Source organism: Loxodonta africana, chromosome 4, assembly GCF_030014295.1.
Source record: "Loxodonta africana isolate mLoxAfr1 chromosome 4, mLoxAfr1.hap2, whole genome shotgun sequence".
Taxonomy (NCBI): domain Eukaryota; kingdom Metazoa; phylum Chordata; class Mammalia; order Proboscidea; family Elephantidae; genus Loxodonta; species Loxodonta africana.
Window position 1 is genome coordinate 44,753,946 of NC_087345.1, and position 144,179 is coordinate 44,898,124.

At 39.0% G+C, this 144,179-nt stretch overlaps 1 protein-coding gene across 1 annotated transcript; it reads left to right on the forward strand.

Annotated features, from left to right (window-relative positions):
• Positions 1–16,449: 16,449 nt before the first annotated feature.
• On the forward strand, positions 16,450–117,392 carry KITLG (KIT ligand). The gene is made up of 10 exons (XM_010599198.3): positions 16,450–16,652; positions 57,244–57,357; positions 69,153–69,215; positions 92,165–92,335; positions 94,116–94,272; positions 95,117–95,200; positions 104,070–104,179; positions 104,759–104,826; positions 105,831–105,907; positions 113,007–117,392. The coding sequence occupies exons 1-9, from the start codon at positions 16,638–16,640 to the stop codon at positions 105,868–105,870; spliced, it is 822 nt and encodes a 273-aa protein (XP_010597500.1). The 5' UTR covers positions 16,450–16,637; the 3' UTR covers positions 105,871–105,907; positions 113,007–117,392.
• Positions 117,393–144,179: the final 26,787 nt, after the last annotated feature.

Genomic DNA, 144,179 nt, shown 5'->3' on the forward strand with positions numbered 1-144,179 from the left:
CTCACAGGACAGTGAGAACATGGTGTAATGGAGAGAGACCTGGAACGGAATTTAGGATAAGAGATTCCAGCCCTGACTACCCTACTTAAAATCCTGCCTTTGCTAGTAAATATCACTAAATCTCTCTGGATCTCAGTCTCCTTTTCTGGAAAATGGGAATTATTGTGTATGCCCATTCTTTCCCATGAGGATAGGGGTATGCTTTGCAAAAAGGAGAGCATAATTTAAATATGAGATATTATTGCTGCTAGCTGCTGTGTCAAATATTATTCTCTGTAAGAGAATACTGCTGACTTGCCATCAATAGACCTTGTGCAAATTTAATAATGTAGTTCTGATATTTACTGCACGTTTAAGTCAGTTCCACGGAGTTGACTCTGACTCACAGAGACCCCACGTGGGTCAGAGTAAACTGTGTTCCATAACGTTTTCAAATGATAATTTTTTGAAAGTAGATTGCTAGGCCTTTCTTTGGAGCTGCCTCTGGCTGGACTCAAACCTCCAATCTTTCGTTGAGCAGCCAACCATTTCTTGCATGGCTACTATGATCTACCCGTTGCTGTCAAATCTATTTCAACTCATAACAACTCTATAGGACAGAATAGAACTGTCCATAGGGCTTCTAAGGCTATAAGATTTTATGAAAGCAGACTGTCACATCATTCTCCCTGGAGCAACTGATGGGTTCGAACCGCCAATATTTTGGTTAACAATCAAGCATTTAACCACTGTGCCACTAGGCCTAGAAACCTTAAAGTTGTTACTCCTTAATCATTAAAATGTCACTACTAGGTAGTCACTAGGTCTTAGGTAGTGGATGATTTCATTCTACTCAAATCAACAACCAACATCTACGAAAGCAGTAGTCAAAAATCAAACAACATATTTCATTGGGCAAATCTGCTGCAAAAGACCTCCTAAAAGTTCCAAAAAGCAAAGATATCACATTGATGACTAGAGTGTACCTGACCCTAGCCATGGTCTTTTCAATTGCCTCATATGCATGTGAAAGCTGGACAGTGAAAAAGGAAGTCAGGAGAAGAACTGACACATTCAAACTGTATAGTATTGGCAAAGAATGTTGATATACTGTGGAATGCCAAAAGAATGAACACAAGATCACTATGAGTTGCAGCTGACTCGACCACAACTAACAACAACAGGTAGTCATTATTGTCTTCATTTGACAGGTCAAAAACCTCCAAGAGCATCAGTCCTATAGACACAGCCCATATGTGCAGGAAACAGCTTCAGACCGGAGTCAAAGGTTGTTAGCATTCCCATTTTACAGACAGAGCTTCTTAGGTTCAGAGAAGTTGAGTTGTCCGAAGTCAAACAAAAAGTTAATAACAGATACAGGTCTCTATGTTGCTGTAAGATAGGTACTGTAAGATCCATTTAACCTCAACAGAGACTGAGGCTCAGAGAGGTGAAAGAAGCTGCCCTAAATTTCTCAGGCCGGAAGTGGTGAAACAAGGACTTGACGGCAAAGCTGATGCTCTTTCTATTAAACACGGTTTAAAAAAAAAAAAAAAATTATTATTATTTTTTAAAAAGCACCTGCATTAGATAGGGTGAACTACATCTCCTCCTGTCATTTAATAAACAGTTGTAAAATAAGTCATTTTGTGTTTTACAACTTCCTTGTTCACGCTCTCCTCCCTTCTTGTCTGGGATGCCTTCCATCTGCTCTTCCACCTGATTTAGCTGATCTCCAAAAGTCAAATCTGTCCTATTTTCTTTCTAAAGAGGAAGGTTTATGTAGCGTTATATTTTCTTTCTTTTTTTTCTTTTCTGGCCAACTCCACATATATTGCTAAGAGTTCAAGGGTCACCTTTCTCAACAATGCCAGGTCTTTGATGCATTAGACTTAGGAGAACTGCTTCAGCATAAAGATGAGTTTTAAAAAACCCTTTATCAAAGTTCAAATAGAAGAACTTTGTGCTATGGCCGATCATCAAGTTTTCAGCCCACTTTCTGTACTCAGTGTTCTATGGTGTAGGATTTTCTTTAGTGAGACTTTTCCCTAGGAAGTCTTCCTTTTTCAAATACTTTCTTTGGGTTCATCGTCAGTGCTTTAATATCTCGACTACCTTATATCTGCTCAATGCAAACATTTTAGTTTCCGTTTCTAGTTAACACCATTGGAAACCAGATGAAAATCAACTTTTCACTTTGCACTGATAGTTGATAAAGATAAACCACCAAACACAAAAGTTACAGAGATGATATTGTACAAGCTGTACTAAGGTCGGGTAACTGGAAACCCAATCATGGGGATTAGGGAAAAATCAGCACAGATAATCTTCAGCTTCCAGTGTTTGCCCTGAAAAGGCTCAGTGCTAGCCTATTTCCTTTACTCTACATAAAAGAACCTTGTTCTGCTTTAGGAGCCCTTCATTGTCATGAAGTCATTTGAAAAGTCCTTAAGGACGTTTTCCATGCTGAGAATACAGCTTTGAAAAGTAATTATCCTGTAGTCCTTGTGGCTACCCAGCTGGCCTTAGGACTTGGCAAGTTATTTTCTACCTTTCGACCACATAAGGAAACCCTGCAATGTAAATATTGTATGTATCAAGAATATTTAACTTACTTCTTCCCTAACAAATGCTTTTGTTTAACAACAAAGTATCTTAAGGGATGCAGTAAAACATCATGGTAGAAGTCACTTAACTACCCAGTACCTTAATTTCTTCGTCTATAAAACAGGATAATTGTACCCACCTCATATACGGATTTGATCATCTCATTTCTCTTTCTCTAAATAATTATGACAATTAGCACCATACTATGCACAGATGGTTTCCCAAAACAAACAGGAATTTTGTGAGGATATTATACAGATTACTATAAAGGTGAAATAATTATGCAAAGTTTTAGCACATGGCAAGTGTTCATACATAATTGTGAACTGACCTCAAACCAATTTAGCACACACAATTCTTAGTTTTTTGTGTGTGTGGTATATAATGTGGCCACTGAAGAAATTTGAGATAGATAAAGGTTAGCTACTCTTTCACAATATCATTACCAGATCATATTGAAAGCAAATCACAGATCAAATTCTGCCACATATTACCAACTAATACATTAGCAAGCAGATACAAATTAGGTTATGCAAAATGTTCTTTAAAGCTTGATGAAATCCTTACATGCCAATTGCTGTAACCAGTCTGTTGAGGGCTCATGTCTCCAGCATTGTTTCTGTGGCTAAGGCTCCAGGTCTCCTCAGATTTGATGGTGCAGTGGTTAAAGCGATCAACTGCTAACTGAAAGGTAGATGGTTCAAACCCGCCAGCTGCTCACAGGAAAGATGTGGCAATCTGCTTCCATAAAGATTTACAGTCTTGGAAACCCTATGGGGCAGTTCTACTCTGAGCTAGAGGGTCACTGTGAGTTGGAATCAACTTGATGGTAAGGGTTTGATTTTTTTTTTTCTAATTCATGTTTATGTTTCTAAAATGATTTTAGACAATCCTCATACCTTCAGGAACTTAAATTTTAGCAGTGGCAGCTCTCCTCTTACGATAATGATGCTGGTCAGTAAGCCACTATGCTCACCTCTAAAAAATAATTCTTGCCATATAGGTATGATATTTATGAATAATATCTAACATTCATTATTTCTAAAACATTTCCAATACCCATGGTTAAGCTAGATACAGCTAGCAGGATCCAGATAAAGAAAATCAAAGTGTTTTTGTAGTACCCTCCAGAACATGGAACTTCTACTTAGAAAACCAGCTGGCCTCCCCTGGGCTGAGATCCTTAAATTACAGTACCTGGGATGTAGCCACACTCAAATAGCACACACATAATATCACACTGTATATTTTAAGTTAAATGAAAAATATAGCAACAATCAGTCTAATTTAAGCATCCTTAAAAATGAAAAAAAATACAGTAGCTCTAGAAATGATCACTTAATTTTCACTACTGTCTTACCTTGTGTGTATTCATCAGAATACGAAAGCTGGTACCTGGGATTGGTCACTGGATCTTCCATGACATGGAGTAGCAAGTTTGGCTGGAACCAAGGTAAAGAAAAGGAAGGCAGATGAGAATGGAGGGTGTATGCGGCTAAAGTTGGTACCGGCTGGGGCTTACTACTTTCTTTCAGCTTGGATCCCTACATAATTCCAAAAGCCATCTCTTCCCTCAAGGCCTCTGGAGGATAGGTTGAAAACTGGTCAAGATCCTTGTAACCTCTAAAGATGGGGTCACTGCAAACAGCCAGTTTCTAGCTGAGAGAAAACACAGACAATGCGGTGCATTGTTAACAAATGTCTTTTATCCAAACTTGATAAGTGGTCTGATGACGCTGAAGGAGACATGAAAAATCTGCTACTTGTCTAAGCAAGTTGCACATTCACACACAAAAAAAAAATCCACAATGCTTCCTTCAGACTCTGGAACTCACAAGAGTAAAACTTATTTATTCCCTAGCCACTTTATGTTCAAATTCATTCCTTAACCCCTCCATCCCCGCCCCTCCGGAGAAGAAAGAGGAAGGTCTCAAATACTTGATAGCTTTGCTGTCGTTCCCTGTTTGTAATTTTTATAGGAAGAGATAACCTGAGGAGTTCCTTTACATCTTCTGATAGAGCTTCATTCTAGAGTTGGGCTTTTCAAAATAGTACATTTGTTAATATTCCAACATTCTTATTAATTTTGCCATTGAAGCGTGTCTCAGAACAAACTTGTTAATTAGGAAATAAGCCAAGTTCTAGAAACTTCTCATTTAAATGACTCATTAGAAAACATGCATTTCAAAAAAAAAAAGAACACTGTCACAGTTGGAGCCACAAATCTCTTTTTAAAACAAATAACTGAAAAGGATAACATCGCTGCTGAGTACACCAAACTAAATTAATTTATTTCATACACATAAAAGTTATGAGACACACATAAAATCATAGCAGAAAAATTATTCAAAAGTGTACAATATATTTAATATATTTTTAAGTGGTCATGGAGAAGAAAGAATCATGATAAAACTTATAAAAGTTATATCATTACACGGTATTTGAGCATCTAAAATGTATGTTTCAACAGTTTTCTATACTCTGAGGATATAGAATATAGAAATGTATACTCCCAGAATATATACATCATTTGGAAACCAGTTTCACCTTTTCTTATTTTCTAGAAATTATTATCTGAAGAACCTAAAAATCATTGTCTCGTTAATAATAAATGACTACTTACTGTAAACAAAGGCAGGATACTTACTCTTTGATCTTGATTTCTTGGAAGCAGTGCTTCCAGACTAGCTGGAAAGTATTTCATAAGTCAAGTCTGGAGACATGGGTTCTAGCCCTCATTCTGCCACAAATTACCCTCCCCGGGACACAAGTTACTTCATCTGTATGTTAATTAAGTGTGCAAATTACATTATATCGAAATTCTCTTTCAGTTTTAAAACCTGTGTTTATAAAGTAACTCAGTGTTTCTGAAACTTCTAAGGAAATTAGAAAAAGACATAACCAAAAGCCTTTATAGAGGGCAAATGAAATAATTATAATTTTTGTATTAAAAAAAAGCTTTGAGTCCAAAGTAATTATGTTAAATATACTTTTAATAGCAAAATAGAACATGAAAATACATTTAACCATTATCTAGCTGTGTATCACATTCTCAGTCTAGATTATTCTCATCAAGTGTCCATGGTTTATTTCATTCCTTTACTGGGTACATTTTTTAACAACATCCTTCTCTCCATTTAGTGAGGGCTCATGCATTACAAATTAATTTTCCCATTAACTTTAAACTTAAGGAAAGTTGTAAGGAATGAGCAACCATCTTGCTTCAAAGAGGAAGTGATATTGGAACCAGGCTTTGAATGATGAAAAGGAGATTTCAGGCAGAAAAATGGAGAAAAAGCTACCCCATGCTGAAGGAACAATGTGAGAACAGGAACAAAGATGTCAAAGAGAAAATGTTGAGAACTCTAACATGGTTATTTGGAAGGAAGGGAATAGTGCAATAGATGAGCCCAAGCAGCTACAAATATTGGAGAAAAATTGTGAGGAGCCTTGGATTTTATTCTCTAGGCACCAAAGAGTCAAAATACATTTATAAGTAGTGAAGTGGCATGGCCAGATTTTTACAGATGTGACTGTAACTTTGGCAGCAATGGCGAAATGGACTGGAGCATAAGTCAGAATTGACCCAATGGCAACTAAAAATGATAACAACAAGAGACCAGAGAGAGCAAGACCAGTGAGAAATCTGCTGAAATAGTTTAAATGAGGTTTATGATAATCTGAAGTAAGGCAGTGATAATAAAAAAAAAAATTTTTTTGAGGAGTAGGTAATATGTTCTGGAGAAAAGTATCTATATCATCTGAAGATATTCAAAAATATTTCTTACATAAATGGGCAAATAGATAAATGAAGAAGTTATTTCTGAAAAGTTGAATTAATAGTTTTGAAATGTACCAGGAAATTCCATCTTTAAGATTTATTTGATGTTTTCCCTGAAGTCCCTACTAGAATTTTTAAGAAAGTTCATTCTTTTAGAGTTTCTTGATAACTTTTCTTATTGGGTCATGATGGCCAGTACATTCTTGATTATTTGATAGCCATTGAGTGTAATGATCTATCTACCTATCTATCTATCTATCTATCTATCTATCTATCTATCTATCTATCTATCTATCTATCTATCTATCTACCTACCTACCTACCTACCTACCTACCTACCTACCTACCTATCTATCTATCTATCTATCTATCTATCTATCTATCTATCTATCTATCTATCTATCATCTATCTATCATCTAACTATCTATCTATCATCTCTCTATCATCTCTCCATCTCTCTATCTATCTATCTCTCTATCTACCTATCATCTATCTATCTATCATCTATCATCTTTCTATCATCTCTCCATCTCTCTCTCTATCATCTATCTATCTATCTATATCTACCTCTTTATCTACCCATCTATCTCTCTATCCATCTACCTATCTATCTATCTATCTGTAATTATCTTATAATTATCTCTATGGAACACTAATTTTTTGGTCAATCAAATTCCATTTGATATATGATCAATATTTATTGATAATACTAAATACAATATTCTGAGTTAATATGAAAATTCCTAGAACTTCACAAGTAAAAAATAGAAGTGTCTATAAATTATTATACAGCATCAACTTTCTTCAGGAATGTAACTATAGTTGATTTTTAAATTAGACTTCTGATTAATTTTTAGGCACACAATAAAGATGGACAAAGGCTGACTACCAAGAAAACCCTATGGAGCAGTTCTACTCTGTCACATGGGGTCAGTATGAGTTGAAAATGATTCAACAGCACCCGACAACAACAATCAACAATGTAAGTATTTACTATGATTGGCAATGTTTTTTAATCTTTATTCCATAATCAGGCAAAAATTGAACTAAACAAATAAATTTTATGGTATTCCCTGAATACTGGTAACCTCGAACTGATGTGTTCTGTCATTCCCAAGGCTGGTAACATAACATACCCATGGAGTAAAGGAAGGAAGCCTCACATTCTTGTAGCTTGGGAACTCCATAGGAAAGAGGTGGTCCTTTCCATTATCTCTGGCAGAAAATTTCCACAGCACTGAAAGCAGACAGGCTTCAGTCCCTTAAGCACAAAGAATATCTAAGCTAGGCAGTCCCTTACTGAGACGATTTTCTTCTAAGACAGGAGGTTCTCCAGCATCTTGGGCACGGTGACTGAAGAGAAGCAGAGATCAATGATAGAGAGGTGACTCAGGAAGAAGTACATGGGCTTACTCAGGAAGAAGAACATGAGTGTGTGGAGGTGAGAATCAGTCCTGGTGACCAGCAGTATCATCAGGTTTCCCATCATAGTCAGAAGGTAGATCACCTGGAAGAGCACGAAGAGCAGAGCCTCGATGTTGAAGTCAGCAGATAGCCCAAGGAAGATAAACTAGGGGATGATGCTGTGGTTCCCCAAGGCCGTTTACAAAGTTTGATCCCTAAAAATGACATAGGAAAACATGGCAGTTAAATTTCTATTGCCCCTCAATCAATTTTCACATTACATTGATTCTTATTTAATATCACAGTCTTTCAGAAAATGTAGGGCAGGTTTTGTGGCAGTCACTCTGAACATAACAATGGATAAGATACGATGCCTGTATTTAAAAAATCATAGTTCAAAGAAAAAAAGAACACAAAAATCAACACAAGCAATTAAATCAAAGTGTGATTAACTACAATTAGAGCTCTAAGTGTGATTTGGAATAAGTCAGTAATGTCAGTACATTGATGGTAGTTGACCAAAAATTTTAAGGGGGAGTATGACATCACAAAGGAGTTAAGGAATGACTCCTCAATTTATACTGAGGTAGCAGTCTAGTCAAAGGATCAGGATTGAGAAAATAGCAAGGTGTGTTTGATAAAACATAGACATTTCAAAATAGCTGGAGCCCAAAACTTGGATAGACAATGTAGTGCAATGATGAAGAAAGTAAGCTCTTTGGTCTTTGTTTCCATTCTGAAAATTGGAATAATATACCACCCTGTTAGGGTTTTTTGAGAATTAAATATGATAACATACATAAAGTACATTTAAAAAACCTATACAATATTGCTCAGTATAAATTATCATTATTATTATTATTTGAGACCATAATTGTAGCCTAAGAAAAATAATAAATCCCCATGCAGGATAATCCCTTATCAGAATTAAAACTGTTCTTGCCATTATTGCCCCTGCTTTTTATGGAAAGAGGTTTAATAAAGTCATTTTAAAATCACTAAAAAAAAAAGAAAGAAAGAAAAGTCCCATAATACATTATGACTGGTGCACCTTAGGTAATATACCCATCCCGCAACCAATCAGGAAACTGGCCAGACATGGGTCCTAAGCGCATCCCTTAATGGAGGCGGGGGGAGAATAGAGCATGTCACATGACAATCTCTCCTGACAGACAAGGAATAGAGTGTGAATTCTCTAAAGGAATGTGGAGTGCTGGTGACAGAAGAGAAACAGGAAAGGGCTGAGCAAAAAAAATTCCTAGTCATAGTCTACATGCCTGGGCTGCTGTTGTTGTCGTTAAGTGCCGTCGAGTCAGTTTCTACTCATAGTGATCCTATGTACAACAGCAGGAAACACTGCCCATCCCTGCTCCATCCTTACAATCATTGTTATGCTGAGTCCATTGTTGCAGCCACTGAGTCAATCCATCTTGTTGAGGGTTAGATCATACTTTTTCTGCTTTTTCCACTTGAGATTTTGGGCAAATTCAGTCTGAGGTGGTATTTTTAAGAAGGATACTGAAATGCACATGAGTCTAAAAGAAGATAGCCACAAAGTGCTGAATGAACAAGAGCTATTTCACATGCTCAAGACAAGACTTATTTACTAAATTAAATCTGCTTCTTAACAAAAAAACATTAAAGGTCAATTTTTTAAGAAAAGTTTTCCAACAATTGCTGTTGTCAGCTGCCATCGAGTCAGTCCTCGACTCACGGCGACCCCATGCACAACAAGATCACACCTTAGTGATCCATAAGGTTTTCATTGGCTGATTTTCAGAAGTAGATTGCCGTACCTTTCTTCTAAGGTGCCTCTAGATGGACTTGAACTGTGAACCTTTTGGTTAGTAGGTGAGTGCTTAATGATTTGCACCACTCAGGGGCTCCTTCCAACAATTAGGCCAACGAAAAACTGTATAGACAACTAGCATTAAAAGTATGCAAGTAAAGGCTAGATAATTATGGAAGGACTTACTTCTCATGAATTGAATGTTGAACTCACTGAACCCTATCAGGAAAATTTTTCCATACCTCCTGTCCAACTGGGACATAGTCCTGCCTTTTGTCCAATTTCAAGTAGCTTCTTGATTTTCTTCTGCTAAGGGACTGCTGGCCTTATGTCTCCTCTCAAACACTGACCTTAAAGAAAGATTTCTGTCTCTTAGACATTACTCATTCCACTCTGAGCTCCTGATGAGCTTGCCTACAACCTTTAATTTGCATACTAGCAATTTCTTTCCCCCCCACATGCCTGTCATTTGCAAAGACCTGGAGATAGAAAACCAAAAGGGAAGAACACGCTCTGCATTTGTCAAGCTGAAAGAACTGAAGAAAAAGTTCAAGCCTCAAGTTGTAATAGTGAAGGAGTCTATGGGGAAAATATTAAACGATGCAGGAAGTATCAAAAGAAGACAGAAAGAATATACGCAGTCACTATACCAAAAAGAACTGGTTAACGTTCAACCATTTCAGGAGGTAACCAATGGTACTGAAGGAAGAAGTCCAAGTTGCACTGAAGACATTAGTGAAAATCAAGGCTCTGGGAATTGATGGAATACAATTGAGATGTTTCAACAAGCAGATGCAGCTTTGGAAGTGCTCATTCATCTATGCCAAGAAATTTAGAAGACAGCTACCTGGCCAACCAACTGGAAGAGATCTATATTTATGCCTATTTCCAAGAAAGGTGATCAAACCGAATGCGGAAATTATAGAACAATATCATTAATATCATATACCAGCAAAATTTTGCTTAAGATCATTTAAAAGCAGCTGCAGCAGTATATCCACAGGGAACTGCCAGAAATTCGAGCTGGATTTAGAAGAGGACCTGGAACCAGGGATATCATTGCTGATGTCAGATAGGTCCTGGCTGAAAGCAGAGAATACCAGAAAGATGTTTCCCTGTGTTTTATTGACTATGCAAAGGCATTTGACTATGTGGATCATAACAAATTATGGAAAACATTGGGAAGAATGGGAAGTCCGGAACACTTAATTGTGCTCATGAAGAATCTGTACATCGATCCAGAGGTAGTAGTTCAAACAGAAAAAGGGAATACTGCATGGTTCAAAGTCAGGAAAGGTGTGTGTCAGGGTTGTATCCTTTCACCATACGTATTCAATCTGTATGCTGAGCAAATAATCTGAGAAGCTGGACTATATGAAGAAGAACAGGGAATCAGGATTGGAGAAAGACTCATTAACAACCTGCGTTATGCACATGACACAACCTTTCTCCCTGAAAGTGAAAAGGACTTGAAGCACTTACTCATGAAGACCAAAGATCACAGCCTTCTGTAGAGATTACACCTCAGCATAAAGAAAACAAAAATAGTCACAACAGGAACAATAAGCAACATCATGATAAACGGAGAAAAGATTCAGGTTGTCAAGGATTTCATTTTACTTGGATCCACAATAAACACTCCTGGAAGCAGCAGTCAGGAAATCAAAAGACCCACTGCATTGGGCAAATCTGCTGCAAAAGACCTCTTTAAAGTGCTGAAAATCAAAGATGTCACCTTGAGAACTAAGGTGCACCTGACCCAAGACATGGTGTTTTCAGTCACCTCATATGCGTGTGAAAGCTGGTCAATGAATAAGGAAAACTGAAGAAGAATTGATGCCTTTGAATTGTGGTGCTGGTGGAGAATATTGAATATACCATGCACTGCCAAAAGAATGAACAAATCTATCTTGGAAGAAGTACAACCAGAATGCTCCTTAGAAGCAAGGATGGTGAGACCATGTCACACATACTTTGGACATGTTGTCAGGAGGGATCAGTCCCTGGAGAAGGACATCATGCATGGTAAAGAAGAAAGTCAGTGAAAAGGAGGAAGACCCTAGGTGAGATGGATTGACACAGTGGCTGCAACAATGGGCTCAAGCATAGCAACAACTGTGAGGTTGGTGTGGGACCGGGCAGTGTTTCATTCTGTTGTGCATAGGGTCGCTATGAGTCGGAACTGACTCTATGGCACCTAAGAACAACAACAACAATCCCTTTCTGCTTTTATATTTGTTTCACTTAATTTCAACTAACATGACTACACACACACACACAACTCAGTGCAGCATTATTAGAGAAACAAATCATACAGAATTATGGGTGAGAAAATCAGTGATGATGATATTAATGTAGTTAGAGCCATAGTGTTGTGGAGATGGAAGGAGGAGACAGGCTGAGAGAGAAAAGAATGGAAGGAAGGAGAAGGCAGCAAGAGAAAGTGAGAGTGCGTGGTAGGAGGTGAATATAGCATGTACTGAGTTAAATGAAAAGAAATTGAACTGAGTTTCTGATATGTCCACTACGTGGTTTCTTTAAACCTGGTGCAACTTATTTGGCCATTCCTTTGTACTGATCTCATACAAATTAGTATGATTAGATTGATATTTTGCAAACTTCCGTGGTTCTGACATCAACTTCATGATTTTGTCATATCTACCTCCCTTTAGTAATATTTATTATTTACTTAATTTTATATATTACACTGACTTAAACTGAATATAAAATTTTCCTTTAATCAACAGTCAACTTGAAATCATCTGTTTGGTGAGCTTTATGTATATATATATGTGTGTGTGTGTGTGTGTGTGTGTGTGTGTTGGTGCATGTATGTACACATGTATATACACACACAGACACATGCACATTTTTAAAATATACATGTTATGAATTTAACTGTATCCCCACAAAAGGTATGTTGAAGTCCTAATTCCTGGTACTTATAAACATAACTTGTTTGAAAACAGGATCTTTATAGATGTTATCAGTTAACATGAGGTCATACTGGAGTAGAGTGGGTCCCAAATGGTGTACTTATAAAAGAGGAGAAGGTATACGGAGAGACACACAGAGAGATGATAGCCATGTGAAGATGCGTCTACAAGGGAAGGAACACCAGTGAGCCCCTGGGGCTACCAGAAGCTAGGAGAGACAAAGAAGGATCTTCTCCTAGAGCTGGCAGAAAGAGCATGGGCTTGCCTATGTCCTGAATTCAGATTCCTAGACTCTAGAACTACAAGTCAATAAATTTTTGTTCTTATAAGCCACCCAGTTTTTGACACTTTGTTACAGAGTTAGGTAAGAAACTAATACAATAAAATTTAATATATACTCAGCCTATAAAATAAACAAAAGTGTTCATCTGCGTGCCACCTAAAGTCATCTTGGGTCTCTTTATTAGTATGCACACCACACTGCTAAACCCTTGGTTTGAGGCAATGTCATTGGGTGACTCACAGTAGAATCTGGAATAAAACCGAGCTTCCCCAAATCCATTTCCCTTCCCATGAGACAGACCATAATGACACATTTCAGGAATGTAGCTCCTTTTTGCATAATGCATCCGCAGTTATTTGGAAGATTCTGGCAAAGCGATATTACACCTAACAGCTAGTTGCATTAAGGCTGAGGTTACCAGGGAGGAGTCATCAGGGATGAATGATTTTCCCACACTGTCACATCTGCTGCTGCTTCAGCCTTCTTTCCACTTCAGGCTAAAATGCTTTGCAAAAACCTTTTCGTTGAAAGTAAATGCAATTATTTAACACTCTGAACTTTTCTTGTGGTCCTTCTCTCAAAAAATTGTTTTTATGACTATGGAGTGGGAGGTATTCTTCTAGGTGGGAGCTCGTAAGCCACTTGGAGTGCAGCACTTGATGAAGGGTACACAATGACATGTGGAGGCTACACTTCCACTCTGTGTTCTCCAGAAGTTTGTGTGTGTGTATCTAGTGCTGCTATAACAGAAATACCGCAAGTGGATAGCTTTAAGAAAGAGAAGTTTATTTTCTCACGGTAAAGTAGACTAAAAGTCCAAATCCAGGGCATCAGCTCCAGGGGAAGGCTTTTTCTGTCAGCTCTGGAGGAAGGTCTTTCTTGTCAATCTTCCCCTAGACTAGGAGCTCCTCTGTGCATGAATCCCGGGTCTAAAGGATGCGCTCTGCTCCTGGTGCTTCTTTTTTAGTGGTATGAAGGTCCCCAACTCTCTGTCTGCTTCCCTTTCCTCTTATCTCCCCAGGGAAACTCCCTTTACCTTGGATTACTGAGGTGACTTGAGTAAGGGTGGTGTTACAATCACACCTTAACCGTCTCAACATAAAATTACAATCACAAAATGTAGGACAACCACATAATACTGGGAATCATGACCTAACCAAGTTGATACACACATTTTTGAGGACATAATTCAATCCATGACAGTGTGGTAAGCAGAATAATGGCCCTAACAAAGATGTCCTTGTCCTAATCCTCGGAATGTGTGGCTATGTCACACTGGATGGCAGTTACATGGCAAAGGGGAAATAAGGTTGCAGATGGAATTAAGACTGCTAATCAGTGACATTAAATAATGAGATCATCCTGGATTATCCAGATGGGCCTGACGTAATCACAAAGGCCCATAAGAGTGGAAGAGGAGGCAAAAATGGAAGGTTGGAGTGAATCAGTGTGAGAATTCAATCCATGAGCACTGGCTTTGAAGATGGAAGGGGGCCACCGGCTAAGGAATGCAGAGAGCTAGAAGCTGGAGAAGGCAAGGAAACAGATTCACCCCTAGACACTCTAGAAAGGAATGCAGCCCAGCCCACAGGATAGCTTGATTTTAGCCCAATGAGATCCATTTCAGACTTCTGACCGCCAAACTGTAATATAAATTTCGGTTGTTTTGAGCCAGTAAAATTGTGGTAATTTCTTACAGCAGCAATAGAAAGCTAGAACAGTGAGCTTCTAGATTTATCTAGTTTCTTCTTCCCTCCGGGTTATTGGATTGGCATATTTATTTTTAACAAAGGCACTGAACAGAAAAAAAGCAAAATTGGACTCCTACTCTCTTATTAAAATACCTAATTCCTAAATTTTGGAGTCCCTGAGTGATGCAAATGGTAGCTAACCAGCTAAAAGGCTGGAGGTTTGAGTCTACCCAGAGGCACTTTGGAAGAAGGGCCTGGTGATCTAAAAAACCCATTGCCCTTGAGTTGATTCCTACTCACAGCGACCCTATAAGACAGAGTAGAACTACCCCATAGGGTTTCCAAGGAGCACCTGGTGGATTGGAACTGCTAACCTTTTGGTTAGCAGCAGTATCACTTAACCACTAGGCCACCAGGGCTTCCAAAATACCGCAGCCCCTCCCCGCTCCCCCCTCCCCACATGACAGACAGGGATACTAACCACTATACCAACCAGGAGGACCTGGTGATTTACTTCCAAAAAATCAGCCAATGAAACCACCACAGAACTCGATTTTACTCAAACACACACGGGGTCTCTGTGAGTCAAATACACAACTGGTTTTAATTCCTAAATTTACACATTATTCTTGCTCCAAAAGAGTATTGATGTTAATGTCTAGTTAACATTTTCTTTTTAAAAAATTAACTTAAAATGGTTTTTCAAGGTTTTCCAGTTATGTGAGAACAAATACAGAAGTTTTGGAGAGTCAATACAATAGTTGTGTGAAGCATTTTGTAAGGCTGTAGAGCAGGTTTCTGAATTCAGATGAGAGCTCTGCCATTTCTTCCTGCGATTGTCTGGGAAAACTGACCTCTCTGAGCATCTGCAAGGAGCCCTGGTGGCAGTGGTTAAGAGTCGGGTTGCTTGCTAACCAAAAGGTCAGCGATTTGAACCCACCAGCTGCTCTGCTGGAGAAAGGTGTGGCAATCTACTTGCCCAAAGAGTACAGCCTGGAAAATGAGGCAGTTCTACTCTGTCCCGTAGGTCGCTATGAGTTACAATCAACTAGATGGCAATGGGTTTTAAGCATATGTAAAATGGTAATCAAAATTATAGAACCTTTATCCAGTACCTTTGTGGAACAATTTTAATGATATAATTCACGTTAAGTTCTTATTATGGGGCCTGGAACATAATTAAATGCACCATATAATGGTACTAGCTATTACTATTACTGCTGTTACATTACCTTTTCGGTTTCAAAAACTTTTCTAGAAGAGTTTTCCATCCCCTTTGTTGTGTTCGTGACCTGCACGTTTAATAATCTAGCTCCTCTTTCATTCTTAATTTCTAAAGACACTGCAGAGAATCATTCTTAAAGTAGCATTTCGTTTAGCATTACTTAACCCAGAGTCAACAATTCTTTTTAATTATTAAATATCCATTCACTACTGTGACTGTTGAAAAAAAAAATACAAGGGGTAAAACAATGGCCTAACTATAGATTTTAATTTAACTTTTTTTCCCCCCTAAAGCGGGGCGGGGTGAATTCTTTGCTCCACACCAAGAGAATTCCTCTCCCGCACCGCCTCCGCATAAAAGAGGGTGCTCGGGGCCCTCGCCAGCGCAGGAGGTATTTCGCCCGTCCCCGGGCGGTGCCAGGTGAGCCCCGGCGGAGCCCGGAGGTCCCTCTGGGACTCGCAGCGCTAGGCGCGCGACAGCAGCGGCTGCAGGTTGCTAAGCTTCTTCTGGGGCGTCCTTGAGCCCTCGTGCTTCCAAACCGTGCGCTCTCGGGGTCCCCTGGCTAGGGGATGCGCTTGGCTTAATCCGTCCAGTTTCTCGGGCATTCACCGTGCCCTTGCTGCCCTCTCGGGTCTCCCCCCGCGCCCCCGCTGTGGTCTGGCCTCCCTAGGGCTCCGGAAGGGAAGGAGGCGTGTCCGGAGCAGGCGGGAGGGATCTATATAAAAGCGCTGGCGGCGGGCTGGCCCCGGCTTCACTCGCCACCTCGCTCTGGGACCACGAACGCTGTGGGAGGCACGGGCCGTGGACAGGACGCTGCGCTCGGGTTACCCAATGCGTGGACTATCTGCCGCCGCTGCCCGTGCAATATGCTGGAGCTCCAGAACAGCTAAACGGAGTCGCCACACCGCTGCCTGGGCTGGATCGCAGCGCTGCCTTTCCTTATGAAGAAGACACAAGTGAGTAGGGTGCGACCGGGAGCTCGCCGGCTCTGCAAGAAAACCGCGCCCGGAGCCCTGCGGAGGTCGGCGCGCCCCGGAACCAGCAGCTGGGGGTGCGGGGATGTGCTCACTCGACTAGCCAAAGGGGCCCGGGGAGGCAGGCTTGGCCTGCGAGCTCCAGGCGCCTGGCCCGGGTGAGCCACGGAGAGGAAGAGTGGGAATGATGAAGGGGAGTTGGTGTCAAGTTTGCAGCCGCAGCCGTTAAGTTTGGAGCTGTCAGTCGGGACCTGTAGTTCCTGTAAAATGAAAGGATAGACTCTTTGGCCGGGGAGTTCAAGTTATCACGGGAAGGCATGTCTTTGCATGGGAGACATTTTTTTCCCCCTGTGAATTCCAGGATATTATGAAACAGATCCCGACACCCCACGCTCTCGCACCCACATTAGTGCAGTCCCCAGGTGGGCGCAGGGCGCGGCGCGGAGGCGGGTGCAAACGCTGGAGTAGCGCCGAAATGTCGCCCACCCGAGCTCTTTAGCGGCAGCGCTCTGCTTGCAGGAGACCTGCCCGGCCCGCCCGGGAAACTTGACTCCTCGTGGCGTTTGCTGGGTTTGTGGCTCTGGGTGAGCTCCGTAGAGATCTGTAACCCAAAAAACCCAGTGCCGTCGAGTCGATTGATCTCTAGGAGTGAAATCTCCACTTCGTATCGATCTTCTTTCCTGACAAAATAGAAAAAGTTTTTAAAAAATGGGCATCTCTAATGATAATTATTGAGATAATTCCCAGTGCTGCTAAATTGTGCGTTGCACATGAAACAGTGTGGTTAAAGCCTAGCCCAGGGGTGCGATTAGATATTTTTCTTGATGCAAATATCTAGCTCTTCATTTAGTAGGGCCCGCCACAGCACCCTATCCACAGCTCATTTCATCACTGGGCGTTCTTCTCTGTCTCACTTCGCCCCTTAGGCTATGTTCGGTGTATCTGCCGCGGGTTGTGTAAAGCTGCCCTTTCACCTCCAAGAGGTTCTATGGGAGATTTCAATTCCCTAAATGTATGGAAGGGAGGGAAATAGGAGGAAAAAAGGATATTGGGGATATGTGCAAATCGTCAGGTTAGAATAAAGGCATCCCTGTACAGAAAATGCTGTGTTACAGAACCTGCTTAGTATAATATTTTATGTAGATGTTCGGAAGGAAGTAGGAAGCATCGAGCCTTTTCCACCGGCATTGGTAAAAGAAGGAAAGGGCACTGCCTGGCAGAAAGGAGGTTTGTGCAGAAAGGAAAAGCCTGAGAGGAAGAGAAGCAGAGTGCCTATCTGCACTTGCAGGCACGTTAGGTTTTAAGGAAAGCACCTAACACTAAACCTGGCAATCACCACAGTGTACTGTTGAAACAGGAATGTTAGAGATTCTTGCAAACAAAAGAAAAATTTAAATGTAATTATTTGTACAAACTTTCTGTTTTGAATAATAAGCCAGACCAGGGGACCTATTCCTTGTTATAGTAGCATGTGCTCACATGAATGTTAGTGTTATCTTGGTGGAAAAGCCTTTTAGTTCAGGAAGAGAGCTCAAACCTTCCTATTTAAACAACACTGTTGACAGTTCAGGTTAATGTCCAACACTCCAAAGGGGGGCGATGTGTTATCAAGTCGCTTCCAGAGTCAGTAGGATTGGTGATCCTTGCACCCTTGCTTTGCAAAACAAATGTGAGCTCTGTAATCTCCTTTCTCGCTTTGATTAAATGGCTGGGTAAATCGGATTACATGGAATAATTCCATTGAAAACTAGAAAGAGGTCAATCTAGCCTGAAATGCTGTGGCATTAGTGACTCAGTGCTGCTGACCAGGGACATTTGAGACAGCTAAGTATTTTAGAAATGTGACCTGCTCAGACCAAGTTAAAGTGCAAGCCCTTTGGGGGAACTTGCTGGTGTTAAAGGGCTTGAGGGTGAAGGCGGGCAGTGCCCTTATTGAATGAAGGCATTCTTTGCCTGGGATCTAATGACCCTCAAGGTTTCCTTTAGGGATACTGCTAGCAATTCTACATGCCTGCGGCTGAAAAAGAAGGTACTGGAAATATCACAAAATCAAGGAAATAATCCAGTAGCAGTGGGAGAGGGGAATTACCTCTTTCATGTTGTCAGATTCACTAATCCAAAAGTCACAAAGAAATTGTCTGTACAACACTGCAGTGAGGGAGAGTAGTGTAAGGAGATCGGACCCCAGGAAGAAGGAACAGTTGTTCTTCTGAACCTAATGTTATCTTTGCCAGGAAAGGACACCTACTAATAGTCCAGACATTTAAGTAGAATTTAAAGATAGCATCAATTCTAGAGTTGTATTAAAAGGCAACTGGTTCTGTACTCTCTCATTACCCGAGATATAGAAAGAGAATTGAATTTAAAAAGACTAAGTTGAACCACACAGCTCTCCAGCAATCATGGAGACTCCAAGCATTCTGGCCTTTCCGTCAAGCTAAATAAGTGTGAAAATCCCATCCACAACCACTTGGGGGTTGATGAATGATTCTTTCATTTATTTAGCACGTGTGATGAACTTCAGTGTTTGTAAAACAATTACACGGGCAGTCATCTTGAAGAGCAGTTGAAACAATAAATTCAATCACAAGTCTACAGAAATGAATGTGTTCTACGGTTTTTCAGATTTAGGATTATATTTTACCGATGCTGTGTGGTTTTAGAGATCCTGAAGGAATCGTGGCTCTGGCATAGAAAGGCCATCTCTTTCAATCCATAACCATTTTTAAAACATCATACTCTGATATGCTGGCCTATTAAATAACAATTTAGACAGCGTCGTTTGCAGCGCCAGTTAAGACTTGGTTAAGTGTGCTATCAGTTTAAGGGGCTTGGCACCATGTTTCTTGATATTGTTCTTACGTTTTAGTTGTGAGATGGTTTATAAGAGTTTTTTGACTGCTGTCATTTCAGAAATACTGAAATAGGAAAGATTCATCTTGCAAACAGTGTAGAAAAGTCCATTTTAAGCATATATTATCTCTCCAAACAAATAGAGGGCTTGTTAGTTTTTCTTATTGCAAACAAAATTTGCCTTTTTTTGTCTGTATGGAGTTTGTCATGTGAGGATGCAAGCTTACTTTATAGAGAAAAATTAACATATTTATGAAAAGAGCATTTTAAAAGTCTTGTCCTTAAAATGACTGTGCTTCAAATAATTTTCATTTATGTAGCTTTTAATTGGTACATTCTGCCAAGATTTTAAAACCCAAGTCCTAAACTGATTACATTTAACATAAAACAAGGAAAATAACCATATGGAAATCTCAAGGCTTGGGCCAAGCCAATTAAAATTGCTAAATTTTTATTTGTGTCTAAGTGCTGATTTGAAGATAGCAAATTGTGACTCACATTTGTTCCTGAATGATAGGTGATTGTAATCTTTCCATCACCATAAAAAAAAAAAAAAAATCCCTGCCCAAGTAGGCAGTTTGAACATTGGAGGTTGCTTGCAAGGTCCTATGAACCCTACTTTCTATGTCTGGGAAGTTTGTAAGACCTGGTGGAAGGATAACGAGAAGAAAATAGTAGCGTCAAAAATCAACTAGATGGCACCTAGCAACAACAGCCTCTGAAGCCTAGACTCTGAAGACCTAGATTCCAATTCATGGTGTACCACCTGTGAGATAAATGACCTTGGGTATATCATTAAACTACTTGGAATTTCCCTTTTGTAAACTATACGGTGAGTATAAAATAGTTATAAGGATTTTTCTTACATGGTGGTTCTGAGGATTAAATGAGATTTTATGTTATTATCCCCATATAGTGTCTTACTGTACTTACAGTCTGAATTTATTGTTCCTGAGAAGAGAATTCTCTGCCAGCCAACTTTTACAAGCCAGAGAAAACTGGCAATTATTGTTGTTGTTAGGTGCCATCCAATTGTTCCTGACTCACAGGGACCCATGTACAACAGAACTAAACACTGCCTGGTCCTGCCCCAACCTCACAATTTTTGCTATGTTTGAGCCCATTGTTGCAGTCAGAGTCAGTCCATCTCACTGAGGGCCTTCCTCTTTTTTGATGACCCTCTACCTTACCAAGCATGATGTCCTCCTCCAAGTACTGTCCCTCCTGATAAAATGCCCAAAGAACACGAGACCAAGTCTCAACATTCTCGTTTCTAAGGAGCATTCTGGCTGTACTTATTCCAAGACAGATTCGTTCTTCTTGCACTCCATGGTATATTCAGTATTCCTTGCCAACACCGAAATCCAAAGACATCAGTTCTTCTTTGATCATCCTTATTCATTGTCCAGCTTTTGCATGCATATGAGATGATTGAAAGTATCATGACTTGAGTCAGGTGAACCTTAGTCCTCAAAGTGACATCTTTGCTTTTTAACACTTTAAACAGGTCTTTTGCAGCAGATTTGCCCAGTGCAATACATCATTTGATTTCTTGAGTGTTGCTTCCATGGGTGTTGATTGTGGATCCAAGTAAAATGAAGTCCTAGACAGCTTCAATGTTTTCTCCATTTTTCATGATACTGCTTATTGATACAATTGTGAGGATTTTTATTTTCTTTATGTTGAAGTGTAAGGAGCCAATGCTTAATGGTTGGCTGCTGACCGAAAGGTAGGCAGTTCAAACCCACCAGCTGCTCTGCAGGACAAAGATGTGGCAGTCTGCTACCATAAAGATTTACAGCCTTGTAAACCCTATGGGGCAGTTCTGCTCTGTTCTGTAGGGTCGCTATGAATCAGAATTGACTTGATGGCAATGGGTTTGTTTTGTTTTTGATGTTGAGTTGTAATCCATATTGAAGGCTGTAGTCTTTGATCTTCATCAGTGTTTCAAGTCGTCTCCGGTTTCAACATGAGATTGTTAATGAGATTTCCACCAATCCTGATGCTGCATTCTTCTTCGTATAGTCCAGCTTCTCAGATTATTTGCTCGTCATACAGATTGAATAAGTATGGTGAAAGGATACAACCCTGACACACACCTTTCCTGATTTTAAACCATGCAGTATTGCCTTGTTCTGTTTGAATGACTGCCTCTTGTTCTATGTACAGGTTCCTCATGAGTACAATTGAGTGTTCTGGAATTCCCATTCTTCACAATGTTATTTATAATTTATTATGATCTACACAGTTGAGTGCCTTTGCATAGCCAATAAAACACAGGTAAACACCTTTCTGGTATTCTCTGCTTTCAGCCATGATCCGTCTGACATCAGCAATAAGATCCCTTATTTCACATCCTCTTCTGAATCTGGCTTAAATTTCTGGCAGTTCCCTGTCGGTGTACTGCTACAACCATTTTTTAATTATCTTCAGCAAAATTTTGCTTGTATGTGATACCAACATTATTTCTTCATTCTGTTGAATCACCGTTCTTTGGAATGGGCAAAAAGATGGATCTCTTCCACTCAGTTGGTCAGGTAGCTGCATCCGTTTGTTGAAACATCTCAGTTGGTATTCTGTCAGTTCCTGGAACCCTGCTTTTTGCCAGTGCCTTCAGTGCACCTTGGACTTCTTCCTTCAGTACCACCAGTTCTTGTTCATATACTACCTCCTGAAATGGTTGAACATCAGTCAATTCTTTTTGGTACAATGACTCTGGGTATTCCTTCCATCTTGTTTTAACGCTTCCTGCATCATTCAATAATTTGCCCATAGAACCCCTCAACATTGCAACTTGAGGCTTTAATTTTTTCTTCAGTTATTTCAGTTTGAGAAATGCTGAGCATATTCCCTTTTGGTTTTCTAACTCCAGGTCATTGCACATTTTGTTGTAATACTTTACTTTGTCTGCTTGAGCCACCGTTTGAAATCTGTTCACCTCTTTTACGTCATCATTTCCTCCATTCACTTTAGCTGCTGTATGTTCAAGAACAAGTTTGAGTCTCTTCTGACATACATCCATTTTGGTCTTTCTTTCTTTCCTGTGTTTTTAATGACCTTTTGCTTCATTTATGATGTCCTGGATGTCATCCCATAACTTGTCTGGTCTTTGGACGTCAGTGTTCAATGTGGTAAGTGTTCAATGCATTAAATCTGTTCTTGAGATGTTCTCTAAATTCAGGTGGGATATACTCAAGATCATACTTTGGCTCTTGTGGACTTATTTTAATTTTCTTCAGCTTCAGCTTGAACTTGCGTATGTGCAGTTGATGGTCTGTTCTGCAGTTGGCCCCTGGCCTTGTCCTTACTGATGATTTTGAGCTTTCTCATTGTATCTTTCCACTAATGTAGTCAATTAGATTCCTATGTATATCATCCAGCAAGGTCCACGTGTATAGTCACCATTTATGTTGTTGAAAAAAGTTATTTGCAATGAATAAATTGTTGGTCTTGCAAAATTCTATCAATATACGGCATCGTTTCTGTCACCAAGACCATGTTTTCCAACTACCAATCCTTCTTTATTTCCAACTTTCACATTCCAATCACCAAAAATTATCAATGCATCTTGATTGCATGTTTGTTCAATTTGAAACTGCAGAAGTGGATACAAATCTTTAATTTCCTCATCTTTGGTTTTTTTTTTTTTTTTTGGTATTAGTGGTTGGTGTGGGAATTTGAATAATAGTCCTTGTAGGCCTATGAATATTATCCTATCCTGTTATTACAAGCCAGAGAAAACTGGCTATTGCAGGTAAATGATGCTTAACAAGCAAAGCACGAAGACCAAGCTTTTCTAAATCTGAATCTGTCAATGGATTCAGTGCCTCCTGTTAGAGGCTGGTATCTATTTATTGACTGTAACTTATACACACCAGACAGGGTCTGTGCAAAAATGAAGAGATTATGTGGGCACAAGTGATGTTAAATTCTTTAAGGTTTTTCTTTAGAAGTAAAAATGAATGACAGAACTAGGGAGACAAAATTGAAAATAGGAATATTGTCACTGTCTGTGATTCAGTTCCACATTTCCACCCCTTTGCTTTGCTTTCTAAGTTCCCCTTGTGCGATTGTGTATGTGTGTGTGTTTTTTTTTTTTAGTACAGAGACTTGGTGGTCTTCCTATCCCTAGTGTTCTTTGCGCTTGCTTTTCTGAGCGAGGCCATACATTCATTTCTGCAGGGTTTCTTTGTTGTCTTTACCAGGCAACATGCAGTGGCTTTTTTTTTTTTCTTCATTATGCAAGTTTGAGGTTATGCAAGTTTTTTCATTATGCAAGTTTCTCGATTACCTTAATGCTCCCTTTTATAAATGAGGGTAAGGCATTTGGATTTAAATCTCTCAGGAGTGATCCTTTATCTTTCTTTTCTAGTCCATGAATCACGAGCAGCTGCAGGAGACTCTGCTTTTGGCCTTAGTCACCTGTGTAGTCAGAACCATTTATAAAACAAATTGAGGGAACACCAGGATGCTTTTACAGTATATGCCATTTTCAGGGTTGTTTTGTATAGACTTTGTCTCATAGAAACCATTGGCTGTAGCCTGGCTGATTTATAAGTGGAGCAGGATATCTTGCCTTGTCACTTAATTATGGGCATACTAAAAACTGTTTGCAGGGGATGGGATCTTGAGAGTGTTGTCATTATCCCATTTCTACCTATTTCCTTCTGTCCAGATAAAAGGAGGTGTGCTGTTGGGGGCGGGGGGGAGCGGGAAGGGGAGATTTTCTAATAATTAGGCCTCACGGTTCTTTTTTTAAAATCACAATGTGTGTCATCTAAATGAAGACTGTTCTTTATTTCTCTTTCTTTGTCCTTTGGCTACACTTTACTATTTTTCTGGGCTGCCACATTGGCTTGGGTATTAGGAGACGGAATTCTTTTATTAACCCAGATACTAAGTTGTATAACTTTGGGAAGGTACTTGAACCTCTCTGAACCTCAGTTTCCACAACTGTATAAGGAGAAAGTAGGAATAGGTGATTTGTAAGTGCTTCCCAGTTCTAAAATTCTCTATTTCTAAGATACTAGAAAAATACAAAGTCTAAACTAGATGGAATTTAAGCTTCCTTTGCTTCTGAGATTGCTGTAGCCATGGCCTCTGTGTAAATGCCAATTTTAACCACCAGTTCATTATTATGAACCAGCTAATGGGGAGAAATGAAGGAGATTTAAATTTCGATTGTTCTGCTTTTAGCCACTTCACCTACTTTTTGATGTTTCTGTATAACAAAGTGGTATTTACAACTTTCTTCTTTTAGTTATATCTACAGCTGAAGAGGATCTTTACTTTCTCTCTTTTAATCTTTGAGTTCCTCTAGGTGGGGAAGAATTATAAGGCAAAGTCAGACAACCAGAGAAGATAAGCTTCCAAAGGCGTAATGCTTTTCTGAATTTATCTGTCTTTCCTATCTCTGCAGCTCCAATATCTGTGGATATTGCTTGGAGAGAGCAAACCAAGGAGGAATCTGATAATGTAGTAGAAGGATTATTAGTGGGTTGAAGCAGAGGACCTGGTTCTACACTGGCCTCTGCCTCCAGTTGTGTGACCTTGGCCAAGTCATTGAGTTGTAGTACCTCTGAATCTCGAGTAGGAGTTAATCCTGATCCAGACTTTCTGTAGCCATGGAAGCTGAACGAACCCCCCAAACTATTGCCCTTAGATAATCTTTAAACCTTAAACCAAAAATATCCCCTGAATAGTTTAGGTAAATTAGTAAAGAATGTCTGCCTTGAGCGTTACGCTCTTTTAAGAGCTGTCTATATGGGATCAAGTTGACAATAGCAATTAGAAAGATTAGATAGGAACCTTAGGGGGCAGTAAGTTTATGTTAACAGAGGAAGAACAATTTAGAAAGGAGAGTGAAAATGGTTGTACAGCTTGAAGAATGTAAGCACTGTCACTGAATTGTACTTGTAGAAACTGTTGAATGGGTGTACGGTTTGCTGTGTACTCTTGTTGGGGAAAAAACATCACAAAGTCTAGTAAAGAAAAAGAAAGTTTTATTCGGCATATATTCAAAGAGACAAAAGTGGGAAGCGGACAAGCATGCTGCCAGAGCTAACGTCTGCCTGAATCCAAGGAAGTATTACAGAGTAAGCAAGAATGGGAAAAAGGATGAGCCTGCTGCCACAGCCACGTCTGCCCGAGTCCAAGGAATATTACAGAATAAACACGAATGGGAAAATGGACAAGCTTGCTGCCACAGCCATGTCTACCCGAGTCCAAGGAACATTACAGAATAAACAAGATGGGAAGACGAACAAGCATGTTGCTACAGACATGTCTGTCCAAGTCCAGAGAACATTACAGAATAAACAAGAATGGGAAGAGGGACAGGTGTTCTGCCACAGCCATTTCTGCCCGTGTCCAGAGAACATTACAGAGTCATCAGTATATATTAACACTACAAAATGGGCAAAACCGTTGAAAGCTTCACCTTTTCACAGATTGGCTAGAAACTGATCTTACATTTTGAATTGTCCCTCTCAACAATCATTGGTACAGGTTTCAGTAAGGACAGTCAGGAGGGTCTTCATTGGTCCAACAAATTTCTATTCACTAAATGCTAGTAGAAAAAGATTAGAGTGGAATCTAGTCTTCAGCGTTCTGGCTTACGTGAAAGGTTCCCTAAAAGATATTTTCTAAGATTATTCTATCTATTGTCTTTATCTCAGGGCCCAGTTGATGTGTTCCTGTGAGTCCTTGTGAGCTCTTGTGAGCCTGACTCCAGCTAGGTCACATTGTCTATGCTCAAGGACAGGGAATAATGACTCCAATATTATTTCCTAAATCAGTACATTCTCAACAACAGCAACAAAATATATTTTTAAAAAACAAAGAGTAAAAGAAAGAGTTAATCCTGAGAAGATAGTGAAGAGGAGAGACCTACAGCCAGATCCTCCGAGGCAGAAAAAGGAGGAAGCAGCACTTTTGCCTGAGGGAAAGACAGCTGCTGTGGCTGATGCTTTGCTTAGTCTCTCCTGGCCCTGGCTTTTCCAAGTCAGGTAACATCTCTGGAATGGCTCTTGCCTACCTCCTTTCCTTCACTCCTTTCTAGGACTGAAATCAGCTGAGAGCTTGGGCAAGCTCAGGAGCCACCAGTAAGGTTTCCTTAGAAATCAGAAGCCCAGGCAATCCTTTTCTTCTTGTTGACACAAGAGTATTCAGACCTCAGCTGGGGTCCCTCCTGCAGCTCAGGGACAGCAGACCCCTCAGAAAATAGGATCATGACAGTGACGATAATGCTCTTCCTCTCTAAGTGCTGACAGAGTCTAATGAGCTACCACTGCAAGAAAGTTCAGGATTGAGGCACTGTTCCGGACAATTAAAAAAAGACAAAATCGCTGTCATTCAAATGGCTGGATGGATCCCAGCCTCAATTCCACACTCAACTTTACAGTGGGTGTAGCTGTTGCCTCGGGGCTGTTGAGCCCTACTAATGAGAAAGTGGTCTTAATGGGGGGCCAATTAGGTCGCCTTTTCTGTGTTCCTGGTGCACAGACAGCAGCTCCACAAACCCCTAGATGCCTTGCAAAGAATGCCTTGGCTCTCTAAGGTGACCATGCAAAAGGGCGTGAAAAGACAGAGGGCAAACCCATTGCCAGTGCTCACTTATAAAAGCCAGCCTCTTTTATCTTCCCACAAAGGGCATCCCGACTGCATAATTGGGCCCCAGCTGCAGACCTGGGAGGACAGAGCACAGCCAAAGGACGTTGTGTTTGTCCTCTGAGCACAGCCCTTAGAACTTTTGCCTCTTTTTACCTTGACATAAAACCCCTGAAGCAAACAACTTTTCTGTCTAGGTGAGTTTACTAAATCCCAGGGCTGAATCGGATCTCATAATTGAGTGTTCCCTCTAAATGTGTTTTGAGTGGTAGTAAACCAAGTTGCCTCTAAAAATTGTGGTTTATTAGTGGTTGTCTATTGCGAGGGGACCTGAAGAGGCGTAGGTACAGAAAATAGCAACTATGGCAATTAGTTTTAAATTGCTGGCAGTGCAAACTGAGATGGTGAACAGAGATTGTGTGCCACCTCACGTGCCCGCGCTGCCCCCACGTGCCTGCGCCGCCCCCCCCGCCCCCAGTGGTGCCCAGGGCATATGCCGTGCCTACCATATCCTAGGTATGCCTCAGCGAGTCTTGGGGCCCTACTGTGCTGAGTTTCCCGTTGTTTACTTGGGGTCCCATTCCCAATATCCTCCCGTCAACTGCTTGTGAAAACACACAGATTCCTGGGCTTCCAAGAAGAGTATTACAGAGAAGGTATGTTGTGTTGTAAAAGGCCTTGCCACCCTCCTGGGATGTGTTGTCCATATGAACATACTGGTTTTTAAGACTCACATTCACTGCAGAACTTCAGAAGAGAGAGAGAGGAAAAGGGTAGAAATGTTTTCCTGTGAAATAGTTTTTAATCCAAAGATTGCAAAACAAACCTCAGCAGTCGCACAGCATTATTTATGATTCTGTGTGAACCTTCCATTTAACGCTTCTGGAACAGTGAACACATTAGGGATTTCCATTTTGGATGACCAACCAAAACCTCTGTGATTGTTTGAGTTTGGATTTCTGGCGGTTTTAGAAAACTGGTCTGTTTGGCTGACCCCACCCGTAGATCTTTGATGTGTTCTTTTAGCAGAGGGCTAATCCTCACACATATGTCATTCTGCTGTTAGATAAATTATCAGTAGTACGGGGGATGGCTAGTGCTTTCTGTCTCCAGGTGGCCTCAAAGTGGCGGCTGCAACTCAGGGATCATAAAAGGATTAGAAAAGACTAATGAAAAATCAAAAAAAGTATAGCATAATATTTTATTACCTGGATGAAATTAATTCTATGTTGGAAAACAGAGAACTACAAAATAGGGTTTATATCATTCTTCTATGGTCTTTGAAACTTTTTTTTTTTTAGTTTTTCTGTTGGTTGGTTTGTTCAATTCTTAACCCCTGCCTAGGAAAGTGTTTTTAAAACTTTTTGGAGTTTGTACATGTTTGTTCAGGATGTATTGTGGTGGTGGTACTCTCTCTGTTTTAACAGTAGCGCTCTTTTTTTTTTTTTTTCATTTGAAACTTGAGTCTTTAATTCTCAAACAATTAGATAGACTTTTAAATTCAGAACTGATTAGACCATTTATTGTTTGCACTTCTATGTAAATGTCACAAGTAAGTGATTCAGCCTGAAGGAATGAAATTTACTCTTATGTTTGGTAAATGTTTGACACTTAAATGTGTAGCCATTTTAAAATAGCTCCCATTCTTGCTTTGTAAAACCAGGCCACCCTGACAATAGATCATGCCAAAATGGCACTTAGTATAAACAGTTCCAAGATTAATTAATTCATAGACCTTTTCTCCTGGGAGGTAAGTACTATTTTTTTAAACCCCATTTCACAGATGAGGAAACTAAGAGACGGTCTTTCCCCTGCCAACTCCAAGTATCTGTTGCCAAGATTAACACTCCAAGAGATTCAGCCAGTACAACCACAGTGAATCTGTGTGGTTTATTGAGTATCTCAAAGATACACGTTCTGTTTACAGGAATATTGAATTAAAAACAAATGCACTTCAGATATTAAAAACAGTTGCTTGCAATAGAATTTGAGCAACCGAAATTTCATGATTCCATATGCTTAGCAGAGTGACTCAAACTAGGTACTCAGTACATGTCTATTGAATATTAAGGAATGATTGAATGCTTGATTCAGGTTGTTAGGCATGGATCCAATTTTTTTAAAGCTTTTCTTTTTTCCCCCAAAAGACAAAATTTTAACTACTTGGTCTGTTATTCATACAAATATGTTTAGTTGATGACTGGAAAGATTACTTTTTTCCCTTTACAGCATTATTTCTCAGTGAATATGCAACCTCATTTACTAAGTGAAAACAAAAGCCAACTGAGAGAATAAAAGCTTTAGACTCAGTTACATAGTTCAAATGTAGTATTTGTTTACCAGCTGTATGACCTGCAGTAAGTTATTCTTGCTAAACTTGACTTTCCCCATCTTTAAAATGGGCTTTGGAATAACTACCTAGTAGTAGTATTGAAGAGGTGCCCTCGTGGTGCAATGGTTAAAACACTTGGCTGCTAAACAGAAGGTCGGCAATTTGAACTCATCAGCTGCTTTATGAGAGAAAGATGTGACAATCTGCTGGCAGTCTGCTTCCATAAAGATTTACAGTGTTGGAAACGCTATGGGGCGGTTCTACTCTGCAACTGTAAAATGGCAACGGGTTTTAGTAGTAGTGATGTGAGGATTAGAGGAGATAGCCTGTGTAGACTCTCTAACACAGAGCAACTGGCACTCAGTAGATAATAATTTCCTTTTCTGCTACAGTAGCCAATCATGGAACATTGCAGCAAATTTGCATGCTTTAAGAAGTAAATTCGGAGTTAGTGATAACTTTGGATACCTGGCTTTGGTGAATAAATGAATTAAAATAATCCATAGAGACTAATAGTTTAACTCTCTCATTTATACATAAACTTCCTCAGCTAGTACCCATAAGCACTCTTGGTAAATTAAAAAAAAAAATTGTTTTTCATTTGTACCCCTTTACCTTTTTACTTTTTCAGTGAAAGGAAACACTTATACAAAATTGCCCAAGAGACAAGCTGCTTAAGAAGAGAAAGAGCAGTTTATTGAATGAGGAAATAATACCAGTTAATTTCTGTTGGTTACTCACCATGGATGAGGCATCGTACCACATACTACATAGTGTATCTCATTTGATTCTAGCAAAATGTTATAAGGTAGATATTATTAACACCTTAAAAAAAAATAAGGAAACCAAAGTTCAGAAATACTAAAAAAATGAAAGGAAGGGAGAAAAGTAAATGGAAGAGCTTGGATTTGAAGCCAAGTCTATTCAATTTTAATGACCAGATTCTTCCTACCGCTAGTATAAGCATTTGCCATCTAGTCAATTCCGACTCATGGCGACCTCATGTGTGTCAGAACTGTGCTGCATAGGGTTTTCAGTAGCTGATTTTTCAGTAGTAGATCATCAGGCCTTTCTTCTGATGGTGGACTCCAACCTCTGACCTTCTGGTTAGCAGCCAAGTGTTTTCACCATTTGCACCACCCAGGCACTTCAACCACTACAATATAATGCACCATATTTAGACAGATATACATGTAATCTGGATAGTCTTGCACTTCATTTTTGTTTCTTTTTTTGGGAATTCATATGTGGAGATGATGGGTTTTATTTAATCTTATACCAGGAAGATTGAGAGTAAGCAAAGCTGAGTCTTCTGGGTGAGTGACAGGTTGCTTCTGACCCCAACTCTTCAGTATTCTCCAGAAGTGTAAATGGTTGTGGATGAGTGGTACCCCCACAAGTCAAGGAACCTGGGCTTCATCACTCACCTCTTTTACCGCAGTCTCCTTAGCTATCAAATAGAAACTCCGTATCTGTCTCATCTGACTCCTATGAAGGCGACACATTATAAACTTGGAAAATGCCATTTTACTTTATGGATTTAGGAATTACTGCTGAAATTTTGGTGCCTTTCAGATAAAATGGTACTTTTGTTGACATAAGGCGATTTTAAATTATTTTTAAAATTGTGTTTCCTAATAACTTCTTGGAAACCCTGGTGGTGTAGTATTAAGTGCTATGGCTGCTAACCAAAAGGTTGGCAGTTCGAATCCACCAGGCACTCCTTGGAAGCCCTGTGGGGCCGTTCTACTCTGTCCTATAGGGTCACTATGAGTCAGAATTGATGGCAAAGGGTTAGGTTAGGATATTGTTATTAGCAGGAGTTCCAGGGTGGTAAAAATGGGTAAGCACTAGACTACTAATTGAAAGGCTGGTGGTTTGAATTCATCCAGAGGTGCCTCGGAAGTAAAGTCTGGTGATCTGCTCCAAAAGGTCCCAGCCTTGAAAACCCTATGGAGCAGTTTTTCTCTGCACACATGGGGTCTCCATGAGTCAGAATTAACCTGATGGCAGCTAACAACAACAACATTGTTAAATGTTTATCAATACTGATAACTCCTTCCTTAATTAAAGAAAAAAAAAATCAAACCCATTGCCGTTAAGTCAATTCCGACTCATAGCGACCCTATAGGACGGAGTAGAACTGTCCCATAGGATTTCCAAGGAGTGACTGGTGGATTCAAGCTACTGACCTTTGGTTAGCAGCCGAACTCAACAACTCAGCCACCAGGGCTCCTAAAGAAAGTGACTTAAATTGCAGCCTCTATTGCCAGAGTGAAAGGAAAAGTTGAAGCAGTTCATCCAAAAAATTCTTTCCTCAAATTCACTTTAAAATCTGGCACTGGCAAGTCAATTCCAACTCATAGTGACCTTATAGGACAGAGTGGAACTGCCCTGTAGATTTTCCAAAGCTGTAATCTTTAGAAAGCAGACTGCCCCATCTTCTTCCCACAGAGTAGCTGGTGGGCTTGAACCACTGACTTTTTGGTTAGCAGCCGAGTACCTTAACCACTGCTCCACCAAGGCCCCTTCAAATTGGCTTTAGTCCTTAGTAATTTGATTGTTTTCATTCCCTACTTTGGCAAAAATTTAAAAATCTGAATGTATGTAATTATAATCTCAGATTACCTAGAGCAAAGGTATTTGTTTCTATTGTGTGCCTAATACATGGTGGAACTGGCTGGGTCCAGCCTACTCTGGAACCTGTCCCCCCAGTTCTAGATCCAGGTCTGGAATTGGGGAGACAGACATGAGTCTTCCCCTTTTGACTCGGTGAGTCATTCTCTATGTTTCACTATCCGTAAGAAGTCATTTTCGGCATTGACAGAAATACAGCCAGTAGTCAGGGGGGAATGAAAAGAGCAGGGCTTTTGTGTAAAAAGTACCTAGATTTTACCTCTGGCTTTTGTCTCTCATTGCCTTTGGGACCTTAGGAAGATTATTTAACTTTTCCTAAGCTGAATTTTGTAACATGAAATAATAATACCCTGTAGCTTTTTTCTCTCCCTTTTTTCCTTTTCTGACATAAAAATAATATGTTGTATAGCTGGTCCACAGTTGTCACTCATGGAATTGTAACTACTATAAAAAATGTTTTTCAAACTTAAAACATATTTTCCTTCTGTACTATTAAGCACTAAATTACATTTGGACAAAGTGTTTCCTTTATTGGCCTCGTAGACGTGGAAGGAGCATGAGCTTTGGAGTTAGACAAATGGCAACTCAAATTCTAGCTCTATTATTTCCCAAGACCGTGTGTATATAATTCACTTTCTTTCTCTCAGCCCCGATGTCGCCATCTGTTTAGTGGGGTAATAGTACATAGTTTGAAGAATATGAGGATTAAGTGAAATAATACATGGAAATTGCCTGACACAGAACTGATGATCAGTAAATGCTCTGTCGGTTAATAAATGCTATCTCTGATACTTAAAAAACAAGCCAAACTCATTGCCGTCGTGTTGATTTAGACTCATGGTGACCCCATGTATTACAGATTAGAACTGCCCTGTAGAATTTTCTTGGCTATAAACTCTATGGAAGCAGATTGCCAGACCTTTCTCCTATGGTGTTGCCAGGTGGGTTCAAACCACCAACCTTTAGGTTAGTAGCCAAGCAAAAACTGTTTGTACCACTCAGGGACCCTTGTTTAATCTTCAGGGACTGGAATACACCAGTGAACAACAGATCAGCATAAATTAGACCATCTACTCTGTGTTGTTGCTATAATGCCAAACAGGTTTCAGCAGAGCTTCCAATCTAGGACAGACTAGGAAGAAAGACCTGGCAATCTACATCTGAAAACTAGCCACTGAAAACCCTATGAATCACAAAGATCCAATCTGCACCTGGTCATGGGGATAGCAGAGGACCAGGCAATGTTTCTTTCATTGCATTGTGCATGGGGTTGCCATGAGTTGGGGCCACTCAGTGGCAGCTAACAACTCTGTGTTAGTTTCCTCTGTTTGTGTCCTGACTGTATTTAAAATCCACTGTCGTCGAAAAGGAGGAGGCCTGGTGAGACAGTGATTAAGCGCTTGGCTTCTAACTGAAAGACTGGTGGTTTGAACCCACTAGCTGCTGTGTAGGAGAGAGCTGTGGCAATCTGGTTTTGTAAAGATTGTAGCTCTGGAAACCCTATGGGGCAGTTCTACTCTGTCCTACAGGGTCACTATGAGTCAGAATCGACTGGACAACAACAGGCTTTTTTTTGTCATTGAAAAGCAAAGTGAGATAATGGGGGATTATGGGAAATGGGGTTGTGTAACCATGAACTGAGTGAGTAAAGTGTCTGGACCTGGGACGTTGTCCCTCTTTGTGACTAAGCATGCTGACACACGTCTTGTCTACCTCACAAGTTGTTCGGAGAGCCAAGGGAGGTGATCAGTAGAGCAGTGCTCTACAGATGGGACCATGCCATTCTTAGGCTTAAGTAGTAAAGAATTCAAACTTTCCAAACCCATGAAAGCTGTGGTTTATTAATGTCTTCCAAAATGAGCCTCAGACTCTTTTTTTTTTTTTTGGTCTAACATGATCTTTGCTTTGGAGACTCATAGACCTGAAGTTACTTCTTCAAATTGTTTGACTTTGAGGAACTTAATTGTTCTACCATTCTTGTTTTCTTATTTGTAAAATGAAGTTTATCGTAGTATGTAGCTTCTAAGGCGGTTGTGAAGATTAAATGAGTAAATACATGTGAAGGGTTTAGTACCATGTCAGATACCCTGAAAACCTCCCTAAATGTTAGCTGCTTCCAAAAAAATACATTTTTTAGCATTCAGAGCTTTTTTTTTTTTTTTTTTTTGGCACGTATTAAATGCAATAAGTGTGTAGGATCAACAGTTTGGAAATGTTTCCATAATGAATTCAGGTTTTATATTCTAGTCTGTGATTGTGTTTAGAGTTTAAGGGCTTGATTGTCCAGGTTAATCTTCGGGGAAATTTTGTATCAAAAAAGACAGACGCAAGTTACTTTTATCAGTCCATTACCTCAGGTAAACAAGCATTCCATTCTTTGACAGAACATTAAACTGTTACGTTCCTTTTGATGGAGGGCTGACTTAGTCAAAGCACTTGTGAAAGAGAGAAGACAGCTTCTGTTTGCCAACATTCTATAATCTAAAGGTTGTTTCTAGAGATTTCTTAACCGAATCTTTACCATTTGTACCTCAATGATTAATAGATTAATATTCAAGAAATGTGTGAAGTAATTTTGGGTTCAGTTCAGAGTAAAATCTAACACAGAAACTTGAACCAAGACTAAGCAGAAGTAAAATCTCTTAAATATTGAAAAAGGGGAAAAAAATGTTTAAATCCATTCTTTAAGGCCCAAAGGAGAAGGGAACAGAAACATTGAAATTGGTTGTTTTGTATATTGCTTAGGAGGAGAGTTACATTAAGAAGTGACTAAGTTTTGCAGCAGTCCCGGAAAATTCATGTCCTAGCATTTGAGAGGGAGTGCAAGAAAGTGAAAACGAGAGCTTGTGATCCGCGTCATAACTTCAGCTGTGTGGTGTTGGTCTGTTCACCCCCTCTGAAGGCGTCGCATTTCGTTATCCAACAAAAATAATGGGAGATTCTGTGATATTTTTTTCTTTTCTCTATTGCTGTAAAATATAGGTAACACATTTGCCATTTCACTGTTTTCCATGTGTACAATTCAGTGAGACCAATCATGGTTTTAAAGGTTCGCTGTCATTCAGACTATTAGTTATTAATGTAAATCTGACCATTTTTCACTTGCCCGGTTAAAATACTTGGCTGACTTTGCACTACCTGCAGGATAAAGTCCAGACCCTCAGCATGCTATACGAGGTCCCCTGTGATTTGGCTGCTGCTTATCTCCACCACTCCCTGAGTGGTAAATTTCATTTCAGTGTCACAAATTACATGCACACCACCATACACACCATGCCACACTTGGTTTCAGATACTCTGATGGCCCCTCCCACCCTTCACTTGTTTAGCTGAGATGCTTGCCCTTCTTTCCCACTCCCTCTTCCTACTGAATTTAATGATCTTACTGTGTGCTTCTGTAACATTTAAAACAAAAAACAAATCATATCCAACAACAAAATAAGCAAAATTAAAAAAAAAATAAGTCGTATCACTTATCACGTTATATTGAGATTATACTTACCCTGGCTAAATTGCCTCACGTTGTTATCCCCAGTGAGTGGCACAGCGCCAACATCTTGGTTAAGTTTCTGAACCAAACTATGAGTTAATGAATCATGTCAGATGTGTCTTTGAGGGGAAACACTTACCTGTCAGCATTCTAAGCATAGATCTGTGCATTTAACAATCTACACCTGCTGTCTTCACTTGACACATGGGTTGGCACCAAGGAGGGCCATTTGGAAGGTAGGAGGAACTTTAGACAATTATTATCCTGCATTGTTGTCAGTAGGAAACACACACACACACCATACACACAAACAGGCCTACATAAAGCCCCTTGTGAAAAAACCCAAAAACTTCTTTTTGGAGAGAGAGATGATAAATGGACCACTTAAGGTTGTAGAAGAGAGTGGAGACAATGGATAAAAAGTGTGGAAGGAGGGGAGTGTTAGTGACACACTGTGTTTAAGATACAATAGGTGTGCCAGGTGGAGTTTCCTAATCCAAGATGTTTAGAGGGTGTAAGAGCCAGAAAGGATTTTAGGAGAGTACTGTTGAGGATGATGCTGCTGATGCTGACGAGAAGACGCTGATTCTGATGCTCATCATTTGTGCCAAGTCCTGAGCTCGATATGTTTCATATTTTGTCTCCCCTAATACGCCTGACCCAAGCCATGGTATTTTCAGTTGCATCATATGCATGTGAAAGCTAGACAATGAATAAGGAAGACGGAAGAAGAATTGACGCGTTTGAATTGTGGTGTTGGCGAAGAATATTGAATATACCATGGACTACCAAAAGAACGAACAAATCTGTCTTAGAAGAAGTACAACCAGAATGCTTCTTAGAAGCAAGGATGGCGAGACCACGTCTTACATACTTTGGACATGTTGTCAGGAGGGATCAGTCCCTGGAGAGGGACATCATGCTTGGCAGAGTACAGGGTCAGTGGAAAAGAGGGAGACCCTCAACGAGGTGGATTGACACAGTGGCTGTGACAATGAGCTCAAGCATAACAACGATTGTAAGAATGGCGCAGGACCGGGCAGTGTTTTGTTCTGTTGTGCATAGGGTCGCTATGAGTTGGAACCGACCTGACAGCACCTAACAACAACAACGATCCTCTCTATGAAAGTGGTTGTGCAGTTATCCTATTTTACAGAAGTGTAGTGTGCGGTTAGAGAGGTTGAACAGATTGCTCAGCATTGTACTAATCAGTCATCACACCCAGTCAGTTTGCCATGCTGGTGCTGGTACTGCTGTCATCTTCTTTTCACCCAGGTTCGATTTTCTGCTGAAACATAATAATAAGACTGTTACAAATACAGTAAATGGATTCTTTCTCCCCATCTCACCCACATTCAAAATGCTTCCTTTAATATTTTCTTTTCAGTTTGTACTAGTTAACTGTAGCCAGTACAATAGACAGGGACAGACATTGTGTAGATTTGGATATTGATGTATATAATCTCTATCTAGAAGGTAATGAAAGACAGAAATACGACAATATGATTGGCAATAAATAGTAGAAGTTATTTCATTTGGTTCATTTTAATATGATAGTTAAGGAAGACGGATATGATTAAGGCATTTAGCAAAAATAATGTTTCAGTATTTAAAATTGGAGATTATTTAAATGTGAAGAGAGAAAACAACAGTCTTCAAATTTCATCTGTGTTTAGAAGCTGTCATCTTAGTGACCCAAGGCAATAATGCTACTTACTGCTTTACAGTACAGTGCTCTAAAGTATCATTAGAGGTTGTTGTGTACTTAAAAAAATTCATTTTGCTCACAAGCATTAACCATTAGAGAAATGCAAATTAAAACTACAATGAGATACCATCTCACTCCAACAAGGCTGGCATTAATCCAAAAAACACAAAATAATAAATGTTGGAGAGACTGGAACACATACACTACTGGTGGGAATGTAAAATGGTACAACCGCTTTGGAAATCGATTTAGTGCTTCTTTAAAAAGCTGGAAATAGAAGTACCATACGATCCAGCAATCCCACTCATTGGAATATATCCTAGAGAAATAAGAGCCATCACACAAATATATATACACCCATGTTCATTGCAACACTGTTTACAATAGCAAAAAGATAGAAACAACCAAGGTGCCCATCAACGGATGAATGAATAAACAAATTATGGTATATTCACACAATGGAATTCTATGCAATGATAAAGAACTACGATGAATCCGTGAAACATCTCATAACATGGAGGAATCTGGAAGGCATTATGCTGAATGAAATTAATCAGTCGAAAAAGGACAAATACTGTATGAGAACACTGTTAGAAGAACTCAAGAAAAGGTTTAAACACAGAAGAAAACATTCTTTGATGGTTAGGAGGGTGGGGAGAGAGGGAGAAAGGGAGGGGTTATTCACTAATTAGATAGTAGACAAGAATTTTTTTTTAGGTAAAGGGAAGGATAACACACAATACAGGGGAAGTCAGCACAACTGGACTAATCCAAAAACTAAGAAGTTTCCTGAATGCAACCAAACACGTCGAGGGATAGAGTAGCAGGGGCAGGTGTCTGGGGACCATGTTTTCAGGGGACATCTAGGTCAGCTGGCATAACAAAGTTTAAGAAAGCGTTGCATCCCAGTTTGGTGTGTGGTGTGTGCAGTCTTAAAAGCTAGCAAGTGGCCGTCTAAGATACATCAGTTGGTCCCAACCCACCTGGAGCAAAAGAGAATGGAGAACACCAAAGACACAAGGAAATATGAGCCCAAGAGAAAGAAAGGGCTACATAAACAAGAGACTCCATCAGCCTGAGACCAGAAGAACTAGATGGTGCCCAACTACCACCAACGACTGCCCTGACAGGGAACACAACAGAGACTCAGGAGAAAAGTGGGATGCAGACCTCAAATTCTAGTATAAAAAGACCAGGCTAAATGGTCTAACTGAGACTGGAGGGACCCCAGAGGTCATGGCCCTTGTTCTCTGTTAGTCTAAAATTGAAACCATTCCTGAAGCCAACTCTTCAAAGATTAGACTGGACTATAAGACATAAAATACTGGTGAGGAGTGTGCTTCTTAGCTCAAGTAGACCCATGAGACTAAGTGGGCAGCTGCTGTCTGTAGGTGAGATGAGAAGGCAGAAGGGGAAAGGAGCTGGCTGAATGGACACAGGAAATACAGGGTAGAGAGGAGTGTGCTGTCACATTGTAGGGAGAGCAGCTAGGGGGGTCATATAACAGTGTGTGCATGAGTTTTTGTATGAGAAACTGACTTGAATTGTAAACTTTCACTTAAAGCACAAAATTAAAAAAAATCATTTCGGCAATACTCTTCTGATGTCAAGTTTTAAAAGTTTTGAAGATTTTCAAATTATGCAACTTTGTAGCATGTAGTTTCTTTTTTTTTAAATGAGGTTAAGCTAATGGTTTTGAGTGTAGATTTGAAAGGTTAACATTTTTTGAAACAGTAAAACTTTTCAGGTTTAAATAATTCTATCACAAAGGGCAAAATCTACCTTCTGCCTCCATTCTCAAACAAAAGCCCCAGATGAAGTACCATGAATATGCAGAAGAGATAGCTTATGAAAATTGAGCAATGATGTCCCGAGTGGTTTGTACAGAGCTGGCACTTCAAACTTACAGCAGCTGAAGCATCTCTTTTTAATTTCATTTGTCTGGATACACTGCTCACACGGCCCGCTCTTTTATTTCCGGTAGAAGTAGATCCCGTTCTCCCTCATATGGTGAGAGAATCTCTTTGCTCTTCAAGGAATCTCCCTGTTTACATATATTCCCCCTCCTTGTTTGATTCCTCAGCAAAGCAGCTGCTTTGAAAGAAGCCCAAAGAATTATCTCGATATGGTTACCCATTCACTCTCTTTCTTGCTCTGAGAAGAAAATTCCTTTCTTCTTAGCCTTGAAATACATTGTCCATATTATTTTTTAAACTAGGAAGCTTAATGCACAGTATCTCCCCAAACCTTCTATGAAGAAGGATTTCAGAAAACAAAATAGTTTCTGAGGAGCCACGTTTACCTAGGAAATCATTAACTTGGAACCTTTTCTCTTTTTCTTTTTTTTAGTAACAGAAAGTGTGATGCCTGTATGTATGTCCTGATACATTGTAAAAAGCCTCTCCCTTTTGACTTCTGTTGTACCTAGTCCCTTGTCTATTGAGTCTGGAGTTTCTTCTTACATAGTAAGCAGCCCTGGTGATGCAGTGCTTAAAGCACTTAGCTGCTAACCAAAAAGTCACTGGCCAGAACTACCAGCCGCTCCGCAGGAGAAAGATGTGGCAGTCTGCTTCCTTAAAGATTAAAAAAAAAAAAAAAAAGATTACAGCCTGGGAAACCCCATGGGACAGCTCTACTGTGTCCTGCAGGGCTGCTGTGAGTCAGAATCGACTTGTTGGCAACAGGAGTTCCCTACATAGTGGTATTATAGAGAATGCTCAGCGGAACTCCTTGGATGTCACGGTGAAAAATCAAAGGGTGGGGAGGGGGGAAGACTTCACCATTTATTCCTGCATATTAACATGGAAATGCAATGTCACAGCCTGTTTTTTGGGAGGAGGAGGATGTCATTTGAATAGTCCCACATGTAACTTTTCTGTTTTTTCGCAAACAAGTCAGTTGAGAGGGGAGCATCAGTGAATGAGTAGGTTGTTCAATATTAGCTGGCTTTATTGTTTAATCAAACAAGGAATGAGTTGCCGCTGCCAAAGGCTAATCTGTTCTACATAAAACAGAATGGACTCAAATCTAGAAGCATTTTTCTACCTACTTAAGTAGGCATCACAGATAGATAAGAGTCAACCAATGTTTTGGAAGAGATAAGTTTTAAGGTTTAAAAGCTTATTTTCTGTCTTCACTTCTGGATGTATCTGCTCCCAAGTGAAATCATATTGCCTAAGTGTGTTTGAAATGCAGAATCACCATGCAAAATTTGTTTAAGGAATAGTTGCTTTAGAAATTTTGATGGATTGCCACTCAATGGGGAGACAAGCAGAGAGTTACAGTTGCATATTATACTGAATTTTAAATAAAGTAGGAAATTGTAGACTTCTCAGATATTTCCATTGAACTTATTGCACTTTTTTTTTTTTTATTGCAGGAGAGTTCTTATATTCCAAGTCTGTGATTTTGTTTGTTTTTTCTCTCTCTCTCTTTTTATCTGTCTGTCTATCTGTCCATCCATCTAGATTACCTATCTGTCTGTCTGTCTATCATCTATCATCTATCAATCATCTATCATCTATCTATCTATCTATCGTCTATCTAATCTACCTACCTACCTACCTATCATCTATCTATCATCTATCTAGATACTAGATACCTAGGTATCTATATATATATATATATATATATATGCTTTTGTTGGGTCAATAAATAAAAGTAATTTTACCGTATACTTATGTAGTTCTTTCAGGCAGGGAAGTAGCCCTGGAGATTTTACAGCCAGATCAGCACTTTGGTTTATTATCACACTTCGGCCACACCTACTATAGGGTCACTGTTAGTTGGAATCTACTCAGTGGCAAAGAGTTTTTTTTTTTTTTACCGGGGGAGGCATTTTCCACTGGTTGTTAATTCATTAAAATTTCTTTAGCATTTACTACAAGCAAGGCACTGTGCTGGGGACCAGAGGTGTAGTGGTGCGCAAAATGGTTCCATGGTCCCTGTTCTTCATGGGGCTTATAGTCTATCACTGGTTTTATATCCTAATTTTCCATTTACCAAGAACTAGAGAAATGTCTAAAGGTACAAATAAAGTGGTTAAAAATTCAGAGTGAGATGCTTTTAGCTAACATCAAATTTTGAATAAATTAAGAGAATATTACAACTTTGCTTACACTTGATTGTCATCATTAGGGGCAGTTATTGGTCCCAAGATGAAAAATATAACACCAGTTTATACCCAACTGATGAACAAAACATTTATGTTTATCTTTCATTCATTCATTCTTAAAAATAATTATGAGGGCCTTCTCCATGCCTGGTACTGCACTAAGCACTCAGGATGAAACAGTGAGGGACTGAAAGGCCCTGTCTTAGGGTTTTTTCTCTTGTATGCAGGAGACAGATATTAAGCAAAACTGGTTGGTTATGTTGCAGTTCTACTGTGTGAATATGGATACCATCTGCTGAGGATTGTACCATATGTTATCCAGCCTTCATCTGTACCCTGTTTCGTATACCAGGATTCATTCTCTAGTCAAATGATTTAGCTATTCCTACGACTGTGATCTGTACTACATAAAAGAGAATTTGGTTGTAGGAGCATCTTCGTGGGTATTTTATTAGCAGTTAGCAATGAATACAGTCCACAAATATGAGGGAGTGCATACTAGGCATGAAGACCAGTTCAAAGTGCTAGAGATAAGAACGGTGAGCAAGAATGATAAAATCCTTGCCTGCACACTGTTTTCATTCTTGTTGGGAGGAATAGATGGTGAAAGAGTCAACTAGTTGATTATCAAGATAATTTCCAAGAATGAAAAGTAGTTCGATGGAAACAAAACTGTGAGGTGGGAGTGTTGGGGGGAGGGTCGGGGTGGGAAGATGGGCTACTTAAGGCAGGTTACCTGGGAAGGTTTCTCTGAGAAAGTGACATTTGAACTGAGGGCCGAATGTTGAGGACTTACCTTTGGCAGAGCCCAAGAGAAAGGAAACTTGCAGCTGCAAGTGCAAAGGGCTTGAGGCAGGAATACATTTTTAGTGTTTCAGAACTGAAGGGTGGCCACTGTGGCTAGAGTATGGTGGGGAGAGAGGACAATAGTAGGATATAAGCAGGGAGATGGGTAAGTCTACTCTACATGGGGCCTTGTAGGCCGGGGTCAGTTCAAATATTTTTTGTAAATGCAATGAAAAGACATTCACAGGTTCTAAGCAGGCAGGGATGTTATACTGCAAGAAAACCACACTGTTGTGATCATCCAGGCAAGAGTGATGAAGCTTGGTGCATGCTGTAGTGGTACAAGATCAGATGGAGATAAGTGCGTGTTTCAAGACTTATTTTGCTGGTAGAACTGATAGGACTTGATAGACTGGATGTAGAAATAGGACAACAGGAAGAATCAAGGATGGCACCTAGATTTTTGGCTTCAACCAACTCCTTGAAGTGTGGAAGTGACGTATTATGTGGGATGCTTATGCTAGGTGAGGTTGAAAAGACAGCAATAATGATAAACATCACAAACACTTGTAAGAGTATACAGGAGTCCCTGGGAGGTGCAAACAGTTAAGCCCTCCACTGCGAGCGAAAGGTTGGCAGCTCGAACCCACCCAGAGGTGCCTCAGAAGTTAGGCTTGCTGATTTGCTTCCAAAAAGTCACAGCCTTGAAAACCCTATGGATCAGTCCTGCTCTGCATACATGGGGTCACCCTGAGTGGGAATCGACTCAAAGGCAACTAGCAAGAACATACTAAGAGCCTTATTGCATAACTTCTTTTAATCCTCACAACAGGCCTTGAAGTAGGTTGCATTATTATGCCCACGTTACAGAAGAAGAAACTGATGCACAGAGAGATTAAATACTTTTCAAAAACCACGGGCTAATGTGTTACAGTTTTCTGTGGCTGCCAGAACAAATTACACAAACTTGGTGGCTTGAAACAACAGAAATTTATTCTTTCACACTTTGGAGAGACAAAAAATCCAAAATCAAGGTGTCAGCAGAGCCATACTCCCTCTGAAGGCTCTAGGGAAGAAGTCTTTCCTGTCTTTTCCGGGCAGGTATTCCTTGGTTTGTGACAGCTTCACTTCAGTCTCTCCTTCCATCTTCACATGGTCCTCTCCCCTGTATCTCGGTGTGTTCTCCTTGTCTGTCTTCTCCTTTTCTCTCAGGAGGACACTTTTCATTGATTTAGGGCCCACCATAATCCAGGATAATCTCATTTTAAGATCCTGAATTTAATTATATCTGCAGAGAGATCTTTTTCCCAAAAGGGCCACATTCACAGGTTCTGGGCATATATATCTTTTGTGGGGGTACCATTCAACCCACTACAGCTAGTAAGTGGCAGAGTGGAGAATGAAACTCGGGCAGTCTTATTCTAGAATCGATGCCTCCCAGCCCCCTTACTCCATACTGCCTCTCTGCATGAGTAAACACACTATTTTCCAAAGCTGTCTTGGACTTCTTACTAAAGCTGAAGTTGGCTTTTGAAACTCTGCTATTTAGGTTAACATTCACCCATTGCCCAAACAATTCAGCCTCACTTTTACACCAGTAGAGATGTGAGCTGATGCAAATCTAAGCCCGGGGAGCAGTTTCACAACCTCTCTTTATCACCTTCCTGTGTTGATCTTTAGTCTATGGGGGAGGCAGAGCATAAACCCTATTGTGACATTCACTGTTAGTACATCTTTTAGTTTTGTGAGTTCAATACCAAAAAGGGATTAGTAATGATAAAATAGCAGCTGTAGCATTAACAGTCATGTAATGATCTATTATGTGCTAGTCATCTTGTGGAGTACTTTACATAACATCCTATATGATCTTTACAAAAAATCTAAAACATGGCTATCACCACAAGGAAACTAAGGCTTAGAAAGGTTACATGATTTGTTCAAGGTTAAGATAGGTTAAGGGACAGGGCCAGGATTTAAATCCTTGTCTTACTTTGTTTTATTTTTTTTATTTTTAAACTTCATCCCCTTGATTGACAATGAACTTGAAATTGAAGCGTCTGGTTACCAGAGAGGAACATGTCCTGGGCATGTAAAAGGTAGATGCGTGGCTGTGCTTCAGGCAATAGAATTGTACTAAATTCTCACAGATTGCCAGTCAAAGATTGCTCATGGAATATGTCCCGGGCAGGTAAAAGGTAAATGTGGGTCTGTGCTTCAGGTAATACCGTTGTATTAAATTCTCATGGATTGGCAATAAAAAAAAATGACACTTATTTTTACAGTTTGAATTTAAATATTAATTAAATATCCCTAAAGAAATTTAAATCAACCTTATGAGAAGTAAATACTTAATAACTTGGTTCTTTTCTCCCAGTATCACTTAGGTTTTAGTTGCAGACAATATAATCCACTCTAGCTGGTTCAAACAAAAATGGATATGTTGAAGTGGTTTTGATGGCTTATAAAATCGTTGGAAGGCTGGAAGAGCAGGCTGTTATCTCTTCTTCTAGAACACTCCCAGCACCCAGAACCCAGTTAGTTGTTGCAGTCTGTAAAACTGCTATAGCCAGGGCAGGAAGCCGTTGCTGCTGCTGACTACAGGGCCTCACTACCTCCACCACCACCCAGCCCAGCCAAGTGCACGTCCAGAATTCAGTCTCTCTTCTCAAGTATTTCTTTCCATATCATATCTTACAGAGTTGTGTCTGGCGATGGCCAAACCTAAGTCATAACGGAAAGCCTAACTAACTGCAAGGGAGTTCAAGAAATGTAATTTTTAGCTTTCCAGCCACTTCAGTACAGAAAGATATGCCGGGAGAGAGTTGAAAGAGGCAGTCCACAGTACCCTCCACACTCACTGTGTTTAATTTTATCAAGTTATTCTAAATCAGAAGGAGCCCTGGTAACACAAGATCAAGTGCTCAGTTGCTAACTGAAAGGTCGGTGGTTCAAACCCACCCAGTGGCCCTACAGGAGAAAAGACCTGGCAGCCTGCTCCCGTAAAGATTATAGCCTAGGAAACCCTGTGGAGCAGTTCTACTCTGTCTTATATAGGGTCGTTATGAGTCAGAATTGACTGAACAGCACACAACAGCATTCTAAATCACGAGCATCAAAGAATAAACCGTTGAGGCAAACGCAACCTTGTATACCTTTTTACACATTTTTTGGTTTGTTTTCTCTAATTATATAGTACCCATGAGCTAGTACAATCTAAGAGAGCATGTCTGAGACTTTAGAAGGTACATAAGAATCACATGGAAGGCTCGTTAGAAGTGTACATGTCTGAGCTGCAACCTCAGAAATTTGAATTCCCCAGGAATCTGCATTCTAAGTAAACACTCCGGTTGATTCCGCTTTCATCTAAGCATGAAATAGCTGACTCCCCTTGTTTCCGTTGAGGCACCCTCAGTGGAAGTGGGGAAATATTTCAACAGTTTATTCAATTCAATAAAAGGCAGTTGGTGTGTCCAGCATACATTGCATAATCAGGAATGCTGGTGCCGTGACCTTTGCAAATTAGGCTTGTCATCTGATGTGATGGAGAAAATGATCAAGACTGTGAATGTTCTTTGAGCTCATGCCTTTAACCTCACCGGTTTTGTTGCTATTTGGAAGCAGTTGGAGCAGAGTATCAAGATTTAGTTTATTATGATGTAGTCAGAAACCCAGGGAGCAACAGCTTTATTGGAGATTTCCAGAGCTGCTTCTGCAGGTTAAGATTCTTTTTAAATTCAAAAGTCCCTGTGAGACCAAACTTGGCAGACCCCCCTCCACCAGTAGCTGACCTGAAAAGATATCTGAGGACATGTAACTATAACCATAGAGGAAAAAAACCCCAGAAGTGTTAGGAAGTTCAGGTATTAAATAAGTCTCAGATTTGACACACGGGAGCAGATGGCAAATGGATCTTATACACATTTTTGCGTTGTTGAATTGTTTGGAGTTCAAAAGATTATACAGGCTTTTAAGAATTGCAGAGCTTTTGATTTGCATGAGATCACACTTGCAGATCAAGTCACATATTTGGAAGTGTATAAATTAAACTTTAGGTTCTCTAAGTTGTCTCTGAAGAGCTACAACCCTCAAGATTCCTGCACATCCTGGTGGTTCTAGTTTAAGAGCAACTAATTGGCATAATACCTAACAATGCCAACCCAAACAAACCAGCGTCCATGAGTTCTGAAGGTTGCCATATCAATTTCAAACTATCATGAATTTTTTTTTTTTCCACTGTGTTTCTATACTTTGGCCAAAGTCAGGGACACTCCCTCTTACTTCTTTGAAGGTACATGCTGTTAGCAAACAGAATCAGCAACAGGATATAAATATAAACTCAAAATTGAACTAATCCATCAGTTCTCTTGACTGATTGGTTATACGTCGTCACCCTCATAAAATGATCAGAACTGGTCATTGACTAGCACCTCTCTAAAATAGATTACACTGCTTGGAAATATTTTTTTTCCCTTTGCTTTTGTTTTACTGTTAAAGACCTGTATTTATGGATTTTTACCATCATCTATACTGTTGGCACAAATGCTTATTCGGTCTTGTGCATCTGTATTAAAAGTAATAACATTGAAACTTGAACCATCCAGGCCCTAGAATCTAGCCTGTAGCACAATTGTTCTCTAGTGATTTGCATTCAAGGTCAAAGCCTCTAAGGTCACCTGGCTCTCATTAGCTACAGGGCAGTTGTTCCCCCCACACAGGCTCTTTAACACAGAGAAGGATTTAGTTTATCACTTTAGCCTCACTCTTTCAGAACTGCCTTTTCTCTTTTACCAAGACCAAAGTTAACTTTCTAGCCCTTCAAGATGTTACTCTCTCCTTTGTTTTCTAGACAAAGTGATGTAGTCTACACTTGAAGTTCCACTATGATCTGATTTCTGGTTCTACCACTGCATGGAAACTGTCCTTGTCAAGGTCAGATCCATTAGGTGCTCTTCTGTAATCCTCATGTTGACATATTTCAGTTCTTATTTTATTGCTCATACTCTCACTTTTAGTACTTTCTTTTTTGTTGGCTTGCAGAATCCCACGATCAGCTGGTTCGCCTCTCATGTATTTGGCTTCTTATTCTCTCATCTCATTCCCACGTCATTATTTCCCTTCTTTCTCCTCAAGTGGTGGTGTTCTCCAGAGTTGTTGGTGATGACTCCCAAACTCCCCCCTTTGCCATGCTTTCCTTCCCCAGGTTTACTGGCTCAGTGAATAGCACCACCATTTACCCAGTTGCCCAACCTGGGATGTAGATGTCCTTTGTGACTCATCCTCCTCTTACCCCACCTACTTTTTGTAAGTTACCAAGCTCTTACATTATATTACATATCATATGTGTGGTATATATATGTATATAATTTTTTATTATGGTAAAAAATATATACATAACATAAAATTTGCAGTTTTTAACCATTTTTAAGTATACAGTTCAGTGTTCATATCCTCTGGAACTTGTCAGCTTCTCTCTATTCCTTCTACCACTTGAAGCCATCCTCATGTCAACTCTGGGATACCGTAGAAGCTCCTACTGGCGTTCTGCCTCTAGGCTTGCTGCTCTACAGCCCATCCTTCATTCTGATGCTTGATAAACCTTTCAGAAATAAATCAGATCTTGACACTCCCTGGCTTAAAATCCTTCAGGGGCTCCCCAGTGCCTTTAAGATAAAATCTGAATTAACTAGCACAATTAGGAGGGTCATTGCATACCTTTTTAGCCTCCTCTGTTTTTGCTTATTCCATGAACTCATTTTCCAGTCATGTCATAAAGTTGAAGTTCTATGCAAGTGCTTGTTCCCTCACTCTGAGGGCACCTGCAGCTTCCTTGGTCAGGGGTCTTTACCTCAGCTCCCTTTGACCTGGCTACCTTTTACTCACATTTGAAGAAGGTATCATCTCATCCCAGAAGTTGTCTTTAAGCCCTTCTCTCTACCACCTCCCCCAAAGTCAGGTTTAGCTGCGCCTCCTATTCCCTTCACCTTCCAGAGTCTATTAATCTCCTTTGTCCCCCAGGAGTTTGAACTTTCTAAGGCCAAGAGCCATATCTTTTGAGTCTTTATTTTAGATACTTATCAGATACTGATAAATGTTGCATGAATAGTGGCTCTTGGTAGAATATTATTAGAAGTCTGAAAGCACCCAGTTTTGTTTTTATCAGAACGGACAACCTACCACTTTATTTTTTGGATTTCTCCCCACCCTCTAGCTATGTTGTTGTTTTTTTTTTTAAGCTATTGCTAAGTATAGCTTGATTTACTTGAACTATTTGTTTACCTCAGCCTTGACTCGTCGTTTCAATTAGCAACTGATTCAGTTAAAGAGACCTATATGTCTTCCACAGCATAAACAAACAAAAAAACCCAACCCATTGCCACTGAGTTGATTCTGACTTACAGCTGCCCTATAGGACAGTGTAGAACTGCCCCATAAGTGTTCCAAGGAGCGGCTGGTAGATTTGAACTGCCGACCTTTTGGTTAGCAGCCATAGCTCTTAACCACTGCACCATCAGGGCTTCCATAGCATAGGCATTGTAAATAAAATTTAAGAGTTTATTAAATATAAATAAAATCAGTTTTATTATCTGACTGGCACTGTATTTCTCTTTCTGGCATAGTGTAGGTCGTGGTTTAAAACAGCCTACCGATTTATTAGCAGGGTAGCCATTAGTAATCTCTCTGAATTGTTTTTTACTCACCTGCCAAATGGGGTAACAGTATCTACCTGGTTGATGAGAGAGTTATATAAAATAATATCTGTAAACTGTGCATCTGTTATTGGCCCTTAGTGGGAGCTCAATATATGTTGAATCATTTCCTGTTTAAATAGCATTTACACATAGCACAAGGACGGACAGTCATGGGGTGATATTTTTTCTCCATTTTTATCATAATCAGAATACCTTGAAATCCTTAAATTCCCCTTTTACGTGAAAGCCATTGTTTGCCTTTATATATTAAGTAATTCCTTCCTTAAGATGTTTGGTTTTGTCACTGAGAGCATATACGTTTTTTCAATATATATTTTAGTGATCACCTATATTTGAGAATAATTGTATTTCATGTCTTCACAAAAAAATCTACCTAGAAAGCGGTGGAAGGTTCTTATCCCAAGACTTCTGTAAACTAATTGGCACTCTAAGCGCCTTTGATTTTCACTTAGCCATCCTATCGCATCTGCTTTACTCATAGCAGTAAAGCTTAAAAAGCAAGCAAATCTGGTGTTTCCTTTGTTCCTTTGAGATTACTGGACTGTAATTAGAGAAGAATTTGTGTGCGAGTGAGATGATTTAGTATTTTCTTTATAATATTTAGTGGTAAAATTGTAAGCAATAAAAAATCTGAAGGAAGAAGTCATGTAGAAGTAAATATTTGGTTATTTACTGAATGAGAATCTTGTTGGTTTAGTTTAAGATTATTTTTGAAAAGATATGTTTATATGACTTCAGATGACCTGAGCTCAGACTGATTACTATACCTGTATCTTGGTAACTTGCTTTCCTGGCTCTGAGTAGCTGAGCCGGTTGGCTCTCTTCCAAAGCACATTTGGGCTACAAGAGAACTGCCTGCTTCGCTTGCTGGCATGCAAGATTAAAGAGAAGATGAATGTTGTTTTTGGCAGCAGCTGCTGTTTTGTTCACGGCAGTCCTAATACGACTTTGTAGGTCTATGCCTAAAGAAAATGAGCGACGCAGACACTTCAGCTACCTTTTCAACTTTGCGAAGCCTATAATGTGGACCCTGGCAATGGGTACTTTATAATCATTTCTCTCGTTCACAGAGAGAAAAGAGTTTATGCTTTTTAGCTTCGAAGCTGGTTCCTTGAGCAGCGTATGTTCCCCAGATGTTCTCGGACTGTAGGCGTGTTCACGTCTCCTCAAAGAAGAGACTCTGCAACATGACTTCTGTGTAATAACACATGTTCAGATTAAGTAAATAGTTTGCTTTAGAGGGACTTTGCAGCTCCTTTCCCTGGTGTGTGCTTTTTTATTGTAAGGAAGGCTCTTGTTTTTAGGAGAAATTGATGATTGGGTGAATATTCCACTGGGGTCCGCTGAGGTTCGCTCCTAACAAAAACGTGGATTACATAAGACCTTTCCCTTCAGAGGCTCTGGCGTCATCTTTCTATAGCTTCCCCTTCCCTCCTTTAAAGTGCCTTCCCGGCATTATCTCTCAAAAGCCATTGAGTCTCAGCAGCCATTCCGACTCATGGCGACCCTATCTGTCACAGTAGACCTGTGCTCCATAGGGTTTTCAGTGGCTGATTTTTCAGAAGGAGATTGCTAGGCCTTTCTTCGGAGGCATCTCTGGGTGAACTCAAACCTCCAAATTTTTTGTTAGCAGCCAAGCGTTTTAACCATTTGTACTGCCCATGGATCCTGCTATATCTGTTATTTACTTATGGATTTTTGTCACTATTACTTCCCTCTGCTAGGAGTGTTTGATATTATGCCTTCGCTCTAGCAGTGGATGTAGTTTTCTCATTAATTTTTTCATCCTGTAAGCACTTAACCACTATGCCACCAGGGTGTCCAAGTAATTTGAAGGAAACTTTTGGAAATGAAGGGGTTGTTGGAATTTTGTGTGCTGTAGGGAGTATTTAGGGACACTTTTTTGATGCAGGCTGGCAAATAATTTTTTAAAAACTCTGGAACTGCCAACAATAAGATTAATGTGTCTGTGCAATGAGAGGTTATCATGAAATGAAAGGTTATCACACAATGAGCATGACCTAGAGAGAAAAGTCGTACGATGCGAAAACAAAGTAGCCAAAGAAAAATGTCATATGCAGAAGCAGAGAATGTTACAGGAAAAAAAAAAAAAACAGTGAAGTGATGACCCAAACCAAAAAGATACATTTTAGAGCAGTCACAAATACAGGGGGGTTCTGCTCCAACATCATATCTCCATCAGGGTGTGTGCCTGCGTGTGTGTGCACACACCCACACATTTAGGCACTCATATAGCCTTCTTGGAGCTTCCAGATTTTGGAGAAAAAAGGAAGAGAGAGAAAACAAAGATAAATATTTTGTTGATATATTGGAACACCTCACTAAATAGATGTCAATCGTCTATTAACTAAAAGTACTTTAAATGCAGTTAAGAACTAAGGAATAAATTGAAAAAGGCTTCTGAGCCCAAAATCGGTGTCAAAATATCCGTGTACAAAAGGGCATACTCTTTGTTCACGGGAGATTTAGTCTATAAAGTCCTTTCTTAGACTGGGTTATTCAAACATTTCCGAAGCACCAGTTTCCCTGGTTTCCTAGACGATCCAAAGACCGTAACAGTGCAGTGAATGATTGCACAGCACCTATAGTGTGAGATGTTTTTCATTTGATTGTCACCACCAGTCCATGAAATGGGTGAGACAAAAATCATCCTTATTCTCATTTATAGGCCAATAAACTGATACTTAGGGGAATTAAGTAACTTGTTTTAGGTCACATTGTAAAGGGCTCAGAGATTTTCTGAATCCATGTTCTATACTCTGCCCATCACACCACTGGTTTTCAAAAGCGTGGTTTTTTTTTTCCCCCTCTTGGCCTTGGAAACCTTTGTTCAAACAAAATCTTACCCAGAAGCATGAACAAATAAAACAAAAAAAAAGCCGAGCTGCTTTATTTAAAGCAGGGGCTGGGGGACAGAATCCTGGCAGGGGCAGCTCACTCTGCTCACCAAGACCAGCTTGAACATCACTACATTATACCATTCATTCATTCATTCATTCTGGAAAGTGTGCTTACTGATTTCTGTTCTAGTTTTCTATTGTTGCCATAATAATGACCACAAATGCAATGACTTAACACAATACAAATTTATTATTTCATAGCTCTGGAGATCAGAAGTCCAAAACAGGCCTCAGTGAACTAAAGTCAAAGTGTCACGGGCTGTGTTCCTTTCTGGAAGCTCTAGGGAAGAATGCCTTTCCTTCTTTTTCTAGCTTCTAGAGGCCTCCCACATTCCTTGTCGCATGACCCCCTTCCTCATTCTTCAAAGCCAGGGATGTTGAGTTAAGTCCTTCTCATATTACATCTCCCTGACCTTTCTTCCATTGTTGTGTTTTTCTCTGACTGGAGGTAGGGGAATTCTCTCCATTTTTAAGGACCCATGGGATTAGATTGGGCCTAGATGATTCAGGATAATCTCCTTATGTAATATACATTGATTTAATCATATCTGCAAAGCCTCTTCCACCACATAAGGTAACATATTCACAGGTCTCAGGTATTAGAACATGGATATCTTTGGAAGGTCTTCTCTGCCTACCATAAGCTCCCAGTACGGGCCATGTATTGTGTTTGCCATCCGGACTACACAAAGCTAGAAACAGGCACATTAGCAGTAAAAATAAACTGTAAGTAATGATCTGGCAGTCTGGGAGAGACAGGAAAATTAAGAAAGAAACAAATAAAAACTAAAATAAAAATTTAAAAACAGTCATTCAAGTAAGTAATTCGGAGCTGCTTGGAGGAGAGCAGTTACAACTACATAACTGAGGTGTTTGGCAAGTCTTCTTTTTATTTAATAAGCCTAAATCATCAAAGAAAAGCAGAGTTTAATTTATATGCCTACTGTTTAAGAAATCAGGGAAGTGTTTATACTGTATTTTAGAAAGATTTCTGCATAGAATAATTAATACTGAAAAATTTATTTTCCATGTAAAGAAGTAAGCTCTCCGTTTCAGTCTTCTCCTGAGAACGCTTATGGAGGTACTACTGCTGCTGTGTGGTGTTCTCAGAATATTTCCCTATTGATTGCCCTTCCACCCTAACATTTCAATATGTCAAGGTGAATTTGATACAACGGGGAATTTTATGCAAGGTGAAACATTCCTTAACACTAGGGAAGTGTCTTTTTTTTTTTTTTTTAATTAAAAGAAGTTATTTTGTTGTTGCTGAGAATGTACACAGCAAAACATATACCAATTCAACTGCTTCTACATGGCGAAATGTCATTTTGTATGCAAAATAAATTTACAACATGAATTTATTCAGTCGTTTTAAAGTACCTCGAGAAATATGTTTTTTAGGAATACTGAAAGTTATTAACATAGATTTAATTTTAGCTCTGACCAAACAGATTCCTATAAAATAAGCAAAATCATGTCTTCACAGACATTTGTACATAACCGATGCAAAAAATATTGATGCTGCCCTGGTGAAGATACATCATGCAGTTATTTTAGAAGTTTGTGTTAAGGTATTTTAAGAAACTATCAAAGAACATGTATTAAAAATTCTAATATTTGGAAAAAATAGAATATTCAGCTGTGACGTGGAATATGGAACAAAGTTCTTTCCATAATGCTTGATATTTGCAAAAATCATTACGAGTTGGAGAGAGATGTTCTCGAAGTCCTCACAATGCTGTAACAGATTTCTGGGAGTGCTGTGACATTACAGGGTAGTTAAGAACACAAGATTTAAAATTGGACAGACCTGGTTTTCTGTCCTGATTTCACTTATTTAGAAGCCACTGAATCTGTGCCTCCATTTCTTCATTTTTAAAACGAGGATATAGAAAACTGGAATTCTGTTTGTTGTCTCCAAGGTGCTTGGTACCCAGTACACGGTGAATGGTGACTGTTGCATAAACACTTTCATCACTTTGTTGTGTAAACACCAGCATCTGTACTTAGATAATCTGACAGCCTGCTTGATACTACTGATGAACTATCTATACGCATATTTAACACCAGACCCTCTACTGGGGACTGGATCTCACCCACTCTTGCCTACATACTGCTCGAGTACATGTTGATCTACATATAGTTCTCCTTCTTCGGACTCACATCAGACATTGTTGCTTGTCTTATAGCCAGTCCTCAAGCTCAGTAGTGCACTTGATGCAAAGTGAAGTCTGAAGTGTCTGGTGACTGTAATTGTCAATCTGAACCTAAGATTATTGCTGCCTGTAGAGCACAGTAGGCATTATAATCCCAATTCCCCGACTTTACCTTTTTCAAAAAAGTACTGATCTGCTGACAGAGGATTTCAGTTTTCTTGACATTGAAATTAGTACCTTTGTATTTCAGTTCAAAGTATTCTCTTGTGAATTTGGTTATTCTGAGTCACTCCCCCAGAGCCTGATCAAATCCAGGTGTACTATTGCTGGAATTGATTTTTTAAGTCTGTAATGGAGAGTACTAGACATTGCCACGGCCATACCCGAAGTTCAAACAAACCGTTTATTGTCATTCTTTTCTAAAATCCTTAACATTTGTTTGTCGGTTTACCCATTACCATCAAGCCAATTCTGAATCACGGCAACCACATAGTACAGAGTAGAGCTGCCCCATAGGGTTTCCAAGGAGTGGCTGGTAGATTCGAACTGCTGACCTTTTTGGTTAGCAGCTGAAGCTCTTAACCACTTTGCTGCCAGGCCTCCACCTCTCAGTTAGGGATATTTAATAAGGCGCATAATATAAAGATGCGACACTGTAGTGCTCAGAGTAGCCTTAAGCAAAATTACTGAATTACAGCTAAAATAGATCGAAATGGTAAAGTGATATGGATTGATTATTAAAGCACAATAAAATGGTGTTAATTTTGTTGACAAGCCATTATATCTATGCAGGAAGCATTATAGTCTTAGAAATTTTAGCACATGAGAATAATTTGACCCAGTGTAAATGCTAATTAGCTTGCAGGTATTAATTGAAAATAATAATCTAGTTTCTTTTTAAAATGTAACTAGCTAAATACATAGGAAAGATTTCTAGCCATGTACAGCTGGGCTTTTATGTTATTTTAAGATGGCATAGGCAATTGTTAGCTTATCAAATAAATCTCACATTTTTGAAAAACTTCACATCTCCATGCCTTTGCTCATGCTGTTTATGTTTGCAGGAATACTGGTCTTTTCTTTGTGAGCTCTTGCAAATTCCTCCTTGTCCTCCAAAATCCAGCCAGAGTCACCTTTTCTCTCTGGCTTTTCTTGGCTCTGTCTTCCTGCCATGGGTTCTCCCTCAAGGTTAATTGATTAGTTGCTTCCTCGTCTGTGTTCTCAAAGCGTTATCGCAGGGTGTGCTAGTTATTTATTTACCTGCCTTTGAGCTTCAATGGCATCTTCATCATCTTTATTTCCCGAGTGATTGCTACAGTACCTGTCTTATAGTAGTAACTGCTCAATAAGTAGTTATTGAGTTGGAGCGTTAAACTATTTTTGTATTAGTCACTGAGTCATCCAGCAAATATTCATTAAGGGCTTTTCACATGCAAGGTATTATGCTAAGTATTGTAAGGATACTGGAAAAAATAACAGATTCCCAAGTTCCTAAAAACCTGAAATATAGCATAATAAGGAAAAATATATCATGCATAAAAGTAGCTACAATATATGATTAAAACCACTTGCCATCTAGTCAGTTCTGACTCACAGTGACCCCGTGTGTTCCCTGGGGTTCTTAGTGGCTGATTATTCGGAAGTAGATCATCAGGACTCTTTTGCGAGGCATCACTGTGTAGACTGAAAACTTCAACCCTTTGGTTATCAGCCGAGCACATTAACTGTTTGCACCACCCAGGAACTCTATAATATGTAGTAGAAAGTGCTAATTTCCAAAGATATGTATGCATATATATATGTGGCTTATAATTGAAGAGAACTTGAAGCTCTTAATGATGAAGATCAAAGACTACAGCTACAGCGTTCAGTATGGATTACACCTCAACATAAAGAAAACAAAAATCCTCACAACTGGTCCAATAAGCAGCATATAATAAACAGAGAAAATATTGATGCTGTCAAGGATTTTATTTTACTTGGATCCACAATCAGCGCCCACAGAAGCAGCAGTCTGGAAATCAAATGACATATTGCATCGGGCAAATCTGCAAAAGACCTCTTTAAACTGTTAAAAAGCAAAGATGTCACCTTGAAGACTGAGGCACCAGACCCAAGCCCTGGTATTTTCAGTCACCTCATGTGCGTGTTAAAGCTGGACAATGAATAAGGAAGACTGAAGAAGAATTGATGCATTTGAATTATGATGTTGGTGAAGAATTTTGAATATAACAGGAACTGCCAGAAGAGTGAACAAATCTGTCTTGGAAGAAGTACACCCAGAATACTCCTTAGAAACGAGGATGGCAAGACTTTGTCTCATGTACTTGGACATGTTATTAGGAGGGACCAGCCCCTAGAGAAGGACATCATGCTTGGTAGAGGGCTAGTGAAAAAGAGGAAGAACCTCAAGGAGATGGATTGACATAGTGGCTGCAACGACGGGTTCAAACACAGCAAAGACTGAGGATGGCACCAGACCTGGCCATGTTTTGTTCCGTTGTACATAGGGTTGCTGTGAGTCGGAACCAACTCAATGGCAGCTAACAACAACAACAACGACGTATATATGGTATATAAATGGAAGTCGTACCTTCCTGTTAGGGTTCAGGGTATGTAAACAGAAGTCATTACTTCCTGCTAGGATTCAAGAACGCCTTCCTGTTGGTTAAAGAAATATGTTTCCTTATTTAAATAGCTAAAAAGTTGTGATTCAAAACAATGATTATTTTGCCATCTCACAGATTGGGTTAATTCTGTCCTAGATCTAAAAATATACCTTTCTCCCTCACTTTAACTTGGAGTACTGTTTTAGACTATTAGATTAAAGCACAGTTCAAGGGCTATGCTGCTACTTGCCAAAGAGTCAACATTCAAAGTAGAGAGAGAGAAAGTTTCCTTTGGTGCCTCAAGGTATGAATTTTATGCATTCCCTACTTTTTAGAAGACACCCTAAGTGATAAATCCATTACATGTTGCTACGAGTTCATTCCTGATTGCCTTTAGAAAGCTTTTGGCAAAAGTTAACAATAACGTTATTGAAATGAATAATTCAAGCCATATTTTAACTGAGATATTTTTAAGTTTGGTTAGCACAGTTCAGCTACTTAGTGTTAATGGTATTTAAGCCAGTAGTTTTTTTTTTTTTTTAAATATGGTAAATTGACCTTTTCTACATTGAAGCATAAGATGTTCATAGTTGGAATGATTAGGGATTTTAACGGAAAGTCACCAAGCAATTTTTCTGTTTTCATTTAGACTTGGATTTTCACTTGCATTTATCTTCAGCTGCTCCTGTTTAATCCTCTCGTCAAAACTAAAGGGATCTGTGGGAATCGTGTGACTGATGATGTGAAAGACGTTACAAAATTGGTAAGTAAGGAATGCTTTCAATAGCTGTGACTCTTTTTCTTATGCTTGTTGACAAAATATTTAGGGTCCCCCTCCCCCCGCCCAAAATTAGTGTTTTTCTAAGAAAAGGAAATGAATCATTGAATTATTCTGAAGGGTTATAAAGAACGGAGAGAGAGATGTTTAAGGTCATGGTGAATTTATTGGTAAAATTGGCCCAGGGCACACACACGGTACAGTGACTTTGTTTCTTTGTTGGTCCTTTCCTCTTTCAGTCCCAGGCAGTGAAGGACGCTGGAGAGTTCGCTGTGTGCTGATATGCTGGCACCAGCTTGTTTCCCGTTATCTCTTTACTGGGTTGCTCAGTGTGCCTCATTTCCTCTCTGCATGCCTGTCTAGTTACCCTTCTCCCACAAGCCTAACAAAAGGAGATCTGAGCTGGTTCTTCCTTTCCAACAGCACGAAGACCCTGTCCCATGGGGCTTGGTGTTTGGTCCCAGAGAACACAGTTAGAAGAGCAGTTTCATGCTCAAATGTTGAATGGACTCATTTCCCACATTTGTCACATTGTAACGCTTCCATCAGCAAAAACCGTTGGTCATTGGTAGCTCCATGCCATGCATCTTGCTGTGTCTCTCTTCAGATGAAGGCTTCAGAGAGGGTGGAATACAACATCTGGAAGACATGTTTCCCAACTCACAAGAACTAGGGGTGATTTTTCATGTGCACTTAAACTCTAGTGTGTGATTTCAGGATGACTAAACTTTGAAAAGCGTTTCTCTTAGTTCCTGATTCAAAATAGCCTTTTAGATTGCACTTCGTTATTTGAATATTGCCTAGAGAACAGAGGTGATACGAGAATAAGGAGGAAATGAGGGTTGTAATATGGAGAAAAGAAAGAAAAGTATGTTTGTTAGGATAGGAGTTTATGGAATAAAAAAAAAAAATAGAAGGGCTCTATTTATCTTCCTTGCTCTTGATGTATATTTCCTGGTCTATTTGTTTTTGGGGCTTCAAAACTGAACTTCAAAACAAAAGTTTAATATTATGGTCATTGTCTTGCTAGTTTGACCTTAATTCAGAATTAGAAACACACACACCCACACCCACAACTTATGCAGAGTTCTTTTGCAAGAAAAAGGATTCTTTGATGCAGCTCCTGAAGATGTACCAATACGTTTTATTTGAGGGGTTGATGACCAAAGTAATTCAATAACACTTGCCTCCTGTATGTCCAGCTAGGTGTTTGATATAGGGATGGGGGAAGGAGGAAGTATGTTTTAAAAATATAGATCATGATCTTTTTTCTTCAAATTGCCTGTTAGTTTGTGACCCAAGAAACAATACTAAAAAGACAATGTACTTGTATACTAAACTTTGTGTATATTGGTAGAACACATTGAATGAATGAAGAAATGATGTGCTTCGGTGGTTCTCAAACACTGGTGAACATCGTATCACTTGTGGTGCTCATTAAAATTACAGGTATCTGTGCTCTACTCAAGAAACTGATCCTACAAGGGCAGGGAGGAGCTCAAGGCATCTACATTTTTGACAAATTTCTGGAACCAGGTTTAAGAAGCAGTGCTCTAGATGACCTTATTCTGTCAAAGTCTAGAGGTCAAAATGTCTAGATCCTAATTTCATCTCAACTCTTATTCTGACTGGTTGTATCTATGTTGTATAGATTTATAAGGATGTCAGTTAATACACCCTCCAACATATCCCTAAAGTAGATCATGACTGTGAAATTGTCCTCTCGTGGAGCTGCTGATATACCAGTGGGAGCTGGGAATAAGTAGGAAACACCTGCAATGATCCCAGGGTCAATGAATCATAGTTGGAAGGCGATGGTGTATCTGACCACAGACCAGACATATCCAAGATTAACATGGTATTTAAGAAAAATTATCTGTACACGTTATTATTATTTGCTAAGTATTTGAGAAACATGATTTAATAAGCACCACTTCCTGTCAAATGTCCTACCAGTATTTTCAGGTGGTATAAGTAGGTATTATAACACCTTCCAAGATTTTCTAGTTGTATCTTTAACCATCTGCTTATTATCCGTTACCTCCGAGTTGCTACCATAAGACCTAGAAAAAAACATTAATAAGGGGAGAAAGAAGAGAGATGCTCAAAAAGAAATATGTATTAATATTGACACTAAAATATAATTATTCACCCCTCGGGAAAATGTCAAATAATTAAACTGAAGAAAGGGGTTTTTGTTTTGTTTTTTTTACCCCCTTCCAGCTAATGACTCGGGGGGAAACAATTTAATTTCAACAGTTGTGGTAGTGACATTGGTGTATTTTCTTTGGATTATAATTTTTAGTAAGCTACTTGAAAAAAATTCAAGTTAATAAAAAAAAAAAAAAAACTTGAAAAAAATTCAAGTTAATAAAAAATAGGACCCGGAAGATCACTTCTAGTTAAATAACTAAAGATCTACATAATTCATGGCCTGTATTTCCTAGGCTAAGAAATACAAAAATATAAAATCATCCCTGATCCTTAGCATTTATATATAATCTAGTTGGGAAGATAGACCATCCCCATAGAGACATGAATGCCTGTCACCAAAACCACCATAGCAACACATGAGTAGGGGCCATAAAAAAGATTTCATGGTATAACGTACGACCTGATATGTGCTAATAATATTGGTTAAGTAGATGAATTTTGGACTTTGACAGAGCTGAGTTAAATCCCAGCTCTTTGACCTTGGATAAGTAACAACCTTTCTAGATATCATCTCCTCCTTCACAATTTTGTGGTATACGTAAGTGTATATATAAATTTTTACCCCAGCTATTGTCATATAACCTCTTCGTGCCTCAGTTTCCTCATCAGTATGATAGATTAATAGCACTCATAAAGTGATTGTGAGGATTAAATAAACAAATTAAACAGTCTCTGGCACGTGGTAAACCCAAAAAAACCAAACCCATTGCTGACGAGTCAGTTCCAACTCATGGCGATCCTATAGGACAGAGTAGAACTTCCCCATAGTTTCCAAGGTGCATCTGGGGGATGTGAACTACTGTCCTTTTGATTAGCAGACATAGCTCTTCACCACTATGCCAAAAAAAAAAAAAAAAAATGCCAAGTGCCTGCTAAATACTAGCTATTCATAGTAGTAGCTTCATTTTGAGTCCCTGGGGGATGCAAACAGTTAAGCCCTAGGCTATTAACCGAAAGCTTGGTGCTTTGTACCCACCAAGAGGCACCTGCGGAGTCAGGCCTGGCAATCTGTTTCTGAAAGGTCACAGCCTTGAAAACCCTATGGGGCAATTCTGCTTTGCACAGTAGGTCGCCATGAGTTGGAATCAACTTGACGGCAACTAACAAACGAACAACAATAACAAATTTAGTGGTGTTTGTAGGATCATAAAATGTTGGAGATAGAAGGGAATTTAGAGGCAGTCTAGACAAACAAGGAAACCGAGGCTCAAAGTGGTGCAACCAGCTCCTGGCCTCTTAATTAGTGCTGTGTCCACCAGAACAGTGAGTCTCAAACTTTGTCCTGGAGCCCACAAAGCCACTACTCTTTTATGTGCGTATCTGGATTTCTAAATAAGACTTGACTTGAAAAAAGGGCTTTAACTTATGAAAAAATGTTTGAAAGCCTCTGCTATAAACTAGTGTTCCATGATATATCATATGAGAACCTCCTGGTCAGAATCGCTTGGGGTGCTTATAAAAAGTGCAGATGTTAGGGCCCCTACTGAAGGAATATTGAATCCCAACTAGTGGAGCGAGGTGTAGAAATCTTAATGTTTTTGACCGTCATCCCCAGATGACCAGTATTTAACTAAAAGTACCAGGACTTCTGCCTAATGATAATAATAATGATGTATTTTTCATGTTGAAAAGATGCTGAGTGTTTCCATCCTTAGCCTGTTCTTAGGTGCTGCTGAGTCAATTTCGACTCATAATGATTCCATGTGACAGAATAGAACTGCCCCATAGGATTTTCTCAGCTTTATTCTTAATGGGAGCCAATTGCCAGGTCCATCTCTCTTGGAGCCACTGGATGGGTTCGACCTGCCAACCTTTCGGTTAGCAGCCAGATGCTTAACCGTCGCGCCACCAGGCCTCCTTATCCTTAGCCTAAAACTCATTATTTTCACTAATTTGAACTGAAACTCCAGTGACTTTTGAGTTTTATGAGTATATGTAATCACAGGCTTTCTCTAAAGAATGATGGGGCAATCATCTTGAAGTAAGCCAGGAATCCTTACTTGTTTGATCTCTAGCTTTGCTATTACTTAGCTTTGTGACCTTGGAAAAATCACTGAACTCCTGAATTCAGTTTCCTGATTTGTAAAATGAGGATCCAAACCCTTTCAGCTGAAATCCCAAATAAATTGTACCTCACGTACCTTCTGTGCATTTCTGAGGAGAGGCTACACCGCTTTCATTTGATTCTCAGAGATGTCTGTGACCACCCCCCCCCAAAAAAAAAGAACCAAATAAATTGTACCTCATGTACCTTCTGTGCATTTCTGAGGAGAGGCTACACTGCTTTCATTTGCTTCTCAGAGATGTCTGTGACCACCCCACCACCCCCCCAAAAAAGAACCTCTACATTAGAGAGCTTTGAGGACCCTTTTCAGGACTGAAATTCTTTTATTCCATAATGATATTGCTTTATGTTGCATGTCTTGAAATAATTCAGTAGTGCTTTGACTAAAGATTGTATTGAATGAGAAGACTTTGCTTTGCAAGTGTAACCTTGGAGTGTTTTACTTGAGGAAAACAAAGTGGGCTAACAGTAATTTTTTGCCTGTGCTCAATTTCTTCAACTGAAATCATTCCTTTGCAGTCTCTACTAGAACCGCCTTTGTGTTAGGTGGCAATATTGCTCCACTGTGCCCACAGACCTTAAGTTTGTTTGCTTAGGATGATCCTCATGTCACAGAAGCACATGATTTATGGCTGTACCATCAACTTTTCTTTTTTTTTTTTTTTTAATTTCTTCTTGGACACATTGTACTGCCCCTACAGTCCCCATGGTTTTTATTTGAAATCCTTTAGGCGTGTTTACTCAGCATAATAGTTCATCTATTTGCAGAACATTTTGCTTTGTTTCTAAAAAATGTTGCAAGACTTGTTTTAAATAGCAAACTCAGACCTACCTATAAGGAAAGTGTCAAGTATCTAGGAAGAAGATGGATCAATCTTTTTTAACTCCTATTTATGGGGCAATTAGATTGTTTAATGGTTCTAAGCATTAACCTAAGAAAGAATCCAAATATTGATAGATTTCAAATTAGTTTTCCCCTTTTATTCCCCTTATTCCCCCTATGGAGCCATGGTAGTGCAGTGGTTAAGCACTCGGCTGCTAACCAAGAAGGCAGGCAGTTCAAATCCACCAGCTGCTCCTTGGAAACCCTATGGGGCAGTTCTACTCTATCCTGTAGGGTCACTGTGAGTCAGAATTGACTGGACAGAGCAAGGGGGTTGGTTTGGTTGGGTATTCTCCGTTCAGTCCCCTTCATTTGTTATGATGTTTTCCCTCCATCTGAGGGAATTTAGTTAAAAGTCGCTTTGTTACTTTTGAAAAAGTTTTTATTTTTAAATACCTATTGAGTAATGATTTGTCTTCCTCAAAATATTCCTTTTAGGTAGGCTACTGTCTTATCCTCATCTTGTAAAGGTGAAATTACTCTATCTTCTAAATGTCAGTCCACAAGTCAGTAGAGTAGGATTCAAACCCAGAAATTTCTGGTTTTCCTGGTCTTGCGGTTAGCACTCATTTTAAGTTGGATACCTAAATACATGACTCCTGAAGTTTAATGTAATGGGAGATTATAAAACCTCAGATAACAGATTTTCACACTTTGCATGGACAGTTTTAAATAATTCTGATTTTTATTCTTCAAATGCTATTTTCTCCAAACAGAATTACCGCTGCATTAAAATGAAGTATTATTGGTGTCTCTGAATCTCTCAATTTCTAGGTGAATTTTAAAATTCTCTTCAAATGGCATGCATATGACCTCTTTAAAAGTATAGGTTTCTCATCATTTAGTTTGACCTTTGAAGAATATTCAGTTTGATAGGTGAATAATATTTTTTAAAGTTTATTTTTATTAGTATGCAGTCTTTAGCATTTAACTTCTGTTCTTTGTAGTCAGTAGAAATTTCTTTTTTTTTTTATAGCTAAATTTAGGACTTTTACTAGTCAAAAAAAGGATAGAAGTAAAATAAAAAGAATATTTATAAAAACTGTAAACTAGAGGACTTGTTATTTTACCAAGCATGTCAGTCTTATCAAGAAGAAATAAGACGTTGTTCTTCCTTTAGAGGATAAGCTAATTAGATAATGTATCTTATTTTCCTTGTCCTTTTAAAGCAGTAGTTATTGCATGGGTATTCAGGTGCCATGCAGAGCACTTTGTGTGGATTATCTTTGTTAATCCTCACAACCCTATGAGATGAGTGAGACCTACTGAGATTAAGTAGCCTATCTAAGATCGCTTGAGAATAGAAAGTTGAGTGAAGGTTTAAACACACAGTAACCTGCTTCTGGAACACAAGAACCCAGTTCATAATTTATGATGCCTTTTTCCCATTAATTTAAGATACAAGTTTCTACTACAATTTAGATATTATCATTGTAACCTCTTGAATTTTATTTCTCGGGTAGTAGTCACTTTATCTTAGGTCCTGGGTGGCTCAAAAGGTTAAGCACTCAGTTACTGGTCCCAAGGTTGATGCTTCAAACCAACCCAGAAGCACTTCAGAAGACAGACCTGGCAATCTGGTTCTGAAAGTTCACAGCTTTGAAAACCCTAAAGGGTATTGTTCTACTCTGCACACGTGGTGCCGCCATGAGTGAAAATTAACAGCAACTAACGACGACAACTAACCTAAAGGCTGGTGGTTTCGACTTACCCAGTGGTGTCTCAGAAGGGAAGCCTGGTAATCTGATTGTTGTTGTTATTCTGGATCACAGAACCCAAACCCAGTGCCGTCGAGTTGATCCCGACTCATTGTGACCCCATAGGACAGAGTAGAACTGCCCCATAGAGTTTCTAGGGAGTGCCTGGTATATGAACTGCCGACCTTTTGGTTAGCAGCTGTAGCACTTAACCACTATGCCACCAGGGTCTCCGGATCACAGATGACAGTGAGAATCTGAAAGCCACAGACTTTTTCCTTAAGAAAGGTTACATTTTTATATACAGTGTCAAGGGAATCTGAGTCTCATGCCATTTGATTCTCACCTTGAGAAATAACTTGGACAAGCAAGCAACCCTGCAAGAATGTCCGAGCAGCTGCTGATTTCATGAGATATAAGGACCTCAGTGATGTTTGAATCATGAGACTGAAAGGTTTTAGATCCGTGATCTACAGCAGGGGGGTTAAATGTTCTGGCTCTAAGTTCTTTTTCTCCTGAGTCCAAATACCTGCAGGGTATGGTATGCAGCCAGTGCTTGTTTGGCTTTCAAAGACTTTCTTGGCCGAGTTTCCCACACTCCTGCATGCCGTTCCCTATGTGCGTGTGTGCTTGCGTGTGTGTGTGTGTGTGTTTTAGTGTCACTGAGTGCGGTCAGTCCTCAGGACATCTAAAAAGATAGCAAATGGGGCCCACCTAATAAAGTTGGCCTATCATCAAGTAGCTTGTTCTTATCGTTTTATATATTTTACAATCTGGCATAGTCTGATATCCCAGTACTCCAGACCTTACATAAAGTAGATTATGTAAGGCTAAAGTACTAGGATAGATTTGCTTTCAAAATATGTAGCCTTAGTTACTTTTCTATCTAACCCTACCAGTAGCATCACTTCCTGGAATATAGACCCTGTTACTGCTTTGCTACCTTACAGTCTGTGTATAAATATTTAACACATATCAGTACCTACCTGGTGGCTTCCTCACCTGTCCCTGTCTCTAATCTCTCTTCCTCCGAACCATTCCTCCAGACTCATCTTCCTGAAGGTACCCTCACATTTCCTGCCTGTTTCTGGTGCTGCCCCATTCCTTAGACAAAGAAGTTGAATCAGACTGGATCTTTTTTTTTTTTCAGTAATGACCTAGCTCTCGCCCTCTTTATTTTACAGACGAGACGTGGCAGTTCCACAGAGTTGAAGCAACCGTACCTAAGGCAGAAGTGACTTGTAGATTTCTGAGGGCACAGTTGTTCCTGCTGAACTTCACTGAGCCCACCCTGCCCCCATTTGACCTCCTTTGCCCAACTTTGGGTCCTTCTCTAAGGTGGTTCTCCTGGCTCATTTCTCCCTCTTATCTTCTAGGGCCTGGTTTATCTTCTTCCAAACAGGCCATCTACTTTCCCATTTCTTTGCCTTTGCATATGTTCTGTTCTCTATCTAGAGTGCCCCACCCCCCGCAATGACTAATAATAGAAACTCATATGTTCACAGAGCGTGTTAAGCACTAAGTATTTTACATGAGTTAAAATTTCAACTTAATCCTTATAAATCCATTAGCCAGATTATATTATGATTTCCATTCTACACGTGTGGAAATTGAGGCTAAAGTAGATTATGTAACTTGCCCAACAGCTCTGAGTTAGCAGGTGGCAGGACCAGGATTCAAAGGAGCAGCCTGTTTCCAAAATCTGTGCTGTTGACCCCTCTATCAAACTAACTGCTTCTAAGGAATATCTTCCAAATTTTTGGCCAAAGACTCCCTCTACTCTATGAAACTTTCTTCAATGATCAATATACATCAGAGAAGCTGAAGTTATCACAGGGTTATCTGTGCTTTCTGAATGCTATTCAACATAATATAAATGCTTAGAAAGTAATATAATAAGTCATGAAATGACCATAAATATGTACAACTTGACTTCCTGAGTTCTCTTCCAAGTGTAATTGGAAAGGAACCAATGACAACCAGGAAAGTCATACAGGGGAGATTGCCTTGTAGGTAACTACACTGAGCACAGCACACAGCCAGGGTTTGCATTCTTCCTTCACCAGTTACTCCTGATGCCTGTGACCTCTCTGAGCCACTGTGTCCTCATTTGTAAAATGGACTTAATAATATATACCTCATAAAATTATGGGAGAGACTGTATATGCTAACTTGTTATAAATGGTAAACCATTTTTCAAAAATTATATTATTTTTAAGTTCCATCAGAAATTAAATATTAACAAATAGGCTTACTGCAGGAATTACCTTACACGTCCCACCCCAGGGGTAAGGTGTGGTGATTTTAATATCTTGGTCAAAGAACTTCTCATAAACTTTCTCTGAATTCTTTGGACCAATTTCTGTGTATAAATTACTAATAAAATGGAATTGACCAGAGCATCCCTTACATTTTCTCTGCTTGGTCTCATATGCCAGCTTTCATACCTGCAAAGATGTCTACTGTGTCTCTGCCACTGGAGCTGACTCTGAGCACAGGACATAAAATGACTAGGTCATTTTGCTTTTCAAAGATGGAGATGAAGGCTCAGAAGACAAAAGAAATTATAGAGGCATGGGAGGCACGGTGGGAAGATTGACAGAGAGGAAGAAAGTTAAGAACAAGAGAGTAACCCTAAAGTAAATGAAAAAAGTAAGAAAGACTTTCCATGACAGCTCAGATGTGTTTTCAACAAGGAGCAAGGATCCTGCTGTTTTATTGGGGATAGCATGAGGAAGCGTGTGATATTAGAGACTTATGTGGGGAAAATACCCAAGACAGGTGTCCAGAGACCAGATGAAAATGTGTAGTATAGCTAAGACACAAGGGAGGCTCTACTCTCTATGAAATGTGGTTTCCAGTCCTGATGTAATACAGGCAGTCCCTGGGTAACGAATGTCTGACTTATGGACAACTCTTATTTGCCCTTTAATGTCATGTAAATTTGCCTCACTTTGAAACGATTGAACCAACCCTGACTCACAACAAATTCTTCACTACAATCACCTTCACTTGGTGCACATGCAGCTTTTAAATCGCTGAAAAGCTTTCAGGCCTTTTCTTGTACTAACCCAAACCCATTGCCTTCGAGTCGATTCCGACTCATAGCGACCCTGTAGGACAGAGTGGAACTGCCCCATAAGGTTTCCAAGGAGCACCTGGTGGATTCGAACTGCTGACCTATTGGTTAGTAGCCATAGCTCTTAACCACTACACCACCAGGGTTCCCATTCTTGTACTAACGTAAAGCTAAATAAGAACCATATGTACCTGTTCCAACTTACCTACAAATTCTTAAAGGCACACTCAGGAACGGTCTCGTTCATAACCCAGGACTACCTTACATGGAAGCCATGTGACCTCAGTGAAGTAACTTGATCTCTTTGAGCACAATGTCTTCATTTGTAAAATAGGGGTAATATATGACAGATCTGAGGATTGGATGTGAATAATGGAAGTTAAGCCCTTCATGAGCATAGCACCTGGCCCATGGTAAATGCCAGTAAGTATTAGGCACTATTATGATCAAGTAAACTGAAGGAGGAACAGTCAAACCAGGCGACTCATTTTGGGGGGTAAGATGAATGTGAGATGGTATGCCTGGAAGGAAAATTCTAGGGAGCACAGTGGGATCAGTTATTACCTTGGCCCCCCGTCTGACTACTCATGTCTTTGCTTGGATTCTTTCCTCATCAGTTTCTTCTCAGATCCTAGAAACTATTGGCAAGACCAAAAGAAAAAGAAGAATCTATGTATAAATATTATGAGAGACTTGCTGGAGATGACCTAGCCCAGCAAACATGCACGTGGCCCCCATTTATTACAGGGAAAAGTGAAGTTTTTAGATACAGAGAACAAAGTGGAAAATAAAAGACCACAAGTGTGGTAGACCCATTGAAGACATAATAGTGCAAAATCAGTTTTTTTACACTGTGTATCGTCTTTAGGAAGCCCTGGTGGTATAGTGGTTAGGTGTTTTGGCTGCTCACCAAAAGGTCCGCAGTTTGAATCCACCAGGCACTCCTTGGAAACACAGTTCTACTCTGTCCTATAGGGTCACTAGGAGTTGGAATTGACTCGACAACAATGGGTTTTTACATTGTTTTAAGACCCAATAGCTAATTGTTCCCTGTATTATTCAGCTGGGAATTTTCACAAACAGTGATCTAAGAGAAAGATGAGGGTGAAAGTGTTGATGCTATATGTAGGGTAGGAAGGGGGATAGGAGAACCTAGAATTCCATATATGCCTAGGAAGTTGGTCACCAGTAGAGCTCTCAATAAAGAACATGGACTGTCTTTTGTGTGTTATTACAATGATCATTTGGCATAGGTACTTTTATCTCCATTTTAGAGAGGAAGGAAACCATCTGTACAAAGAGGTTAGATTTGATCCAGATTCTCTGACTCCCAAATCTGTTCCTTGTTCACCTCTGCCACAATGACTAATGGAAATATGTTAGATTTTTTTTTTTTAAAGTTTTAAAAGAAGCCAGGCAAACACTTGAGGCATTTCAGATGTTCAAAAGGTCACAGAGCCCTAGGTAAGTGGATTAAGTTATATCATGAAACTGTGAGTTTTTCTAAATTATTTAAGTCATAAAACATGTGCATCTCTTAAATAGCATTTTTTTGTTGCTGTTGTTCTCTGGCTCTTTTTTTTTTTTTTACTATCAACGTAGAACAGTGGCTCTCAGATTTGAGCATGAAGGTCTTGTTAAATAAGATTTGGTAGGTCTGGTGTGGCCTGAAGATTTGTATTTCTTACAAGTTCCCCAGTGATGCTGGTCACTGACGCTGTTTGTATGTTTTTTTTTCCCCTCCAAACTTCTTTAAAAAAAAAAAAAAAAAAACTATGATGAATTGATGTGCATGAATTTTCTCATGGAATTCTTGTTTTGTTTTTGTTTTGGTCTCTGTAGGTGGCAAATCTTCCAAAAGACTATAAGATATCCCTCAAGTATGTTCCCGGGATGGACATTTTGGTATGTTAACTATACACTTCTGAGTTTTATTTTAGTAGCTGACATGAAAGTTGGAATGATTCATACTGAGATAGGAAATCTAGGACTTTGGTGCCATTTAGAGGTTTGCTAATTGTCAGGATTTGAAGAAGGTTATCTTTGGAATTTGACTTCTCTACTTTTTTCCTGAAGCAACTGCTAAACTCCAGATTTCAGTGAGCATTTCAGCACGTCTTAGGCCTCTACTCCCAAAGTTTAAGATCAGCTTCCTTAGAGGTGGCCACAATATCTCTTTCTCCTTGAGTTTCCCCACAAAAAGGCTTGAGTGTAACATTATGTAAGTTCTTTTCATGCTTATAAAGGTTGTATATAACTATCTTTTTTCTGTTTTATTTGAGAAGATCAAATATTTTATTTCTGAATTTCTTAGCAGTCTGATAGGGGCTGAGATGTTACAATAAAAAATATGTGGTTATGATTGTATCTACTACTTTACTACTGAAACCAAGAAATTTTCATTATTTTTCTCATTGCATGTTTCAGAATTCATATGTTAGGAAATATTTCAAGTATAGAGAATAATATAACATACTATGTATCCACCACATAGCGTATCATACTGTACCACTGTGCTATATTGCTTCACATATGTTTATATACATAAAATGAAAGCCGTCTGTGTGTCTCTCCCCAATCATTGTTGCTCTCCCATTTGTCTCTTAGGAGTAACTATTTTTCTGAGCTGGAAGCTTCTGTTCCAGTGTATGTTTTCAGGACTCAGGATAAGGATAGCATCCCCTGGAGTTATACATAATGTTTCTGCATGCTTTTATGTGTTTACTACAAACTATGCAACCATAAATGATACATGGTATTTTTTACATATTCCAAATTTTATATTAACGCCATTATACTATATATACCACTTTGCAACTGATTTTTTTCAACATGTATTTGACATGCATTATATTGTTCCATGCTGATCCATTTGTACTACTGTATAGTGTTCCTTGAGTTAATTTAAAACCATTTGGGTTACTCTCTGCTCTCAACATCTTTCCATAATTTACCAAATACTTATTACATGTCTACTTTGTACAGGTTGTCTTTAGTCTTGAGTAATATCTGTGAATTAGTTCATTAAAATTATTACCAGATTGAAATAGCATGTTGTAGTTGTTAGGTGCCGTTGAGTCAGTTCCAACTCATAGCAACCCCATGCACAACATAACAAGACATGGCCTGGTCCTCCGCCACCCTCACAGTTGTCACTATGCTTGAGCCCATTAAAATAGCATAGCTAATTTTTTAATACTTATAGAGCAATTCTATATGCTTGTGCTTAAACTGTGTTTCAAAGACTACAAGGCTATCATTTTAAGACAATGTCGAAGACCTTGCACTAGTAGGTATTTTTAATATAAACTACTGAAAGTTTTTTAGAGAACGTATCTTAATGCTGAAAAAGTTATTCTGAAGTCATGTTATTATCTAAGTAAATGTCTCTCCCATTGAGTTACAGTTCTCTGGAAATAGCAATTTCAAAATTATAGCAGCATAAAAATTAATCAATCACAGTCAGCAAATATTTGTTCAGGAAAATCTGTGGAGCTGGCAGTAGCCACAACAGTAGACTCAAACACACTAACGGTCATGAAGATGACACAAGACTGGGTAATGTTTCTTTCTGTTGGGGTTACTAGGAGTTGGGGACCAACTCCATAGCAGCTAATGGCAGCAAAATGATGACAGTAGCGAGAGCAAGTCTGAATAGCCCCTAGGTGATAAAGACCTACCTCTGCTTTTAACTGTAACAGCATTTAGGGCAATGATTCCCAACCTTACTTAAAGAAATCACACTGCTCTTTAAAAAACAACATGTATTAAATTAAAATAGGTAAGTTCATGCTGGTGTAATCATACCCATAACCCATTGTCGTTGATAATAGACGATTGTGCTAAATCTTATACTCCAGTATTGGCTAGTGATAGCAAGAGCCAAACTTTTAAGAAAAAATAAAGTTGATTCATTGCCACATTTTTTTTTTTTTTCCACTTCTGGTTTCTGTAATTGAGAAAAGTCCCCTATTATTTGGTATTGGCATGTCATCCTGGCACAAGTGAGGAGCAAGCACTGTTCTTGGCCACCACAGTTGGCAAGAAAAACAAGCCTATACATAGGGCTTTGGTCTGAAACGGGGTCTTACCCTTTGTTTCTGCCAAAACCAGAGAGGTTTCCCATTCCAGAAGCCACTGATTAGTTGCTGGTGGTAAGAGTCCCAACTGCCCTCTCTTTTGTCTTTAGACAATAGAGGGTGGAGTGGGAGTAAGGGCGGGTGCCAGAAAGCTTCTCTAGGGCCAAAGCAATAAAATTCGGCCTTAAGACACTCGGCAGAAAACCAGCTCCTAGAATAGAAACACTTTAATTTTTGTTTTAGAAATCAGCTCAGTACTCCTGAAAAAGGGAGGCTGCTTTTTTGAGGGACTTCTTAGAAAACTACCTAGCCCATTCTCTCTCACAAATAGCAGTGTGATCAACCAGTTAGTATTTAAGTCTAACAATAATTACCAATCCTATTTTAAACCCTTCTTATTGTTAGGTGCCAGAGTGCCCATTTGACTCATAGTGACTGTATATGACAGAGTAGAACTGCCCCATGGAGTTTTCTAGGCTATAATCTAGGTTGTAAGACCAAAAGGGAAGAACATGCTCAGCATTTCTCAAGCTGAAAGAACTGAAGAAAAAATTCAAGCTTCGAGTTGTAATGCTGAAGGATTCTATGGGCAAAGTGTTGAAGGACGCAGGAAGCATCAAAAAAAGATGGAAGGAATATACACTGTACCAAAAAGAATTGGTTGATGTTCAGCCATTTCAGGAGGTAGCATATGATCAAGAACCAATGGTAAGGAAGGAAGAAGCTCAAGCTGTATTGAGGGTATTGGCAAAAACAAGGCTCCAGGAAGTGACAAAACACCAATTGAGATGTTTCAACAAATGGTTGCAATGCTGGAAGCCCTCACTTGTCTATGCCAAGAAATTTGGAAGACAGCTATCTGGCCAGTCAACTGGAAAGGATCTATATTCATGCCCATTCCAAGGAAAGGTGATCCAACAGAATGCAGAAATGATTGAACAATATCGTTAACATCACACTCAAGTAAAATTTTACTGAAGATGATTAAAATACAGTTCCAGCAGTACATCAATAGAGAACTGTCAGAAATTCAAGCCAGATTCGGAAGAGGATGTGGACCCAGGGATATCATTGCTGATGTCAGATGGATCTTGGCTAAAAGCAAAGAATACCAGAAAGATGTTTTCCTGTGTTTTATTGAGTATGCAAAGATATTCAACTGTGTGAATCATAACAAATTACGGTTAACATTGCAAAGCATGGAAATTCTAGAACAATTGTGCTCACGAGGAACCTCTACATAGATCAAGAGCCAATCATTCAAATAGAACAAGGGGATACTGCATGGTTTAAAATCAGGAAAGGTGTGTGCCAGGGTTGTATCCTTTCACCATACTTATTCAGTCTCTATGCTGAGCAAATAATTCAAGAATTGGACTTTATGAGGAGCGCTGGTGGGGCAGTGGTTGAGAGCTCATTTGCTAGCCAAAAGGTTGGCAGTTCGAATCCACTCGTTGCTCCTTGGAAACCCTTTGGGGCAGTTCCACTCTGTCCTTTAGGGTCTCTCTAAGTTGGAATCAACTCAGTGGCAACAGGTGGGACTATATGAAGAAGAATGAGGCATCAGGATTGCAGGAAGACTCATTAACAACCTGCAATATGCAGATAGCACAGCCTTGCTTGCTGAGAGAGAAGAGGACTTGAGGCACTTACTGATGAAGATCAAAGACTTTAGTATGAATTATACTTCAGCATATATAAACAAAAATCCTCACAACTGAACCAATAATCAACATCATGATAAGCAGAAAATATTGAAGTTGTCAAGGAATTTATTTTTACTTGGATCCACAATCAACACCCATGGAAGCAACAGTCAAGAAAGCAGACAACATATTTCATTGGGCAAATTTGCTGCAAAAGACCTCTTTAAAGTGTTAAAATAGGAAGACTGAAGAAGAATTGATGCATTTGTATTATAATGTTGATGAAGAATATTGAACTGCCAGAAGAACCAATAAATCTGTCTTGGAAGAAGCACAGCTAGAATGTTCCTTAGAAGCAAGGATGTTGTGACTTTGTCTCGTGTACTTTGGGCATGTCATCAGGAGAGAACCAGTTCCTGGAAAAGGATATCGTGCTTGGTAAAGTACAGGATCTTGGAAAAAGAGGAAGACCCTCAATAAGATGGGTTGACACAGTGGCTGCAACAATGGGCTTAAACATAGCAATGATTGTAAGGATGGTGCAGGGCCAGGCTGTGTTTGGTTCTGTTGTACATACAGCCACCGAGTCAGAACCAACTGGACGGCATCTGGAATCTAATTAACAACAACAACAACAACAGCCTTGAACGGAGCAGATTGCCAGGTCTTTCTCCAGTGGAGCCTCTGGATGGGTTCAAACTGCCAGCCTTTCCGGTAAGCAGCTAAGCTCTTAACAATTGCACCATATTACCAGACCGTTGGAACTTTTTTAGTGTTCTAACCTTAAAAATACCTAAATACCTCTGATCCTTTGTATAACTAGTAATGTTATTATGGAAAGATTGAAATCGAGTTGCTGAATTTGTGCCATGCATCTGCATTCGTTCTAACGTCTGTAAAATTGTGTAAACTGTGTTGCTTGTGGTATTTTAGTAAAAAAAAAAAAAAATTAACTAAAGTAAATTATATGTTCACCAGTTTTTTTTAACTTTGTATTTCAAAACAATCGCAGATTCACGGAAATGTTGCAAGAATATTCAAAGAACCCCCCCATATACCCCTTAATCGACTTTCATTTATCCTTCACATTTTGCCTCTTTTGCTTTATCAGTGACTTTCTGTGTGTGCATGACTGTGTTTTATTTATTTTTTTCTGAACTCTTTGAGAGTAGGTTGTGTATATCATGGCTGTTCATGCCTAAATACTCGTGTGTATTTTATATGACCATAGTACAGTTGTAAACTTAAAACTTCCATAAGTTTAGCAATAATTAAAATACTTTCATGTAATCTGTTGGCTGTATTTCAATTGTATCAGTGGGCCCAATCAGTACTGTGCTCTCCACTCCATTTCTTTTCCTATATGGAGTTCAAGATCCATTTATGATTTGATTTGCATTTATATACCATGTGTCATGGATTGAATAGTCCTCCCCTGTCCCCCCCATAAATCTGTCCACTTGGCTGGGTCATGAATCCCAGTATTGTATGATTGCCTACCATTTCGTCATCTGATGTGATTTCCATATGTGTTGTAAATCCTATTACTATGGTGTAATGGGGTGGATTAGTGGCAGTTATATTGATAAGATCTACAAGATTAGATAGTGTCTTAAGCCAGTCTCTTTGAGATAAAAGAGAGAAGCGAGCAAAGAGACATGGGAACCTCATTCCACCAAGAGAGCATTGCTGGGAGCAGAGCATGTTCTTTGGACCTTCTCAGAGAAGCTCCTAGACCAAGGGAAGATTGGTGACACGGACCTTCCTCCAGAGGCGGCAGAGAAAGCCTTCCCATGGAGCTGATGCCCTGAATTTGGACTTGTAGTTTACTAGACTGTGAGAGAATAAATTTCTCTTTCTGTTAAAGCCAATCCACTTGTGTTATTTTTGTTAGATCAGTGCCAGATGACTAAGACACCATGTGTGGTAGGGTAATGACTCCCAGAAAGGTGTTTTGTGCTAATCCCTGAAACTCATGAATAGATTACCTTACGTAGCAAAAGGAGTTTTGCAGATGTGTTTATGTTAAAAATCTTCAGATAGGAAGATGATTCTGGATTATTCAGATGGGGTCAGTGTAATCACAACAGTCCTGACAAAAGGGAGGCAAGAATGTCAGAGCCAGAGAAAGGTCTGAAGATGTTACACCCCTGACTTTGAAGATGGAGAAGGGGGCCAGGAACTCAGCAATACTGGAGGCCTCTAGAAGCTGGAAAAGGCAAGAAAATGGATTCTCCCCTAGAGCCCCTAGAAGAAACACAGTCCCTCCTCCCCCCAACACCTTGATTTTAGCCTAGCAAGACCCATTTTGGACTTCTGACCTCCCAGATTGTAAAATAGCGAATTTGTGCTGTTTTAAGCCACTAAGATTATGGTAAGTTGTTACAGAAACTATAGGAAACTAATGCATCATGCCTCTTTAGTGTTCTTTAATCTAGAAGAATTTCTCAGCCTTTCTTTGTCTTTATGACATTATTATTATTATTTAATAATGCAGCCCTTACCCCTTTAAATAGAATGTTTCTTATTTGGGGTTTGATTTATACTTCTCTGTGACCCTGGTGGTGTAGTGGTTAAGAGCTACAGCTGCTAACCAAAATTTCGGCAGTTCAAATCCACCAAGTGCTCCTTGGTAACCCTATGGGGCAGTTCTACTCTGTCCCGTAGGGTTGCTATGAGTCGGAACTGACTTGACAGCAGCGAGTTTTTTTTTTTTTTTTTTTTAGTGATTAAATTCAGAGCATGCATTTCCAGCCAGGGTGTTTCATAAGTGGTGATGTGTCATTCTCACATTATCACACCCAGAAGCATGTAATGTCCATCTTCCCTTCCTGGTGTCTGTTAGTTTTGATCACCTGGCTAAGATGTTTAACTCTTTCTGTATATTCACTCTTTAGCAACTAATAAGAAATCTTTGAGAAGACACTTGAAGACCTGCTCCTCGTCAAAGTTACATCATCTGTTGATGATTCTTACCTAAACCAATCTTTACTGTGATGTCTTTGTCAGTTTTTAATTAGATTATTTCTTAAAAGCAGGACTAAATGAAGAATTCATTGACTTCATATGCGATTTTCCTCTAGCAATAACCTTCCCAGCTGTCTTTCCCTCTGCAGCACCCTTTCTCGGGTATGCACCATATCACTTCTCAGCCACTTCTACTGCTTTTTGCTGGCACTGCTGCCTCTGGTCTTTTCTCATTGCCCTTGCCATTCCCATGATTTATCATTTGAAGTTTTGACCCTTCTTGAGTAGACAGAGTGATTATACGTGTGTGTGTGTGTGTGTGTGTGTGTGTGTGTGTATGAACCAAATGCACTATCATCGAGCCGATTCTGACTCATAATGACCCTATAGGAGAGGGTTGAACCTTCCCCATAGGGTTTCCAAGTAGTGGCTGGTGGATTCGAAATGCCAACTTTTTGGTTAGCAACCAAGCTGTTAACCACTGTGCCATCAGGGCTCTGTGTGTGTGTGTACCAAAGAAAAAAACCCACTGCTATTGAGTCAATCCCAACTCATAGTGACCCTATAGGACAGAGTAGAACTGCCCCTTAAGGTTTCCAAGGCTTTTTTTTTTTAATGTTTATATTGAAATAAATACAAGATTCAGATGTTTCCAAATTACAAAAACGTAAGAATTCATATACAGTGAATATCTTCCCCTTCCACCACCTCCCCTCCCCATCCCACCTGCACTGTATTCTGCTTACCCTGGCAACTGTATTAGTCAGGGGAACCTGCAAGGAATACTGTTTGCATAAGGACGCCAATAACCGGTGGCCGTGGAGTAACTCTGACTCGAGACTCCTTGTGTGTCAGAACAGAACTATGCTCCATTGCATTTTCAGTGGCTAATTTTTCAGAAGTAGATCAGCAGGTTTTTCTTCTCAGGTGCCCCTGGTGGACTCCAGCATCCAAGTTTCTGGCTAGCAGCGGAGCCCATCAACCATTTGCAACAACCAGGGACAAAAAAAGCCAATAGGAATCTATTATTTTCCCCACATTTTGTGCTTTCCAAACCTACTATATTGCATGTTACATTTTAGGGTAATTAATATTTCCCTATTACATATTAGGGTAATTACAAATATTTTCTCTATAGTTTTCGCTTTTGATTTTTTTGACTTTGCCTATTTTTTTTTTTAATTGTGCTTTAGGTGAAAGTTTATAAATCAAATTAGTTTCTCATTAAACACTTAATACACAAATTATTTTGTGACAGTGGTTGCCACCCCTGCTATGTGTCAACACTCTCCCCCTCTCCACCCCGCGTTCCCCATTTGCATTCGTCCAGCTTTCCTGTCCCTTACTGCCTCCTCGTCTTTGCCTTTGTGCTGGTATGCCCATTTAGTCTTCTATACATGACTGAACTATGAAGCACGTTCCTCAGGTGTGTTATTGTTTGTTTATGGACCCATCTAATCTTTGAGTGGTGAACTTCAGGAGTGACTTCAGTACTGAGTTAAAAGGGTATCTGGGGGCCATACTTTCAGGGTTTCTCCAGTCTCTGTCAGACCAATAAGTCTCGTCTTTTTTTGTGAATTTGAATTTTGTTCTACATTCTTCCCCAGCTCTGTCTGGGACCCTCTATTGTGATCTCTGTCTGAGCAGTCAGTGGTTGTAGCCAGGTACCATCTTGTTTTACTGGACTCAGTCTGTGGAGGCCGTGGTAGATGTGATCCATTAGTCCTATGGACTAATCTTTCCCTTGTATCTTTAGTTTTCTTCATTATCCCTTGCTCCCGAAGGGGTGAGACCAGTGGAGTATCCTAGATGGCTGCTCACGGGGTTTTAAGACCCCAAACACTACTCACCGAACTAGAATGTGGAACATTTTCTTTATAACCTATGTTATGCCAGTTGAGCTGGATGTACGCTGAGACCATGGTCCCCAGCCCTTAGCCCCAACAACTCAGTTCTTCAGGGAGCTTGGATGTGTCTATAAAGCTTCTATGACTTTGCCTTGGTCAAGTTCTGCCGACTTCTCCAGTATTGTGTACTGTCTTACCCTTCACTAATGTTACTGCTTATCTACTACCTAGTTAGTGCTTCCCCCCCCCCCCCGTAACCACCAAAGGTTGTGTTTCTGTGAGTAAACCTTTTCTGGAGTTTTTAAAACTGTGGTCTCATACAATATTTGTTCTTTTATGAATTCGGTTCATAGTATTACCACCGATTCTTGGAAGGGATGTCCTCATTAGTCCATTTGGGTCAGGTACCCACCCACATCTGATCAGTTGTGGCCACAGGAAAGTCACCACTTGTAAACATGGACTCTGAGGATCCACCCCCGTGAATTGGGGCACTTCCTACAGAAATGGAAGAAGTCAGCCAAGTATTTATCTCTTTCCACCTCCCATATCATAAGAAAGCACTTATTTCAAAGAAATAAGTGTAAAATAAGTGTAAAATTTGAGATGAAGGCATAAAATACCACATTGAACACTTTTTAAGTGGCTATTTTCTATACTCAAGCTACAGTACTGAGGCTCATCTTAATAAGTGATTATAGTAAGACATGTTTCAGAACATCTAGGCCAGTGCTAACTGATAGAAACATAATGCAACCCACGTATGATATTTAAAATTTTTTAATAGCCACATTAAAAAATGTAAAAAGAAACAGGTTAAATTAAGTATAATAAATTTTATTTCATCCAACATACCCAGAAATTATCATTTTAATATATAATCGATATAAAATTATTAATGAAATGTTTTGCATTCATTTTTTCATATTCAAAGCCCACTATGTATTTTGCACCTACGGCACATCCCAGTTTGGAAACAAAATTTTCATTAGAAATACTTAATATTTTAACAGTACCAGTTGCCCTTGAGTTGATTCTGACACTTGGCAACTTCATTAGTGTTAGAGTTAAACTGTGCACTGTAGGGTTTTCAGTGGCTAAGTCTTCAGACACAGGGCCCTGGTGGTGGAGTGGCTAAGAGCGTGGCTGCTAACCAAAAGGCTGGCAATCTGAATCTACCAGCCACTACTTGGGAACTGTATGGGGCACTTCTACTCTGTCCTATAGGGTCAGATCACCAGGCCTTTCTTCCTAGGCACCCCTTGGTGAAGTCAAACCTCCAACCCTTCTGTTAACAGCTGAGCACATTAACTGTACCACCCAGGAACTCCTATACTATATTTAGATTTTATAAAATTTACCATTGAAAATGTAGACTCACATACCTGAGTTGTCCTAAATGTACTTAAAAGTTTCCTGGTAACTGAGTCAAATACAGATTGTAAATTAAAATAAAGTTAGATAAAATGAAAGTTTTAACTCCTTAGTCACATTAACTGTATTTCAAGTGGATTTCTGGTTTATTAGCCAAAACATTATTCTACATGAATTGGGTGAAGAACAGGAAACATATACTTTATGGAATTAGAGCCTGAAAGCGGACGTACTATATCATTTCTTCATTGATGAACTTTGCAGTAGTTTCCATTCGGTAACTGTTCCTGGTGATTTGTGGCTGCTGTGTTGAACATCTAGGATTAGATAAACCCCTAATCTTATAGATAGAGAAATGGAAGCCCTGGATAGATTAAGCATCTTGGCTAAAATCATGAAGTGAGTTGCTATAGCTGGGACTGGCAACTGGACCTCTAGTTCATCATTGTGGCTCTCACCTCTCGCATGCTGTTCCTTCCTCCCTGTGCTATTTTATGTCTGTGTCAGTGGCCATTTATAGGCCTGCCCTAGGAAATAACACATATTTATCATGTTTGGGTTGATTACCATTCTAATCAGGTTGAGGTTTCTGCATCACTTTAATTCAAACAAGAAAATGCAAAGGTAAAAGTTTAAAGTGAACACTGAAGACCCAAAGTAATTGTTTAGGAGAAGGACTAAAATAAATCATTGCAAAACCTATCTTATGTAAAGGGAGTTGAGATTTTCAGTTGGGGCCACTACACGAGTAATGTGAGCACACAATGTTATATTTTGCAAATTGTTTTATAGAAATGATTTAATTTTGCCTGCACATAGACTTTTACATAGAAGCAGGGAATGTTCAACATTCTGGCCATGAGTGTAAATACCAAAAGGATGATAAAGAAAGTCCACTAATGGCCAGTGACATTTGTTGTTTTGGTTGTCATGGTTACTTGAAGATGTTTTTACTTTCATCAATATGGCTCTGGACTAATTGAAATGAGATGGAAAGAGCCATTTCCTTTCCCAAGGAATCTCGAAACTGAGCCTGAGAATCAGTGTATCTGGGTGCAGATGTGAGACCAGATGAGTCATGGTGAATCCAACAGAAAAAATCTCAGCCCTGTGTGCTTTGACTATAAAAACCAGTTGCTGTTGAGTCAGTTCTGATTTGTGGTGACCCCATGTGTGTTAGAGTAGACCTGTGCTCCCTAGCGTTTTCAGTGGCCGATTTTTCAGGATTAGATTGCCAGGCCTTTCTTCTAAGGTACCTCTAGGTGGACTCGAACCTCCAACCTTTCCGTTAACAGTCAAGTGTGTTAACTGCACCACCCACGGACACTGTTTTGACTATTAGAAACAAAACCAAAACCTTGCTGTTGAGTCGATTCTGACTCATAGCGGCCTTATAGGACAGAGGAGAAATGCCCCATAAGATTTCCAAGGAGCAGCTGGTAGATTTGAAATGCCGACCTTTTTGGTTAGCAACCAAGCTCTTAACCACTGCACCACCAGGGCACCTTTGACTATACTTACTGATTTAAAAAAAAAAAAACAAAGACAAGTGATTGGAAGTCCTGGGCTCTATCTCCTTCTCTTTTAAATTTGCTCTGCAACCTTGGACAACCACTTCACTGCCCTAGGCCTTGGTTTTCCCGTTTAAGAGATTGGTGGGATTGTTCAGATGGTTTTCAGTATTCCAGATCTAAAATACTGTGATCCCAATGAAATGGCTCTAGATTCTTTTGATTGCTCAGCCAAGAGATCAATGCTGGAAGCATAAGAAGAGAGAAAAGAAGGCTTTGTGCCCTGGACGCTCATACCTCTGATTCTAGCAGTGCTGAGGTTTAACAAACATTAAAGAAAACAGAACAAAAACAATCAAGTTGGGCGCTAATACTGGTAATTAGGTTAGATTAGGAGAATGGCTGAATACTCCTAGTAAGTATTCCTCAGAGGCCTCACAGTTTATGACTCAGCGCTTTTCTCCCTCAGGATCTAATTGATATTTTACCCCAACTCTTGTAGAGGGCTCACTCTCTCACCTTGTAGATACTGACATTGGGCCCAGTAAGGAAGTATACAAGTACCTAAGAATAGCTACTAAATGGGAAGTGGTACAAAGTGCATCTATGATGAAATGTTGTAATATGTTTTGTCCATTTTTATTTTCTAATTTCATAAAGTTAATGTTTACCATTCTTAACCCAATCTGTGAAGAATATCGTGTCAAGTTGTTTCTCTTAATAATCCAGCAGGGTTTCTTGAATGAGGTAGGAGGTAGAGAGGCCAAACTGTGACTGATTTAGCAAGTGCCCAGCATGTTTTTAAAGCATACAGCTTATTTCAGAAAGTGTTTCAAAGTTACCACTTCCAGAACCTCAGAGGTGCTATATCACACACCTTGTAAAATTCATACATGATTTATTTTAAATATACATTTGGTCTTTGAATGTTCATGGATACTTTCATTGTTAATTTTAGAACCAAAAAAGCCATTGCCCTTGAGTGGGTTCCAACTCATGGTGACTCCATGAGTAGAACAGAGTAGAACTGAGCTCCATAGGATTTCTTAACTCTAATCATTTACAGAAGCAGATCACCAAGCCTGTCTTCCATAGCACCGCTGAGTGGGTTTGAACCACCAGTCTTTTGGTTAGCAGTCTAGTGTAAACTGCGGCACCACCCAGGGACCTGTTAGTCTTACCAAAACCAAAATCATTGCCACTGAGTTGATTCCAACTCATAGCAGCCCTACAGGACAGAGTAGAACTGCCCCCATAGGGTTTCCAAGGCTGTAAGACTTTATGGAAGCAGACAGCCACATCTGGAGCAGCTGGTGAGTTAGAACTTTTCTGTTAGCAGCCAAGTGCTTTAACTGCTGCACCACCAGGGCTCCTTGTTAGTCTTAGAAGCAGTTATATTCCTAGTTATATCTAGAATACTTTTAATTATATTAGTTTTTTTTTCATTATGTCTTTAATCATTTAATTAAAATCCTACCTTAGTGCTCATGACACTTCAAAATCCCTAGGGAAGTTTACAGCTTTTAACCAAGTCTTCAGTGTCAGTGACATCCTAGAGATCAAGAATATTGATTCATTACTATTGATTCAGTTTTCATTCTAGGATACATGTTATACATGTATAGAAATAGAAAAGGTATCTTGTTCCAGTAGTCCTATCTAAACCAGAAAACCAAAACCATTGTCAATGAGTCAATTCCAACTCCTGGTGACCCCATGCGTGGCAGCGTAGAGCTGCTCTGAAGGGTTTTCAAAGTTGTGACCTTTCAGCAGCAGGTTGACAGGCATTTCTTCTGAGGTGCCTCTGTGCGGGTATGAACCACCAACCTTTCAGTTAATAGACAAGCACATAACAATTTGTGCCACCCAGGGACTCCTAGCTAGAGCTGCTATAATTAGCCCAGAAAATGTAAGACAGAAGCTACCAAGAAAGAAACTACCAAGAAATTGAAAGAGAGTCTGGAGTCAAGGAAAATCCAGACAAGTTTTCCTTTTCAAAGCAGGGACTGTATTTTTTCTTTTGGAAACTGTGTATGAGTGTATAAAACAGTAAGTTATACTTCAGAACCTGAAAGCTACTCTTAACATCATGTCTTTGACATCCTGTGTGACTTTGTCAACTTTTGTAACCCTTCACATTCTTCTATAGCAAAAGAATGACCCTTATTTATATCTTGCAGTCCCCTAATGAATGTTATGAGTTAATATTTATATAGAACTATTTAAGATGCTCTGTAAGATAAATAATGATAATAATGTCTTTTATGAAGGCAAAGGAAAAATTACATTTGTTTACGTCACAGCCTTTAATCATCCGTTGCATATTCATAATCTTGGAAAAGGTGAAAACCAGAAAACCTATCAACTCACAAATGAAATACTTAGTTCACTGTGCATTAGTCTCTTCACAAATCATTGACTATAATTAAAAAGAAAAGACAAAACTACTTGATGTTCTAGTCAAAACTGATTTCCTCTCTTGCAGATAGGCAGGTCAAGATGGGCTGACATTTAATATTTTCTGCTTATCTCAGTTTTATCTTTAATAAATCCAAGAATCTTAAAAAGTTGACATAGCTGGTTAAACAAATTAATAACAAGAGCTTTGAATTGATTACATAATCCTTTCCAAGGAAATTTTGGCACAAAGAAGAATAAATAATGAATGAAATAAGATTACGAAACCTTTAGAAAAATGATGCTCAACAGTGTATTGGTCAAGAAGTGTAATGAATTGTTCATGACTTAAAAAGGCAGACATTGGGGTACGGTTAGATTGTGGGGGTTCCATGATTTAATCATAAGAAATTACAGGTTTAGGGGTTAAAAAGCTTTACTGGAAAAAGTTGATTTCTCAGACTGTTGATTTAGGTATGTGAAAATGAAGGGTCCTGGGAGGGAGTTGTTATATGATAGCTAAGTAGGACCTAGAATACAGAATGTAAACATAGAGTTCAGTTGAAAGCAGAGATAAACAGAAGGGGTAGTAAGCACTCCAGAGTTTCCCAGTTTAAAAATAAGAAACCAACCAACCAAGAAAAAAAAAAAACAAAAAAACTCTTTTGACTTAACCACAGAGAAAGCAAAAAAGAAGAAAATAATGAAGGAACCTGTTCATTTAAGGCAAAGACCACAGAAACGAAAGGGGTGCCTTAATTAAAAAAATGAAAACAAAAACCACTGTCCTGGAGTTGATTCGGACTCATAGTGACCCAGTACCAAAAAAACCCCTTGCTGTCAAGTCAATTCCGACTCATAGCAACCCTATAGGACAGAGGAGAACTGACTCATAGAGTTTCCAAGGAGTACCTGGTGGATTTAAACTGCTGACCTTTTGGTTAGCAGCTGTGGCTCTTAACCACTATGCCACCAGGGTTTCCAATAGGACAGAGTAAAACAGCCTCATAGGGCTTCCAAGGCTGGAAGCCTTTATGGAAGCAGACTGCCACATCCTCTTCCCATGGAGCGGTTGATGGGTTCCAACTGTCCAACCTTTCTGTTAGCAGCTGAGCTGTTTAACCACTGCACCACCAGGGCTCATTGGTTTTAGTTCAAAACAAGGGAATTTGTTTTGGTTTTTACATGTCAGAAATTGAAGAGGAGGCTAAGCAAACAAGTTCATAAAACAGGGAACGAGTTTGAAGAGATTAACATGTGGTATCTACTTAACAGAAAAAGTTGCATTTTATAACTGAATGAACTAATTGGCGAAGGCCCTGGGGGTGCAGCGGTTAAGAGCTTGGCTGCTAACCGAAAGGGTCAGCAGTTTGAATGCATCAGCTGCTCCTTGGAAACCCTGTGGGGCAGTTCTACTCTGTCCTTTCAGGCCACTGTGAGTCGGAATTGACTTGACAGCAACAGGTTTGGGTTTTTTGTTTTGTTTTGGTAAATGAAGCCCTGTTGGTTCAACCATTAAGCGCTTGGCTGCTAACCGAAAGGTTGGCAGTTTGATCCCATCTACGTTCTGCTTGGAAGAAGGACTTGGCAATCTGCTTCCAGAAGGTTTGCAGCCTAGAAAACCCTATCATGTAGTTCTACTCTGTCACGTGGGGGCTGTGAGTCAAAAATCAATTCAGTTGTACCAAACAACAACAAATGGAGTAAGAGGCCCTGGGTGGTACAAAGGGTTAATGGCTCAGCTGCTGACCAAAAGGTTGGAGGTTCCAGTCTGCCCAGAGGCACCTTGAAGAAAGGCCTGGCTGTCTGCTCCCAAAAATCAGCCATTGAAAACCCTGTTGATCACAGCTGGCTCGATGGCAACTTTTTATTTTTTTAGTGGAAGGAAGCTCACAGAGGAATTAAGCACCAGTACCAGACTGACAGCTTTGTAAGAGATCTATTAATGATACAAACATGAACTTGCATGTGCTTGAGAGAAGTTTTTATTTAATACAACAAAGGAATCCATTCTGAACATACCTTGGAAACACAACAGTCTTTGAGAACTTGTTTTGTTGAGTTGAAATTGACTAGATAAACGTTTGAACTAATTCCCATTTGGAGGTTTGTTTATCCTGCATACCTGAAGCTAGAGCCAAGAATCCAAAAAATTTTTAAATGGTATTTAACGCTTCCAGGAATTGGGGCTTACCTATCTGTAAATAAGGAGCCATGGTGATGCAGTGGTTAAAGTGCTGGACTGTTAACCAAAAGGTCGGTGGTTCGAAACCATCAGTGGCTCCACAGGAGAAGGATGTGGCGGTCTGTCTCCTTAGAGATTTATAGCCTTGGAAACCCTAAGGAGTTACTGTGAGTCAGAATCAACTTGACAGCAGTGGGTTTGGTTTTTTTGGGGTTTACCTGTAGATAAACCCTTTTGGGCTGTATTGTGTTAACTAAAACTGCTCTGTTAAATGAGTATACAATGGCCCACTCGTTTAACTTAGAATGAGTAAGTTCCTTGATCCTCCTCTTTAGAGATATTCTAAGTATAGAAATAAAGTTTGATGGCTTGATTCATTTTACATGGCATCAGTTACTCTCTTAAAGTATAGCGTTTTTATGACAGTAGAACTTGTATTAAATTACTTAGAATCTTAATAAGCAAAGTCAGTTTTAGCTATCCCTAATTATAATCTTATTTTAACATGTTATCAGAGTTAAAAAGTCAGAATTTCTGTTTATGAGATCTTTGTAAGAGAAAAGATAATGTGTTAGAATTATATGCAGTAGAGGAGGAATCAATACCCCAGAAGCATCCCTCAAGCAACGAGGGCCTGGAATTGGTAGATCTATATCCCAGGTCACTCACATGAGGGGGAAATTCTGACATGGGCTTTTGGAGGGTCTAGCAGCAGGTTTGAGCCCCAGTTGCCAATGGCTGTAATCTACTCACAAATGCATGCTTTATTGGCTTGTTTCTCTCTGACCTGTCTCACTTCCTATACTCTTACGTGTGCTTCCTGGAATCACCTCCCAAATAAATTAACTGCATCCAAAAAATTTTGTAAGAAGTATGTGAACTTATGAGCAATTAATGTAACATTAATTTTTAAAATCTTAAAATACATTCTGATATAAAAACTCATTGCCTTTGAGTCGATTCTGAATCATAGCGACCCTATAGGACAGAGCTGAACTGCCCACAGAGTTTCCAAAGAGTGGCTGGTGGATTCAAACTGCCTCCCTTTTGGTTAGTTGTCGAGTTCTCAACCGCTGCGAAGTTTTTCCTAATAATCTAAACTTACATTGATCCACAAGGATTTAGATCGCGGATCCATCAGCTGTAAAACGTGGCCAGACCTGGCCTGCTGCCTATTTTTGTATGGCCTTCGAACTAAAATTAGTTTTTACACACACATTTGCAATCTATTTGATGATTAGGGAATGCTGACTTAGAACCTTAATTATAAACCCACCCAGTGCCGTGGAGTTGGGAAAATGTTATCCAAAAATAAAGAATTCCATTCTTCTTATTAGAAAGCTTGTTTTGAAAAATAAACGATATTCAGTCATTATCATTACATTTTGAATTTTGTTAATACATATTTTGTATAAACTTGTTTCTCTTACTGTATAACCAGTTGCTGTCAAATTGATTCTGACTCAAGGTGACCCCGTATGTGTCACAGTAGAACTGTACTGCATAGGGTTTCCAATGACCGATTTCTTCAGAGGGGCCTCTGGGGGTACTCGAACTTCCAACCTTTCAGTTAGCAACTGAGCTACAGAATATCCTCAGCTTTGCATCTTTGTGCACAAAGCCTAAAATATTTACTTTCCGGATCCTTATAGAAAGAGCTTGCTGACCACTGATTTGGAGTATTTTTCTCATTCATTCATTCTTTTATTCATGGGTATATCCATTCAGCAAATATTTTCTGAGCAACTCCCATGTGCCCAGCACTGTTCTAGGCCCTGGAGATACCTCAAGAAACAAGAATTAAAAAATTGCTGCCCCCATTGTTGTTGTTGTTGTTAGGTGCTGTCGAGTCGGTTCCAACTCATAGCGATCCTATACACAACACAACAAAACACTGCCTGGTCCTGAGCCATCCTTACATCATTCTTATGCTTGAGCTCATTGTTGCAGCCACTGTGTCCATCCACCTCATTGAGGGTCTTCCTCTTTTCCGCTGATCCTGTACTCTGCCAAGCATGATGTCCTTCTCCAGGGACCAATCCCTCCTGACAACATGTCCAAAGTATGTAAGACGCAGTCTTGCCATCCTTGCTTCTAAGGAGCATTCTGGTTGTACTTCTTCCAAGGCAGATTTGTTCATTCTTTTGGCAGTGCATGGTATATTCAATATTCTTCGCCAACATCACAATTCAAAGGCGTGAATTCTTCTTCGGGCTTCCTTATTCATTATCCAGCTTTCACATGCATATGTTGCAATTGAAAATACCATGGCTTGGGTCAGGTGCACCTTAGTCTTCAAGGTGACATCTTTGCTCTTCAACACTTTAAAGAGGTCCTTTACAGAAGATTTACCCAATGCAATGTGTCTTTTGATTTCTTGACTTCTGCTTCCATGGCTGTTGATTGTGGATCCAAGTAAAATGAAATCCTTGACAACTTCAATCTTTTCTCCGTTTATCATGATGATGCTCATTGGTCCAGTTGTGAGGAGTTTTGTTTTCTTTATGTTGAGGTGCAATCCGTACTGAAGGCTGTGGTCTTTGATCTTCATCAGTTAAGTGCTTCAAGCCTCTTCACTTTCAGCAAGCAAGGTTGTGTCATCCGCATAACACAGGTTGTTAATGAGTCTTCCTCCAATCCTGATGCTCCATTCTTCTTCGTAAAGTCCAGCTTCTCATATTATTTGCTCAGCATACAGATTGAATAGGTATGGTGAAAGAATACAACCCCTGACACACACCTTTCCTGACCTTAAACCAATCAGTAGCCCCTTATTCTGTCTGAACAACTGCCTCTTGATCTATGTAAAGTCCCCCCATGAGCACAATTAAGTGTTCTGGAATTCCCATTCTTTGCAATATTATCCATTATTTGTTATGATCTACACAGTCGAATGCCTTTGCGTAGTCAATAAAACACACGTAAACATCCTTCTGGTATTCTCTGCTTTCAGCCAGGATCCATCTGACATCACCAGTGATATCCCTGGTCCTAAGTCCTCTTCTGAAACCAGCCTGAATTTCTGGCAGTTCCTGTCGATATACTGCTGCAGCCGTTTTTGAATGATCTTCAGGAAAATTTTGCTTACGTGTGATATTCATGATATTGTTCTATAATTTCTGCATTCGGTTGGATCACCTTTCTTGGGAATAGGCATAAATATGGATCTCTTCCAGTCAGTTGGCCAGGAAGCTGTCTTCCATATTTCTCGGTATAGACGAGTGAGCACCTCCAGCACTGCATGTATTTGTTGAAACATCTCGATTGATATTTCATCAATTCCTGGAGCCTTGTCTTTCACCAATGCCTTCAGAGCAGCTTGGACTTCTTCCTTCAATACCGTCGGTTCCTGATCATATGCCACCTCTTGAAATGGTTGAACTTCGACTAATTCTTTTTGGTATAATGACCCTGTGTATTCCTTCCATCCTCTTTTGATGCTTCCTGCATCAGTTACTATTTTCCCCATAGAATCCTTCACTATTGCAACTCGAGGCTTGAATTTTTTCTTCAGTTCTTTTAGCTTGAGAAACCCCAAGCGTGTTCTTCCCTTTTGGTTTTCCATCTCCAGCTCTTTGCATATGTCATTATAATACTTTACCTTGTTTTCTCGAGCTGCCCTTTGAAATCTTCTGTTCAGTTCTTTTACTTCATCAATTCTTGCTTTTGCTTTACTTTCGAACGCAAGCTTCAGAGTTTCCTCTGACATCCATATTGATCTTTTCTTTCTTTCCTGTCTTTTCAATGACCTCTTGCTTTCTTCACGGATGATGCCCTTGATGTCATTCCACAACTCATCTGGTCTTCGGTCACTAGTGCTCAATGCATCAAATCTATTCTTGAGATGGTCTCTAAATTCAGGTGGGATATACTCAAGGTCATATTTTGGCTTTCATGGACTTGCTCTGATTTACTTCAGTTTTTGCCTGAACTTGCATATAAGCAATTGACGGTCTGTTCAACAGTCGGCCCCAGGCCTTGTTCTGACTGATGATATTGAACTTTTCCATCGTCTCTTTCCACAGATGTAGTCAGTTTGATTTCTGTGTGTTCCATCTGGTGAGGTCCATTTGTATAATCATCGTTTATGTTGCTGAAAGAAGATATTTGCAAAGAAGAAGTTGTTGGTCTTGCAAAATTCTGTCGTTCAATCTCTGGCGTTGTTTTTATCACCAAGGCCATATTTTCCAACTACTGATCCTTCTTGTTTCCAACTTTTGCGTTCCAATCGCCAGTAATTATCAATGCATCTTAGTTGCATGTTTGATCAATTTCAGACTGCAGCAGCTGATAAAAATCTTCTATTCATTTTTAGCCCTAGTGGTTGGTGCGTAAATTTGAATAATAATCGTATTAACTGGTCTTCCTTGTAGGCATATGGATATTATCCTATCACTGACAGCTTTGTACTTCAGGATAGATCTTGAAATGTCCTTTTTGATGATAAATGCAACACCATTCCTCTTGAAGTTGTCATTCCCAGCATAGTAGACTATATGACTGTCTGGTCACGTGTCAGTTTGTCGTACTGTGGGGGCTTACATGTTGCTGTGATACTGGAAGCTATGCCATCAGTATTCAGATACCAGCAGGGCCACACCTGGAGGACAGATTTCAGCTGAGCTTCCAGACTAAGACAGACCAGGAAGAAGGACCCGGCAGTCTACTTCTGAAAAGCATTAGCCAGTGAAAACCTTATGAATAGCAGTGGAACATTGTCTGATGTAGTGCTGGAAGATGAGCCCCCCAGGTTGGAAGGCACTCAAAAGATGACTGGGGAAGAGCTGCCTACTCAAAGTGGAGTCGACCTTAATGATGTGGATGGAATAAAGCTTTCGGGACCTTCATTTGCTGATGTGGCACGACTCAAAATGAGAAGAAACAGCTGCAAACATCCATTAATAATCTGAGCCTGGCTAGGAAAATTGGAAATCATCAAAAATGAAATGGAACGCATAAACATCGATATCCTAGACATTAGTGAGCTGAAATGGACTGGTATTGGCCATTTTGAATTGGACAATGCTGCCCCCATACAACTTATATTTAAATTACCTACATTATCTCACTATAGCTACCCTATATGAAGACTCCATTACTCCCATTCTGTAGACAAAGTGAGTTTCAGAATAAATTGTAGCTTGCATGTGGTCTCTTGGTCAGAATTGAGCCCAGTTATACTCGACTCTGCAGTTTGAGTTTCGAACCACTGGGCAATGCTGGCTTCATAGGTATGAGACTTCTCCAGTCTGACAGGGCTTGCCCTGCACTAGAAGGGACCCATGCTTGATTTAATGCTCTGCTGTTGTTGTCTGGAAATTCTTAGTAGTTTTGAACAAGGGTCTGCACATTTTCGTTTTGTACTGGGCCTATATGCAGCTGATCCTGCCACTAAACAAAGCTGCTTCTCTCTCAGACCACATTTCTACCAGGGTTGGTGTATGTCTGTTTGTTTTAAATACCACATGAATTTAATGATGAAAAAGTCTTGAAATCTGTTAAACACTTTAGAAACATGTTGTTAGATGCCTTTGAGTTGCCCCTGATCCATGGAGACCCCGTACACTACTGGATGAAACACTGCCAGGTCCTGTAACATCCCCATGATGGGTTGTGGATAAGACCATTGTGATCCATAGGGTTTTCACTGGTTGATTTTCTGAATTATGTCACTGGGCCTTTCATTGTAAACTGTCTTAGAAAATAAGCTGCTATTAATCAATTGTTTCATATTACATTCTGTCCTCCAAATGACTGGAAGTTACTTGAGGGGTAAGACTCTTTCCCATGGTTATTTTTCTGGAAATTCCCTCAGTGCCTGAAGCTCTTTTGAAAACACAGTAAGTAATAAATACACCCACTCCACACTGATCCACGTGGTTAAGTTACAAAGACCAGGCCGTTATGTGAAAAATTGGCGTTATGTGAAACTTTAGTAACCAAATGCTCTTCAGGCTCCAAGAGTCATTTCAGAGTTGGTCTGTGGGGCTGCTCCCTCCCCTGCAGCCACTGTCAGCAGCTCAAGCCAAGACTTTGGTGCTTCCAGTGGGACAGGCTGGTTGGCTTGTGCCATTGCAAATCACAGGCAGAGCTAATTGGGTTAGCATTTGCAGCCAGGAGGGTACCCACGGGAGTTCTTGCTCTCCACAGAAATGCCCACCCACCCGAGACCACTGACCCCAGTGCCCTAAAGCACAAAAACAGCGATTCTCAGGGTCTGCAGTGAAGTGACCACCACAAGTCCTGTCTGTGCCCCTTGCTGCCTTCTTGCAGACTCAAGCCCAAAACCTCAGCTCTGCCACCAGCTTTCAGGCCCAGCAGAGATCCTGAGAGGCCTGGAGTACTCTTTTAACTTTATTTACATCCAAGACTGGGAAGAGGGGTGTGATAGGAGGGATCAAGGAAAATGGGGCTCAGGAGTGGGTCACTCTCTCACTCAAAACACATGGGTCCTTACCTGGCTTTAAAAGTGATTTAAGTAGATTTTTTACTATTGTAAATGCAAAGTGTCGGATAAAGAGATAGTCAATAAATGAGGAGTAGGTGTATTCCTAAATAGAATCTGTTCCTTGCAAGCATTGGGTAAGCATTGATTCTGTCTTGTCTTAATTTTCGCTTCCATGAAGAACAGAATATTTACCATGGAAGGTTTCCTCTAATCTTCGTGCATTTGTACATTTTAAAACAGGGTGTTAGTCTTGAATTAAAATACCAGAATCGATCTGATATAAGGAAATCTTTGTCTGAAAGGCAATGAGTGCAACATTGTTGGCTTTGAAGGACACTCTGAGCTTACTGTACTTAAAAGACATATGTTTAATCTTCCTGTCTTCCAATTTTTTTTGCAGCCCAGTCATTGTTGGATAAGTGAAATGGTGAGACAGTTGACGTTCAGCTTGACTGAGCTTCTGAGCAAGTTTTCAAGTATTTCTGAAGGCTTGAGTAATTATTCCATCATAGACAAACTTGTGAAGATAGTGGATGATCTGGTGGAGTGCGTGGAGGACCACTCATCTACGGTAACCTCGTATTCATTGGGATTGTTTTCTACGTCTGTTCTCCAAAACCTATGCTACTTGTTGAGGAGGGGGCATGGGCCATTTTTATTTGAGTAATTTGGAATTTATAAATTCAAAAATCTTTTTAAGACGAGCACAGGAAATAAGTGTTTGTAGTTATACTTCAATGCAGAAATGAGCATTAAGACTTCAATGTTTTCACTTAATGTAAAGATGGAATTTCTTCACACTAAAATGTAAAAACAACCCCACCTTTATTTCATAAATGAAAGAAGTCCTCATAATTTTGCTGTTAGGTTGCAAATGTTCATCTGTGTTTAAATGGGAAATTGTCTGTGATGAACACTTACACTTGCCCTCTTAGTCATAGTGTAATTGCTCCATTGTTGTTGTGTGCCATCGAGTTGATTTTGACTCATAGCAACCCTACATGACAGAGTAGAACTGCCGCATAGGGTTTCCTAGACTGTAATCTGTAAGGAACCAGATCGCCAGGTCTTTTCTCCCACAGAGTGGAGGATGGACATGAACCTCCAACCTTTCAGTTAACAGCCAAGCTCTTAACTATTGCACCACCAGAGCTCTTTAACTACTCTATAGGTCACAACAAAGTAATGCATTTTTGGCACCTCCAAGTCATTTGATAATTCGTTGTCACCAAATTTGGGACACAGACATGGCAGCACTTTGTGTTCTAAGTATATGAAAGCAGTGTAACCCCAGAGATTAAGAGTTAGTGTCGGAGTTCTAATCCTGACAAATCAGTTATTAGCTTTGTGAACTTAATCCCTCTGTGCCTTACTTTCTTTATGTCTAAAATGAGAGCAATGACAGGTTCCATCCAATAGGTCGACATTAGCTGATCTGTGATGAGCGCTTTAGCATCATGCCTGGCAAAATAAATGCTGTTATACATTGTTATGATAATGCTTTATAGAAGTGTGTCTTTAACAGAATAGGGTTTGGGAGACCTGCTTTAGGTATAGAGTTCAGAAGGCCAAGGTTAAGCCTACAGGACTCTAGAAGTTTAAAGCCAAAGTTTTAAACATGAGTTTGTACCATAGCACCAGAATGCTCCCTCCCTTCTCACATCTATTTCCAGCTACTCTGAGACCTAACATATATCCCATTTTTGCTCTCCAATCTCCAACCTGCTATCTACTAGTAACCCAATCACTATTTTATTGTATCTATTTTGTCACTTTCTAATTTCTGAAATCAGAATGTATTTTATAATCAATGACACCTTAGAGTTAACATCTCTTTTTGTATCACATTAGTACAAATAGTGTGCTGATTACCAGGCTTTTCTTCTGAGGTGCCTCTAGGTGAACTTGAACCACCAACCTTTCAGTTAGCAGCCAAGTGCATTAACTGCTTGCACCACTCAGGGATTCTGTAATAATAGCTAATACTTGTGTAAAGCTTACTACGTATTATTCTAAGTGGTTTACATATGTAATTAAAAAAATAAAACAAAAGTCAGAAATACTATCTATAATCTCCTAGGTTCCAGCCAAAATGCCATTATTAGTAAACCCACGTTCTTAAGTATTTGGAATACTCTTCCCAGCATTGCCATTTAATGAACACCTAATCATATTTCAAGCCCCAACACAAATGTTATTTCCTTCATGATACCTTATCTGAAACGCCCAACTTTTTGCAACCTCTGCCTCTTATGAAGGACATAATATAGTCTACTACCTTGACCTCAGTTAAGTCTATAGACTATTTGAAAAATATAATGCTTTTTTTGTTTGTTTGTTTTTCTTTTTAGCATGTAATAAGAGGATCTAAGAACCCAGAACCCAGGCTATTTACTCCTGAAGAATTCTTTAGCATTTTCAATAGATCCATAGATGCCATTAAGGACTTTAGGGTGACATCAGAAACAAGTGATTGTGTGCTTTCTTCAACATTAAGTCCTGAGAAAGGTAAGACATATAAGCATGTCCGTTTTCAATGTAATTAAACCCAGGGCCGTCAAGTCGATTCTGACTCATAGCAGCTCTATAGGACAGAGTAGAACTGCCCCATAGAGTTTCCAAGGAGCGCCTGGAGGATTAGAACTGCCGACTTAAATCTTGTATGTGTAGGTGAGAATCTACCTCTGAATCAAATATTTGTGTAGTGATAAAAAGACACATACATGTGTCTAATATAAAAGGCATGCAAGAAAAGCTAATGGTTGTGGATTTGTTAGTTTTCAAGCCAAAGCAACATTTGTCATTTTCAAATTAAAGTATTGTGTGTCAAGCATTGTATGTAAGTAAAAAGTTTATAAGATAATCATTTATTTTTTCTTATTTGATATTTAGTTTCAAAAAAAAATTATAATTATATTATATTATTCCTCACCCTCATTTTCCTTAATGTTCCCTTCTCAAATCTCTTCCTTGTGGGTCTCACTCTGGGTCATGAATTCAGATTCTCACCAGTTACACTGTATTAAGACTCCTTTTTTCCCACTGGGTCACTATAAACCAAAGTCAATTTCCTTGTCTTTTCGGTGTTTTTAATGACAAATTACTAATGATTTGTCATTTTGCACACTTCTTAGCATAGGGATGCAATACATCTTTGTTCTGTAAGGTAACTGTGGTGAATTTCTTAATAAAATAAGATAGCAGGACCCAGTTTGAAATAAATAGGGTCTGAATAATCTGGATTTGGGAAGCAGACCTGGCAAGTACTCTGATATTATACTTCACCTTTTGGGGATTCTTCAATTTATGTAATTCGCTGTGCAGCACTGACACATTATTGCTTTCTATTTAGATTCCAGAGTCAGTGTCACAAAACCATTTATGTTACCCCCTGTTGCAGCCAGCTCCCTTAGGAATGACAGCAGTAGCAGTAATAGTAAGTACAAATACCTGATTTAATGCATGCATGGCTCCAATTAGCACCTATAGGAGTATTGCATGGGTTTTAAAGGACATTCTACAATTATTAATATTAATACTGTTCTGTTACTGTTCTTCGTGTCATGGCCCTCCTGAAAATTAAATATTAGGTCTGTAGGATTGGGTTTCCCTAGAGCTTGAGATAATGTTTAGAAAATTTGGTCAGTAAATTTTCTACTATTTTAAATCAGACACAAAATTCCTTTTAGAAATAAGATTTAGCTAGACTTCTTTAGATTTCAGATATATTTTGCATGAAATTTGCCTCACTAAAATGGAATTTTGAAATCAAAAATACAAATGCTGGTTGTGTATAATTCTTATAAGAACATTTTCAGTTTTGTGTAGATGAGTGTTTACTACTGTGTGTTTGGAAACTTTGATGAATTCTTTTTTTTTTAATTGTAAAATTACATGTTTAAGAGAATATGCTTTTTTCCCTGAGAATTCTGTCCTGTTTATCCAAGAACCCAGTTTCGTGGAAGACTGTGTCTTTCTTTCAAATCCAGACAAAGATCACTATAAAGGTCATTGGATTTACTAAATATTTCTGACCCTCGAGCTTCTTGGAAGCTTCAGGAGAAAAAAAAATTCGTCCTGTGCTCTTAGCTAAGAAAGTCATCCCTTAAGAATTAATAATGGAGCACTGTCATTTGTTCAGAGACATAGAAGACATACCTGTAAAAAGGAGTAAGTAATTTCATACAATTTAATGCAATAAAACAAAATTAAAAAAAAAAAAAAACACTGCTATTGAGTCCATTCTGATTCGTAGTGACCCTATAGGACAGTGCAGAACTGCCCCGTAGACTTTCCAAGGCTATAAATCTTTACTAAAACGGACTGCCACATATTTCTCCCACGGAGCAGCTGATGGGTTCAAATAACTGACTTCTCAGTTAGCAGGCAAGTGCTTTACCCATCAGGGCTCCTTATTTAACACAACACTTGTCTACAATTCTGAAATTAAAAAAAAAAAAAAGACTTGAAAGCCCAATTTGTTTTGTAATTTTTTTCCCCCAACCAAAATGTGACTTGAGATGAAGCCACCTATACTTCTTTTTTTTTTAAAGATCTATCTATATGGGACCAATGAAAACAGCAGCTTGAAAGATTAGATAGGAAATTTAGGGGGCAGTGAGTTTATGTTAATAAAGTGGGTGAGAATAGTTGTACATCTCAGAGAATATAATCAGTATCACTGAATTGTACGTGTAGAAATTGTCAAATTGGTGTATGTTCTGTGTATATTCTCAACAATAACAAAAATAAATTGTTCTTCCAAAAGTGAATATTTATACATTTCACGGTAGATGTATGAATGTGTTTGATTACAAAATGCTACGCGGACCTCACTGTGGGGTATTTATATAACATATAATATTTGTAGCATAGCATCTTCTAAAATCTAAAATTCTGAATCACATTACACCTCAGATCTTCAGAGTTTCGAAATGAGATTGGGGCCGTGTATGTATTTTAGTTAGTTAAAATCTTTCCTACTAACTCTGGATTTTATTAAGGAGCTCTGGTGTTTTCTCAAAAAACAAACTTTTGCCTTCTTAGATTCTCTGTAATTTATTTGTATTTCATTTATTTCTAATCTTATCTTTATTATTGCTTTACTTCTACTTTGGGTTTAGTTTGCTCAACCTGTTCTAGCTTTTTAAGATAGAAAATGAGATCATTGACTTTAAACCATCCTTTTTTTCTAATATTGGCACGTAAAGGTCTAAATTTCTTTTTATGGGCTGCTTTAGCTTCCTTCCACACATTTTGATACATTGTGTTTTCATTATCATTTTTTAAAAATATTTTTTAATTCCTCTTGTGATTTCTTCTTTGATTCACAGATGAGTTGTTTGATGTGTAAATATTTGGGACTTGCCTAGATTTCATAGTGTTGTTTCTAAATTAATTGTGTTTTCAGAGAATTTACTCTAATTATTTTAATATTTTGAAATTTATTGAGACTTACTTTATGTGTATTCCTCAGTTTTGGGTGTAGCATTTTCGGTTTTGGTCAAAATGGCTGATAGTGTTATTCAGATTTTGTATATCCTCATTAACATTTTTGTCTAATTTTTTTTATCAGTTACCAAGAAAGAAGTATTAACAATCTTTCCTTACAATTTTTTGTTAGTCTCATTCTCCTTTTGGTCCTGTCAATTTTTTGGTTTGAGTATTTTGAGGCTCTGTTATTAGGTGCTTAAACACTTACGATTTTTATATCTTCCCTGATTAATTGACCATTTTATGTTACTGAAATAGCCCTCAATAGTAATACTGTTTGTCTTGAAGTATATTTTGTCTGATATTTATAGTTTGTTTTGCTTAATATTTTCATAGGTTGTCTTTCTCCTTCCTTTTATTTTCAATCTATCTGTTCCTTTATTTCTAAAACACATGTCTTGTAGACAGTATATAGTTGGGGTTTGCTATTTTATCCAGTCTGTCTTTTGACTTTTAATTAGAGTGTTCATCTGTTTATTTCTAATACAACTATTGATATGGATTTAGGTCTCCCATTTTGTTATTTGTTTTCTATTTGTCCTATTTACTTTATGATCCTCTGTTCCTCCTTTCTAGTCATCTTTTGTATTAATGAAATAACTTGGGGGGTCCCACTGGAATTAGTTTCTTGGCATTTCAGTGACACTTCTTTGCATTATTTTGTGATTGCTTAAGGTCCCATCTCAACTTACAGCGTTCTAATTAGAGTTATTATTGCAGCACTTAAGAAAGCATATAAGAATATATAAGAACCTGGAAACAGGATAGTTCCACTCACCCACACCCATCTTCTGTGCTGTTTTTGACATATATCTACATAGATTATAAACAATCCAATACAATCTTAACATTTTTGCTTTACATCAACATATGTCTTTTAAAGAAAAGAGAAGAAAAAGTGTATGTGACAACCACTGATCTGTTCACTGTCTCTATAGTTTAGCCTTTTCCAGAATGTTATGTAGTTAGAATCGTACAGTATGTGTCCTTTTCAGACTGCTGAGGCTTGTTTTTTAAGTTTTCTTGGGGGAGGAGGGCAAAGTAGCCTTATTCCGAAAGCACAGAATTTCTGAGGTATCTCTTAAGGACCCAGAGCACCTCACTACTCTGGCTTATCAGAACTCTTTGTCTTCCACTCCTTTATGACTCCTAGGGTTTCCAGGTTTTGTGACCTCTCTCCCTGTGCACGTACAGCTTATTATTTGGCCAGTGACTTTCTGGTGCCCCTTCTCTGCATGTCTCCCCTCTCCCCACTAACACTTCATGACCCTTCCCACAAACTCCAGCCATGTCAGCAACCCTGAACTTCAGGCTCTGCCTCCTTATCTCAGTGAGACCACTGAGCCCTGCGGAGGCTCGCTCTTCCACACCTTGATCTGAAGTTGCCTCTCAGACAAAAAGCCAGGGTAGTCACGGGGTTCATCTTGTGTGTGCCCTGACTGTCAAGAATATAGTCCTGAGCTGCCTGTTGGCTAATGTCTGAAAATAGGTGCATCATATAATTTGTCCAATATTATTATGATTTAGTTTCGGAAGGCTTGTCTGTTACTTTGGGAAGGCTTGTCTCCTACTAGTTATTCCATTTTGCTTAGAAGTGAAAGTCTTCTACTGACTTTAAAAGAAACCAAAGGTAAAAAAACCTGTTCAATTCTATATCTGCCTCTGAGTCTGAGGTTATATTTTACATTGCAAGATGAATGGTCAACTTATTTTGTTTTTGTTTTTCTCCTTATTCATTTGTTTTCTTTAAAAATAAAAGATATGGACCTTGCATTGTCAGCATCTTTTGACCAGATGATGTCACTCAGATGAAAATGGCACTCGAATACCCATGCCTGAGACTAATTTTCATGGAAGACTAATTTCCGTGGAACTCACATTCTGATAAGTGAACCAAACCTGTTGCCGTCCAGTTGATTCTGGCTGATAGCGACCCTGTAGGACTGAGTAGAACTGCCGCATAGGGTTTCCAAGAAGCAGTTGGTGGATTTGAACTGCTGACTTTTTAGTTAGCAGCCAAGCGCTTAACTGGTGTGCCACCAGGGCTCCTTGATAAGAGAAACAGACGTAAATAAGATACACATAGTACAATGCATAGCAAGTATTATAATAATAGAAGTATGTAAACATTTTTAGTTGTAGCACAGAGGAGGTAGATACTATTTTTTGGAAGGACAGTCAGGTAAATATGAAGAAAGGTATAAAAACCCACTGCCGTCAAGTCGATTCCGACTCATAGCGACCCTATAAGACAGAGTAGAACTGCCCCATAGAGTTTCAAAGGAGCGCCTGGCGGATTTGAACTGCCCGCCTTTTGGCTAGTAGCCGTAGCACTTAACCACTACACCACCAGGGTTTCCGAAGAAAGGTATAAGACCCAAAAAACTTGGCCATGCCAGCCAGATGACCAGTACGTATAAAGGAATGTTCCAGAGGTGTGAGTGTCCTCTTCATGCTGTACAAGAGGGAGTCATGGGATAATATAAACACCTACAAGTTATCCAGAGGGCATTATGTTTTCTAAGTAATAGTAATATCTTTTGTGCCAAGCTAAAAGATGTTTTGAAGTTTGGAATCCTTGCAGACAGTCCTTAAATGATACAGAAAGTGGTCCCTTCTTTGCCATCGCTTACACATATTCTGGAAACACAACCTTGAATCAGACTGCTTGAACTAGCTGTGTGACCTTGCACAAGTTATTTAATCTCTCTGGACCCCCCAGTGAAGTGGGGGATCCAAGAAGGAGTACTAAGCTGCCAGCTTCCTAAGCGCTGAGAAATCCATGTTCATAGGGATGGTGCCCATAAGCACACGCACTTTAAAAAAAAGAGGTCAGTAAAATTATAGACAGCTTTGTGTGTTCTGTATTTGTACAGATATCAGATATTATTAGTCAAACCAAGCAAGTCAGTTCTCATGAATTTTCACCAGTGGACTGTTTTAGTAATAGTGAGATACAATTAATACAGTAATAACCTAGGGATTTGGTATTTCTCAAATCCTGTCCTAGATGAGTCTCGACCTTCTCCCCCGCCCCCAACTCCAAGGTCCCTGGGTCCCTGTGGGCCATCTTTGCACAAAAGCAAAGCTTTGTTACTGGCTTGGGCTTTGGCCCCAAACTTCTTTCATCTGGGCCTTGAGGCCTGCAATTCAAATCCTGTTTATCTCCAGTGGAATAGCAGAAGTATTGGAAATCATCCCCTGGAGGTGTAGGCAAGCCTTTTCTGACAGCTTTGATAGCTTTGTTTTTCTCTTTCCAAGAGGGACTGCACTATTCCTGTGGGGAGGGGGGAGCTGGGACTGGGGTGGGGGTAGGGGAGCCACCAAATGCCTACCTTTTATGGTCTTTGATTTAACAAGAGAAATAACAAAAGTCAGATAATGTTGGCCTCTATATGGAAACCCTGGTGGCATAGTGGTTAAGTGCTACAGCTGCTAACCAAAAGGCTGGCCGTTTGAATCCACCAGGTGCTCCTTGGAAATGCTATGGGGCAGTTCTGCTCTGTCCTATAGGGTTGCTATGAGTCGGAATTGACTCGACGGCAACGGGTTTGGTTTTTGGTTTTTATAGGCTTACTGCAGACTGTTAATGTACTCAGCTGTTAAATGGAGGGTTGGACGTTTGAGTTCACCCAGAGGAACCTCAGAAGAAAGGCCTGGCAGTCTACTGAAATATCAGCCACTGAAAATCTGTGCAGCACAGTTCTACCGTGATACACATGAGGTTGCCATGAGTCAGAATAGACTCAACAACAACTGGTTTTATAGGAAGTGAAACTCCATATCTGTGGGCCCTTTCCCCTTCCAGTCTTGACTATATACCTCTCCCTGCCACCTCTCCCGCAGGGTGGTTCCTGCTGCATATTAGTCAGATTCCTGGACTTTGTATCAGGCCGTGGTCCTGGGGTGGAACTTTAAGAGGGGTTGAAAACCATAGCACTCTGGGAGAGCTGTGTGAATTTTCCTTAGTTACCATCTCTTCTTCTGCATGCCTTTGTTTGGAGGGCCTCACTTAAGAGAAGTTCTTGTGTCTGAGAAAGGGTTTAGGTAGGGAATCACAGAACCTCTCTCTCTCTAGTAAGCTCCTTCTGCTTCTGCTACTGGGCGTGATATTTCCTGTGATTCGAGTTGTAAAATCAAGGCTTGGGTTTGGCCTTCAGGTGAAACAGGCAGAACAGGCTGTTTGGCAACCTTGAGCCCAGAGAATTTTAGCTGATCAAATATAGAAGTAAGATAACACCATCTTAGCTCACTGGAATTTCCCATTGGGTTTGAGGGAAAAATATCAATAGTTTCCTTTGTCCTCTCTGTACATTGCTTAAGGCCTCTCAAGGAGTTCACCTGGTCAAATCTATCATTTTTATACATCAGCATTTCCAGTAGATGGTGTGGGCCACAGTATGTCTGCCACCAAGGAGAATACAAACATGATAGCAGAATGCAAACACACACACCTAAAACATTTACAGATTGTGATATTAAAATTCCTAAAATGGTAGGAATTGTTCGTAACTGTGAAACCCTTTTCTCATAGAAAACACTTTTTTGAATGGTTTAGATGCCAGACTAGGGCATATATGTAATCAACCCTTGAACTAGATATATTTTTTATAATAATAGTACTGCACCTTCTCCTCACTCATCAATTATCTCATCATCTCACATTTCACATTTACAGTATTTAAAAGTCTACTATCCAACTATTTTATGCATTAACGACATACGTCTGGCGGAAACAAACAGTAACCAATGCCAAAGCGCAAAGCAAGAGTAACGTGGGATTTGAAGGTTAAGGTTGTGTGTCGGATTGGCTGGGTGTGATTCTCAGTGGTTTGGCAGTTACGTGATGATGTAATTTGACAGTTATATCATTTGGCAACTATGTGATGAGGTAGTCATCCTCCATTTTGTGACCTGATGCAGTCATCCTACATTTTCACATAACACTGATTTCGCATAATAATCTGGTCTTTGGAACCTAACCATGTCGATTAGTGAGGAGAGGGTATATTTCAATTATGTCAAATCCCTTTTTATAGCACAAGTTTATTTTAGTGAGAAAATTCATGTTGAGCTCTAACTTGTGATGTCTGGAACATATCTCCCGTGGGAGTGTAAAACGTGGGGCAAGTTAGAAGAAATATAAGTCTTAAGGAGGCAATTGGTGGTTATGATTAGTGGTACCTGTACAGAGACCCCCTTCCCTGCTCATCCCCCTTCACCTTAGAAACCCCATTCCTCACTGCTACCCTCCCAAAATATGCATGTGAATATACACGCAAACATCCTTTTATTAGAGCTTCAGACCTAGGTCACAGAAATTCTTTGAGATGCTTAGAATTAGGAAGTTTCCTGCTTACAGTTCACAAATGGTAGGGGAATGGGCAATTTCTGTTCTCACTACAATAGATAAGATCTGTTTCCTGCCTCAAATGAAAATCATGAGGTTATTTCCCCCCGTCAACATTTATTCACATACAGCCATCTATTTCTTCTATGTTCTGTAGATACGTTATAAATTAATTAGGCGATCATAGAACGACCTGGTAACCCACACATCATTTTATAATTTTTTTAATAGTCTGAAAGCTACATTGCAAAATTAGCCTAAAGCAATCACTTTACCTTGAATTAGTTTATGTTCGAATCATGTAATTATTGAAAGCTTATAATTTTTAAACACATTTTTGAAAGAAAATTGAAAATTTAACTCTTTCGCATCTGTGAGTATTCCCAAATAATTAAGTTGTTGCCTGTAAGGAGAAAGAAGAGTCTTTGAAAAAATTAAGTTTTATGTTGAGAGGAGAGACCTTTGTGGGAGATATCTTTTTGTTTACTTCTTTAATCATTCTGCTTCTCTTGGAGGCATGAGGGAGGATCAAGGAGGTTGTCCCAAGCCAACGTCATATGTCTTCTGTCTTACTTAGTTACTTACCGAGAGAAACTGTGGAGAGACACTGGTGCTTTCGCCATTCCAAACCCGACCAAGCCCATTGCTGTCGAGTTGATTCCAAATCATAGTGACCCTATAGGACAGAGAAGAATTGTCCCACAGGGTTTTCAGGACGCACCTGGTAGATTCGAACTGGTGACCTTTTGGTTAGCAGCTGAGCTTCTTAATCATTGTGCCACCAGGCTCCATTTAACCATTATTAAATGCCAAATAGTCTCAAGGTTTTCAACCTAAAAAGTCTGAAAAATCAAACTATTAGTATCTAGCATAGTGCCTGACATGACCTGGCATCCAAAAAATAAATATTGAAGATACAAATGAAGAAACAGCCATAATTCTAAATATGAGATACCTAAAAATATTATAACACAGTCGACATATAACATCTTAAAATCTGAGGCAGACCAAACATGGCTTAATACATACAGACCTTGATCCAGGTTGCAACATCGTCTTTAAAAAGTTTTGGACAAGGTCTCAAGAGTGGGAAGTGAAAAGACCCTAGAAGATAAAGCCATCAGAGATGGATTTCCTTGATAGTATAAATTATTGCCCCCCGTGAATATACGAAGTCTGTGTTCCGTATGGGTCAGTATTAGCCAAGTCTAATCTCTTCCTGTTTATGGGATTTCTTTCTTTTTAGCACTTATATACCTTTTGGAGAGCACAGGGACTTGTATTGCTTTCCCAAAGCAATATTTCCCAAAGCAATATTCGGCAGAAAAACCGACCTTTCAAATACTTTAAACGGAGATAGGTCAAGAATATTTTACAGAAACAGTTGGAAGCGACCACAGCATGAGAGCAAAACCTCTAGCCTGGATCTGCTGTATTCACGACTGTGCTCTTTAAATTATAGGGAAGGCTGAAAATTCCATTGGTGACTCCAGCCTACAATGGGCAGCCATGGCATTGCTAGCGTTCTTTTCTCTTGTAATTGGGTTTGCTTTTGGAGCCTTCTACTGGAAGGTAAGTGTTGCTATTCTTTCTTTCTTTTTGCCCTGATCAAAAACTTTCTGAACTATATACATTTATTGGTTCAAACAATGTTTACATAAATGATGAACAAACACAGCACCCTTTTCTGAGAAAGGATCCTGCCAAGAAACAGTGAGCCCTACCTTAATTTGTCACCTCAACAAAATTTACATCTCAGATGGATTTTTCCCCATTCCTCATCATGCTTTTGGAGCCAGCCTCGCTAGCTGAGAATGCACACTTAAGAAATGGGAACCCGGTTTTAATTGCCTCAACTGAATGGAAGAAAATGATATCATGTGCTTAAAACCAAATACAAATGCCATGTATTATCTGTTATTTTGGATGTTTAAGCCTGTCGAAAATTTTATAATGTGCTAAATCATTGTTACTCAGCTTTTCGAAGTATCTTTTGAATCTGATTACTATTCAAGTCCTGGCAGTTTCTTTATTACTTTTCTACCTCCAACATCCTAAAAATGTTGAGTCAATAGTACTGTCCATTTTGTCATAATTTTTTGAAATATATCTTGCATGCTGAAAAAAATTATGTCATTGTTCTTTTCCCAGAAGAAACAACCAAATCTTACAAGGGCAGTTGAAAATACACAGATCAATGAAGAGGATAATGAGATAAGGTATTTTGTTGTGTTAAATGTGTGCATTGGTAAGCTTGGCATAGCTATTTCACACACTGTGCACATGCACATAGCGTCTTTAAGAAGTTGCTCACTGTCCTGATGGCAGCTCTCAACCAGTGTCTCCCAACTCTCGTTCATGTTTCTAACCTTTCACTCCCTCAGTCCTATATCTGCATTTACCTGTGGGATACCTTCTCATATTTGTCTTCATGACCCTTCTTAGGGTATCAGAAGTGGTCATCTCTGCTTGCTTTATTTCAATAAGCAGCTGCCTCGCTCAGGCTCCTGGCCATGGATCTCTGAAGGCAGGTTTAATTATTCTCCTTTTCCACACCATTGCCAGAGACGTACTGATTTTTTTTTTTTTTTTTTCAGACTCTTTTCCCGAGCTTAGCTGTTTCTTTGGCAGTGGCCGTTATCTTCAGCCAACCTTTGTTACATTCTTCCTTAAACCATGGTTTATAATAACACTTCCTACTCAAGATACCTTCACTGATTTTTCTTTTGCTTTTTTAATATATCTTAACTTCATTCTGGCTTTCAGAGCCATTAATTTTTCTTAATATATTCAGTATTTTCTTAAAAACAAGAAAATTTTTAGGATGCCTTTCCATTTATGGTGGCGGACCCCAATCACTCTTTTACCTTATTCCATATTGCCCTGGCACCAATATTTTCGTTTACATTCAGTTATAATCTTTATTTGATGCGTTACTTTCTCTCATATCATGCCTGTGTGTATTATGCACACATGTTCGGTGCATGCAAGCATTTTTAGTATGGGCATGTGCATACACAGAGAATTTTTTAAACTCTTGTAGACTATGTTGAGTTAAGTACAGCCTTCCCCAGTGTATGATTTATGAAGTTAAGCTTCCCACTCAGTTTTGCAATCTTTTGCTACTGGATTTGCAGAAAACCCTGCCTTTTACAATGTCCAGATCATGGTGTACTTCGAAATCTCTATCCAAAAGCAAATAAACATTTTTCTTGTTTTTTAGTATGTTGCAAGAAAGAGAGAGAGAGTTTCAAGAAGTGTAATTGTGGCTTCTATCAACACTGTTACATTCGTACACTGGTAAGTTTATAGAATTCAGGCTGAAATGTTTAACAAGACCTATATAACATCCTGGATGCCAGGATTTAGAAACAAAATGTATTAGTAAGTCTTATATCAAGCAGCTGTCACTGTTTTCACCAAAGCTGTTACATAATTGTGCATATCAAATTCATAGTCTGTATCTCAAGCTTTGAACGGTCAGCAGTGTTTGTCCTGATTAATGGATTCATCCTGCATGGAAGATACACAAAAACAAAATAAAACAGTTTGGTGTTTATTTAAACCTGTTTTGAGACCAGAAAACGAATTAGACAAGAGAATAGAGCAAGTTAGGACTAAAATAAAATAGTAGAGGAAAAATGAATAAAACTAATTTCATTTGGGTGCTAACACCATAAGGTAATAGAAACGGTGTCTCATTTTTAGATGTTGAAACAAAAGAAAAACCAAAAATGTTTTTTCTGCCATGTTAAGGGAAAGGAGAAAAAGTCAAAATATCTTACGGTCAGAAGGGTGAAACTGTCTAGGTGAAGTGCCACCCGCCACTTGACTGATGTAACAATTATATCTCGGAACAGTCCAGAGTCTAGGGTGCACTGAATATGAACCAATGACAGATGCCTGTGGTGATTATGTTGGACCAGTGGAGGGAGAGGTTGTTGGAGAAAGGAGAGTAAGATGTGGCCAGAAGGGACTGATGTTCCGTCTCCTCTCCTGTCTACATTCTCTCCATCCAAGCTGCAGATACTGTGGGAGGAACACACAGTGTGGCACTAACCTAATCCAATTATTGATTCACACTGTCCTCACTTTCAGTTCTGCAAACTGGCTGTTAATTTTGTTACTACTCATGGAATCCCCAGCACACTTATCCACAGCAGCATCCAAATGTTCTCTCCTCTTGCTAAATCGACAAGTCTTCCCTGCCCTCCTTCATCAATTCTCGTAGATAATCACAGATGCGGTCGGTCTATGGTCAGCTCTGCCTTCTCCTTTCAGGTCACTGTCCTGTCAGGTTCCCTTCTACCTCAAATTCAGAGATTTAACTCTAGATCTGAGCTTTCCCCCAGGGAAGCTGTGTCTTAGCTCTTTGCTTCTCCAGGAACTCACTTTTATGGTTGTAGAACATCATTTCTCAACAACCCAGAATAATATGACATAATTACGGAGCTTAGTTTTCTAATACTTCACTCCTGTTATTCTAGACTTCATCATTTTTGTCATCAAGCATGCTCTTGATCAGCATGTCGAATGTATGAATAACACCCTCTCTTCTTTCTGCTCCCCATCCTAGCTTTTCTCAAGGCTCATTTTCCTGTCAATTAATGTGAATAAATAGACCCTTTGCTCTACCCTTTCTATTTTCTGAGTCAGTATTCCCCAAGCTGAAATCATTATTTTTCCTAGAAACCCATGTAATTGTTCTTCAGCCCCTGTATAAGCCGCCTTGTTTCTTCCATAACTGCCGTTTTGGTTCCCTTCAGCCAGACGTCCACAAATCACACATTAAATGGTGAATTGAGTCCTAAAGGCTCCAGTAGTGTCCTCTGTTGTTTGTTCTGGGCCTGCATTGCTGAGATCCTGTTTCGGGCATGGGCCTTTAATCCTGTGGTTTTCAATTGTGGCATTCATGCTGTGGCATTTGGAGAAGGGATTATGATGGGGAAAATCCAGGCCACTTGTTTAGGAGGAAAAAATGCAACATCTTCTAGCAACCATGGACAGGCAACTTATGCCTATGTCTACTAGTCAGATAACATCTGAGGACTGAAACTGGGTCTGTCTGATTCTTGCTATGTTCCCAGCACCTAACTTGATGCCTGAGCATTGCGGGCTCTCAATAAATGTTTATACTGAGTGAATGACTAAATGAATGAATGAACTCTTAATGACGAGACCTGCCCGTTGGGAGACTGTGGATGTGATGGACAGGTTATAGAGCACTGTCCAGAGAGAGGAGGCAGAGGGAGCCAGGCCTGAAACCACGTAGTAAGGAAAATGGCTTTTCTAAAACAGGGTTTGTTTTTATCTTATGTGTGTATGTGGTATGTGTGTGTTTAATTTGCTGACTTTGATCAGTAAGACGGCAAGGTGTACAAAGAAAGCAAAGAAGGAGAGAGTCACATGGGAAGGCTGCCTTTAATTTATTTTTCTTAACACACAAAACCTTCCTTATGTAGAAAAAGAATCAAATTGAACAGTCAGGTTAAAGAAGTCTGAAACTGTTCAGAAATGAACTTATCACTCACATATATACTGAGTAGTCAGTGTGGGATGGATGTCAGACTGAATGAAGATCGAATAATACCCCTTTTTAGAGTGCTTTACTCATCACTCTGCATAGTCTCCTCAAAGCTCAGCTCTGATACCACCCCCTCCAAAAAGCTGACTCCAAATGAAAGTAATCTCTATTTATGGCCCTCTAATTACACCTCATCTGACTCTTGGTAGGATTTTACAGTTACTTACCTAGACATTTGCTGTTCCCTCCTAAACATAAGCTCTTAGAAGGCAAGATTTATGTCTAATTTAATTTTAGAATTCCACCAAATTATGTAGCGTATCTTTTGCGCACAGTGATTAACAACTTTTTGTTGGATAAATGAATGAAGACATGAGTAAGTGTCTCAAAATTGTTTTTATTTATGTAAATAATAGCAAAAATTTGTTTATGTGTAAAGAAATAAGAATTCACATACTGAGGGCAAGATCAGAAAAAAGCCAAGAAAATAGCTATCTCATCAACATGAATCTATAAACCCTGAAGTGAAAAATGCATGTTTATTATTTGTGATCATTTATTGAGTACCCGTTATATGGCGTAAGGCTTTATACTTAGTCCTGTAAAAACAGAGGTTTAAAACTTACCAAGTTACTTTAAGTTTGGGCAGAGGGATGTGGCAAAGGGAAGGTTTGGGAGAGCAGATTCTAACCGAGTAAGACAGGAAATCTTCCAAGAAATAACAATAATGGTAGTAAAATGTACCAAGGTAGAAATGAAATGCAGAGTCGTATTAAATATTGAAAAAAACTAGATGTAATTTGGAGGATAGTCACTTTCTTGGTTAATAAGAAGGGGACAGTAAAGAGAATGACTCAGGTTTATGGCAAGGATTTCCCCCTGAAATGGAAGTTTCACCAACTAAAACAAATTAAATCAGGACAATTATTGAAACACTGGAATAGAAAACATATGGGACAGTTAGTTCTCTGAAGGAAATAACCTATAATTGGAAAACAGATGTTAAATAGGGTTTGCTATTTTAAATAGAAGGAAAAAATGTGGAAGAGATGCAAACAATGAACTGGAAATAAGAGGAAAAGTTTTAAGAGAAAATATACAAAAGCTGTGTTTATTTGACACGAAACATGAAAACATTTATCTGAAAAGTTAAAAATCTCCTTAGTCACCTAGCTGATGCCAAGTATCCATTTGTGGCAGCCCACAAGAACTTCTCAGGTGACTTGCTATACTTTCCATTTATTTGGCTGTGTATCATGCTGTTTAAGAGAACGAAATCAAATAGAGATAAATTACATTAAAAGCTTCATTTATTTTAGTATATGATAGGGACATTTTGCTCTTCTTTCTCCCCTCAAATGTGATTTCAACAAACTCGAGTACATGCACAGTGGTAGATGCAAAGCTTAATGTAACCTAGTTGTGTTCTCAAATTGCTTATAGCCCTGAAAAGGAGGTAAAGGCATGTACACACATTGCCAAATTAAAAAAGCAAACTGGAAGTTTACAAAGCTTAAACTGCAACAAAAGGAACTTACAAAGTAAATGAAATAAGAGATCAAAGATAGGGCCACTGCGTATGGTTATGCAGAATGTGGACTCAACACGATCAAGAATATTGCTATGATGACACCCCTTGGAATTATGCCGTGCACAGCCCTATACACTGGCCTTGATTGAAGGGAAAGAGAAATCACTCGCACAAAGAGAAAGTCTTTGTTGTGGAGATGGCACTTGAACTAAACTGAATCTGTGGTGGTTGATCTGATTTTATTACCAATAGGCAAGGGATAATCTAGACAACTGCAAGTGGCATAAACTAGGTTATAGAGGCCTGAAAGTACAGTGTTCAAGGGTCAGTTTGTACAGGTGGACACCATGCAGTTCACACATAAAGGGTTAAAATGCTGAGAAGAGAGAGTGGAGATCAGTCTGAAAAAGGATTTGAATGCCAGATACAGGGATTATACTCCATTTGGTAAATTATAGGGAGCCTTTGGGTGTTTTAGAAAAGGTATGAGTAGTACAATCAAAGCAGAGGTTTCAGAAAAGCCATCTGTTAATGGTGTGGCTAGATGGATTGGAGTGCTGAGCTGGAGGCAGGGAATCCACCCAGGAGGACAGTCTTCCAGGCAGATGCAAGAGAATGATAAAAAAACAAAAAAAAATTGCCTGAAGTAATCAAGGCCACGGAAATGGAGAAACATGGACCATTGTGGAGACATTGCAGACAAAGAATTACCCTTAGTTTCTGATGGGATGTGAGGTGCAGCATCGCAGGGAACATTCAAGGATGACTTGGAGCCTATGGAAATAAACAGGGTGCCATTATAAGAAAAAGGAGAGTCAGAAGAAGGGGCTGTTGGTAAATATTGGTGGAACCGTCAAGTGGTCAAATATGTTAGACTGGAACTTCAGAGAGCAGTCTGGGCTGGAAATACTAGATTTGGGAGTCACCTACAAAGAATCTAAATTGTTTAGGCACAGATTAAGCCCGTTCTGGTTGACAGTAATAGCATGGGTTTGTAGACACCCAGCGCTGTTTATTGAACGGTAAGTACAAAAAATTATTGTTTGTATAATGAGGCATGTGGAGAGATTCATAAAAGAAATACAAACTGGAAGCTTCCTATAGATCTGAGCTATGGCAGAAGAAAATATATCCTAAAATTAGAATAAGGACGTGCTCAAATCAAGCTTGGGCATTTAGTGCATAGAACTTGGGAGTGTTTCTTTACCAAATGGAAAGATGTGTGCCTCTTTACCAGGTATTTCATAAGAATTTCTGGAGCTTTGGGGGTTTTGTTTTTTTGACCTTTCTTTCTGTAGGACCCATTGTGATGAAGAGGATTAGAAGGGATTTGAAGATGGGTTCAAGTCTAGGCTCTGCGATTTAGTTAGCTGTAGGTTCTTGGATCCGTTTGTTTGTGTGTTTTACCCCCTGATTTTCATATATAGTGAAGGGATCTTAACACTTGTACTGCTTATTCCATGAGTTTGTTCTAAGAATTCAGGGTATCATTTTAAAAATTGTAGTTTTATTTTACGGGAAAAGAGTTGTCAGCCTTCAAGTTTATTTTCTTTGCTATGTGACCCAGGGACAAAGTCAGAAATAGATTTCCAATGATAACTTCCCTACCTCGGATTAAGGTTGGAAGTTCAAATTATTCTATAGCTTTGAAAAAAAAAAAAATCCTTATGTTTTTTATCATTACCTCTTGTTTTTCTTACCAAGCTTTATTTTTGAAAATATCTGCTTTATATTTTGAATTTCAGAAGTTTTCTCCTAATGTCTCTCTATTTTTCTTTCTAGGTTTAATTCCGCTTTTCTAGATATAGGCTCTCTAATTCCTAGAGTTCTCTGGTAAATAGTCGTGTAGTATAGTTTTTTTTTTTTTTTTTTTTTTAATAGTTTTTAGGATGTAACGTTTAGAGTGTCTGGAAGGAAAAAAAAAACACTGCCCTTCTTATTATTCATACTATGGAATTCTCTACATAACCTGTACAATGATCTGGAATTAAAAACCAGAGATCTATGATTCTGGGATTGATAAACAAGGACAAAGGTATGGAAAGAGTAAGGAAGGTAGGGAAGAAAAGAAGTGCAGAATATATGTATATTTGGGTGCTGTGATTGAAGATGGAGTGAAGAATCTATCTTGAATAAAAAGTTGATGCAGAAGTACCTATCCTTTATTTGAAAGTTGAAAATCTGAAAGCCGAGTCCAGGTCTCAGTGGCTTAACACCATGCCTGAAGAACTAAACCAGTATGGCTTTCATGGTTCAACAAGTACAGTAAGCTGTGATGAGACCAAAGGAACCTCCCTAGAGGTTTCGTGGAAGCCCTGGTGGCGTAGTGGTTAGGTGCTACAGCTGCTAACCCAAGGGTCAGCAGTTCAAATCCGCCAGGCACTCCTTGGAAACTCTACGGGGCAGTTCTACTCTGTCCTATAGGGTCACTATGAGTCGGAATCGACTCGACGGCACTGGGTTTGGTTTTTTTTTTTTTTGGTTAGAGGTTTCGTGTGGTGCCAGGATGTCAGTCTTTCTTTTTCTGGCTGACAGTATTGGATAAGATCTTGCTACTGCTGTTTCCTTAGTTGGGGAAAGTGATTTCTCACACCCTGCTAGAGAGTCAAGAGCCTAGAACTGCTCAGTGACTCATGAGGCTATTATGTTGGTGGCCTCTAACCAGCTTCTCCACCTGTCCCGATACCTCTTTCCTGCTGTTCCATCATCCATCCATCTCTATTTCTCCACCCTCTAGCCATTCACTGCCTTCGTTCCCCTGTCCCTTTTTTCTCACCGTTTATCGACTACGTTTTTGTAGCCTTGCTAGAGAAATTCAACAGGTTGTTAACCCCCTTTTCATCCATCACGAATTGAGATAATATGTGGTGCCACGATGTCAATCTTTCTAATATGCCTTTCTGATATAGCTGTTTGAAAACCACAGGTTTTTTTCATCCGTTCTTTTTTTCAACGAGTATTTATTGGATACTTATTATGTGCCAGGGCCTGGTACAAGTGTTGGAGTACAGTAGGAGACAAGGTAGACAAAGCTCCCTGCCCTGAGGGAGCTACATTCCAGTGTAATTATAGTGGAAGGAGACAGACAATAGACAATAAATGCAGTAATTTCAGTTGACGTTGAGTGTTTTAAAAGCAAAAAATAAGAATATATGAGTAGTAAATAGATCACTGCATCTAGAAAAAAATTTAACAAATTCTTTTAGACCGTGTAAGTGAAGCACATATTGCAAATCTGTTATTCACTGTGGAATTAATTAATTAAGTAATTAATTCTGCGATTGAGAATGTAAAGGGAGAAAGCAGACGTGCCATAATCTCTCTTTTTTTCCCTTTCTCTCTAGGCGGGTAACAGTTCATGTTTGCTTCATAAATGAAGCAGCTTAAAACAAATTCATATTCTGTCTGGAGTGACAGACCGCATCTTTATCTGTTCTTGCTACCCATGACTCTGTAAGGATGATTCAGAAATTGGAACAAAGTGTTTTACTGTGAAACTGGCCCTGAATTAATCATCTGTAAAGAAGAACTTGCATGGAGCAGGACTCTATTTTAAGGACCTGGGGGACTTGTGGTCTCATTTAGAACTTGCGACTGATATTGGGAAAGCAGGCACGCGTCGCAGACTGCACGCACAATTTGCATGCCTCCAGAAATGTCTAATTGCTGAAAAACCACATAGCTTTATTTTTCAGTTACAACCTGTAGCCATAGTTAACCTGATCTCTGCAAGTAGATTTCAGCCTGGATAGTGGGGGGTAACCATTTTTTCTCAAAGGGATCGAAAAAAAATGCTTAAAACAAAAACTCAATCGCATCAGCCACTGTACAGTCTAGAAGGCAGTGAGAGCTAAGTGATGACAGGAGTAGGCAGCTGGTCAGCCTTGTAGCTGCTGATTCATAATGTAGGTCTGGTTATGATCTCTTCCTGACATAGACCGTGCTGAACCATATCTCACTAGACAATGGACATGGCTGGTTCTGTCCATGTCGGGGAGCCAACAATGAACTAGAGCAGTGATGCCTTTGCAGAGCAAAGACTCTCCGGAAGAGTTAACCCATGAAGAAGCTATGAACACTGAACAGCAGAAGTTTGCCAAGGAGGACACTTGGCAACCCTGGTTAAGTCTGCCTTTTCCCTTGACCGCTACAGAGTGAATAGGTCGTGTTTGCAAACTGTATTACAAAATGTTTATATTCTAAAACTGTTACAGAGTCGTGTAAAGGGACTTAGGAGAAAATGCTGAATGTATGGAAGTCCCATTTTAAATTTCCACCGTGGCAGAGAGTAAAAAAATAAATTACAATTTTTTTTTTTAATCTTAGATATGGGTGCTTTATATGGGTATTGAAAACTAGGTTACCTGGCTTTTAAAGAATGCAAGGAATCTGAAAACTTTAGTTATTTATAGTATATTCACCATTTTCTGTTTAAAGGATCCATTTATTTAAAATCAGGCACCCTATATTCATTAAAGTTTATGAATTAAAAAACAAATAAAAACAGAGCTTTATGTAGTTCCGCATGTCAGTATGATATTTAAAATGTGTTTCGCATAGTTAGAGTGAATTTGGCAGGGATTCCCAAGACATACACTGCATTTTTAAACTTGAACTTATGAATGATTATGTGAATTCCTTTTGCCAATTTTTTTTATAGTCAAAGAAACATCCAACTAAAGTCAAAGAATGTTTTCTTATGGTTTATTTTGATGAAAGTTCTTTTGGCATACCATGAAGGTATATGTAAAGGAATTCAAAGCTTTCCAGTCCAATTTGATCATGTGATAACATTATTGCCATGTACTATGATCACAATCTGACCATTTTCAGTGCAGTAATAGAAAAGGGCATATGCTAGATTTGTTTTGATGTCAAGAGTCCAAGCATTTCTGGTATTGTTGGATTTTAGCTTATGTTCAAAGCTAATCCAAATATATCTCTGGTAAGTGGCCTTTGCCCTTTTTTGCACCTAAGAGCCCAGATGGTTTCTACAGTCTTTTCCTTTAGAGTGTTGGGCTTCCTCAGACAGTAATCATTTCTCTAAGATACAACCCAGATCCTTTGGGAAGCTGCATTAATTTGTTCAAGCCCTTGGATATCCCTTGGCATGATCGATGAATAATAAAGCCGAACATCAGTTTAATTGCTAAAAGGACCTGTTTGAATGTGTGACATTGATTATTTTGAGGAAAATAGACACAGGTTAGCATGAGCTATATGTATAGGTCATGGCCACCTAAGTTCATACTTTTCAATCAAATGGTTTTATTTATTTAACCAACGGGTTCTGTTTTCTTGGGCATATGGAAATGCTGTTTGATAAGCTTGAGAGTACAAAAATGTACCTGTGTTCTCAAAGCTAGTAGCTGGATTTTCAAACTTAAGGACACGGTCCTAATTAATAAAAAAAGAGTTAAATAAATAGATTCTGCAAATATGAAATCTGACACGATAGGGGAAGGGCCGTGTTGTGCTTAATTAAATGTATTGGTTCGTTGAGAGTTACATGGATTACCAATTTTTGAAACTCTAAAATTCAATAAAATGCATTAAGAATAGAAAAATCCTGTACATTATTTTGGATGTTAGCAGCTTGGGCATTAACTGTGTCATACCTGCTTTGAAATTAAAAAAGAAAAAAAAGTATATATCTTTGCTTATTTTATCCCATGTATGTTCTGAATATCCTCCCTTCTTGACTCATGGAAACTCATAACTGACATCATAAACCATGAAGTCACCTTTCAAAGTGGTGCCACATATCTGATAGTTTTTTCTTGTAATGTTTCAAAATTGCCTTTTAAAATGATCCCAGAAGCCCTGCAGATTCTAAATTAGACTGAACACTTTACACCTCTTTGGCAGAACCCAAGTCTATAAAGAAACCTGTTCCATGATAAAGGGTGGCTGCCCAGCAATATGGAAGTGTTCCTGGATATTGTATAATAATCTAATGTGCTTACCACACTGCCATTTTTTTAATGAGTCAGAGACTAATTTTTTCAATACTGTCATAGAACAAGTAACCTATCCTCTTAAAATGAAAAAGTGTATGTCCATAATGAAGTGTTTGCATTTAGTAAGAATAAAACACATTTCTTGAGCATTAAAGTACTTTGGAGAGCCTTTGTGTCACATTTTAGTATTCTAATTCAACTGACGTTTTAAATTAATAGAAAAATTCATTCAGAAATCATGGCTTTTTCTTAATGTTCTTCTGCAGCTAAGTTTTGGCTTCTAAATTAAATTCCAATATGTAGCTTTCAGCTAATCCATATCAATTCTTCTTTAACTAAGAAATACGTCTTTCAGAAAGACAGTTTGGCATAATGGGATGGATGTTGGGAAAAATTATCAGGACCCTCCACTGTGTCGTTAACTGATGTTGGTAAATCATCTCTCCTCCTTAGATCTCACTTTAAAAAAAAAAAAATCGGTATGGTGAACTCTGAGTTCCCTCCTAAATCAGGAGCCTATTCCTCTATGACTAACAAAGAAGTTCAAAGTGACCTGAGACTATCCTGTACAAAATATTTAGCTCTCCTCTCTGTGAATAAGCATCTTGACCATAAAAAGTCATTGCTGTTCGTGTTTCTAATGTAAATAGGATCCATTAGTAAGAGTGAAATTCAGTCTCAAGTAGTGTGAATTGGATAACCATTTACACAAGAGATGGCTTTTTCCTTTGCTTAAATAAACGTTTTGGGTCACCTCTGAAGAATGAAAACCAGTAGTACATTTTAGTCTGGAAGAAATACTATAAGATGTGTGTAATATTTGGAAATGCACCAAGGTAAGCATTTAAATGCCCTCATTTTATTAAAAGCTAAGAGCAGAAAAATGTGAGAGGCTTCTTTAAAATTGTGGAATGTTAAAGATATTTTAGAATCCATTTGGAAAGGGGTAGTAATCCATAAATTATATTTTAAATTTGGAAAATGGGATAAGAATTGTAAAGTAATGGCAACTTGTCTTTGAAACAATATTATTTTGAAATTTGGCTTTAAGATATAAACATTCAGATTGAAATTCTAACTAGTTCACTTGTGGTGTTTGGTCACACAATACATGCCATTGCTGCTTTCCATTAACTAATCTTAAAATGCCTTAGATAAATGCAAAGATTAAAAAAATGGCACTTGCATTTCATAACAAGGTGTTTTAGAAATATAATCCATATTAAAATGGGTATTCATGATCCTAAAATGTTTGCTAAGCATTGTAAATTTATAACTGCCATCTCCATCCACATTCTTCCGATGTTTTTAAAAATAAATTTAAGATAATAATTGTTTAAACTGAAAACCATGGTATTTTCAGTTGTTTGATTTCTGCACTGCAAGACTCACTAAATACAATTTTCCAATCAAAATATCTTATTCTCCTATATTCAAAGGATTGATGTGTGATTATAGTGTCCACTTGCCACTATTTTTTAAAATCAATGGACTTGAAAAGTATTCAGTCATTTAGATGGATGCACAGATATATTGCTAGTTCAGTCATAGGTTGGAGTTTGCATATTGTAATGTAAATGTATGTCAACACTATTCTAAATAGTTTTATTATGATTGAAGTTTAATTAAATAAAAAAGTTGTAAAATGTGTTGTGTATGTGTATATACTGTATGTGTACTTTTTAAAATAGTTATATGTCCTGATCCTTTTTTATACAGGTTTGAATTTGAAATTACATTATATATACATATACTTTATTGTTCTAAATAAAGAATTTTATGCACTCTCCTAAGTTTGCCCTGTTGTTTGATATAAGCTCATCACATATGTTCACAACATGGTTGAATATTTATTTAGCTAAAATCAAATTTTCCTATGGAATCTTGCTGTTAATCTAGATTTCATAGAAGTATGGACACAACAGGATAAGAAATCCTTTTAACTCAATATTTATTGGTCACTGTATTAGTTTCTGGAGCCCTGGTGGTACAGTGGTTGAGAGCTACAGTTGCCAATCAAGAGGTCAGCAGTTCGAATCCACCAGCCACTCCTTGGAAACCCTATGGGGCAGTTTCACCCTGTCCTATAGGGTCACTATGAGTTGCAGTCTACTCAACAGCTATGGGTTTGGCTTTTGGTTTGGTATTAGTTTCCTAGGGTTGCTGTAACAAAGAACCACAAATTGGGTGGCTTAAAGCAACAGAAATTTATTGTCTCAATTCTGACAGGCTTCAAATCCAAAATCAAGGTGTTGGCAGGGCTGTGCTCTTTCTGCAGGCTCTAGGGGAGAATCCTTTCTTGCCTCTTCCTAGCTTCTAGAAGTTCATACCAACCCTTGGTGTTCCTTGGCTTATAGACACGTCACTCCAATCTCTGTCTCCATCATCACATAGTGTTCTTTTCTATGTATAAAGTCTCTGTGTCACTTTTCCTCTTTTTATAAGGATTCCAGTCATATTGGATTAGGACCCACCCTACTCCAGTAGGATCTCATGTTAGCTAACAACATCTTCAAAGACCCTATTTCCAAACAAGGTCACATTTGCAGGTACCGGGGGTTAAGACTTTAATGTATTTAAAAAAAAAAAAAAAATTTTTAGGGGGATACAATTTGACCAATTGTTGTTGTTAGATGCTATTGAGTCAGCTCTGACTCATAGCAACCCTATGTATAACAATGAAATGTTGCCCGGTCCTGCACCATCGTCATAGATATATTTGAGCCCATTGTTGCAGCCACCATGTCAAATCAATCTCATTGAAAGTCTTCCTCTTTTTTGCTGACACTCTATGTTACCAGGCTGGTGTTCTTCTCCAGGGACTGGTCCCTTCTGATAACATGTTCAAAGTATGTGAGACGAAGTCTCTCCATCCTTGCCACTAATGAGCATTCTGGCTATACTTCTTCCAACATAGATTCGTTCATTCTTCTGGCAGTCCATAGTATACTCACTATTCTTTGCCAACACCATAATTCAACCACGTCAGTTCTTTGATCTTCCTTTTTCATTATCCAGATTTTGCATAACAGTTACTAGAACAGGTAAGGTAATCAAGGAAGATAAAGTTGAATTAACACATTGCTTACCCTCAAGAGGTTTCTAACTTAATTGGGGAGAGAGCGAAAATCCACTGTAGTATGTATAAAGTTACAGTGAAGTAACTGCCTAAATGCAAAACCAAGGCTCAGCTAATGTGGTTAGGACATGGAGGAAGGAAAATGTTTATAGACTAGGGGAGGTATTTGGGCTAAGACTTGTAAGGAAGAGACTGATTTTGATAGAGAATGAGAATTATGCCCAGTCCAAGCAGTATTTTCCAAGCAAGGAGTTCTAAGTTTTCCAGTTTATTCCATCAAATCAAACTAGTATGTCCTGAGCATATACTACACAAAGAGATATACAGAGAGATGAGACCAGACCCCTGAATGCCACAACAGGGAGTGCAGACGTTATTCTTAGGGGCCATGAGAAACCATTTTTTTTTCTGAGAAGAGGAATGGCAAGATCAGACCCAATTATGGCTTCTGTGATTCAGGCAATAAATAATCGCCTTGAAAATCCTTGGTTAATACTTAACTGTCAAGACCACGTCCCCCAGGTATATGATGCAACACTCGTTCTCCCACCTGTTTGGTCATTTCAGAATTCTTTGCTGATTCTCCCTCCTCTGACCACACTTTAAACTTTAAATTGCAAACTTCCATCAACATAAGCTTTTTTGCTACTGTTGTTAGTTGCCATTGAGTCAGCTCCAACTCATGGTGACCTTATGTTTAACAACAAAATGTTGCAAGTTCTGTGGCACTTTATTAACATGAGCATGTTTGAGCCCAGTGTTCTGGCCACTGTGTCAGCCTGTCTCACTAAGGTATCTCTTGCCTTCTCCAACCCTCCACTTTACCAACCATGATGTCCTTTTCTAGTGGTTGCTTTTTCCTGATGATGTGCCCAAAGTAATCCTGCTGAAGTTTTGCCATTCTTGCTTCTAAGGGGTATTCTGGTTGTATTTACTCTAAGGCTGATTTGTTCGTTCTTCTGGCAGTCCATAGCATACCCAGTATTTTTCACCAACCAAACCAAAAAACCAAACCCACTGCCGTCGAGTCAATTCTGACTCATAGTGACCAACACCACAATTCAAATGCGTTAATTACTCTTCTGTCTTCCTTTTCTCATTGTTCAGCGTTCGTATGCATATGAGGGGACTGAAAAAACCATGCCTTGGGTTAGACACAAATTAGTCATCAAATATAAGCCTAGAAAACTATAATAGCCTCCTAACTGATCTCAGTCCTCCACTTCAGCCCCTTTTCAATCAGTTCATCACTTTGTAGTGAGTAATATGGAGAAACATGATGATATTTTCTGCTGGTTAAAACCCTTAAATGACTTGTCATTATTTTTAGAATAAAACCCAAGCTCCTCCTGAACTTGACTTACAAAGCTCTCCTCCAACTGGCTACCCCCAACTCAGTCTCCTAAGAGTTCATCTTCTTTAAGCTGGAACCATTAAAACACAGCCAGCTTTCTCTCTCAACCCTAGAGGACAGAGTAGAAACTGCCTCCTAGGATTTCCAAGGAGCAACTGGTGGATTCGAACTCCCAACCTTGCAGATAGCAGCCAAGTTCTTAACTACTATGCCACCAGGATTCTGGAAATCACACCTAGCTTCCTCTCTACTCCTGGCCTTCACGCCTGCCAGATCCTCCTCTTTACCTACCATCATTCTACTCATCTTTGTTCTCTTTCTAACTTGGTTAGATCTTACTCTATGCTCCCATAATGCTGTGTACTTGATTTGTTTTAGCACTCATCATTTTTTTTTTTTTTTTGGATTCTAATTGCCTTTCCCTTTAAACCATAAGCAATATGAGGGCTAGCACCATGGACATTTGTATATCACTGCATTCTCCAAACTTAGTGCAAATAATTTGTGAAATTAAATTGAAACAAAATTTGATCTGAGTAAAAAATAAGTTAAAAAAAAACTTTTTATTACAGGGAATTTCAAATATGTACAAATGTACACAGAATAATGAACACCCATGCCACCATCACTCGGCTTCCAATCATACTCAACTCCTGAATAATCTTGTTTTATCTAACCCCACCATGTGTGCCCCTTAATCCACTCCCCATTTCATATTATTTTTAGGCAAATGCCTAAATATATTTCATCTGGAAATACTTTGAAAGGAATTTCTAAAAGATAACTTTTTAAAACAAACAAAATACCTTTAAAATACCTATGAAAAAATTAACATTAATTTCTTAATATCAAGTAGGTAATCAGTATCCACATTTTAGTTGTCTCAAAGGTCATTGTACATTGTAATATTGCATGATAGCAGGGTATAAAGTGAAGTTAAGTCTCCTTCCAAGCTGAAGCTTAGCTCTACACGAGAGATAAACACAAGTAACTGTTTCTTGCTAACCGCTAGACTTTTTATTTTTTGTATGTACAAAATTTTCATGCTATCCTATTCTCTAACCTTGTTTTTATCAGTTATTACCACCTTTTGTCTCTCAAGAGGTAAAAGGAAAGGGAAACAAGCAGAGAGTTGGGGACCTCATACCACCAAGAAAGCAGCACCAGAAGCAGAGCGTGTCTTTTGGCCCTGGGGTCCCTGTGCCTGAGAAGCTCCTCGACCAGGGTAAGATTGAGGGCAAGGGCTTTCCTCCAGAGCTGACAGAGAGAGAAAGCAATTCCCTGGAGCTGACACCCTGAATTTGGACTTGTAACTACTAGACTGTGAGAGAACACATTTCTCTTTGTTAATGCCATCCACTTGTGGTATTTCTGTTACAGCAGTACTAGATAACTAGATGTCTGTCAGTTTGTCATACTGTGGGAGCTTGCGTGTTCCTGTGATGCTGGCAGCTATGCCACCAGTACTCAGATACCAGCAGGATCACCAGTGGAGGACAGGTTTCAGCTGAGCTTCCAGACTAAGACAGACTAGGAAGAAGGACCCAGCAGTCTACTTCAGAAAAAAATTAGCCATTGAAAACCTTATGAATAGCAGTGAAACATTGTCTGATATAGTGCTGGAAGATGAGCCCCCAGGTTGGAAAGCACTCAAAAGACAACTGGGGAAGAGCTGCCTCCTCAAAGTAGAGTCAACCTTAATGATGTGGATGGAGTAAAGCTTTTGGGACCTTCATTTGCTGATGTGGCATGACTCAAAATGAGAAGAAACAGCTACAAACATCCATTGATAATTGGAACCTAGAATGTACAAAGTATGAATCTAGGAAAATTGGAAATCATTAAAAATGAAATGGAATGCATAAACATTGATATCCTAGGCATTAGTGAGCTGAAATGGACTGGTATTGGGCATTTTGAATCACACAATTTTATAGTCTACTATGCCGAGAATGACATCTTACAGAGGAACAGTGTTGCATTCACCATTAGGAGAACATTTCAAGATCTATCCTGAAGTACAATGCTGTCAGTGATAGGATAATATCCATACACCTACAAGGAAGAACAGTCGTTATGACAATTATTCACATTTATGCACTAACCACTAAGGCCAAAGATGAAGAAATAGAAGATTTTTATCAGCTGCTGCAGTCTGAAATTGATCAAACATGTGATGAGGATGCATTAATGCTTCCTGGTGATTGGAATGGGAAAGTTTGAAACAAAGAAGAAGGATCAGTATTTGGAAAATATGGCCTTGGTAACAGAAACAATGCTGGAGATCAAATGATAGAATTTTGCAAGACCAACGACTTCTTCATTGCAAATTCCTTCTTTCACCAACATAAATGGCAACTATACACATGGACCTCACCAGATGGAACACACAGAAATCAAATTGACTGCATCTGTGAGTGAAAGAGACGATGGAAAAACTAAATATTATCAGTCAGAACAAGGCCAGGGGCCGACTGTGGATCAGACCATCAATTGCTCATATGCAAGTTCAAGCTGAAACTAAAGAAAATCAGAACAAGCCCACGAGAGCCAAAATATGGCCTTGAGTATATGCCACCTGAATTTAGAGACCATCTCAAGAATGGATTTGATACATTGAACACTAGTGACCGAAGACCAGACAAGTTGTGGAATGACATTAAGGACATCATACATGAAGAAAACAAGAGGTCACTGAGAACACAGGAAAGAAAGAAAAGACCAAGCAGGATGTCAGAGGAGACTCTGAAACTTGCTCATGAATGTCAAGGAGCTAAAGTAAAAGGAAAAAATGATGAAGTAAAAGAGCCAAACAGAAGATTTCAAAGGGTGGCTCGAGAAGACCAAGTATTATAATGGCATGTGCAAAGAGCTGGCGAAAGAAAACCAGAAGGGAAGAACACACTTGGCGTCTCTCAAGCTGAAAGAACTGAAGAAAAAATTCAGGCCTCGAGTTGCAATATTGAAGGATTCTATGGGGAAAATGTTAAATGATGCAGGAAGCATCAAAAGAAGATGGAAGGAATACACAGAGTCATTATACCAAAAATAATTAGTCAATGTTCAAATATTTCAAGTGGTAGCATAGGATTAGGAACCAATGGTACTGAAGGAAGAAGGTACAAGCCGCTCTGAAGGCATTGGTGAAAAACAAGGCTCCAGGAATTGACAGAATATCAATCGAGATGTTTCAACAAATACATGCAGTGCTGGAGGTGCTCACTTGTCTATGTCAAGAAATATGGAAAACAGCTTCCTGGCCAACTGACTGGAAAAGATCCATATTTATGCCTATTCCCAAGAAAGGTGATCCAACCAAATGTGGAAATTATAGAACAATATCATTAATATCACACGCAAGCAAAATTTTCCTGAAGATCATTCAAAAATGGCTGCAACAATATATTGGCAGGGAACTGTCAGAAATTCAGGCTTATTTCAGAAGAGTATGTGGTACCAGGGATATCATTGCTGATGTGAGATGGATCCTGGCTGAAAGCAGAGAATACCAGAAGGATGTTTACCTGTGTTTTATTGACTATGCAAAGGCATTCGACTGTGTGGATCGTAACAAATTATGGATCACATTGCGAAGAATGGGAATTCCAGAACACTTAATTGTGCTCATGAGGAAACTTTACATAGATCAAGAGGCAATTGTTCAGACAGAACATGGGGATACTGATTGGTTTAAAGTCAGGAAAGTGTGTGTCAGGGTTGTATTCTTTTACCATAACTATTCAATCTGTATGTTGAGCAAATAATCTGAGAAGCTGGACTATATGAAGAAGAACGGGGCATCAAGATTGGAGGAAGACATTAACAACCTGCATTATGCAGATGACACAACCTTGCTTGCTGAAAGTGAAGAGGACTTGAAGTACTTTCTAATGAAAATCAAAGACCCCAGCCTTCAGTACGGATTGCACCTCAACATAAAGAAAACATCCTCACAAATGGACCAATGAGTGACATCACGATAAGCAGAGAAAAGACTGAAGTTGTCAAGGATTTCATTTTAGTTGGATCCACAATCAACAGCCATGGAAGCAGCAGTCAAGAAATCAAACAACCCACTGCATTGGGTAAATCTGCTGCAAAGGACCTCTTTAAAGTCTTGAAAAGCAGTGATACCACCTTGAAGATTAAGGTGTGCCTGACCCAAGTCATGGTATTTTCAATCACATCATATGCATGTGAAAGCTGGACAATGAATAAGGAAGACCAAAGAAGAATTGACCCCTTTGAATTGTGGTGTTGGTGAAGGATATTGAATATACCATGGACTGCCAAAGGAATGAACAAATCTGTCTTGGACGAAGTACAAACAGAAAGCTCCTTAGAAACAAGGATGGTGAGACCACGTCTTACATACTTTGGGCATGTTGTTAGGAGGGATCAGTGCTTGGCAAAGTACAGGACATCATGCTTGGCAAAGTACAGGATCAGCAGAAAAGAGGAAAACCCTCAGTAAGGTGGATTGACACAGTGGCTGCAACAATGAGCTCAAGCATAACAATTGTAAGGGTGGTGCGGGACCAGGCAGTGTTTCGTTCTGTTGTGCATAGGGTTGTTATGAGTTGGAACCGACTTGACGGCACTTTACAACAACAAAAACATATTACTAAGACACAGGGAAATACTTAGTGATGCAGAGTACACAATTTTAAAAACACCATATCTTTTTTTCCCCTCTATTAAGGAGCCCTGGTGGAACAATGGTGAAGACCTCAGCTGCCAACTGAGAGGTCAATGGTTTGAACCCACCAGCCGCTCCCTGGGAAAAAGGACCTGACAATCTGCTTCCACAATGATTGTTGTTGTTGTTGCTGTTGTTAGGTACAGTCGAGTCAGTTCCAACTCACAGGGACCCTATGTACAACAGAATGAAACACTGCCCAATCCTGCGTCATTCCCACAATCGTTGTTATGCTGGAGCCCTTTGTTGCAGCCACTGTGTCAATCCATCTCGTTGAGGGTCTTCCTCTTTTTCACTGACCCTCTACTTTACCAAGCATGATGTCCTCCAGGGAATGATCCCTCTTGATAACATGTCCAAAGTGATATGTGATATGGAGCATCACCATAAATATTACAGTGTAGGAAACCCTAAGGGGCATTTCTATTCAGTCCTATAAGGTCTCTATGAGTTGGAATCGACCTGACAGCACACAACAATAACAACACTGGTAAAGAAGTAAAATGGACTTTAACAAAATTACCGTGTATATAGAATAGTCAATCTCTATGTGAAGTCATATGTTTTATGCTTATCAGTGCATTGGTCTTGGCAATGAATAGTGTCACGTGTGCACCATTATAGTATCATACAGACTTGTTTCACTGCCTTTAAGAAACTCCTTGCACTTCACCTTTTCAACATTCTTCCTCTCCTCTGACCTCCTGGAAACCACTGATATTTTTATTGTCTCCATAGTTTTTCCCACCATGCATCTGTCAGTTCATTGTACTGTGGGGGCTTGCCTATTGCTGTGACACTAGGAGTTTTGCCACCAGTATTTCAAATACCAGCAGAGCACCTATGGTGGATAGATTTCAGCTGAGCTTCCAGACAAAGATAGATTAGGAAGAATGACACGTCAGTCTACTTCAGAAAAAATTGGCTAGTGAAAACCTTATGAATAGTGGTGGAACATTGATACAGTGTGGAATAGGGCTCCTCAGGTTGGAAGACACTCAAAACACTACTGGGGAAGAGCTGCCTCCTCAAAGTAGAGTCGACCATAATGGATATGGATGGAGTCAAGCTTTCAGGACCTTCATTTACTGATGTAGCATGACTCAAAATGAGAAGAAACAGCTGCAAATATCCATTAATAATCGAACGTAAAATGTATGAAGTATGAATCTAGGAAAATTGGAAGTCATCAAAAAGGAAATGGAACATATAAACATTGATATCTTAGGTGTAAATGAGCTGAAATGGGCTGGTATATTCCATTTTGAATCAGACAATCTTTTGATCTACTTTGCTGGAAATGACAAATTGAAGAGGAATGGCATCCGGTTCATTGTCAAAAAGAATATTTCAAGATCTATCCTGAAGTACAATTCTGTCAGTGATAAGATAAAAGGAACACCAGTCGTTGCAACCATTATTTAAATTTACACACCAATCACTAAGGCCAAAGATGAAGAAATTGAAGGTTTTTACCAACTTCTGCAGTAAGAAATTGATCAAACATGCAATCAAGATACATTGATAATTACTGGTGATTGGAATGTGAAAGTTGGAAAAAAAACAAAAAGGATCGGTATTCGGAAAATATGGCCTTGGTGGTAGAAACGACACCAGAGATCACGTGATAGAATTTTGCAAGACCAATGACTTCTTCATAGCAAATACCTTTTTTCAACAACATGAACAGTGACTATACATGTGAACCTTGCCAGATGGAATACACAAGAATCAAATCAACTACATCTGTGGAAAAAAACAATGGAAAAGCTCAATATCATCACTCAGAACAAGGCTGGGGCTGTTCGTGGAATGGACCATCAGTTGCACATATGCAAGTTCAAATTTAAGTTGAAGAAAACTAGAGAGCCAAAGTATGACCTTGAGTGTATCCCACCTGAATTTAGAGAACATCCCAGGAATAGATTTGATGTATTGAACAGTAATGACTGAAGACCAGATGAGTTGTGGAATGACCTCAAGAACATCACACATGAAGAAAGCAAGAGGTCCTTAAAAAGGCAGGAAAGAAAGAAAAGACCAAAATGGATGTCAGAAGAGATCTGAAACTTGCTCCTGAACATCAAGTAGCTAAAGTGAAAGGAAGAAATGATGAAGTAAAAGAGCTAAACAGAAGATTTCAAAGGGCAGCTTGTGACGACAAAGTACTATGACATGTTCAAAGACTTGGAGATAGAAAACAAAAAGGGAAGAACATGCTTGGCTGAAAAAAACTGAAGAAAAAATTCATGCCTCGAGTTGCAATACTGAAAGATTCCATGGGGAAAATATTAAACAACTCAGAAAACATCAAAAGAAGATGGAAGGAATATACAGAGTCACTGTACCAAAAAGAATTGGTCAACTTTCAGCCATTTCAGGAAGTAGCAATGATCAAGAACGGATGGTACTGAAGGAAGAGGTCCAAGCTGGACCTTAAGGAATTGGTGAAAAACAAGGCTCCAGGTGATGTTGAGATGTTTCAACAAATGGATGCAGCCCTGGAAGCGTTCACTCATCTATGCTAAGAAATTTGTAAGACAGCTACCTGGCCAACGGACTGGAAGAGATCCATATTTGTACCCATTCCAAAGAAAGGAGATCCAACAGAAAGCAGAAATTATCAAACAATATCATTAATATCACACACAAGTAAAATTTTGCTAAAGATCATTCAAAAGCAATTGCAGCAAAACATTGACAGGGAACTGCTAGAAATTCAAGCCAGATTCAGAAGAGGTTGTAGAATAAGGGATATCATTTACTGATGTCAGATGGATCCTGGCTGAAAGCAGAGAGAATACGAGAAGGATCTTTATCTGTGTTTTATTGACTATGCAAAGGCATTCAATGATGTGTATCATAACAAATTATGGATAACATTGTGGAGAATGGAAATTCCGAAACACTTAATTGTGCTCAGGAGAAACCTGTACTTAGACCGAGAAGCAGTGATTCAGAAAGAACAAGGAGATACTGCATGGTTTAAAGTTAGGAAAGGTGTGTGTTAGGGTTGTATCCTTTCACCATACTTATTCAATCTGTATGCTGAGCAAAAAATCCGAGAAGCTGGACCATATGAAGAAGAATGGGGCATCAGGATTGGAGGAAGACTCATTTACAACCTTCATTATGCAGATGACACAACCTTATTAGCTGAAAGTAAAGAGGACTCGAAGCACTTACCGATGAGAACCAAAGACCACAGACTTCAGTATGGATTACACTTCAACATAAAGAGAAAACGAAAATCCTCACAACTGGACCAAGAAGCAACATTATGATAAATGGAGAAAAAGTTGAACTTATCAAGGATTTCATTTTGCTTGGATCCACAATCAATGTTGATGAAACTAGCAGTGCAGAAATCAGACAACACATTGCATTGGGCAAATCTGCTGCAAGGCATATCTTTAGTGTTAAGAAGCAAAGATGTCATTTTGAAGACCAGGGAGTGCATGACCCAAGCCATGGTATTTTTAATCACATCATATGCTATGAAAGCTAGATAATGAATAGGAAAAATCGAAGAATTGACGCCTTTGAATTATGCTATTGGGGAAGAATTTTGAATATATCGTGGACCACCAGAAGAATGAAGAAATCTGTCTTGGAAGAACTATAGCCAGAATGCTTCTTAGAAGCAAGGATGGTAAGGCTTCGTCTCACATATTTTGGACCTGTTACCAGGAAGGACCAGTCCCTGGAGAAGGACATCATGCTTGGTAAAACAGAGAGCCAGCAAAAAAGAGAAGACCATAAATGAGATGGGCTGACACAGCGGCTGCAAAAATGAGCTCAGACAGAGCAATAGTTGTGGGGATAGCTCAGAACCGGCAGTATTTTGTTTTGTCGTACATAGGGTCACTGTGAGTCAGAATTGACTCAATGGCACCTAACAACAATAACATAGTTTTTCATTTTCCAGAAAGTCATGGAGTTGAAACCCTACAGTATATGGCCTTTTCATACTGGCTTCTTTGACTTATCAATATGCATTTAAGGTTCATCTGTGTATTTTTGTGGCTTAATAACTCACTACTTTTTATTGCCGAATAATAGTCCATTGTATGGATATACCACAGTTTGCTTATCATTGAAGGATATCGTGGTTGCTTCCTGCTTTTTGTGATTATAAATGAAGTTGCTATAAACATTTATGTATAGGTTTTTGTGTGGACATAAAGTTTTCAACTCAATTAGATAAATACTTAAGAGCTCAAATGAGGAATTGTATGCTAAGACTGTGTTTAGCTTTATAAGAAACAGCCATATTGTCTTCCAAAGTGACTATATCACTTTTCATTTTTGCCAGCAATGACTGAGAGTTCTTTCTACTCTACATCCTCACCAGTAAATGGTATTTTTAGTTTTTTGGGTTTTAACCTTTCTAATAGAGTCGCTATGAGTGGGAACCGACTCAATGGCAACGGGTTTGGTTTTTGTTTTTTTTTTTAATAGGTATATAATGGTATACCTTTGTTGTTTTATTTTGCAATTTCCTAATGACATAAAAGTGTTAGGCTGCTAACCAAAAAGTTGCCAGTTTGAATCCACTAGCTGCTCCTTGAAAACCCTATGGGGCAGTTCTACTCTGTCCTATAGGGTCGCCATGAGTTGGAATCGGCTCAGCAGCAATGGGTAAATGACGTATGATGTTATGGGTCTTTTAATATTCTTATTTACCGTCTGCATATTTTCTTTGGTGAGATGCCTATTCAGATCTTTCGTCCATTTTTAAATTGCATTATTTTTTTTCCTTACTACTGAATGTTAAAAGGTCTTGGTATATCTTGGATGCAAGTCCTTTATCAGATACGTGTTTCATACATTTTTTTTCCAGTACGTTTTTTCATTGTCTTAAAAGTGTGTCTCACAGAACAGCTTTAAGCATTTGAAAAACATATGTAAGAGATATGTCCATTAAAAATAACCAACAAGGCAAATTTCCAAAATGTGAAGATAACATATCTTCACTGTTATGGATTGAATTGTGTTGCCCAAAATTGTGTGTCAAATTTTCCAGGCCATGATTCCCAGTATCGTGTGATTGTCCACCATTTTGTCATCTGATGTGATTTTTCTACGTGTTGTAAATCCTACCTGTATTATGTTAATGAGGCAGGATTAGAGGCAATTATTTTTTTTTATGTTAATGAGGCAGGACTCAATCTACAAAATTAGGTTGCATCTTGAGTCAATCTCTTTTGAGATATAAAATAGAGAAGTAAGCAGAGACAGGGGGACCTCGTGCCACCAAGAATGAAGAGCCAGGAGGAGGAGTGCGTGTCCTTTGGACCCAGGGTCTCTGCACTGAGAAGCTCCTAGACTAGGGGAAGATTGATGACAAGACCTTCCCCCAGAGCTGACAGAGAAGGCTTCCCCCTGGAGCTGGTATCCTGAATTTGGACTTCTAGTTTCCTAGACTGTGAGAGAATAAATTTCTCTTTGTTATAGCCATCCACTTGTGGTTTTTCTGTTACAACAGCACTACGTATCTAAGTGCTTTCCCACTTCATCATCCTGACATCAGCCACCCACATGGTACTTCCTCTCTCTGACCCTAATCACACAGAGTTGGGTCTCCACATGTTAGGACTCCAGACTCTTCCAAACCCACTCCAGTCCTTCCAGTCCTTGCCAAATAGGCAAACATCAACCTCTCTGCTGGCTCTCACTGCCCCCAGTGGGTTCTATAATTCTTTAGAATGACTCACAGAACTCATGGAGACTGCCTATAATTACAGTTACCCATTTGTTATAACTAGAAAGGATACAAGCATCAGGGAAGGTCTGGGAGAGGTCCCCAGCAGAACTAGGCTTCTATTTGTCACCAGGGATGTACTTCACCCTCTTCCTGTGCATGGATGTTATCACCAATTCAGAAAGCTCAAAAGAATGAGAGCTCCAGGGTCCAGCGTCACTTATAAGTCATTGAGACTTCAATGTGTATGCATGACTGGATCCTCAATACATATGCATAATCAAGGAATATGTATGATTGACTCCATCATGCCCACTCCCTTTCTGAGATTTGCTACCAGTGTGGGGCCTGTGTGGAGCCCTGGTGGTGCAGTGGTTAAACACTTGACTGCTAACCAAAGGGCCAGCAGTTTGAATCCACCAGCTGCTCCTTGGAAACTCTATGGGACAGTTCTACTCTGTCCTATAGGGTCACTATGAGTAGGAATCAACTAAATTGCAGTGAGTTTGGTTTGGTTTTGGCATGTCGTTAATGACTCTGTTTTTACAACTGACTGAGCCTGAAGCTCTACACGTGCCCTGAGAAACCAATATGGAAAGAATTTACAGTGAACTTCAGGAGACTGACCTGCCTAGACCCGCCTTTCACTATTTACTCTTCAGAGTGCCTTCCAGATACCTTTGGGTTGACGTTGCCCAATTTGAATCCTGTCTACTCACAGTGAATACATTCTGTTACACTGATTTCTGGTGTTTCTCTGTGCATTTAAGTTTTTAAAATTTTTAAGGACTCAAAAAGCCAACCACAAATGAGAAGTAAAAAGCTGATACATTACTTAAATCCAATTTGGAAAGACATTTTGGAATGTTTCAAAAAACAAGTGAGAAATTACAAACTTCTGATGCAAACATATATGAAGGATATAAAGAATCCTTTTCTGTTGCTTTCATTTGTTAAAGAACTGAGGGAAATTTACATAAAAAGTAAATAGATATGAAATAAAATCAATAAAGATTATTGAGAAAACAAATTTCAATTTTTCAGACATTGGGAAGTAAACTGTAACAAAAAACATATTGGATCACATCAAAAGTGGAAATTTGTTAACAAGAGAAGATAAAGTTCCAATGGAAATATGAATAGACCTTTGATCTGATTTATAATCCAATTAATAAAAAAGTGAATCATTGGCACACAGTGGCATTTAGATTTTTTGCTGATTTAACACAAAATACTACATTGACAAAAATATCATAAAACTCATATCTCCGCAATAAAGCTACCTATCAGCTAGTTATATTTATCAGCTAGTTATATAACATACTGGTTAATGATTAACCATATTTAGCCTAACCACATACTGATTAACGAAAATCATCAATTCAATAAATATTTCAGGTTAATCACAATACAAGAAACTTGAAATCTTCTAAAATGGTTTAGCTCATTTGTGAAAAAAATAATTTTACCGAGGTTTTCCCAAATTTAACAATTCTACAAATATATATGGCATCACTAAAATAAGCTGTGAAGATGAAAGAAACTTTACTACATTCCCAAGCCAAAAAACCAAACCTGTTGCCATCGAGTTGATTTTGGCTCATAGCAACCCTATAAGACAGAGTAGAACTGCCCCACAGGGTTTCCAAGGAGCAGGTGGTGGATTCTGTCAACCTTTTGGTTAGTAGCCCATAGCACTTAACTTCTACACCACCAGGGCTCATATAAAGAAGTGATAATAGTGTATGCTGCCACACACACACACAAAAAGTTATATAGGTCAGAATCAACAACAGAGGTGAGTCTAGCAGTTAATTATGAGAAACAGTTTTCCTTCTGCTAAAATCCAGATTTCTGGATCCATGTTGTTGGGGTGACCCATTCAGGCCATCTGCCCTTTAGTGTCCTTTTAAACCTTGGACTTTTATGCAACTGTTTTCCTAAAGTCACCTTCAAGTCAGACAAGAGCCTAGTAAGCAATTTAGCGGAGATTGTTTTGCCTTTGGCATTGTGCTCTTAGAGATTTATTTTTGTGTAGCCAGTTTTGAAGAGCAGGAACCTCAGGGTCTGACTGGAAAATGCATGGCATCTCCTTAATGATTTTGTTTCTACAAGAAATCCTGGAAACCAGCAGGTGTTCTGATGCTATCTCTGGAGAAATTAACATGGCAATGACCTATATAACCCACTTTCACTATCCCCTCTTCAGAGCACCTTCCTGTTAACTTTCTGGGTTTACACTGCCCAATTTGAATTGTATCTACTCATAGTAGATAGATTCTGTTACACCAATTTTTTTTTTTAAATGGCGCCCTCATAGCTCTGTGGTTAAGAGCTATGGCTGCTAACCAAAAGGTCGGCAGTTCAAATCCACAGCCACTCCTTGGAAACCCAATGGGGCAGTTCCACTCTGCCCTATAGGGTCACTGTGAGTTGGAAGGAACTCAGGTTTACAGTCACACTAATTTTTGGTGTTTCTCTACACATTTAAGTTTTTCACAATCAATTAAAAAATTATGCTGCTTTTCTGGATATGCTAATATTTATATCTGTCAGCTTTTTTTTTTACATTTGATAGTTTGTGTGTTTTCTTTTTTTAAATAAATATTCATTTTCCTACCTAATTTTGTATTCACAGTTTTCTTAAAGAGCCCACCAAAACTGTATTTCTTTGCTTTGAGTCCCAGAAAACAGGATACCTGCTAGCACAAGCATCTGCACCCACATAGTCTGCCTTGCTCCCTGTTGCTATGAAGCTAACCAACCAAGCTTTGACATAAAGTCCCTTCCTACAACTGTGCACAAACCCACATCCCCTCTTGCCAAGGACATCCCTCTAATAATTTTCCCCTCTTCCTCTCACGCCCCTTTTTCCTCCTTTGCTTAATCATCCCCATCAGCATTCAAACTTGCTCGTATTTCTCCCATCTTTATAAACAAAAATAAAACTGAACATTATCAACAACAACAAAAACACTTCAGCAATGTCTGCCAGCTATCTTGTTATACTTTCTATTTCTTTTTCTTGTTTCATGACTAGGACTTTCAGTACAATGTTGAATCATCATGCCAGACATCCCTACCTTGTTCTAATCACCGGGAAAAGGCTTTCAATATTCGCCATGCAGTATGATGTTTCCTATAAGTTTCAATTTATTTATTTATTTTGAAGGAGCCCTGGTGGCTCAATGGTTAAGCATTCAGCTACTAACTGAAAGGTCGGCAATTTGAACCCATCAGTGGCTCTGTGGAATAAAAGACCTGGCAATCTCCTTCCTTAAAAATTACAGCATACGAAATCCTGTGGGACAGTTCACTGTGGCATATAGGGTCACTATGTGTTGGCATCAACTCAAAGGCAAATGACAGCATCATAGTTTTTTTTTACACTAGATAATTCTTTTGTCACGGGAAACTTTTCTGTGCATTCTAGAATGTTTAGCAGCATCCCTGGCCTCTACTCACTAGGTGCCAGTAACATCCTCCAATGTGACAATCAAAATATCTCAGGTATTGCCAAATGTACCTGAGGGGCAAAATCCACTCTGGTTGATTGCCTTAATTTGATCAGGGGTTGAGATAATTTGAAACTAAATATCATTCTCTAAGTCCACCTATTCCTACACACCTTTAGGGTTCCAACTCAACGGCTAGAGTTTTCTTCCAGAGATTCTCCTCCTTGGGAGGCCATGAAGTCCAACATTTCTCCCCTAACCCTGAGATTCTGTTGAAAGCTCTACTCAGCTTTCTACTTAGCCTTTTACCTGCCTGTTCCAATATTAGTTGATACCTCTAAGAGATAAGCATCTCTGAATGCTTTGATACTTCTCTGGGTTATCTTCTTCTCCAGAATCTTGGTCCATGATTTTTCACTGCTTTTCTAGCTCTCCACTGCCTATTTTACTGCTTTGTCCAGCTTTAGCTAGATTGTCGATCCAGTTTATTCATTGGTATTACTAGAAGTGGAAATCTTTCCATCTTTCACTCTTTACTAAATCCACTCTAAATCAGATAATCACTTTCATGACTCATTGAAACTTCTCTTGCCAAGGTCTCCATGTTATCAACTCCAATGATCAATTCTAAGTCCTCTTTTGCTGTACATTCCCTGTTATATTGTTCCCATTCTTGTTTTATTTCTTTACTAGTTGCTCCTTCATTCTTCTTACTGGTTCCTCATCTTCTTCCTGTCCTGTCAATGGTGGAGTGTTCCTTGCTCAGTCCTTGGCTCATTTCTCTTCTCAGAATACCCTCATTCTCCTGGAAATTTCATCTAGGCTAGTGGCTTTAAATAACAGAAAAACCAGAAACCTGTTGCCATTAAGACGATTTCAACTTATAGCGACCCTATAGGACAGAGTAGAACTGCCCCCTAGGGCTTCCAGGGAGTGTCTGGTAGATCCGAACTGCCAACATTTTGGTTAGCAGATGAGCTCTTAACCACTATGCCATGACAAATACGCTCAAATTAATATATCTACCCCAGATCTCTACCTTTTTGCGTATCTCAATGCCATCTCAAACTTAACACCCAAAACTGAACTTCTGATCTTACTACAAAAAAAAAAAGAAGGCAAAACAAAATAACACGAAAATGCTGCTTAAAGCACATCTCAGTTCATAGGCGCTCCATTCTTTCAGTGATGCTGGCCAAAATTGTTCTGTCTCTTAACGTCCAACTCACCAGGAAACCCTGCTGCTTCTACCTTCAAAATAAATCCAGAATTTTAACTGTCTTACTACCTCCATGATTACTATACTTTTTGGAGCCCCTATCACTTTTCTCCTGGATTTAGGCAATCGCCTCTTCACTAGGATCCATATTTTTGCACTGACCTGTCTACAGTCTTTCACAGTTTCATCCTTTCAAACTATAAATCAGATGATGATGTGCTTTTATAATACACAGTATTAGAAATAAAAGAAGAGCATATATGTTTAAGGATTCTTGTGTTGTTATTATCCAAACTCTTGGAAATGTTAAGAATTACACACTAGATTTATAATTCTAGTAATTGAAAAGTTATATGATCAGCATTATTTGCTATGTTTTAAAAATAATTATTTATTCAACAGGCTAAATTTTACACAAGTATTCAATATCTGCCTATGAATTAAGTACATCTGAAGGTATATTGATCTTTTCAGCCTATCAACAGTGATTTTGGTACTTATTTGTCTCTAAATACCCTAATTCTCATTCTGAGATGAACTCACTCCAGTTATAATATTTATGTTGGGTCTTGAAGACCCTATAGGATATTAATCTCAGGCAAAAGAAAATCATATATATAATTAAACATGTTCATGTAATATTCATGTAATGCAAAATATCTGTCCTTTAAAATATTTTAAGATGTGTTAGCATGATTCACTCCTAAAAGCATTCAGAAAAATAACGTAACCTTAAAGACTACTGTTTTTAAAATAGCACACTCACAGTTTATAATTCTTTAGATGTTTGGTGGTGAAAAATGTTGTAAAATAAAATGATCTTCCTCTGTTCTTTATGTTAGAGCCCCGGTGAGGCAGTGGTTAAAGCGCTGGACTGCTAATCAAAGGACAGCAGTTCAAACCTACTAACTACACCACTAGAGAACGATGTGGCATGCTGCTTCCATAAAGGTTGGAAACCCTTTGAGGAAGTTTTACTTTGTCCTATGGAGTCACTAGAGTCAGAATAGACTCCATGGCAGTGGGTTTGAGTTTGATTCTTTATGTACAATTGTTTTTAATTTAAATTGGGCACCGATCTGCTAGACTACTGGAAAGATTTCTTTTTGGGAGAAAATGAGGGTAGAGAATCAAGCATTTACTTGTCGCCTGTAACACTCTGAAGGTCAACTTTGTTTCTAAGCAATAATGTCATTAAATGATTCACTTAATTGATAGAAAACTAAGTTTTCTAAGAGAAAAACTTACATTTATTTACCACATTTTTATGCAAATATCATGTGCCTTCTATGTTTGCCAACCACTCTCTCCCCTTTGGAGGTATTTTCAGAAACACTGCTATGCCAATTTTTTTTTTTTTAATATGTTGCTGTAAAAAAAAAAAAAAATGTGCATCGCATGCTTACAAAATTACCTCGTGGTGGGGGGAGCTAAAGGGCCGCTATGAGTCGAATTAACTCCATGGCAACAGGTTTGGCTTTTGGCTTCTTGTAGGGGGATTGGTTGGCAAACAAATGTAGAAGGTCCGTGTTACTTGCATAAAATACGATATTTTTTTAAATGTGAATTTTGAAATGTATGTAACAGTAGTTCAAATTTCATATATTTCAACTTGACCTGGTATATAGTTATTGAAATAACAGAAGACTTAATTATAAGTGCTGGTGTTTTAAACCAAACTATTCACTCATTTTATAATGAAGTATCACATTAAAAAACATTAAAAAAAAAATGCAAGACTCTTAAAAAAAAAAAATTTTTTTTTTTTATTTCTTTCAGAACAAAAGCCAAAGTTCTTCAATGACCTGTGTAACTTGTCTTTCACACCCGTTTGACCTTCTCTCCACCACTATCCTTTGGCTCGCTCTGTTCCAGCTACACTGGCCTCCTTGGGTGTTCTAAGCACACTCCCATCTTGGAGCTTTTGCAGTGGCTCGCCCCCTGCTTGAAACGTTCTCCCTCCAGCTGTCCACATGGCTCACTCCATCATTTCTTCAAGGCTTTGCTCGAATGTCACCTTCTCAAAGAAGACCAACCTATACACCCTGTTTAAAACAGCAACCCTTCTTTTTCCACCCTCAGCACACCCAGTTTAACTAAGTGTGCGCTGCATTTTTTTTTTTTTCGTAGCGTTTTTTACTCTCTAACGCAGAGATTCCCAAACTGTCTCAGCTCATGGCATTCTCAGTTTCTCAATTTTTTTTTTTTAATGATCATAGTTTTTATTCTTGGTTTGTATGGTTGTTCATGTGTAGTCACTGATGTACAGTCAAGTCTTGTTATTATGGTAGTTAAGTTTTATAAAGTCCCTGTGAACCCTGAATGAGGGAATACCAAACCAGCCCTGTTCGTCCTTGAGCCTTGGGGTGGCTCTAATCTTTCACCACTCTGCCCATGCACTTGGTGAAAAAAGAGTGGTGAAACCCTGGTGGCATAGTGGTTAAGCACTACGGCTGTTAACCAAGAGGTCGGCAGTTCAAATCCACCAGGTGGTCCTTGGAAACTCTACGGGGCAGTTCTACTCTGTCCTATAGGGTCGCTATGAATCGGAATCGACTCGACTGCAGTGGGTTTGGTTCTTGGTTGGGCCAATGCACTTGCCTATGAATAACTACTAAAGCTTGGCAAGTATTGATTTTGGAGTTACAAATATGTTTTAGCCCATAAGCAAATTCACAAATACAGAATCCATGAGTAATACGGATTGACTCTATTTCCGTGGAAGAAAAGGCCATAAACACATAAATTAAATTCAAAAACACCGGGTATGGGCCAACAGTGGTGCTGTGTCACATGGACCAGGGAGTAAGGTTAACTCATTTCAGCACAACTGAGAGCCATTTAGAAATTAAAAAAAGATAGTAAGCACTTAATTCATTTTCAGAACTATTTGATATTCCATATTATGTTTTCACCACAGTTGATTTAAATATTCCCATAATGCTTAGAGATCCAGGCTGTTAACTGCTTAAGGGAAGCTCTCAGAAGGTGAAACGTATTGTATGTGTTGTAGTTGTTTGATGTCATTGTCTTTTTTTTTTTTTAATTTTGATTTAGCTGAAAGGTTACAGAGCATATTAGTTTCTCATTAAACAGTTAAAACACAAATTGTTTTGTGACATTTATTGCCAACCCCGTGATGTGTCAACATTCTCGCCTTCTCCACCCCGGGTTCCCTGTTACCATTCTTCCAGTTTTCCTGTCCCTTTCTGTCTTCTTGTCTTTGCTTTTGGGCTAATGTAGTTTCTCAACTTTTTCATAGCAACCCTAGGCTAAAAGAAATATCTAATAAATATATTTATTAAATATATCCGAACAAGTTAATAAGTTAATAAGTAATAACTGAATGGCCATTAAAAATAATACACATAGATTGAAAAAAATATTTGTATTTCATTCTTAAGTAGCCATAATTACTTACTAATGGGATGCGTTTACATGTTGGACACTGCATAGCTTGTCCACATTTGGAATTATATTGGATACTGCTACCCTCATTTCCTGATCCACATTGATTTTTGCACAATACTTGGCTGTTATTACAGTAACCAGTGAAAAGTCATTTTTTAAAAGATATGTCATCGAATGAAATGGTTTTTTTTTTTTAATTTTTATTGTGCTTTAAGTGAAAGTTTATGAATCAAGTTGGACTCTCATACAAAAATTTATAAACACATTGCTATATACTCCTAATGGCTCTCCCCCTAATGAGACAGCACACTTCCCTCCTCTATTTCTTTTCATGTTCCTTCGGCCAGCTTCTGACCCTCTCTACCCTCTCATCTCCCCTTCAGACAGGAGATGCCAACATATTCTCATGTGTCTACTTGATCCAAGGAGCTCATTCACCAGTATCATTTTCTATGCCATAGTTTCAGTCTAGTCCAATCCCTGTCTGAAGAGTTAGGTTTAGGAATGGTTCCTGACTTGGGCTAACAGAAGGTCTGGGGATCATGACCTCCAGGGTCATTTTAGTCTCAGTTAGACCATTAAGTCTGGTCTTCTTATGAGAATTTGGGGTCTGCATCCCACTGCTCTCCTGCTCCCTCAGGGGTTATTTGTTGTGTTCCCTGTCAGGGCAGTCGTTGGTTGTAGCGGGGCACCGTCTAGTTCTTCTAGTCTCAGGCTGATGTAGTCTCTGGTTTTTGTGGCCCTTTCTGTCTCTTGGGCTCATAATTACCCTGCGTCTTGGGTTTTCTTCATTCTCCTTTGCTCCAAATGGGTTGAGACCAATTGATGTATCTTAGATGGCCGCTTGCTGGCATTTTAGACCCCAGAAGCCACTCTCCAAAGTGGGATGCAGAATGTTTTAATAGATTTTATTATGCCAGTTGACTTAGATGTCCCCTGAAACCATGGTCCCCAAACCTCCACCCCTGCTACGCTGGCCTTCAATACCTTCAGTTTATTCAGGAAACTTTGCTTTTGTTTTAGTCCAGTTATGCTGACCTCTCCTGTATTGTGTGTTGCCTTTCCCTTCACCTGAAGTAGTTCTTATCTACTATCTAATTAGTGAAAACCCCTCTCCCTCCCTCTCTCCCCCGTCTCGTAACCATCAAAGAACATGCTCTTCTCTGTTTAAACTTTTTCTCGAGTTCTTCTAATAGTGGCCTTGTACAATATTTGTCCTTTTGCAGCTGACTAATTTCACTCAGCATAATGCCTTCCAGATTCCTCCATGTTATGAAATGTTTCACGGGTTCATCATCAATGCATAATATTCCATTGTGTGAATATACCGTAATTTATTTATCCATTCACTGTTGATGGGCACCTTGGTTGCTTCCAACTTTTTGCTATTGTAAACAGTGCAGTAATGAACATGGGTGTGCATATATCTGTGCGTGTAAAGGCTCTTGTATCTCTAGGACATATTCCAAGGAGTGGGATTGCTGGATTGTATGGTTGTTCTATTTCTACTTTTTTAAGGAAGGGCCAAATTGATTTCCAAAGTGGTTGTACCATTTTACATTCCCACCAGCAGTGTGTAAGTGTTCCAATCTCTCCACAGCCTCTCCAACATTTATTATTTTGTGTTTTTTGGATTAATGCCAGCCTTGTTGGAGTGAGATTGAATCTCACTGTAGTTTTGATTTGCATTTCTCTAATGGCTAATGATGGTGAGCATTTCCTCATGTATCTGTTAGCCAGCTGAATATCTTCTTTAGTGAAGTGTCTGTTCATATCCTTTGCCCATGTTGAAAATTTGAGCTACCTCAAGCTAGTAATTTGTACTTTGTCTGATAGATGTTCCTGTGCTTTCCTTAAAATTTTAAATAATTTGGACTGCTCCTGCAATTTTGCTATGACACCCCAGGATGCCTTGTATATAGCTTGGGAAACATGGCTCTAACTTATATAATTATTTATTAAAAAAAAAAAAAAATTTATTAGAGGTGTTATTTTTTGTCTTCTGGAGCCTTGGTGGTGCAGTGGTTAAGAGCTTGGCTGCTAACCAAAAGGTCAGCAGTTCAAATCCACCAGCTGCTCCTTGGAAACCCCATGGGGCAGTTCTACTCTGTCTTATAGGGTCGCTATGAGACGGAATTGACTCGATGGCAACGAGTTTGGTTTTCAAACCACCACTCCTCATGATAGATTATAACCCCTCAAGCACAGAAATTTGTGTCTGTTTTGTTCTATGATGTATTCCAAGCACCTTGGATAGTCCTAGCATATGCAGGTTTTCAGGAATTGTGGCATGGTCATCTATGTTTCTTTCTCTGTAAACTTTCTGTTTATATTTTTGCCAATTTTTTCTCTTAGGCGTTATCATTTTATTGGTTTGTGAATTTTTTTTTTTTAATGTATCTAGGACATGAGCTTTTTGTCTATTTTATGTTCAACAAATATTTTTCTTCTGACTTTTGACATTTTTATGTCCTTTGTGGTATACAGACACTTCAAGTTTTTACATAGTTGATTCTGTCATTTATTTTTCTTTATAGCCCTTATGTAATATTTTATATTTAAATAGACCATACCCATTTCATGATCCTAAACAAAGAAAAAAAATTGCATTCATAATTTTTTTCTAATTCCTTTAGGTTCCTTTTTTGTTATTATTATTTTAAATCGTTGTTTTACCAGAGATTTATTTAGCAATAAGATAGAAGTCCAGTTTGATCTTATTCCAAATGTCTAGCTGGCTGGCTTAACACTGCTGGCTAAGTTAAATAATTGATGTTTCCCCCACTGATTTGAAATAACAGCTTTGCCATGCACTAAATTCCCGTGTATATTTTGAGTCTATTTCTGGAACTGTCAATTCTGTTTTAACTATCTGTCAATTTGTTCCTCTTCAAGCACCAACCTCTTTGACTTACTGTGTTCCTGAAAATTGTTTTTAGTTTTGTTTCACAAACTAATGGATCCCTAATTTGGGGGGCATAAAATATTATCCTTTGAAACGATTCTTAAAAAGTTAACTCCAACAAACAGCTTGGCAAGTAATCACAATTCAAACAGGATCTAAACAAAAGTTCACCAGGAAACTTCTTTTTTATCCATTCATGTACTTATCATAGTTCCGGGCATATTGTGAGCACATAGAATTTTAATGAATTGAATAGCTTCTAATACTGGCAACAGTGCAGCATGGACTTCATGTACATGACACACAGAAAAGACTAGTAATGACTGGATTTTTCTATAGGTAACCACCTCCCTGATCAGTCATCCTATTAAACATGATCTTCTGAACACAAGGAAGAGATGTCATAAATTGCTGTCTTGTTCTTAAAGAATACCCCCAAGCTTTAGATTTAGAAGGCAAAATATTAAGGTTGCTCTTGGCAAGTAGATATAAATAAACATGCAAAACGTTAAACGACTGACTTAAAAAGTTTTCATTGATTTTGACACAGCTGTTCAAGCACTACTCTCAGTGGTCATTATGTCTCTTTTTGCCTGTAGCTCCACATAAGCCCATGAGAAGCAGGCAGAACCTAAAAATACAGATTAGAGGATGTTTTGTTTTTTGCTTTTTTCTCAGACGCATGTGAGACTTGGGCTTTTGGCCAGCAACAAATACGAGAACAATTTTCTTTACTCTTGGCAATGCAACATGTTTTCTTGATCCGATGGAAAAATTCCTTGGAAACCAACCACACCATAATAGCCCCTCTTCTTTCTAATGGGTAACAAACAGATTAAGTGTATAATAGTGCAAATGGACCAATTAAGGTAAAGAGTACAGAAACGGAAATGTATTATATACAGTTTTTATTGAATTCACATGACTATATCCCGAGCATTCATTTTTTCAGCCCTGAATTTTGGAGGATTCTTGCTTGTCATCACTTCTGCTCATGACATGAGGATGTTTAAGACTAACCAGCAGTATTATGTGTATTATTTTGTTCTCAAAATTGTCATTGAAATGTCTGGGGCATTCATACCATTGAAAATATAATTCTTCCAGCACAGTCAAGTAGAAGCATTTCCAGCTTCTATAGAAAATGGACAAAGCTGGGATGTTTCCTGTGCCAATTAGTGGTTTTGCAGAGCAAGAAGGAAGTGTGTCTAAAGATGCCTGAATGAGGACCCAGCAAGCTCAGTATTTGAATGAGAACAACCCAGCAAGATTTCTTGGGCTTTTTGGCACCCATAGAGGCCACTGTAAAGAGTTCCCAGGAAGGTCATCCAATTTCAGTGAACCAAAGGGATTATGTGGGAGGAAAGCAGTTTTGTGGCTTGTTCCCTTCAGCACATGTCCAGGGGAGGACATTTGCCAATGCCTGGCACCATAGGGCTTTATAAATATTTTCTAGCTTAACTTGTGAATACAGCCTTTCAAAGTCCAGACAAACGATGGTGTAGAAGAATAAGTTCACTGAAACCTATTAATTGTCTGAAAATTCAGTGACGTTGCAAATTTGTATTTGGAAATAATACACACATGCTTCAAACATATAATTTGATTTAGATTTAGGCGACAAGTTTATTTAACTGTGGACTATATCCGGTCATTTTTCTATGCTAGTGTTAAACACCGTCATTTGGGAAATGGCTAACTTTCCAGGGTTTCAACAACAATTTTAATGGAGACACACCACATAACAGTGTGTTGTTGTTGTTCAGTGCTGTCCGAGTCGGTTCTGACTCATAGCAACCCTATGTACGACAGACAAAACACTGCTGGGTCCTGCGCCATCTTCACAATCATTGCTATGTTTAAGCCCATTGTTGCAGCCACTGTGTCAATCCATCTTATTGAGGATCTTCCCCTTTTTCACTGACCCTCCACTTTACGAAGCATAATGTCCTACTCCAAGAACTGGTCCCCCCTCATGACATGTCCAAAGTATGTGAGGTGAAGTCTCACCATCCTCGCTTCTAAGGAACATTCTGGCTGTATTTCTTCCAAGACAGATTCGTTTGTTGTTCTGGCATTTAATTGCGACAATTGATAATGCTAGAATCCTGTAATCCTTTAGATTTTAATTCATTTTAAGATCCAGGGATAATATATTCTTTATTTTAAAACCATATTCTATATTTACCTATACACAAAGTTATTTTTTCTTCTCTCATTCTCTTTCTACACTTTACTGTCTTTATCGATTTAGTGTTGCTCATCTGTGAAATTGGACTTAATGTAATCTTTTCAGATTGCATTTAATACATATATTTTTCCTATGCCTTGTAAAGGAAATGAAACTAATTCAATATATGTGATTGTCTACTAAGACGCTTAAACTCTTGCAAGTCACGAGCATATTAAAATAAGTAAGATGCAGGTTTTGCACTCAAAGGGAGAAGAGATTCCAGAGATAAATGAACAACTAACAATTGTATAGTATTATAGTATGAGGAATGGTCCCCAAAGTCTATCATCAATACCAAAAATCCAAAACTAAACCCATTGCCACCAAGTTGATTCTGGCTCATAGTGACCCTATGCGACAGAGTAGAGTTTCCAAGGAGCACCTGGTGGATTTGAACTGCTGACCTCTTGGTTAGCAGCCATAGCACTTAACCACTACACCACCAGGGTTTCCATTATCAATACAGTCAAAGTCAACTCAGCAACTACAGTAAGCCTT

Coding starts and splice junctions, on each gene's coding strand:
- KITLG (XM_010599198.3), top strand. Junction 57,358..69,152: donor TGAAAGACGTTACAAAATTG/GTAAGTAAGGAA, acceptor TGGTCTCTGTAG/GTGGCAAATCTTCCAAAAGA. Junction 104,827..105,830: donor GAAGAGGATAATGAGATAAG/GTATTTTGTTGT, acceptor CTTGTTTTTTAG/TATGTTGCAAGAAAGAGAGA.